The sequence below is a fragment of the Scardinius erythrophthalmus genome, assembly GCF_964197995.2.
Source record: "Scardinius erythrophthalmus genome assembly, chromosome: 2".
Taxonomy (NCBI): domain Eukaryota; kingdom Metazoa; phylum Chordata; class Actinopteri; order Cypriniformes; family Leuciscidae; genus Scardinius; species Scardinius erythrophthalmus.
In genome coordinates this window covers 13,807,916-13,952,094 of record NC_138222.1, presented here as the reverse complement: position 1 = coordinate 13,952,094, position 144,179 = coordinate 13,807,916, and the positions used below count along the sequence as shown (strand labels likewise).

At 38.2% G+C, this 144,179-nt stretch overlaps 7 protein-coding genes across 8 annotated transcripts in view; 3 read left to right on the top strand and 4 right to left on the bottom strand.

Annotated features, from left to right (window-relative positions):
* Positions 1–7,449: 7,449 nt before the first annotated feature.
* LOC308684991 (histone H2A-like) lies at positions 7,450–7,839 on the bottom strand (the record flags this gene model as incomplete). The annotated part of the gene is made up of 1 exon (XM_081356388.1): positions 7,450–7,839. The coding sequence occupies exon 1, from the start codon at positions 7,834–7,836 to the stop codon at positions 7,450–7,452; it is 387 nt and encodes a 128-aa protein (XP_081212514.1). The 5' UTR covers positions 7,837–7,839.
* A 1,182-nt stretch (positions 7,840–9,021) lies between these two features.
* On the bottom strand, positions 9,022–9,604 carry LOC308680957 (histone H2A-like). The gene has a single exon (XM_081349429.1). It carries the CDS (start codon positions 9,552–9,554, stop codon positions 9,168–9,170), a length of 387 nt encoding a protein of 128 aa, XP_081205555.1. The 5' UTR covers positions 9,555–9,604; the 3' UTR covers positions 9,022–9,167.
* A 3,416-nt stretch (positions 9,605–13,020) lies between these two features.
* Positions 13,021–35,643, top strand: caap1 (caspase activity and apoptosis inhibitor 1). Its single transcript, XM_081359746.1, has 7 exons — positions 13,021–13,303; positions 13,904–14,095; positions 14,599–14,683; positions 20,368–20,422; positions 20,506–20,570; positions 26,925–28,315; positions 35,552–35,643. Exons 1-6 carry the CDS (start codon positions 13,109–13,111, stop codon positions 27,320–27,322), a joined length of 990 nt encoding a protein of 329 aa, XP_081215872.1. The 5' UTR covers positions 13,021–13,108; the 3' UTR covers positions 27,323–28,315; positions 35,552–35,643.
* A 5,962-nt stretch (positions 35,644–41,605) lies between these two features.
* LOC308682255 (uncharacterized protein) lies at positions 41,606–46,709 on the bottom strand. The gene is made up of 3 exons (XM_081351848.1): positions 46,276–46,709; positions 44,038–44,081; positions 41,606–42,864 (listed from the first exon to the last, which is right to left on the bottom strand). The coding sequence occupies exons 1-3, from the start codon at positions 46,409–46,411 to the stop codon at positions 41,740–41,742; spliced, it is 1,305 nt and encodes a 434-aa protein (XP_081207974.1). The 5' UTR covers positions 46,412–46,709; the 3' UTR covers positions 41,606–41,739.
* A 1,573-nt stretch (positions 46,710–48,282) lies between these two features.
* LOC308682253 (uncharacterized protein) lies at positions 48,283–62,027 on the top strand. The gene is made up of 8 exons (XM_081351839.1): positions 48,283–48,582; positions 49,262–49,316; positions 51,416–52,074; positions 55,839–55,934; positions 56,179–56,412; positions 58,065–58,087; positions 58,207–58,352; positions 61,105–62,027. Exons 3-8 carry the CDS (start codon positions 51,451–51,453, stop codon positions 61,299–61,301), a joined length of 1,320 nt encoding a protein of 439 aa, XP_081207965.1. The 5' UTR covers positions 48,283–48,582; positions 49,262–49,316; positions 51,416–51,450; the 3' UTR covers positions 61,302–62,027.
* A 9,048-nt stretch (positions 62,028–71,075) lies between these two features.
* On the bottom strand, positions 71,076–129,052 carry pea15 (proliferation and apoptosis adaptor protein 15). The gene is made up of 4 exons (XM_081359538.1): positions 128,657–129,052; positions 87,974–88,148; positions 82,167–82,322; positions 71,076–73,284 (listed from the first exon to the last, which is right to left on the bottom strand). Exons 2-4 carry the CDS (start codon positions 88,143–88,145, stop codon positions 73,220–73,222), a joined length of 393 nt encoding a protein of 130 aa, XP_081215664.1. The 5' UTR covers positions 88,146–88,148; positions 128,657–129,052; the 3' UTR covers positions 71,076–73,219.
* A 13,856-nt stretch (positions 129,053–142,908) lies between these two features.
* Positions 142,909–144,179, top strand: part of casq1b (calsequestrin 1b) — a 61,900-nt gene continuing 60,629 nt past the window's right edge. For both annotated transcript variants that reach the window (XM_081358919.1, XM_081358918.1), the window contains exon 1: positions 142,909–143,285. In XM_081358919.1, the coding sequence (XP_081215045.1) occupies positions 143,049–143,285 (237 nt within the window). In that variant the 5' untranslated portion in view covers positions 142,909–143,048. The remainder of the gene's footprint in view (positions 143,286–144,179) is intronic.

The following is a 144,179-nucleotide window of genomic DNA, read 5'->3' as shown; positions in this document are numbered from 1 at the left end:
ACCCTAGTTTTACCGTGATAGGTGTGGTAAAAGGACAGTAACCACAAAACTTGCTCCATGCTTTTACATCAGTATTGGTAGTTTTAAAGTGATATTTGTTGTGAATGCATATTAAAATCCAAAATTTGTAAGGTAAATCAGTAATTTTTCCTTTAAATAATCCTATATATTATGCATAATGATATTTTCTTTTCTCTTTTTTCAGCTGAAAAGACCAAAAAGGCCTTTCGGACTCAGTCAGCCCATTATTGTTTGAGGAGAAGTAAACGGAGGAGACGGAAAGCTGCAAAGGCAAATATTCGCAATGGTATGTGTTGGTTTTAACCCTTAATCAAACATTTTATCAAGCATTTGTTGTTTCTTAAACCTTTTCTTATAAAACCCATTGCCCAATCAGTACGAACATGGTCTCAAAGTCTTAATAATTCACAAGATTTAACAAGTTGTCAAATTCGTACGATACTCTTAGGCTACATATTTGTATACTCGTACATAATCCTGCAGCTTTTACTCCTAGTGCTGTCATTGGCTACTGCCTCAATTCCTGTATATTTAGCGCGATATTTGTAAATCAGTTGCGGCCCTTCTTGGAAAGTAGTCGGATGTCCCACATCTGATTACAACAAAATAATCGAGTATCTGATATGTGACAAGTAAGATTAGCTTTTCCACTCTTGCAAAAAGAGAAAGGTTATGAGGTGTGGAGAGACATCATGTATCATTGGAACATGAACAGAGGGCCCAATTTGTAATAATTTTAAAGAATACAATGCAATAAGCTTTCTGACGAATACATTGATTTTATTGATATCTAATCAATAAAATTGAGGCAACAGATTACATGCAATATTATTAATTAAATTGAACAAATTAGAATTGAGTAATAATTAATCAAATTAATTCCTTAAAAGTTAACCATTTAAAATGAGTAAAATTTACAAAATATCTTTTTTTGCCAACATTGAAGACACCTGGTGTTAACAAGCAGAATCACTAAGAAAACCGTAATTAAAGTCACCATTGTGGAGATCAGTGTGTGTTTTAGTTGGGCTCTTGACCCTTAAATTATTAACTTTACCTTTTGTTTGGCTGCTGTACATGAGTTATAACAGCCAGATGAACATATAGAAAAGGTGAAGTGATGTGATGGTGTTTGTTGTGTTTTAACATAATCATTATTTCACAATCATTTGATCTGAATCACTGAACTCATATAGAGTCCAATTTATGAGTTAGGTTAACTTTATTAATTATAGCAGCATAATATTTTTAACCTTTTCAATGAAATCCAAATGATCAAATCAATAAAAAAAAAATAATAATAATAATATATATATATATATATATATATATATATATATATATATATATATATATATATATATATATATATATATATATATATATATATATACCCACCTTTTTTTTAGGCACACACACACATCAAGATTTAGCATGAATCTCAGCAATGGTGACAAACAGATCACCTCTGAACACAAGCTCATTATTTATTCATGCAGCAATGCATGATGGGAGCCATAAATGAGTTTTGATTGGTGGCACCCAGAATGCATTGCAACATGCTTTATAATTGTCACCATTGTTGAGATTCACAGGCTGATTATTGATGTATGTGTGTCTCTTTTTTGTATAAGAGAAACTTTTTAGAAATGATTTGGATTACATTGTAAAAGTTAAAAATGTTATGCCGTACAAGGGCAGTGCTGCTATAATTAATAGAGTTAATCTAACTAAATTGGACTCTATATGAGTTCAGTGATTCAGGTCAAATGATTGTGAAATAATGATTATGTTAAAACATAACCAACACCATCAGATCATCTTTTCTATTTGTTCATCTGGCTGTTATAACTCATGTACAGCAACCAAACAAAACTTAAAGTTAATAGTTTAAGGGTCAAGAGCCCAACTAAAACACACACTGATCTCCACAATGGTGACTTTAATAAAGTAAAGACTTTAGTTTTCTCCTTCAGTGATTCTGCTTGTTAACACCAGGGGCCTATACCATGAAGCCGGTTTAGGTGTCTAGCCAGCTATGTTTCAGTTTAGTTTCCGCCAACCCTGGGTTTTAGGTACTATGAAAGTAGCTCGGCTTTAATCGGTGTCCGTTGCCATGGTATCTTAGGCTGCACGGCTAACCTGCTCTGGGGCAGGTTATGTTCTGGATTCAAGATCTCAGACTGAAGTTTGACCAATCAGCTGAGAGCAAAGAAACATATAGGTGACGTAACTTATTCCCAGTGTCTGTTGCAATGACTTCACCTTCTCTTCCAAATCCTGTGACATCGCAGCACAAATTGTTTGACGAGCACTTCGTAGAGAAAGAGTTTTTAGCCAGACAAAATCCCTTTGCCTTTCCTTTCCTGATAGTTAGGCTACTTGTATGAAAGAAACAGATTTTCCGTGGAAGGGACTGTCTTATCTTTGCAAACTTCTTGAGCCGCACATAAAGAATTTAACACATCGAATTCATGCACTTACTGTACCGCAAATGGTATTGCGTTGCGTTTTTTTGCAAGTGGTACATACTTGCACGGTGGGTGACGCACAGAAGCTAGGGGAAAACACAGTTTGTCGAACCATTCGCAAGGTGGTCCTCGCTCTGCAGGAGTACATGAATAGTTTCAGTAATAGTGTTCCCCGGACATTTATCGACCATGTCCATAAAAGAGGGCTTTTATAAAATTGCCGGTAAGATATATTGATAGGGTGACATCACATGAACAAATTTTTTTTTTTTTTTTTTTTTTCAAAAAGCAAATTTCACAAATGTACTATACAATACAATACATGTTAAGAAATATTTTAAATCTTTATTATTATTCTGTTAATCTTATGATAGGATTCCCTAGAGTCATTGCAACATGTATGCAGTCTATTGCTCCAATCTCCACTGCTCTAGGGGAACATAAGGCAGATTATGTTAATAGGAAATCCTGTCACAGCCTTAATGTTCAGGTAGATATGATGTGAACATGTGAGATGATTATTTTCTGTGAGATGAATCTTTAAATTAATAGTAACTAGGGTTGCAAAGGGGCGGAAAATTTCCGGTAAATTTCCGGAAAGTTTCCGGTAAATTTCCATGGGAAGTTAAGCTGGGGAATTTTGGAAATATTCATTACCACGGCAACCGCTTGCGCGTCCACTCTGAAAGTAACTGTACACATAAGAGACGGATAGATACATTATTTAAGGTTATTTCTATTCGTTAGAATATTGATATATGAACTTGTTGTCAAGTAAGCCCCGTTGTGAGCATGTGTGTCTCTCTAAACTTTCAGTGTGCTGCACTGCTCTAGTTGACTTCTGCGCCGAGTTAACCACGCTGCACGCGAGTTAACCACGCCTTCTTATTTACATGTTGCGGTATACACGGAATAAAAAAATCTGTTACGGTTGACATTTTCTTCCGCGGTAACGATATATACCGTCATACCGCCCAGCCCTACTTATGTGGTAAATAAAGTTATGCTAGCTTATTTAGCATCTAACTTATCTTGCTTGCTATCTACTAGATGAATACATTTGTATGTGATATTTGCAATTTAAACATTTAATAAATATATTTCCCCATAATATCATCAAAACTTACTTCACTTTGTTTAGTCCACAGGCTCAAATGTGTGCCTTCAATAGTTTTGTGTTTTGGGCTTCTGTACATGTGATGGTGGCATGCACAGTGCCAGTAGGGGGTGTGGTCTCAATAGCCAAGTTATGTGCATGTGATTGAGGAATGGCATGGATATTCAAGTGTATTTGAATGGCATCTGTTTGTTTTAGTCAAGATTATGCTAAAATATACTTTCCTCAACTATATTTAAGTTCCCTATGAAGAGCCAACCTTCAAATTTGAAAATTCCCAGTTTATTCCTGTTTATTCCCATTAATTCCTGTTAATTCCCTTAAATTCCCATTAATTCCCATGGAAAGTTTCCATCTTTGAAAATTCCCAGAATTTTGCAACCCTAATAGTAACATTAACAGATATAACAATGATCTACTAAACATTTCATCTGCAGACGACTTGTGGTCATGAACGTATGATCACAAGTTTGGATGCCAAATGGCCTGGCTCCAGTGCTTGTCTCACAAATTTTCCGTAAGTCAGTTGTGTCAGCGCTTTGAGGAAAGCAAGTTAAATTTGGTACAGTACAAAACACTGTTAATTTGAACTGAGATAGAAAAACCTACACAATAACCCCCTATCATGACCCTCAGAAGCACTGCTTCAGTGTGGCCCTCAGTAAAACCAGAGTGAAGATAGAGATGACCTTTGGCCTCCTAAAGGCACATTTCAACTGTGTTCAGCCCTTAAGAGTCACCAGAGCGGGCATCACAGATAGTGGCTGCATGTGCCATTCTGCACAATATAGCCACCAGTAGAAAGGAGCGAGAAACACCACAAAACCAGCTTCTCCCCGATGAAACTGACCCGATCACACTTGACCACTCAGCTGGTGCAGATGTAGATGCAATCACCATACAATATTACACTTAATAGAAGCACATTGAAACTGCAGATAGGTCTCAAACTGTTTTATTGGTTTTGTGGGATGAGAGGGAGAAAGAGAGCAAGAGAAAGTTGCATTGTTCCGGCAGCCATAAGACTACATAATGGACCTGTTTGAAGTGCATTAATTATTTACTACTAATGATAGTAGTAGCTTGTTTTGTGACTCTTTTTTATTAACTGTTATTTTCTGTGTTTTTATGAGTGTATTGCAGTGAGAATACTTGTTGGTAGACAACACACACTATATGCTGCTGGACATCTGAATTTCCCCTGTGGGGATGAATAAAGGCATCGAACAATCTAACATTAATAAATATTCATACTAAAGTGTTACTTGGTTAAATAAGTTCACATACTGAGATCAGTTTTATCCAGCTGTTTGATCTCCATTTTTTTTTTTTTTTTTGGAGCCTCCTCAGCTCACAGTCCAGCTCCTTTAGTGTGCAGTCTAGTTCAAGTCTCCTTTAGTGTGCAGTCTAGTTCAAGTCTCCTTTAGTGTGCAGTCTAGTTCAAGACTCCTTTTGTACAGGGCCCTGACTGAGTCTGTTTCCACCTGAAACATAATTCCACCACAAACATGATCATTACAAGTTTTCTGGAGGCTCATCAAATCACAAAAAGTTCCTTGACTTCCTACAAACACAGGACTGACTGTAATTTATGTCAAGGGTTTTAAATCCTTACACATTTCTTCTGAAGCCCATTGAGGTAGAGGCCTCAGTTTCTGGGGCAGGTTGTGAAAAATCCTACAATAAAAGAGATGTGTAAGGGCCAGTCCCTTTATGCCACACATTCAAATGTTTGCCATAATAAAAAGCCCAGTGCATTCACATCAGCAACTGTCTGAGAACACACAGACAGAGTGTCTTCATCATTTCCTCCACCCTAATAAATAAAAATAGGCCAATGTAAAGCATAACTGTTGTAAAGCAGGTTATGTTTGGTGTTCTGTCTGCTGCATACTGACCTCTGTGTGGGAGACTGTGTGTATGTGTGCTGGCTTCAACAGGGACACTGTATTTCCCTCTGCAGAACATACAGTCAGCCATATTTAAAACTTAAAAAAAGTAGTAATGTATTGCACACGTACCCAGTGTTATTTGCTTAGAGGAGCCAGCACCAGGGTCAGATTGTACAGCACCTGTAATCCCATCCATAATCGGCCATCCCTTATTGCTACTCAGAGCCAACCGGTTATCTCACCCTAACCGCCACAGTGTATTCTGGTTTTCTGAATTTAACTCTTTATTTCTGTTTGCTGCAAACAAGTGTTTGTGATAAAATGTTCACAAAAGTAATAAAAGGTTGTGGTAAATACTGACCACTTTGAATTATATTTTTATATTTTGTCTTTATCTGCTGCCAAGAACATTTGGAGTTGGGGTTGCATCTAAAAATCAATGAATATTAGTCTTAGTACATACATGCACATTTTTTATATATTATAAAATAGGCTATAGGCTATATTACACATATAGGCTACACATACATATATAATTTTACATAAATATAGAACGTATTTGTTTAACTTACACATTAACAATCAGCAATCTTTCTCCAACAGTCTTATCTTGCTTTGGCAGCAGAGAACGTATTGTTTCGAGCTTGAAATACATATTTAAATTCATCGTAATTCTGAATGATTATCTCTTGCTCCTCCGCGGAAAAATACATCGCTCTCTACCCGCGATTGGTTGTTCAGTGTCGACGTCACTCTTTTATGTGCACGCTTGCGTGGAGTAATCATAGCTTAAGGATCAAAGCCTGAGTTGACAGAGAAAGTTGATGAGCTGCATCATGGTACCAATAAAGCCTGATTGCATCGGTTTGGTTTTGTCAACTCAAAACTAATACTGTAACCCCAAGTTTGTTCAGCTACCTTCATGGTACAGGCCCCGGGTGTCTTCAATGTTGACAATAAAAGATATTTTGTAAATTTTACTCATTTTAAATGGTTAACTTTTAAGGAATTAATTTGATTAATTATTACTCAATTCTAATTTGTTAAATTGAATTAATAATATTGCTTGTAATCTGTTGCCTCAATTTTATTGATTAGATATCAATAAAATCAATGTATTATTTTTACAGTGACTTCAATGGGGTACATGTTTGACGGTCCAAATTGCAGCAGCTTCACAGGCCTCTACACGATCCCAACCAAGGAATAAGGGTATTATCTAGAGAGAAACGATCCGTGCTGCTTTAGTAGCGAGTCGCGATCTGCTTCCTCGGAGCTTTACCACCGGTGGATTTACGAGCGGTCTGCTTGGTTCTTGCCATTGCTTAACTTCTTTCTCTGTCTTTCTTGCGCTGGAAACGCGGCTTGATTTTACATGCCTGCCTTTAAGGCATTGCGGGGGCATGAGCTCATAGTGTCGAGGGGGTGCAATTGTATTTTGGATATGTGACGTGCATATATGACTGTTATCCAATAATTGCGCGTTTCCTCTTTTCGAACATACGGAGAGTTTCCCGCTGAAAGTGCCGCTTTGTTCTCTTGAATTCTTCGCGCATCAAACAGTGTAGGCCTGGATTTTATACTTACTGTTGTATTTACTTATTCTGAAATATTCACCGTATTCCTTATGTTTGCGCAGATCTCAGATTCGAACAAAATCATTTTACCATTTTTATAAAAGCACTGCAACCAAAGAATTAAATCTATCGAACACAATTATTATTTACATAATTAGGCTACATAATTATGATATTCATAAATAGCACGGACCGTTCCTGTTGTATACGTAATTGTCAATATCGTACATGACTGTTCTGACGGTTATTTTTTTTTTTAAATCAACCCACTGAGTTTATGGTGTTATTAGATATTAACACACAGACAAACGTGCTCTTTATGAGATAAAATGGGTGGCTCTTAAAAGAGCCTTTTGATCTTAATGAAACGTTTATTTGGATTTGGCGGCCTTTTCGGTCTTCTTGGGCAGCAGCACGGCCTGGATGTTGGGCAGCACGCCGCCCTGAGCGATGGTCACTCTGCCCAGAAGTTTGTTCAACTCCTCGTCATTGCGCACTGCCAGCTGCAGGTGACGGGGAATGATGCGGGTCTTCTTGTTGTCCCGAGCGGCGTTTCCAGCCAACTCCAGGATCTCAGCGGTAAGATATTCGAGCACAGCCGCCAGATAAACAGGAGCACCGGCACCGACGCGCACTGCGTAGTTGCCTTTGCGGAGAAGCCTGTGAACACGGCCGACGGGAAACTGCAATCCTGCCCTAGATGAGCGAGTCTTGGCTTTCGCTCTAGTTTTACCACCGGTTTTGCCTCTGCCGCTCATTTTGGATGTAATTCCTACAATCTCCTGAATATGTTTAAAGAAAAAATGAATTGCAGTTCCTTTCTCCACAAACTGTCTTTAAACGAGAGTGCTAGTCGCCCATTGGTTTAGAGTCCGTAAAGATTCAAACCAATCACTGAACGTCTCTCCAAAGCCCAACCCCCTTTCTGGCGAGAATAATTAGCCTAGGCACAAATTTTATTTAGAAAGAAAGATGAATACAAAAATGGATATTATACGCTGTTCCTACCAAAACTACTACACTTTTCACACACTGTATATTCTGTGGACATTGACCTTATGATACTGTATTATGTTAACTTCCTATTATAATATTTGGAGCTTGTTCCACTGCATATTGTTGTATATGGGTGTTTGTATTGTCACACTTCCCCAGCATAGCGTTGTGTGTGTATATACATATTCTGTTTGTACTGTGATCACTTGTTTGACTCTAAACCCTCAAAAGCTGTTTGGCCATTTAATACATTTCTTATTAATAGGCCTACAAATTACTTGCGTTTTTCTGAAATTTGGTGACTTATTTCTTCGGATTGCATGAGTCTAAGTGATCGAAAGTCACATTATGGCTATTTACTTTAAAAATTAACAGAAATCATTACATCAGTTTAGCTCTTAGAGTTAGTGGGTGGCTCTTAAAAGAGCCGTTGAGGAACAAACTGTGGACATTATTTTTGGGAGCTGCCTTTTTAGGCTTGGTGGCATTAGTCTTTGCTGACTTAGGTTTAGCCGGCTTAGCCTTTTTAGGGCTCTTGGCTGCTTTCTTAGCGGCTGCTGGCTTCTTTGCCTTCTTGGGGCTCTTCATCACCTTCTTAGCAGCTGTGGCGGCGGGTTTCTTGGCCTTCTTTGCCGCTGCACTCTTCTTCTTGGCCAATGACTGCGCGTTTCCCCTTTTCGAACAAACGGAGGATTTCCCGCTCAAGGTGCTGCTTTGTTCTGTTTACTAGCCTACTTTGCTTGTGCAATCAAACATGACATCCCCGAGCTTTATACTCGCATTGTTGCATTTACTTATCCTGAAATATTCACCGTATTCCTTGGTTGCGCAGATCTCAGATTCGAACAAAATCATTTTACCATCTTTATAAAAGCACTGCAACCAGAGAACGGAATCTATCAAACACATTACAGAATTATGTTCATAAACAGCATGCTCACCTTGTCCCTTCTGTTGTATTCGTAATTGTAATCGTACAATTGTTCTGACTTTTTCTTTTTATCAACCAACTGAGTTATCACACAGACAAAAATGCTCTCTGCGAGATAAAATGGGTGGCTCTTAAAAGAGCCTTTTGATCTTAATGAAACGTTTATTTGGATTTGGCGGCCTTTTCGGTCTTCTTGGGCAGCAGCACGGCCTGGATGTTGGGCAGCACGCCGCCCTGAGCGATGGTCACTCTGCCCAGAAGTTTGTTCAACTCCTCGTCATTGCGCACTGCCAGCTGCAGGTGACGGGGAATGATGCGGGTCTTCTTGTTGTCCCGAGCGGCGTTTCCAGCCAACTCCAGGATCTCAGCGGTAAGATATTCGAGCACAGCCGCCAGATAAACAGGAGCACCGGCACCGACGCGCACTGCGTAGTTGCCTTTGCGGAGAAGCCTGTGAACACGGCCGACGGGAAACTGCAATCCTGCCCTGGATGAACGAGTCTTGGCTTTCGCTCTAGTTTTACCACCGGTTTTGCCTCTGCCGCTCATTTTTTGGATGTAGTTCCTACAATCTCTTAATTATGTTTAAAGAAAAAATGAATTGCAGGTCTTTTCTCCACAAACTGTCTTTAAACGAGAGTGCTAGTCGCCCATTGGTTTAGAGTCCGTAAAGATTCAAACCAATCACTGAACGTCTCTCCAAAGCCCAACCCCCTTTCTGGCGGGAACTTATTGTGAACATCTTTTTGACTAAAACAGAAAAGATGAAACCACTATTATTATTATTTTTTTTATTTAAAATACATAAATGAATAGTATACGCTGTTCCTACCAAAAGTGCTACACCTTTCACACACTCTGTATCCTGTGGACATACCTTCTGATACTGAATTATGTTAATTTCCTATTGTAATATTTGGAGCTTCATCACGTATATGGGTGTTTGTATTGTCACAATTCTCCAGTATAGTGTTGTGTGTTTATTATTTTTGTACTGTGTTGTACAACATCATATTTGGACTGCAATCACTGTCTGAACCCTCATAAGCTTTTAGACCATTTGTAATCAATATCTTATGAATAAAATGGTTTTCTAGAGTTTTTCCTAAATTTGGTGACTTATTTGTTCAGATTGCACGAGTCTAGTGATCGAAAAACATCACATTTCTTTTTAGGAGCTGCCTTTTTGGGATGGGCGGCTTTAGGTGTTGCTGCTGAGGTTTAGTTGCCTTACGGTGCGTTTCCACTGGCGCATTGCGAGCGGAGCGGAGCGAGCGTTTTCAATTCATTCCTATGGAAGTTGAGCTTCACGCTTGCGCAGTGCATTTTGGGATTGCCAGCGGACCGGAGAAAGCGTTGAGAGCGACCGAGAGCGTCAAAAAGGTTGGGCAGTTTTTGACTTTATGCAAATATCAAGCGAAAAACGCGGTCGGCAGCCAATTGCTGTGAGGTTCGTGATGTGACATCTGTTTTGAGAGTTTAAAAATATGCAAATTTTGCTGGAGTTTATGCTGGATTTAGTGCGTAAATCATTTTGTTTACAAATTAGACGCTTTGCAGTTGTTGTATATGTTCAAGATTTTATTTTGGATGTGTTCATTGTGATTATATTGGCTGGGTTTATAAAAGTTTATAAAATTGAAAGGATCTTTGCTTGATGCATTTGGAAACAAAGCTTGTCTATTTGTAAATGTAATCGCGTGCATTTCTGGTGATTATACTGTCCGTGTGTTGAAAAAAACTTCGATTAAACACACTCGCAATGACACAACCCAAAGCGGAGGCGTTATAGCGTTGCCAGCGGCACTGAGCGGACTTTTGCCGCTGTAGTGGAAACGCACCGTTAGCCTTTTTAGCAGTAGCGGTTTTTGGCACGGGCGAACCGGGCAATCGGCCGATCTAACACCGCCGGTGTTACATCGGTCACAGATTCTGGTGTAACACCTGCTTCTGAACTGGTTGCAGTTCCACTCTGGCTTCATATGAGGGCGCTCACAGGACGAGTGCAGAATGAATGGAGGTCTATGGCGCTATACACATCAAAATCCACTTTTCTCAGGATATAAGTTTTTGTCTAGTAATTTGAATGTTGTATTCGAAAGGAGATGCAAAGAAATTACACATTGCTGGGTGTTAGATTTTTTAGAGTCACTTATTTGCTTTAAAAAGTCTTTTAAAGTGTCAATGAAGTCATGCACATTGTACGACCAGAGATGCTGCTTAACGGCAATCCTTCAGTCACTTTGGTGCGTTCGCGCTCTGCACTTTCATTTCACTCGAGGCATCGACAACACAGCTGACACAGGTAAACACACGTACTAGAAGAGTTTTTGTTTTGTTTGTTTCTGCTCATGCGAGTACTCGCACAGGCCACGGCGAGCCTCGGCCTCGAGTGGTCTTCGCCTAAGCAGCCCGCTCACAACCGGCTGGATGGCTTTTTCCTGCCTGGGGAGCGCGCTTCGCCTGCGTCCAAACCAGCGCCCTTTCTTCCTGAGCTACATGAAGAAGATGGTTCCTCGACGCTCCCCTTTCTCCCGCTGGCCTCTTCGGATCCTCCGTGAAGGATTTTGCGGAGAGATTCGCCGAGGTACAGAGAGCGTCACAGGCTATGAAGCACTTCCTCCCGAAGCACTCCAGCTCTGCAGCAGGCCGTGCGAAACCGTCTGCACAGAGCTCACAGCCCCAGCCACCGCCCACAGGCCACGCCCGTTTCGGCGGGATGTGACGCAGCGGGCGCGAAGCACCGTTAGCACCCTCATTGGGTTTGGCGTCATGCCAGGCCTCGCTCGATAGGCTGCTGCAGTTGCCGCAGAGCAGCCAATAGGCGCGCGAGCTGCCTCGCCTATGTCTGTATGCTGCTGCAACGCGTTTTGCATTATTGAAAAATTTAGGATAATTTTTAGCTTCAATATCTCACGGAAAAGGATTTTCCCCTAGCGTAAGATATCTTACGCAGTACTCGTTCCCTCTACTAGAGAGAACCGAGGTTACGTTAGTAACCGAGTACGATTTTTTTTTCTTCTTTTTTTTTTCATTTACTAATTTAGGTTTCAGGATGTTTTTTAACCAAACTTTGTAAAAAGAAGATTCTCAACTATGTTGTGAAAGAAATAACAGAATGAATTGATGGTCGTAATCAAAATTATTCAACCCCACTGCAAATCAGGTTTATTGGCAACATTTACAGACTTTCAGCTGTTTGCAATGAACAAATCAAACAAAAGTAATTGAAATAGCTCAACACAACAAATGTTGAGAGTGGTTTTCCCCAAATTCAACTGAAAATGCCACTTTTAATGACTTCTGCATTCTCAAAATTAGTCAACCCCCTGAATAGAATCCTAGCAGCTCAGAAAGTGGCCGTATCTGTTGCTGCCTCACAAGCTAGACCCAGATCAATCTGTTGACAAATATCAACAGATAAAAAATCAAAACCTAACGGCTTCAGCTAGAAATCTTATAATGGGCTGTGGTTGGATCTTCCATCAGGACAACGGTCCAAAACAAACATCAAAATCAACACAAAAATGTGTTACGAAGCACAAAATGAAGCTTAATTCTGCCATGACCGTCCCAGTTCCCTGACCTGAAGAGCGGAGTGAACTGAACAGAAGAAGCACCAACGTGGAGCTGGTAATCTGAAGGATCTGGAGAGATTCTGTATGGAGGAATGGTCTCTGATCTCTTGTCAGGTGTTCTCCAAACTCATCAGGCATTATAGCAGAAAACTCAGATCTGTTATCTTGGCAAAAGGAGATTGCAAAAAGTATTTAATAAAAGGGTGCCAATAATTGTGGCCAACGTTTTTGGGAGAAAAACATTTATTTGTAACTTCCCCCTCACTTTCAGTTATTTTACTTCAATGAAATGTTAGATTTGTGCACATTTTTTGATTGAAAGATCAAAAGGATAAACAATGCAGATTTATTTTTTTACAGCCATCTTTGATCATATTTACCAGGGTGCCTTTAATTCTGACCACAACTATATCACACACACACACACACACACACACACACACACACACACACTCACACACTGTGTGTGCTCGCGTCTGCGTATGTGTGTACCCTGTTGAGTAAATTTGGCGTTTTCTGCCAGTAATGAAGCGTGCTTGTTTCGGTTTCTTTGATTGGACTATGGTTTTTGTTGACGTCATTGGTATGCGACGGCGCTCCATCAGCAATGGGAAGATGCAGGAGGGAAAGAAAAGAGAAAAAGAAAAGAAACGGGGATATTCTGATCGAGAGCACAATGAAGGAGAGCTGAAGAGAAGGAATATTGAATCCAACATGGTGGTGAGAAAGAGAGACTGGTTACGGTTTAATAGGCTACTTGGAGTTACGGGTAAAGTTTTCTTCATGTAACGTTAGCTAACACATAGGGCCAAATTTAATAAACGGCAAATTAGCGTGAGAGCAATTAAAAAACAAAAAAAGCGCCGATGGAAGTGGAAAGTTCTGTGCGTGATCAACTGACGCGCAAATTGAAGAACACAGACACAGCCGGATCATTTCCGTAATGACCAACGCATCTGCCAAAAAGCAGCGCAAATTACCTCCTGGTGTAAGACCTTTTTTTGGGCGTTAAATAATGGAGCAAATACCAGTAAATTGACTTGATCCACGCCTTTTCACCACTGCGTGTCTTTAGTTTCACTAATGAAAGCCTGTTGTGACATGACTAGAGGTCAATTGTATGTATTTTATTTAAAACCCACGTCATCCTTAGTTTCTAAGTAAAACATCTCACACAGATTCTTTCTTTCTTTCTTTTTTATTTAAATTCACATGACATGAAGGTCATGATATATTAATGACCACTGTTGCTTTCTTTAATTTGTTTCTTATAAAGTATTAATTTTGTACTGTTTAATAATTTTCTGTTACATATGAAAGGAGCCCAGAAAGGAGAAGAAGGAGCCCGAGGTTCCTCGTGAGCCTAGTGATCTGGAGGAGGGTGGACTGGACCTGAATAAGGCATTCAAACCCATCAGTGCCTACATGCAGGACCGCAAGGAGATGCTGGAACAGTGCTTTCATGTGCTGGGAGAAAATAAACTCAAAAAGATGCTGCCGGATGAACTTAAGGTATCTTTATTTTGCTGACATTCATAATGCATCATTACATCTCTGATCAGATGAGCCTGTATGTGTTTGTTTTGGTGGAGTTGGCAAGGAATATAGTGTCAGAACGTGTCGATACAAAGACCATAGACAATATTATGAGACTGATATCAGCCCAATTTGTCATAAAAGTGTAATATGTTTGATACAGGTGTCGTGTCATTTAATCCATCACAATTTTATATGGCCACATCAAATGTGAATTGGTTAATGGCGTAGTTTGGAACCAGATAATTTTTAAAAAGCAGGCCATTCACTTTATTCTGTACTATTCCTTTGACAGCTCAAATAGCTGAAATTGCTTGTCACACTGTCTGGAAGAATACAATTTTGATTAGTTACTTAACCAAAGACAACACTAATCAAGTTAACAAAACCATTGTCAGGTAGACAACATCAGTTTTTAGAGTTAGCCTATGTTTTTAAGATTGCATTTACAATTGTTAATCAACTGTTGTTTCCTGCAGGACTGTTCTTTTAATGAGATTAAGAAACTGTGCTGGGATCAGCTGCAGGAACTCTCTGAGATTCATCTGCTGGAGATTTTGGAGGGTAAATATCCGATTAATCTTCACGCTGTGTGAATTTTGACCTGTGTCTGAACACACAAACCAAACACTGATCATTCTCTTGTCATGTTTGTTGTGTTTTAACCGAGCGGCAACCTTCTGGTTCTCTCTCTTAAAACCAACACGGAAGTGACTTAAACTGCAATTAAGAGGCTGGATGCAAAAGGGAGTCAAATCTGTATCTCCCCCATGTTAAAATGCCCAAAAAATATGTTTACAGCCTGGTGCAAAAGGTGGTTTTGGTCTATATAACAAATTTTGCCCTTCATGACAACTTTGAATGGGGGTGATTTTTTTTTTTTTTTTTTATAACTCATCCGTTTAAATTATATTAAAGGTATAGCGGAGGATCTTTCCAAATTTTAGATAAGACCCGCCCTCTCCATTTTTTGAAAAGTTTGATTGATTCACCAGAATGATTGACAATTAGGAGGACCAATAGTATAGGTTACCCACCAGGAAGTAAAACATCCTCCACTATACCTTTAAAGGTGCATTAAGCAACTTTTCATGTTAAAAATACCCGTTTTTCTAACCCATACATGCTTAAACAATTGCCTGATGGGCTGAATGAGCCCTTCTATGATCTCTGCGATTGCCTCTATAATCCTGTACAGTAAAATAAATAAGAGGGATTCGGGACGGAATCGACTGGGCGTGACGTCATGCGCGTTCACGCTCACCTGGCTATGTCTGGCAGGTTTGTGTATTCGCCGCCATTATCCGCATCAGCGAAGACAACTCAAGCGACTTTTGCAAAAGTAGAAGATGGATTCAAAGAGACCGGCTTCTAGTTCATCCCAAACCCCAACGCAAACTCCACGTAACCGTGTGCACAACTCTGGTTGCAGTTTCGCGTGTCGCCAGAAGGGGGCATAGTTCTGCAAAAACTCAGAGACTTGCGCAATGCACCTTTAAGCCTTAAAGTTCTGCATAATTAAGCCACTTGAGTGACAGGTGGATTGCCGCTGCTGTCACTAATTGCCGTTTGTCTGCTGTCTGTTAGCTGTCACGCCACCTCAGCTAATTCCAGCTGCTGATCGCATTATACCTTCGCCCACGCCGTTGGATTCCGTTGTTGTCTAGTATCGAGGGAACAACCAGCGCTGTTTTTCAGCTGTTTTCCTCTGTGACATGCACTAATGGATGTCTGACAATTTCGTTGCTTTTTGGAGTTTTCAGATTTAAAAACTTCTATAGAGGCTACGCTCGTTCTGCGGTACCGTTGATCTCACGGAACAGATGTATGCTTATTTAACTTTTTAGTGTTAAATAAAAAGTATCATCAGATGAAATCCCTGCAGGTGTCAGTGCTTTCTCCGTCCATGCAATAAATGCACATCCCGGCTTTTCCCCCCTTTTTCTGTTACCCGGGAGTGACGCGCCCGGGTAACGCGCCCGCGCAATGATGCGCTGCCAAGATGGCGACTGCCGGCTCCGCCCACTTTTGGCTTCAAAAATGCTCTTCAGAAACCTACGGGTGTTGTCACGAACACTACGTCTATATTGTTTTACAGTCTTATGGTTTTAACACAGGTTGCCTCATTTATCATGTCATCATTTGCTTTGTGTAGCACAACTTTGAGAAAATTGAGTGTGGTCATTTGTAAATTAAAAAGTGTCTGGCTTCTGGTGTCATCTCATAAATGCTTGTCATGCTGCTTGATATTGCATACTGGTATTTCTTACCATATTATTTTAACTCTTTCCCTGCCAGCGTTAAAAAAATAAAATAAAAGAAATTACCAGTCAAAGCCAGCATTTTTGATCAGTTCAATACAACTTTCATGGCCCTCTGAATATTTAGTTGAGCATGCTTTATAAGCGGTAACACTTTACAATAAGGTTAATTTTTTAACATTAGTAAATGTATTAACTAACATGAACTAACAATGAGCAATACATTTGTAACAGTATTAGTTAATATAGAAATACTGCTGTTCATTGTTTGTTCATGTTAGTTCACAGTGCATTAACTAATGTTAACAGATACAACCTTTGATTTTAATAATGTATTAGTAAATGTTGAAATTAATATTAACTAACATTAATAAATGCTGTTAAAGTATTGTTCATACTTAGTTCATGTTAACTAAGGTAGTTAACTAATGAACCTTATTGTAAAGTGTTGCCGATATATATCGAAAGAACGGGGAGAAAAATATTCTAGTGATTGCGGTGTATCTTCATTCATTCTTTTTTTTTAATCAACACTTGAATATGGGTAAGTTTCATAAAAAAGCAACATTTTGAACAAAAAGCTGAGAAAATTGTGTTTTTGGCAAATGATAAGTCTGGGTCAGATTTAGAATGATGATCAAAGCATATATTGAGTCCATCAACACCACCAAAGCTTCAATTAACTTTAGATCAAAAATCATCTCCTCCGTTTTCTTCATTCACAATAAGGTGGTGGGCGTCACACCATTATACAAACTGTTAGAGTGGTAAGATGATATATTTTGATGAGTGAGTGGCTTTACTCACACAACCATTTGTGCACAATGTAAATAGAACTTGGGAGCTCACACACCCTTTGGGGCTCTTGAACTGATGACTTGAGGATCAGAAATGGCCTTATTAAATTGTATAATTTTATAATTAACCTTGACATGTTGTGTTATATTAGTTAAAAAAAACCTTGAGTACAGGTGGGGTTTCTTTGGGCTCTGCATAATCACATCTTTTTGCAAGAGGACTCTTTGCAAGTCTTGAGAACATTGAAAGAGTGGAATAGTGGTTTTTAAAAGGTACTTTGTACAACTGAACAGTATGATCTACCTCCAATTTAGTGCCCATGTCGTCTTTCAGAGAGCCTCGGATAGAGTTAACATTTGTCAGAAAAATCATGGTTTTGAAACTGGAGATAAAAATCAGTCAGTTCATTAGCCTTCTGTAAATCATCATTTGTACATGTAGCCTACATATGTGGTTTACTTGATTCCATATTAGTAACAACCCTCATTGAGTTCCACAGTTTTTTTGTATTCAAAGTGGTGAATTGATGCTCAATAATGTCTTTGTTGTCTCCTTTCTTACCTTAGCTGATGATTAAGTTATTTTTGTAGATTTTCAGCCCAGCGTATAAGCTTTATCTGAACGCTGCCTTTTTCCTGCTGATACAGTCCTTAAGATCTTTAGTTGTATATGACTTATTGTTCGGATAACATTATATGATAACATTCTTTTTGGTGAGTACATTATCCACACAGAAATGTAGGCTATATAACCCGTTATTTTTTTCTGCAGTCAGATCAATGTCCATATTATTCAAAATATGCTTTTTTGTTTATTTTTTAAAACTCCAGGTTTGCTTTGCTTGTTTATCAGGCTGCACAATTTGTCCAAAATGTTTGTGATTTATATATCACAAAAGTTTATATAAGTCTAGACAATGTCCTCACTAATATAGTGAAACAAACAAACCCCATTTAGGCAGGAACGAAGACCCTTAAGTTCTGTTTGTATTTGCTTGAAGGTTTAAAGAGGCTACATGCAACTTTTTCCCCAAAATAAACGCAACAATAGCCTTTTTATTTGACCATTTATGACTCAAACATCTCCTGATGAGCATACTGACACCTTGTCAGCTCACAGTGGGTGCACCTATAAGCCTGTATCCTATTTTTCCTATTTTCTGTCGGGTCGGATTTTTCGCGCGCTGTCTGCGGATGTGCGCGTTCATGTTAAACGTTTCAGATCACTCTGCCACCACCGCTAGTCAGCAAACAAACTTAGTTTCTCAAACAATATATGTGTTTGACTGTTCTTACCTCTGTAAACATAATGTTGACTTCTTTGCAGCGGATGACTTGTGAAGTGTGCACGTACGAGAGTGAGCAGAAAGGAAGAGCAGTTCCGTTTTTTGGCCACAGGTGTCAGTCGCGAGTTTAAATTTCAGAAAATCGCATGTAGCTTTAATCAAAATTTCTTTCAGTGTTGCATTTAAGTTGCGGAATTCAAATAAAAAACAAATATTTAATGGCAAACATGCTGAAGATTAAAGGAGAACTCCGGTCAATTTTAACATTGAGCTCATTTTTTTGTAAATTTGGAGTGCTGTCAATACAGAGAACAATGACAAAAATCGGAGTTGCCTACACCATGTTATCCTCTTTTTAAAATTTGCACCCTGTTGACTTCAATGGGGCAAGTTTTAAACCAGCTTTTAGCCTCTTAACATCCTTGATGTGTCATTACAAGTGCACAGCTAATGTGAGTGATTCCTTCAGAGTGATCACGGGTGAATCTGACTGCAGTAGATGTGAAAGATATGAATAAAAATGATGTTATTTCAGCCAGCGCACATACCTGTATTTTCTTCTTGTTTTCGGTCGAAGTCCATAGTAATCGATTGTCGAGTTCACGCGCGAGATCATAGGTAGTCTCGCGTAGCCAGACCTTCAGACTGACGGCTGAAGGTCTGGAATTCATAGCAGCTTTCTTTGGCCAAGGCCCGCCCATAAGGCCGTTTGACCGACATGTCAAACAAGTTCAGTTCGTTTCGTTCAGCGTCACGTTTCGGGGCGTGGATATGTCCCCACAACAACAGACCGGCGTGCAACAAGTCAGTCAGCATAGAAAATCAAAGAAGGAGAAGAAAACAAGCAGTAAGTCATTGATCTGTTCGTGCACGTATACTTTTGAGAATCCTACGTTTAGCTGATCTTGATAAATGCTCATTGTCACTCATGTAAACACAACAGTTTTTCTTCCGCAATCACACGTCTGCGCTTTGTTTCCCGGCTGACCGAAAATAAACGCGACACTCGCGCCCCCCGGAAATCCGATAAAATTCAACCAATCAGATGACGACTTCAACATTCCTGAAGTGTTTCCAGTTAAGTGTACCATATGCATCAGACGTTTAGCCAACGTTCCGTGGGCGTGACGTCTGAGGCTGAGACTAGATCATAGGTGACTAAACCTATGCGTGTGAACTCGACAATCGATTACTATGGACTTCGACCGAAAACAGGAAGAAAATACAGGTATGTGCGCTGGCTGAATAAACATCATTTTTATACATATCTTTCACATCTACTGCAGTCAGATTCACTCGTGTTCACTCTGAAGGAATCACTCACATTGGCTGTGCACTTGTAATGACACATCAAGGATGTTAAGAGGCTAAAAGCAGGTTTAGTACTTGCCCCATTGAAGTCAACGGTGCAAATTTTAAAAATAGGACAACACGGTGTAGGCAACACCGATTTTTGTCGTTGTTCTCTGTATTGACAGCACTCCAAATTTACAAAAAAATGAGCTCAATGTTAAAATTGACCGGAGTTCTCCTTTAATGGACAGACTGTCACTTCATTACAAGCTGTTTCCTCAAAACGGTAGTTTTTTTAAGTCTTTTCTCCATTGGCTCACTTAAGTATTGAAAATGTTGTAATCGAGTTGGTCCCACTAAACTTATTAAATATTTGTTCATATATGTTTTTAATAGTTTTGAAAACATTATTTGTATTGTATGCATATACTGTAACTAGTGAATGTACATCAGTATTTTTATGTTGTAGCGTACCATCACTTTTGATTCAATTGTCATTCTCAATGCTGCTTGTAATTTCTGTCTGAGACATATTACTGATATTTATGCACCATAAGTCTGATATCTTTTTCTTGTGATGAAGGCTTTATTATTATTTTTTGTTTGTAAAGGTAAAGAGTTATCAGTCACTGCAGCACCTGAAGGGAATAACTTAACAGACAGTCAGTAAGTCAGAACTCAGAATTATTTAGAACTCTTAAAAGTTCTTGTTATTGAACTTTTGATCATGTGTTTGTTAATATTTACAGGCAGGACAGTAATGTGGACTCCACTTCCTCTCTGAGAGAAAATCCTGAAACGGAAGAAAAACAAGGTAAATAATTTATTATAGATTGGGGGGCACTTTTTATTATTTTAGCATTGATATCGCAATGTGTGCATCTGCAAAGGCAGTGCTGGGTAGTTACTGATTACATGTAATTTGCATTACGTGGTCAGATTCCAAAAAATACGGTAAGTACTTGTAATTAGATTATATTACGTTTTAAGATAATTGTAATCAGACCCAGATATGTTTTTATTGATTACATGTTATTCTCACAATGGCAGTAAATTATTAATAATTCATTGATTTTACCTACTACTTTTTTATATTTTACATTTTCCTTTTTAAGAAAGCCTCCTACATATAAATGTTCACTTATATATGTTCAGGTTTCCAGCTTTGTTTAATTGCACACACAGACCAGCCACTAGTCATGTGCCTATCACTGAAAACTGAGACCAATACAGCATGATCACTGGATTTACAGAATCATTTCACTTTTAAGAAATGTTTTCTCAACATTGCATATCTAATTAATTCCTGATGAACATGTTAACTATTATTTTAAATATGACACATTTTGAATATATTATCAGTCATTTAACCATGTATTACTATTGTTGGAAGGCTTTTGTCTTTCAAACTTATTTTCATATTTCATATTTAATTTCATATTTACATGTAGTGCAGGGATTCCCCAACTTTTTTTTGTCAGCTGAACCTCTTTGACCTGAGATATTTACTTTAAGTACCCTTTGACATTTTTTGTTAATAAGTTAGGTCAATAATACAATTAAGTCAATAATAATAAATAATAAAATTAAGTTCACGGTTCTCTAATGTTGGTAAATGGTCACATGACATGCAGGTAAACAAATTCAATATTTAATCTTTTTAGTAAGTTTTATTTTTGATTTGTTTTATTTTAAAATTATTATTATTATTATTATTGTTAAAGTTTTTATGATTTATTTAATAGCTTTTCATTAAACTCACAAACCCTCACAGTTCCTTCACAAACCCCAGTCTGGGAACTCCTGTCGTAAAGTAATATTTATATACGCTTTATGTTGCTGATTACAAAGAATGGATTTAGGGGCGTCCCGATACACCGGAATTGGTGATAACCATGATATTCAAAGCATGAAATATCGATATCATGTTAATTAAGGGTGTGACAATATACTTGTATTGGCAATAACCATATCATGTAATATTTGAAATGAGTAGTACACATATAATAATAGGACACGTAAATAATCTAGCGCCAGTACCTAGTTGACATATTTTTTTCAATTAATTGACAATAGGTGGCGTTAAAGCATAAGACGCAGCACGTGCAGCTACTACTAGCATGCTCAATAATGTCTTCCAATAAGACCGAGGAGAGTCTCTACCCATACACCAAAAAAGTAAGCTTGCCAGTATGGGAGTTTTTTTAGATTTAGAGAAAATGACTCATCAGACCCCAGTCAGCAAGACATATGTAATTATAAGTACTTTTTAAAATAATTACACATTAAAAATGTAATTAAAACAATTGCATAAGAATTTTAAATATATGAACAAATATAGCTTCAAAACATTAAAGCTAGTAAATAATAAAGAGTAAAAGTATATTTATGATGCAATGCTAATCGACATAGCCTCTATCACTGTATAGAATACTATAAAATGTGATAAATTATTCCTCATTCTGTGATAAGAAGCCACATCAGTTTACAGAAGGAAGTTATTTCAATCATTTGACTGACACTATAACGCTATTTTGGAGTACAATATGGGAAAGTTATTCCCGTAAATTGTATTTTGACACTGTCACAGCAAAAAAAAAAAAAAACCTTAGCATTTTTCTCTCTAAATGAAATCACATAGCAGCATGGTCTTAAAGTGTTTCATAAATGTCAGAATTTTATCATTGATTTAATTAATTCCGAGGATATGACAATAGTTTTTTTTTTTTTTTTTTTTTTTTTTTTAAACGAGTCTACAATGTTTGATGTCCTAAGGCTTCATGAACTATGCATTTTTTAATTTGGTAATGCCATTTCTTGGATTTGTGTTCCAAATGGGGGATGCAAGTTAACTGGTTAAGGTATTAGTTTTGTTGTGTTTTTTTATGTATTTATTTTTATTCTCTTGAACTTGACAGTATTTTCTCTTCTCTGATTATTTATTTGGCTTTCTCTGGCTTCTTTGACAATGCCTGTCTCATACTCAACTCTGATAACAGTTTTTTTTCAAGGTTTCTATAGATATTGTGATGTATCTTTACCGTGAATTCTTTTGTCTGTGGTGTGAAAAACCTGATATCGTGACAGCCCTAAATGGAATATATTTTATTTCTCTTTCCATTTTTATATCAATATGGTATAACATTATCCTCTTCATATTAATGTGATAAACGAGTTAGGTAAAAAGTAGTCCGATTATATTAAATGTGTAATGTAATTGATCATGTTACTAACTACAATTTTTGTCATGTAATTTGGAATCAGTAATTGACTGTTACTGGGTAGATTACTTACAAATTGTAGTCAGTTACTGATTTCAAATTACATGACAAAAATTGTAGTTAGTAATGTAATCTAGATTACTCATTTTAGGTAATATATTCAGACTACTTTTTGATTACATTTTAGATTACTTTTGACCTAATTTGTTAATCACATTCATTTGAATAGGATCAACTTGTACCATATTTATATAAAAATACAAAGAGAAAGACAATATATTCAATTCTTTATCAACAAATGAAGTGTGTTAAATATTACATTACATCAGGGTCTCCCAGACTGAAGTTCATGATGGAACTGTGGGGGTTCGTGAGTTTAATGAAAGCTAATGAAAAGTTAATGAATTAAATCACCCTCTGGGCGCCACGGTCGAGTTTACTCGACAAGATGCGGCACTGAATAAAACGGCCGATTTTGTCAAATAGGGTGTCAAATTTCGTTCAAACTCCCCTCCGCTTCTTTGACAATGCCTGTCTCATACTCAACTCTGATAACAGTTTTTTTTCAAGGTTTCTATAGATATTGTGATGTATCTTTACCGTGAATTCTTTTGTCTGTGGTGTGAAAAACCTGATATCGTGACAGCCCTAAATGGAATATATTTTATTTCTCTTTCCATTTTTATATCAATATGGTATAACATTATCCTCTTCATATTAATGTGATAAACGAGTTAGGTAAAAAGTAGTCCGATTATATTAAATGTGTAATGTAATTGATCATGTTACTAACTACAATTTTTGTCATGTAATTTGGAATCAGTAATTGACTGTTACTGGGTAGATTACTTACAAATTGTAGTCAGTTACTGATTTCAAATTACATGACAAAAATTGTAGTTAGTAATGTAATCTAGATTACTCATTTTAGGTAATATATTCAGACTACTTTTTGATTACATTTTAGATTACTTTTGACCTAATTTGTTAATCACATTCATTTGAATAGGATCAACTTGTACCATATTTATATAAAAATACAAAGAGAAAGACAATATATTCAATTCTTTATCAACAAATGAAGTATGTTAAATATTACATTACATCAGGGTCTCCCAGACTGAAGTTCATGATGGAACTGTGGGGGTTCGTGAGTTTAATGAAAGCTAATGAAAAGTTAATGAATTAAATCACCCTCTGGGCGCCACGGTCGAGTTTACTCGACAAGATGCGGCACTGAATAAAACGGCCGATTTTGTCAAATAGGGTGTCAAATTTCGTTCAAACTCCTCTCCACTAGTTGGCAGACATGTCATACTTCATCCCCGACTCAAAAAAAGTCATGCTTCTATACAAAATCTTCGAGCTAGAGCGCATTGAATCAGTGCGAACAAAAGCGGAGCTTGTGTGCGAGTGAGCCATTTTATCAGAGCAATATTGTCAACATCAGCGAGTATTTGCATTAGAATATTATTATTATTATTATTATCTAATGGCATCAATAAAGCTTACCCGGAATGAAGTGTTGTGTCTTCTATTCGCGGACCCTGATTCTGAAGGGGAATAACGTTATCTGCCTTCAGAAAATGACGGTGATTCTGAAAGTGAAAGTATAGCCCTACATCAAGCACAAACGGTGAATCCTTTGCCCAATATAACGTTAGATGGTCCTTTTCCCAGTGTCAGTGGTGGGAACAATGTTTCCCGGGGTCGGAGTGTTCATCGCGAAGTTAGCAGGCGTGTTAGTGTTGTGGGGAACGAGGCGGCCGCGGGAGATTTTTACCGCGCTAGCCGTGACCGTGTGCCCCTCCGCAATCGCGGCGACAGTATTGTGGTGGAGACTTTGTCTAATGCCACTGGGTATGTTAGACGAGGTCGAAGTATTCATAGGGCAGTTAGGGGTCAACGTGGAGGCAGGGTGGGGAGTCGCAATGACAGTAGTCCGAGCTGTGCACATTCGGCGCGCGCGCGAGGCAGATCTGGCCGCGCCCGCGCGCGCTGCTGCTCGTAGCAGGAGAAGAGGCGATGTGACACGGGGCAGAGGGGCTATTATGCATAGTCTATCGCAAGACCACACCATGAAACACTACAAGAAATGTCACCTGGATGAATAGGGAGTCATTATCTCTACAGCAAAAGCCCTGCAACAATTGTTTTTGTCTGCCATTTATTACACTGTTGATTTACTATCTATTTCCCTGACCATTTAGTAGTGTACAATATGTGTTCTTTTTTTGTGTGTTCATGTCCTTGTGATGTGTGCGTCTTTGTCAGTAAAAAATAAAAATAAAAAAAAAATAAACATCAACAAAAAACATAAAAATTCTATAATCCAAGATGGCCGCCACCATATGACGTCATAATATGCAAATTAGATGGGAAAATGTAATCCCTACATAAACTTTGGGTCATCCTTAATATTTCTCTAATTTACAGAAAGTCTCTATCTTTTATCACTTTTAAGATATAGCCTTTTGAAATTAAGATGTCAAAATCGAACGTTTTAGGAAAAAACCTCTGGCGCCTAAAGGGTTCAATCATAATTAAAAAAAAAAAAAAAAAAAAAATCAAAATAAAATGCTTACTAAAAAATATCTCCAAATGCTGTGTGGATCTCAGCTTTCAGTGATAGGCACATAGTGACTGGTCTGTGTTTGCAATTCCACAAACCTGGAAGACCTGAATGTATATAAGCAGTAGAGTTTAATTGAAAGGAAAAATCTAAATATAACAAAGAAGTAGAATCAATGAATTATGAATAATTTACTGCCATTGTGAGAACAACGTAATCATGTAATCAATAGAAAAGTAACTGTAGTCTGATTTTGAGTATTTTAAAATGTAATGTAATCTAATTACAAGTACTTAATTTTTTTAATGTGATTATGTAATCCAGATTACTTGTAATCACTGACTACCCAGCACTGTCTACCCAACATTGCATAATGGGCACATCACAGCATGTGCAATGTCCAGTATAGGGATCGTAGTTGATATGTGATCCGTACAGACCAGGCACCATGATTCGAAACGCATGTGATTCTCGGATTAATTGCAAAGTTTAACCATCATAGTGAAAGTTTATCATTAGGGCCTGTCAGTTTAAACATTCAAGCGATTTTAAACTATTTGAGCGCACAAAGACACGAACGAGAACTGTTTCACACACATCATGCAAACACAGAATTCCATTCTCTTTATCATCTATTTGTGCTTGAACGGATAAATACATGCAAAATTAAATCAAAATATCTGTCTCTGAGTATCCTCATAAACTCAGTCGCTTATGGCTTACATAAGCAATTGAGAAAGAAAACAGATGTGTATGATTATATTGGATCAGTGCATTAGCTCTTAAAGTGACAGCAGTCCTTAATGTTAATCAAGCAAAATCACTTTTTTAGGTTTAACAAAGATTAATTATATTTCATTTACACAGAAGACTATAACAGAACTCAGGTACAGAAATATAGTAATCTAATTTAAAATAACACTGCAGACTTGATCTGGTGAAATTCATCTGGTGAAACTGTTTTCATATCGCTATATATATGAAGAGTTCAGATGCAAAAGCCTCTAAGTGCCATCTGAAATTTTCTTCTAGAATGATCATTTTTATTAAGCTCGTATATTTAAGTTCAATAATTTCACTTAAATGGCAATGTAAATGACCTATTAATTGTCATTTAAGTGAAATTACTTAACTTAAATATACAAGCTTTATAAAAATGATCATTCTAGAAGAAAATTTCTGATGGCACTTAGAGGCTTTTGCATCTGAACTCTTCATATATATATATATATACATAGCAGAAAAACAAAATATCGCAATGCCAGTTTTTTCCAGTATCGTGCAGCCCTATTATAGATTTTAGACTATTATTTCTGAACGTTTTAATGAGTGAAAATCAGGCTTTAATGAAAGTGTGCATTTGTGTGTATCTCAGGTGCGGGTTCTGGAGAAGACAGTGATGTTCTCAGCATCAATGCAGAAATTGACGACAGTGACATTGAGGGTCATAAAGTCATCAAAACTGAAGAATCAGTGCTCAGAGATGAACCTGTGCCTCCCGCCCCAGTCATGCAGTCAGCTGAGCCGAAAGTGGAGCTTCAGCAGGACATTGATAGAAGCGTCAGTGAAATTCTGGCTCTGACGTCCTCTGAACCCAGCAAAGATTTGAGGACAGAATCACTGGATAAATCAGCCACGGTAGAAAATGCTCCGGCAGCTCCATCAGAGCAGCCGTCTGCTCAACAGCTGGAATTACTGGAGCTGGAAATGAGGGCAAGAGCCATTAAAGCGCTCATGAAAGCCAGTGAGATCAAGAAGCACAATAACTGCTAATTTGTAGAAAGCCATAGACATTTATGGACATTTTTACTCAACTTCAGAATTGCTTTAAAATTATTCTCTTTTAGTCCCTAAAATTTCAGCACATGATGTCTTTCGACCCAGATATTGCTTGAGAAAATGTGTTGATTTTGATATAATAAACTGTTGTTTTGTTCTTTGAAGTGAAGAAAAACTACAAATGTTCCAAAATAATACAAATGTTCCAAAATAATAAGTATGACAATGAAGTACTGTAACACATACCTAGCATACTTGTTTTATAATAAATGTTTATAATGCTGCATTTGTTCATATAACAACTTACAAGCAATGCTACAAACAGTTCAACATAAAGAATAAGCAACATTTGAAATTCCAAAATACAAACACAAACAATAGAGAGTATGTGCTTGTTTTATATTCCTTTCACAGAAAATAATCATTGTTATAGTTGATAAACTATACAGTGGTGCTTGAAAGTTTGTTAACCCTTTAAATTTTCTATATTTCTGCATAAATATGACCCAAAACATCAGATTTCCAGTCCTAAAGTAAACCAAAAAAAAGTTTTTTATTGCTTGTGCAGCAATAACTGCAACTAATCATTTCTGGTTACTACTGATCAGTCCTGCCTGCAGAATGACTTGGAGGAATTTTATCCCATTCCTCAGTACAAAAGAGGTTGCAAATAAAAACAAAAAAGACGCCTCTGGCAAAACCAGCAATGCAAGTTTGAGAGGTGACGCCCCGGCAAATCTCGCGAGAATCACGACTTGCTTCACGGCATGACGTCCCATACATCAACAACATATGAAGCAGCCTCTATGGAAGACATTAACACGCATTTCAGACGTGAATCATGGCAGAGTCGACGAAGAAAGCGCGGTCGGAAGAGTGCAGAGACGGCTCTGCCTGAGTGGCATTTACAACAGTAACGTTAAATACAAGTACTCCACAGCGACTCTAGGGGTCGCTGTTTGAGAAAAACGGAAACTACTGCATAGTGTGTGTTCTGCCCTTACTAAAATTTAGGTAGGACTTCTAGCTTGACAGACAGCTAACAGGTTCTTCAATAAACACCCAGGAAGCAGTAGGACGTTTAGGATGTTTTATCAGAAACACTGTGAAACTGCAATACAGAAATACAAATGTACATATTAATAAATTTGAATAGGTTAAATTCTTATTAACACAGGATTAAATACTACTTTGAAAAGCACAAAACACAGTAACACACTAAATTTACCCATTAATCACACATGGTTATAGAGCGATTAGCATGAATGCTAACTTAACATGGAAAACGCCATAGACAGGCTAACGCGATTAGCATCTTTACCATTTTTAACACTTTTCACACAAATATGTAATTCAAACGGTCTTTACTTAAGGTTGTCATGAAAATACAACTTTAACAATCACTTACAGACATAAGTTCTTCAGAATTATGGAGACAAAAACGTGTAAAAGATGATGAAAAGTGCTCAGCTGTGCTTCAGGGTTGTTGCATGCATTGAGAACTACGGCAAGTCTAAAGAGACAAACAGCACGGAGTTGTAATTCTTCTACCTGCTTTCTTAAAGGAGCAGCACACTTTCTTAAAGGAGCAGCACACTTTCTTAAAGGAGCAGCACACTCCCCGCCTGGTATAATATAGTATACCACTATGTCTCCCTGAATAAAAGAACAACTTCTGAGATGGGTCTTGAATAAATTCTAGCAGAACCTCCTTGAACTACCCTAACCTCCACTTGGCGAACTCTACCATCTCGGCCAGGAAACGTATTGACTATCAGTCCCATAGGCCATTCATTCCGCCTGGCTCCCTTGTCTTTAAGAAGCACGACATCTCCAAATTTTAAGTTGGGTTGACTTGTCTGCCATTTCCGTCTTGGTTGTAGTGTGGCAAGGTATTCCTGACGCCATTGTTTCCAGAAGTGATCCGCAAGGTTTTGGACCTGCTTCCATTGACTCCGGTAAAGATCCTTTAAGTCAAAGTATCCCAAAGGAGCGGTCAGTGAATCTGTTTTCTGTGTCAAAAGCATGGCAGGCGTGAGGACAGCAGGACTGTGTGGATCTGATGACACTGGGACTATTGGCCTTGCGTTCATTATAGCAACAACTTCGGCCAATAGCGTGACTAAGACCTCATGTGAGAGTTTGGGGGAGTGCACCTTGAGTAGCATGGCATCCAGAATGCGGCGAGCAACACCTATCATTCTTTCCCATGCCCCACCCATGTGAGAAGAGTGGGGTACATTGAAGTCCCAAGTACAGCCTTGTTCCTTGAGATAAGACTGAAGCTCTGCCTCTTGTGGTTTTATTCCTAGTTCTCTACAGGCACCGACAAAGTTTGTTCCGCGATCGGAACGAAAGAGCTTTGCTGGCCCTCTGATAGCGGTGAATCTCCTTAGAGCATTTATGAAGCTCGATGTTGATAGAGACTCCACTACCTCTATGTGCACTGCTCTTGTGACTAGACAAGTAAACAACACTGCCCAGCGTTTTCCTTCAGAAAGACCTCCTCTGGTGCGACGAGCACAAACTGTCCACGGGCCAAACACGTCCATCCCGACATGAGTAAATGGAGGAACTTGGGTAACTCGATCGACAGGTAGGTTGGACATTTTTTGCGTTTCTGTCTCGCCTCTTAACTTCAAACAAGTAACACATTTGTGTAGGACACTTGAAACCAGTCTCTTTCCTCCCAATATCCATAAACCGGCAGACCGAATGGCGCCTTCGGTGATGTGTCTGCCTTGGTGTGCGACTCGTTCATGGTAATAACGCACCAACAGTGTTGCAATGTGATGGAGTTTAGGGATGATTATTGGATGTTTCTCTTCCCAAGAAATTGCGGCAGAGGACAGGCGACCACCTATTCTCAACAAACCGTCAGTGTCCATGATGGGATCAAGTTTTCTCAGATGGCTGTGTTTTGACACACTCTCTCCTTTGGACAAATTTTTAATTTCCTCTTTGAAGATTTCGTGTTGTACACAACGGATTATTACAGTCCTTGCCTGTGAGAGATTGTCCATCTTTGTTTCGTCCAAAGTCTTAAAGCAAGATCTGACTTTCTGAATTAGTCTAGCTACTCCAAGGGTCAGTTGCTTCCAGCTGGAAAAGCGCTCGAATCTGTGCGAGCCAAGGTGAGCTTTGGAAACATTAGTAGCCAGGGTTGTAATCAAGGGACGCACATCTGCGTCCAAGTCTGGTTCCACAAGCTCGAAGACTTCCTGCTGAGACAAAGCAGCGTTATCTTTCTTTTTGAGAAAGGGGGGTCCACAAAACCAGTTGGTTTCCTTCAAGAGAGTAGCTGGTATGTCTCGTGTGCCGTGATCTGCAGGATTGTGTCCCGTGTTGATAAAATGCCATTGTTCGGAGCGTGTTGACTTTCGGATGCGTGCTACTCTGTTGGCAACATATACGTAAAACCTTCTGTTAGTGTTGTATATATAACCAAGCACTACTCTACTATCTGTGTAGAACTTAACTGTGTGCACCTTCATGTCCAACTCTTCCACCAACGTGTCTGCAAGCTCTACCGCGAGTACGGCTGCACAAAGCTCCAGACGTGGTACAGTGTGGCACTGTTTTGGAGCCAATTTGGACTTCCCCATGCAGAATCCAACCTGAATGTTTCCCTGATTGTCAACTGTTCTGATGTAAGCAACTGCAGAGATAGCTGTAGTAGAGGCGTCAGAAAAGACACAAAGTTCCCTGGATTGTGTAGAGACCAAAGAAACGGGTAAGTATGACCGTGGAATCTGAAGCTGCTCGAGTGCAATGAGCGATTCTTTCCAGGTCTTCCACCTTGTCTTTTTTTCGGCAGGCAATGGGGCATCCCATTCACAATACTCTGATGAAAGTTCTCTGACAAGTGACTTCCCTTGTATTGTTATTGGAGCCACAAAACCAAGTGGGTCGAACAGACTGTTGACTGTTGAGAGAACACCCCTGCGCGTAAATGGTTTCTCTTCTCTGGAGACGAAGAAAGTGAAGCTGTCACTCTGAAGGTTCCAGTTGAGCCCTAAGCTTCTCTGCACAGGTAGAGGGTCTACCCCCAGTGCTAAACCCTTTAGCTCTTTAGCCCGTTCTTCAGGTGGGAATGCCTCCATCACAGCCTTGTGATTGGATGCTATTTTGTGTAGTCGAATGTTTGAAACTGCTAACATTTCTTTAGTCTGTTTTAGTACATGAATGGCGAGGTCACTGGTAGGAAATGAGGCCAAACCGTCATCCACATAAAAATCTCTCAAGACAAACTGTTTTGCCTCCAGGCCATATTCGTCTTCCTCTTGTAGAGCAGCTCTTCTTAAACCATATATGGCAACGGCTGGAGAGGGGCTATTTCCAAATACATGGACAGTCATGCGGTACTCTGCAACCTCTCTGGCAGGGTCGTTGTTCTGAAACCAGAGGAACCGCAGGAAATCACGATGCTCCTCGCAGACCCTGAAGCAGTAGAACATCTGCTCTATGTCTGCTACTACCGCAACCGGTTCTTTGCGGAAGCGAGTAAGTACCCCAAGGAGCGAGTTGTTTAAATCAGGGCCGCTCAAAAGGATGTCATTCAGGGAAATACCATCATGCTTAGCACTGGAGTCAAATACAGCTCGAATCTGACCTGGCTTGCGTGGATGGTAAACCCCAAAAATTGGCAAATACCAGCGTTCTTGGTCTCGGGGGAGCAGGGGAGCTGGTTCTGCATGTCCTGATTCAAAGATTCTCTGCATGAATGCAAGCATATGTTCTCTCATTTCCTGACTTCTTTCCATCCTACGGCGTAGTGTCTTGAAACGGTTTTCTGCTTGTACTCTATTGTTGGGAAGTTTGCGCCTTGGTTCTCTGAAGGGCAATGGAGCCACCCAACTGTTTGAGTCGTCCATAAACATCTTTTTGTCCATGATTTCCAGAAAGATCTTATCTTCCACAGACATAGCAGGCTTGTCATCCTGGGCCGTTTGCTGGAAGACTCCTTTACCAAGACAATCCGTTTCACTAAACAGGTTGTCAACATCTGCGAGATGTGCAACTCCAGGTTGAAGTACTTGAACATCCACCTTCTCTTTGATGTGAAGCTTACTTGGACAAGGATCAAAAAGAGATGGACGGCCGTTACTCAGTATGTTAGTCTTGTAGACACTGATGGAATCTGGTTTGTGAGCTGACCCCAAACACACTTCTCCTATGATAACCCAGCCCAGATCGAGTCGTTGGGCATAGGGTGCGTTATGAGGTCCGTTGCACTGCTCTCGGACTTTATGCACTCTTGGTACATCACGTCCGAGTAGGATAAGGATGGCTGCTGTGGGATCGAGTGGAGGGATCTTGCCCACAACGCTTTTGAGATGAGAATAGTGTTTGGCGATCTCTGGCGTGGGAATTTCCGACCTATCATCCGGCAACATATCACATTCAATCAGAGATGGGAGTGGGATCTGAGTCTTACCATCTAAAGACTCCATGACGAAGTTGTTAGCTCGTCGCCCTATGGTATCAATGACTCCTGAGCATGTCTTCAATGTGTATGAAGCTGAACCTTCCTTGATGTCAAAGAGCTCAAAAAACTCACTTCTTGCCAAAGATCTGTTACTCTGTTCGTCGACAACAGCGTAGGTTCTCACAGCTCTTTCTCTGTGGCCTACTGGGTAAACACTGACAAGACAGATTTTTGCACATGACCTTGACCTGGAAGCAGTCCCACATATGTCTGTGCATTTGGATGTGATAGCTAAAGAGGCTCCTTCTCTTTGCTCCCCGCCTTGATCTTTCACCATTACAGGGGCTCCAAAAGTCCACGGAGCTGGTCCCGGATGAAGTGCTGTTGGGTGACTATCACTATTGCACTCTCTGCATTGAATGTTTTTGTCGCAGTTCTTGGCTAGGTGACTGGATGAAGCACAACACCTGTAACAGATGTTCTTGTCCCTAAGGTAGGTTTTTCTCTCATCCAAAGGTTTGCTTCGGAAACCACGACACTTCCTCAGGGGATGTGGTTTGAGGTGTAGGGGACACTGCTTGTCTAGGTCGATCGGTGCTTTTTCTCCCGAGTCGTCTTGATGGTTGTCAGTGTCTACTGAGACGTCCGTCCTCCTGACAGAAACAGGTGTTTTTAAGTTTTGTTTAAAGGGTCTTTCAGTTTTGTTCATGCTTGGACCAGTAAGTAGTGCGAAACTCGGGTCGTTCAGAATCTTGGCTTGGTCACAGACAAACTTTGCAAATATAGAAAATGGTGGGTATGGAGCTCTGTAGGCTTCTTTGTAACGCGATGCTAGAGAGACCCACTTGTCATGCAGGGAGTATGGCAGTTTCTGAACAATTGGAGTGATGCCACGAGATGTATCCAAGTAACTGAGCCCAGTTAAGAAGCCATCTGCTCTGGCGGCCTCTAGCTCCAAAAGAATGTCTCCAAATTCTCTCAGCTTTTGATTGTCTCTGTTGCTTATTTTTGGAAAATCCTCTATTTTCCTGAAGAGAGCATTTTCTATGGCTTCCGGCGATCCAAAGCAGTCCTCCAGCCTTTGCCACACCATATTCACACCCGCTGCTGCATCATGGATATGAACCGCTCTTATCCTCCTTGCCTGCTCGGAAGATTTTGGTCCCAGCCATTTGCAAAGGAGATCCAACTCCTCTCTTGGTGCTAGGTGTAGGCTCTCTATAGAGCTGTAGAAGGATGCCTTCCAGGCCCTATAGTTCTCTGGTTGGTCGTCGTACTTTAGTAGCCCTGAGCTCACCATTTCGCGGCGTACCAAATACTTGGCTAAATCTGACATAGCTGCTGAACCAGACTCGGGCTCTCTGGAAGCAAAGGTTGAATAAGGCTGAGAAGGTTGGCCATGGTTGCCTGATAGTGTAGCCATGTGTGAGTGATCTCTGTGGCTAGAACTTCCTCGTAGTGCAGATGAATGATATGGATGCTCAAAGTCGTACAGAGCGGACTTATATGGACTTTGATGGTGGCAACTCGATGGAGCTTGTTCTTGAATGAATGTGTATGGAGTGGGTAATTCCTGAAACTCGTGGTCGCTGATTTCATTTGACTGCGTGGTACCCTTCTCCATGCTTCTTTTAACTGGCTCACCAACTTCCATTGCTAGCTGGCGTGTTGGTGTTGGCACCGATTCTTGGGGTTGCGAGTCATGGTGAGAGTGGTCAGATTTTGGATTCGTTGCAAAACACTGCTCAACGCATTCACTCTTTAAGCTTATGCGATCAGGATCCCCTACTTCGTTCTCAGCGGCTGCCTCTAAAACTTCAGCTTCAGCATTGGCAGCTGCAGCAGCACTCTCTAGTCGCAGAGTGTGGAGATTTGCTTCAAGCTCTGCTTTTTTCCTAGCAGCCACAGCTGCAGCTTTCTGTTGTTCTTCCTCGATATATGCTTGTGCTTTAAGCATGTCTGCTTCTTTTTGAGCGAATGATGCTTGAGTGCGAGCAGCCTCTGCCTTCGCACGTGCTCTGGCTGCTATAACACTTGCTGAAGAAGACCGGCTGCTACGTGAAGTGTTAGAGCATTGGGATCGTATCTCGAGATCTTCCATAGTGAAGGCAGCTTTATTGAAGATTGCTGTGCATTTCCACGTGGCAACACGTTCCAGATGTAACCCGTCGAATTATTGTCTTCTCACTGTTCTGCCCTTACTAAAATTTAGGTAGGACTTCTAGCTTGACAGACAGCTAACAGGTTCTTCAATAAACACCCAGGAAGCAGTAGGACGTTTAGGATGTTTTATCAGAAACACTGTGAAACTGCAATACAGAAATACAAATGTACATATTAATAAATTTGAATAGGTTAAATTCTTATTAACACAGGATTAAATACTACTTTGAAAAGCACAAAACACAGTAACACACTAAATTTACCCATTAATCACACATGGTTATAGAGCGATTAGCATGAATGCTAACTTAACATGGAAAACGCCATAGACAGGCTAACGCGATTAGCATCTTTACCATTTTTAACACTTTTCACACAAATATGTAATTCAAACGGTCTTTACTTAAGGTTGTCATGAAAATACAACTTTAACAATCACTTACAGACATAAGTTCTTCAGAATTATGGAGACAAAAACGTGTAAAAGATGATGAAAAGTGCTCAGCTGTGCTTCAGGGTTGTTGCATGCATTGAGAACTACGGCAAGTCTAAAGAGACAAACAGCACGGAGTTGTAATTCTTCTACCTGCTTTCTTAAAGGAGCAGCACACTTTCTTAAAGGAGCAGCACAGTGTGCCTTTAAGAGAGATCCCCAAAAATCCCATATTAGTGACACTTTGGGACAAGTTCACAAAAATTACCTCTGGAGCATTGTATGCAAAGTAAAAAAAAGAAAAAAAAGAACTTGCACAAACATAGACCCAGTTTTGGACATTGCACGGTCAGCCATTAATGCTTTTACAACTGAAGATCAAACAGCTGAAGTCAGAAGACGACACTAATTTCAATAATGGGCTATTTTGGTTCTCTATTTGCAAGGACATTTATGATTGGCATCCTTAATAAGTCAAAAAACAAATCTCAAACAAAATGTCCCCATCACTGGGGCATTAGGACAGATCTCAGGGTGAACACCCCCTGCTGGCCTCACTAACACCTCTTACAGCAGCAACCTAGTTTTCCCAGGTTTCCCATCCAGGTACTGACCAGGCTCAACCCTACTTAGCTTCAGTGGGCAACCAGTCTTGGGCTACTGGGTGTGGGATACAAAGATATTGTCTTTCTTTGAATGTTACCTGGTATTCTCAAGACCAAGGATCAATAAAAATGAACCAGATACCTTTATAATGATGTTGTAGAGTGCTACAACTTATAGTTTACACAGGGAAAGCAGACTGGGAAAGGCATTCTGAATAAGAAAAAAATAAGTCTTTTTGGGGACAACTTAATTTCCAAAAACCTGACATCAGTATGCATGAACAAAATTGAAGTGTAATGTAAAAAAAAAAAAAAAAAAAACTGATAATGAAAAAAAAAAAAAAAAAATAGAAGAGCAAAGAACAAAGTAGAAGCCCAGAGTTTTACCTCTTGATCATTTTGCTCTTTTGGCTTGATGAAGTGCTGCCAGGAATTGCAAACCCTCCAAACCTTGAAAACTGTCCAATATATGGGTTCATATATTCATACTAGAGGAAGTAGGCTATCTAAAATACCTTCGTGAACGCTACCTCTGTTCTTCTTTGGGAAGAGAAAAGGTTTGCAGAGACTGGTTCACTCAAAACTACGTTCTGAACTTGCCGACTTACCACCAGCATTATAAATAATATATTTTAACTTTTTTTTTATCTCTTCCCTATATGTCTTCTACATTCCTCTGAAAATGTTCTCAAATGTCTAAATTATTTATCATGATTTAACTCATACTTTACATAAAGCGGTGATTTCTCTTTCTCCCTCTCAAAATGAAGCCAATCTGGATTCCAAGGAAAGTTTTGTCCTGGATGTGACATTTGAGTTCAGAGAATCATTCAGCACCACAGTCACCTAGTCGAGCAGTTAAATCATACAATTCAAATATAACTATTACACTGAATAGAAAAATTGATACAGTATACCATAATACATTTTTAACACAATCAAACTTCATTACTGACAAATGTTTGGCAAATATGAAACCTGTTTTATTAGTCTGAAATATAAAGTAGTACTTAACTTACAGATTGATGTTGTAGGAAACAGGTCCTCTGACTTTGAAGCCAAGGTAGAAGGACACCTGTTTGTACACACCTTCTGGTTTGTGAAGGGTTATCTGAATCTGTTTCCCATCTCTAACAGCAATAATTTTACAAATATTTCTAGACCTCCCCATTGATAGGCTGAAGACATTTGACTTCTACATTTTCATCTCCTTCAGTTAGGGAAAATAAATACTGTGGGAAACTCACTTTATTATTCACATAGACATTTAAGATGTATTTGTTATCCACTGTAGTATCTATACATTTATTCCAATACAATAATATTACAATTATCACTTGCTGTGCACATCTTAAGTGGTCACTTTGCATGCAGAATGCATGCCTGTTGTAAAACAGTACACCAAGTCCAAACTGAGTTATTAAGAAAAAGTATATCTCATGGTAATTAGATCAGTGCATAATTTATCTTATATAGCTGTTCTTGTTCAACTGGACTCAAATGCTGATTTGATTCAGGACACTGGTTTTCACATTCATTTTATTAGCCTAATGATTATAAGTACTTGAAATATGTAACAATAAAATTATATTGAAAGCAACCTAGGCCTGGTCTTGCCCATGCATCCAGTCTTCCTCACTTAACCTTCAGTGTTGAATTTTCCAGTTTGGACTTTGATTGCTGGATTGTCCTCATGATACCAGTTATGATCTTTGAGTTGTGGGAAATACTGGTTAACCTTCAATGTGTTTTGACATATACACACAAAATTTATATTACATTTGTGATGTTCATGGGTCAGTTTGACCCAAATATGTTAATGTTTTATAGCAACTAACATTTTCCTGAAATGTTGTCACTCTTTCCCCATGAACATGCATGCAAAGTTTCAACATGCTGACGTGTAGTGACATGCACATACATACATTTGTAAATGATCTTGATGTTCAGCAACTACAGACACAAAATAAAATGTCTTTGTTGTATGTCAGAGCTCTTCATGCCAGTGTCTTGCTGCGTTTAACAACATTTTATTTTCAAAGTTTGAAAAAACAAAACTGTTTAACCTGTTAACTTTCAGTCCCACTTTTTGAGCATAGACATGCAAATGAAAACTATTTTTCCAACCTAAATTGTTAATAATCTTGAATTCTTCGGAATTCAAGCACAGGCAGAGCACAGACCTAAGTTTGGTATATCTTTTTAAAGGCGAAATGTCAGATTATTGTAACCCTGTAAAAAACAGTTATAAAAGTAAAAGTTATAAAAAGTAATAGAAATTTAAGAAAATGTAAAATATAAAAATGTATATATATATTTTTACAAAATATGTATTTTACAAAGCATGTTTAACTCTAAATCAAAGCCAAACATCTGAACAAGTTCTGTGCCAAATTTTAGGTTGACATTGTGTTGGATTTTTCTTCTTTCGGCACCTGACTCAAAATTACCTGGGGCGTCTCCAATCGACACCCAAGCATCTACAGTCGACACTTAATATCTATATCTGGGGCATCTCCAATCGACACCCAATAATCTTTATATTCTAGCTCTGCGTCTACAGTTGACAACTGGCTTCGAGTTGGACGATGTCTCATCCCTTTTCCTATAACACTATCAAAATGTCTAGTAAGCTTAACTAACTTGCTGCACAGCATTAACTAGAAAGATTTCAGACAATGCCTTCCAATATGCTTTAATCACGCCGGGGGGATCTCAAACAAATTTCAGAGAGAATCCAACCAGCACAAAGAATACAACAGTTTTTATAGAATAGGAGCATAGCAAAAGTGACATGATAAGTGACATAATTTCCCTACAATTTGATCGGTTCGCAAACCCTTCTGTTACTAGGTAGAAGCAAATCATTAAAAAAAGTGGAAAAGGTTAGAAGTTCAGTTGATTACTCAATATGTCATGAGAATTTCCTAGACTGTTATATTTTTGATATTGTCTAGCCAGCATCTAGCCAGAATTTTCCATTGGTTTCGACACAATCTTCAGAGTAGCCTACATTTTGTTCAAGTGTTATAATGTTAGGCCTAAAGGAGAAGTAAGGTTAGATGTTAGAATTATGATTAGTTTGATACACAGTTTGCTATTTTATTCATTAAAAAAAATCCATCACAACATCTAAAAATAAATGCTTTTAAGTACGATTTTTTGGGCAGTCCCAAACTTTCCCACTAGATGAAATCCAGGCTCCACTGGTGACCATATAAGGACTCTTTGATTTCCATATATGATTTGAGTGATCTGAACCATATATTTCCACAATTTTCAAAATATTTATAGACATACTATTCAGAAGTAATTTGGGCATAATTATTGATGGAGAGGAGACGGAGTGATGCAGCCAATCAGTATAAATATATGGGGATGATAAGGAGGCCATGATGATGCACAGAGGGCAAATTGGTCCAGGATGCCCTTTGAAAAAGAGTAGGGGTGTAACATAAATATTAAATTCAATCTCTAAAACATGCATTAAAACATATGTAAAGAACAGAGCGTGTTTGACACCGTATCACAAACAGAGAATATATCGAAATGTATCTATTGCTGTCATTTCTTTTGAAAAACAGGCACCAAATATGAAAACTAGTCTGAAAGCTTTGTCAAGATAGCATTGTTTTAAATGTGTAATCGCAAACATCCCACAGATGTGGGTGAGGGGCAGTCTTAAAAATAATGGTTAAAAACATTTAAATTCAGATATGTATTCTTTGTCATGTGTGAAAAGTACTGTAGTAGTAAGTAGTGTGAGTTTTGTATTGAATCCAATTAGGGTAAATTTGACCCACTCCCAGAAATCGAACAGTGCACAAAGGGTTAAAATACATCAAAAGTATGTTTGATCTTAACACATCTACAATTATAAATTGTTGAATCCACTCATTATGTTAACTTAAGAGAATAAATTTGTTTTTAAATTGATGATTTTGAATTGAAGTAGATTTAAATTACAAGTCTAACATTTGTGTTGATTAAACTAAAATCATTTTTATATAAAGAATAAGCAATGTTCATAAAATTTGCATGATAAATAAGGTACAAAGTATGTGCTATGCTAGCTGTTAATTTAAACTGAATTGGTAAGATTAATTGGTTCCAGGGCCACCACTCCATTTTAATTATGTTGAAACTAAACTATTGGAACAACTTAATTTTTATGAGCATTGCAACAAATTAATTTCCTTCTAACTTAATGTAGTTTGTTGGTTGAACAATTTAATCAGAAGTTGTTATAACTCAAAAATATGAATGCAAACCATTGCGTTATATTTATTATTATTTTTCTTGAGCCAAAACATTTGTTTTTAGAGTGTATTCTGTGGACTGGCCAGGAAAATCCTCAATACATTAACAAAAAAAAAAGAGAACCCTTACAGACCATAGACTGTAAAAAAAGATGGACGACGCCCCTTCGCTCTCTTCCATTGATGAGAACTGAAGCCGCCAGAGTCCCGATATGGCGCTGACATATTGGAACTTGAGTCTGCGCAGTAGCGATCTCGGGACCAGACCTGCGCAGTCGTGAGCAGGAAGTAATGCCGCGAAATCAACGCTCCGCCCTCACTCTCGCCGGGAGCTGTGCTGCGTTCCAGTCCACTTTTAGACACGCACTTGCGAACTTCCCTAAGCACTTCCCCTCGGGGGAATCCCTGCCGCCATTTTGAAGTGCGTTCCACTTCGTGAAGTGGACGAGGGAAGTTTATATGGACAGACCCTCGTTCCCTCGATTTTGACAGAGGGAGCGAGTCTGCTTCAAATGTACACTTCAGGCACCTATATGTCCCACAATGCAACACGATTGTGACGTCACCGCATATCTCGTCTAATCACCACCACACAGACAACTCTATGATATATTAATTATAATTTTTTTTAAATTTAAAACAACCCAAACACACCTATAAACATTTGGATGCTGCATTAAACAAATTCTTAAAGGGAAAAAAATGTAAATAATAAATCAACTCCACAGCTGATTCCAAGTGATCAAGTGCTTAGGACGTTCCAGTTCAGCCCATTGCAGTTTCCGCCAGTAGTGGGCACTCGCAATGACGTACATCCGAGTGAACGAGACGAAGGGAAGTTAGCAAGTGAAGGGCATGACAATTTTGGACTGGAACGCAGCCCTGGTCGGGAGAGTGCATTCTGCACACTTTTTTGAAAATTGATTGCATTACGACAAGAGGCTTGTTAAAATAAAGTAAATACAATCTCCTCAGTCCTCCGAAGATCCCGAAAAAAATGTCCGTTGGTGCTTCAGTGACTACTTCGCTCGGAGAATCTGTCAATCACAGCTGTCAATCATGCATCACGTAACTAACTAGAAACCAACTTATTTTTGAAACAGACACTTGAACTTACATCAGCGTGATAAAAGCTACAGCAAATGAAAGAAACCACCTTTGGAAAAAAGATATTTGAAGTGTAATTAAATTGTTTAGTTGGTCTCACGTCCCGTTGAATAACACGGGGAGGTGGGGCTTATGACCTATACTAGGACCAGTCACCGGGGGGCGATCGAGACGTTTTGGCTTCACTTTTCAGGGCTTGTGCGGCACGCTTGTTACAGACCAACATTCTTTACTGAATGTAAGTTTTTGTTACTTGTCATTTAAAAGAAACAATTAATCAATAAAGAACACATACAACCCATTTATTCCACTTAGTTATAATTGAGACAAAATGGTGCAACAATATTCACACACAAATGACAATACAAAGATGTCCTTACATCTTTTTTAAAACAATTGATTCCTCTCTCGATAAGTCAGGTGTGGTCAACATAAGCCAGGTGCCGGTCAAGGCTCTTTAGAGTCTTGCAGCATTTCCCACAAAGGCTACACTTGAACGGACTCTCTCCGGCATGAGAACGCCAATGGATGCGTAGCTTTCTCCAGTGTTTGAACCTCTTGCCACACTGAGTGCAGCTGTACGGCCTCCTTAAATGTAGTTTTTTGTGCTGACGGAGGGTTTTGCGTAGGATGAAGGTCTTGGAGCAGAGCGAGCAGCTGTAGGGTTTCTCGCCGGTGTGGAAGCGTTTGTGTCTTCTTAGGGTTCTCTTGTAGATAAAGAATTTGTTACAGATACTGCAAACATGCAGTTGTCTAGACTGGCTGATGGATTTTTGCAGCATTTCAGCCTTCTGGATTTGTACAAAGCAAGGTCTTAAACACCCCCTGAGTTGAGGTGTCAAAGAGCGATTGGACAGTTGATAGTTGTCCAGCCTCTGTAAAGGTTCAAGCATTTCCTGTGACTCCATTTTTACAAGATGGCTCTGAGGTGTCTGGCTTCGTACAGTGCCAAAATAAACCCCAAAAGAAGACTGATTCCAGTGAAGACATGAATCCTCTCGTTGAAAAGAGGCGCTCTGGTCTAACTCTACTGGTTCATGAAGCTCACCATCTTCAGGCTTCAGCTGAGCTTGAGTATTTTCACATGAGGTCTGGCACAGTTGCGTCTCTTCTCGACATCCAGTTTCTAGTTCTTCTTCTTCAGTCGTCACAGCAACATCTTCATTTTCTCGTTTAATGACTTGTTCTGGCTCTGGTTCAGTCTTGCCCAATGTTTCTGGCTGATGATCAACAGTTGGCGGCCCTTCTTCAGGCTTTCCGACAGGTATGGTGGGAATCTCCAGAAATGTCTGCATTTCATTGTCATTTATGGATTCTGTAGTTTGTATCATCGTATCTTCTACAATGGCTATCTGTATGTCATCCTCTTTTAACTGTGCTGTTAATATAGGAGATGACACCTGAACTGGATATGGATTGAGAATTTTCAGGGTGTTTGACTGGTTTGGTTCTACTTCTGGTTGTTCAGATTCCCCATACGTTAACTGCAATGGAGTGACTGTGTCTTCAGATTCCACTCTGACTTCACTGTCCTGCTGAGACTGCAGAACAAAAGACAATTAAAAAGAATTAAAAATGGAAGAAAATCATATACTATGATGATGCAATTATTGTGCAATCAAACATAATGGGTAAAGGAGTTAAATCAGATGCACAGAGTAAAGTTTATGGCCATTTACATGGATTTCACTTGACCTATATGACTGTTGACGGTACAATATTATTCCAATTAGATATTGGGTAAAAAGCCAATGCAGACTGTGCAAAGTCAAGTATTATTTAAGCCAGACTGCATGAAAAAAAAAATTTAAGTAATAAAAGTAATAAAAGTAATTAATAAGTAAGTAATTAATTAAGTAAGTAATAAAAACTCAGTGAGTGTTTTAGCGCAATTTTCTCACGTCATGGGATCACAACACTAAGAGATAGTAAATCTTTTCCTGGATTTTTTTTGTGCGTTCCCGAGATTAGACCTTCCTTAACATAATGCCGAAAACCTGAAGTCTCTAGGTGGTCTGGTTGAGGAGTAGATAGAAGTGCAAGATTGGTGCGCACAGACAGAACAGAAATAATGAGTTAACAATCACAATTTTGTCCGGTGGAAAATTGCGCTAAAAAAAGGTTCAAAGGCTTTTTGACATATAAAGTCGTGCTCAGAATTAATCATACCCCTGGTAAATATGATCAAAAATGGCTTTAAAAAATAAATCTGCATCGTTTATCCTTTTGATCTTTCATTCAAAAAATTTGCAAAAATCTAACCTTTCATTGAAGTAAAATAATTGAAAGTGGGGGGGAAATCACATTATGAAATAAATGTTTTTCTCCAAAACACGTTGGCCACAATTATTCATACCCCTAGAATTTTTTATGAATAAAATATTTCTTAAGTATATTCCCATTAATATTTACCTTTTTTTAGCACACCAGGGTGACTAGGAACATGAAATTGTCCAGCTATGACTTTCACAGGAGTTTAAATATGAGGAAACACAAAGGCCAAATTCCCTTAATCATTCATCACAATGAGTAAAACCAAAGAATATAGTTCTGATGTAGTCCTGTTCTGACGCTGATAGTTGTTCATGATTTTCTTGTTTGTTCTGAGCAGATCAACTGCCCACTTTTCCTCAGGAAAATCCTCCAGGTCCCTTTTTTTGGACCCTTTCCTGGGGATGTTAAAATAGACTGTAAAGTAGATTACACAAATTTACCTTATTGTCATTGCTCTCAAGCCGATTACTGGCACATTGTTCACCTGCAAAACAAGAATTTCAGAAATATTTTGAATTACATAAAATTACATAATTGTATAAATTTTATAAAATTTCATTTATATAAAAAAATACATAAAATTCATGTTTATTTTCATTTTATTTTATTGAAGCCCTTGAATTCACTCAGATTTTAGTAATGATCAATCATTTTTAAAGCGATAGTTCACCCCAAAATGAAAGTTCAACCACTCACTGTGGTAAGGTATTTGTTTTTAAAACGGAAAGGAAATTTAAAAAAAGTTTGTGAGATAACAGTAAGGTGATCGTCAAACAAAAGCATAAAAAAAACACTGTAATGCAAACAAATGCTTCTCTTTTATCTTTCACCTTTTCTGAATGATGTTATTTGCATGATTTGTATTACAGACCCTTTCCAAAAAATTTGCATATCATGGAAAAGTTTATTTATTTCCATAATTCCATTCAAACCGTTAAACTTCCATAGATTATAGATTCAGGGCCCACAACTTAAACGATTTCAAGTATTTAGTTGTTTATTTGTACATAATTTGGGCTTCCAGCTCATAAAACCCACGAAAACAGGATTTCAAAAATTTGTAATATTACATGAAATCACACAGTAATTACACAGTGATACCATGGTCATTGAAGCAGGTTTTGGTTCTTTTGGCAGTGTGGGCAGGTGCAAATCCTGCTGGAAAATGAAGGAAGCGTGAAGTGCTCTGAAAATGTCCTGGTAGGGCACCTGCCCACACTGCCAAAAGAACCAAAACCTGCTTCAATGACCATGGTATCACTGTGTAATTACTGTGTGATTTCATGTAATATTCAAAAAATTTTAAATCCTGTTTTCGTGGGTTTTATGAGTTGGAAGCTCAAATTATGTACAAATAAACATCTAAATACATGAAATCGTTTAAGTTGTGGGCCCTGAATCTATAATCTATGGAAGTTAACGTTTTGAATGGAATTATGGAAATAAATAAACTTTTCCATGATATTCTAATTTTTTGGAAAGGGTCTGTACATTAGAACTGTACATTTCTGACATATGGACATTACTTTGACCGTCACCTCTGATAACAGATTACTCTAAATTGTAATATAGACACATGGATTTTCTGTAAAACTGCTTTGAAACTATATGCATCGAGTACCTCTTGTTGTGAAAAAATACAAATAAATGTGAATAGATTGAATTGAATGAGTCTACAGAGTTTTAAAATATGGGTGACATTAGCAGTTTTTGTGAATTTCTGTAATTTCTTCTTTTTTACATCCAATCCCCTTGTAGCATCATTTAATGTGTGAATGTTTCTTAAGCAGAAAAACACAATATACCTCTTTTTTTATTATTTGTCAAAATGTTGGGAAGCATTTTGAAATATCAGTAAATGATGAAACATGCAATCACTACAGTAATATTTACATCGATTTCACCTGCCTTTAATACACAATTTGTCAACTTTTTCATGTTTTCCTCTGTTTTTGATGAGTGCGGAGAATATTGACACCTTATTTGACTTTATGCGTACCCAAATTATGCGAATGCTTATTATCGCTTATATAAAGAAACAACTGGTCATGGTTTAGAGTTTTATGAACTATTTTGGCATGATCTGAGCTTGTTTTTCTATATGTAAAATGTCTTTGTATGTTATTTTACTGTTTTGATTGGTGTTGTTTTTACAGCAGCAGTTGTTTTATTGTGCTATAAATAAACAACTATGATTTACAGAAAGCATCACCGAACAAAAAAAAACAAACAAAAAACTTCTGAATTCAGTACATTGCCCATACAGTGAAAGTTAATGGGGTGCAGCATTGTTTTTGACCCAACTAACGTTTACTGTATTTACAAAAACACCCCAAAACATTCCTATGTTACGCAAAGTGAGTAAATACTAATGAGTAAATAATGACATAATTTTATTTTGAGGTGAACTATCACTTTTAGGCACTGAGGTGAACTATCACTTTTAGGCACTGCCTATTTTTTTACATATTTATTGTTCCCTGTTGGGAATTTTAAAAGTTTATTATTTCCTTTTTTTTTATTTTTATTTTTTTACTGATAACATTTCAGTTTAACCATTCCCACCAAAATACACTAAGTACTACATTCATTAATAACCACAATTAAATATATTCACAACTGTCAAAAACTAATAAACCACTTTTGAAAAGTTATGTTTGTCAGGATATGACACTTACAGTGGTTTATGCACATGCTGTCTGCGAAACTCTCTCTATACGCTTCTGTAATTTCAACCAGCAGGACATCAAGAAACGAGCCGAACAAAGATTTCACCCGCTCTTGAATAACACTCAGCGCTCTGACATCCTTCATGTCTACCAACAGGTTTAAAGCACTATAAAACCTTGATCAAAAGTGCATACACTTAGGCACAAAACGAAAAAAGCCGCGAGTTTGGACCAAGCGTTTGAAACTGCGTTCTTCGCCACGATTATGGCGTATGAATCGCATCTTCCTGTAGAGAATGGGCGATTTGGAAACGGTTCATGAACATAGACAGTATATAAACTGGACACAGCGACCCCATTGGATTCGGATTCAACGGAGACAAGTGAAGTCAATTAGAGGCACTAACTTCCTGGTGGTCGAGCGTACTGCGCAGACTCAAACTGAGCTTGACGACGTAGATGTGACGTGAGCAACCCGTCTGTCTTCTAGTAGCTGTGCCAAGAGAAATCTGAATCATTCCCTTCCGAAACTTGCAGAGACGGAGAGTGTGAGTAGGAGCTGTCCATGAGCTTGGAGCTGAAGTAACTTTTGCTAGGTATTCTGATTAATTACTTTGTCATTTTGCCTCCACGTCCCCCCGATTGCCCGCGAGCTTCTCCTCCTGTCCATACGGTAATCTCTCTACTGTGCGACAGAGAGTCGTGTGGTTATGACGCAATCGTTAGCCTGCTTTTACAAAAACTGCTTCTACGGGGCCATAACGTAAGCTACAAGGTAATGGAGCCTTTTATACATTGTCGTGTTTCTTTAGAAATAAACAATGAATAAATAGAGTCTTTAAACGCCTCAGATGTAAAGTTATTCGCTGTCAAAGTGACGCCAAAATGAATGGGAGTCAATGGGATGCTAACAGCAGGTGGTGGTCTGCTAGCCAATAGCGGCGCCCGGGGAAACTTCAAAATAATATGAATCCCTGTGACCCCCTGTTCATGAAGCACTTCTTCTTCTTTAACGGCGGTTGGCATACATATTATCTGTGCATTATCGCCACCATCTGTTCCGAAGTTGCAATCAACCAGTAAGTATCTAATTCTACGATCAGTTGGGGATAGAGGGGGCAAAAAAAAAAAAAAAAAAAAAAAAACCTTATTACCAAGCATAACCTAAAATAAAGCCCAGTTTCCCTTAAAAAACTAGTTTAATCTTTACGAGTTTCAAATCTTCTTCTTCTTCTTAGGTTTTAATTGGCGGTTGGCAAATCAGCTTGGTGCTTTACAGCCACCTACTGATATGGTTGAAATAAAAAAAAGAAGGAAAAATTATTTGTCTTTTCCCCTCCCTTCTAAAGCTAAGGAGGTGAACTTCAAAATTGTAAACGAGATTTATCCTACTAATGCATTTTTAAGATTGAAATTTAATTTTGATGTGAATAATTGTGTTTTTTTGTGAAACAAATATTGAAAATTTAGAGCATGTCTTTTGTTGTGATATGGTGCAACTTTGGTGCAGAATTGGTTAAGATCTAGGTGGGTTGAACCCTTCACTGTGAAGTTAATTAGGTTTGTTGTATGTCTGGAAAACAAAGAGTGTGATTTTGTTATTAATTTCTTGTTATGTTTTGGAAAGTTTTTCGTTCATAAATTCAGATGGTTTAAATCTAAACCCAACTTTAATCAGTGGATGAATGAGGTTAAACTCTTGTGCTAATCTTTAAAATTTGTTAAAAAATAAGAAAGCCCTTAAATTGATTTGTCTATTGGATACGTTTAAAAAGCCCCTTTGATTTATTTTCATTTGATTTATTTTTGTATTTCTTTTTATTTAATTATTTGTTTGTTCTATTGTGAGTTTCCTGTTCTTTGTACTAGCTATGCTCAACCTAAGGCAGTCAATCACTAATGTACCTGTTTGTTTGTGTTGTTGAAGCATAAAAAAATAAAAATAAATAAAAAATCGTTTCTCCCATCACTAACTTCCTGATACGTTCGATCACGTGGTACAAAACAAATCTCCTTATTGGTTAACGTAATTAGTCAGCGCTGCATTGCCAGAACGCAACAGGCATTGTAGTTTATATTTATATAAACACATACACAGCTATATTTTTTTTCAATTCTGTGTTTAAATAGCCTGTATTTTGTTTTTAACAATGTCGCAACTGATAGTTGTTTAAAATCCCGTTTGCGGAAATGCAAGAGACTGGGCGGACAGGGGAATAAATGCGGCAGCTCTTCCTAACAAAAACAGAAAAAAAAAAAAACACGAATTATCAACTGGTCCAGAACACCGGTGGCTTTACACAACAAATAATTTAGGTACGTATAGTTTACGCGGTTATAGAAGATTCACAAATGTCTGTAACTTACAAGTGTATCAGTAGGTTTTACATTTAAGTAGGTTAAGTAACGTTAACTCACGCAACAAGTGGATCAAAGTCAGTACAGATTCTTTCAGTTAACGTTAACGTTAACTTACACCTAAAAAAAATCCAAGGGTCAATAAGATAATTAAACCAATTAAGAGTAATAAACAGAGCTTTGCTTTCAGTCAGTGCTAGTTACCTTTAGTCTCGGGTCCGTTTTTTGTTTTTGTTTATGTAAACAATTTACAAATCGTGTTTGTTTAGGTTTGTTATACCAACGCATGTTCAGTAAGGGACTAGAACACGGGGGAACCAACAGAATAGTGTGTATTGTGACTTAATGAATGAGTACATCATGTAAAGCGCTGTGATGTGATCTTCATTGTGCACGTCAGGTTTTCCAGTTTTGTGTGAGAGCTTTATGTCAGTTGGGTCAGGACAATAATTTACACATGGACAGGACAGTAACACCGAGAAACAGTGTTAAAATGTATAATTCTACAATGCAGAGCCAGAATACCGACGAGCAGGCCAATACACCTCGTCCAAACAGCTTGTCCTATTGCTATGATATTTTGTCCAGTCATCAGACCTGGTCAAACTTACTTTCACTTTTGTTTTTTTTTCTCCAGCGGAAGATAAGGGATATTCTGCTGGAGATCATCGCTGCGACTATATTATCCTAGGGTAAGTTGTGGTTAATGCTTGTATTTTTTAAGTTAGGCAAAGTCTGTCACAATATGACAGGAGAAATTGAACAAACATTTCAATTTTCATTACTAAAATCAAAAACAGATTTTGTGAGTGTGTGTGTGTGTGTGTGTGTGTGCACCATCACCATCACTCCCGCCCCGTGCGCACCATCACCTCCTCCTAACTCAAGAGTTTTTATTTTTTATTTTATTTTTTATAGAAAATATGATTGAATTGGCTTATGTCACATATTGTTTTTATTATCTCTGATCCATATTGTTTTGTTTATTACACATTCACCACTATTAATAGTGTAAAGAATACTGTATGAATGAGAGAAAATGCTATATTATAATTTATTATAACACACAAACACACACACACACACACACACACACACACACACACACACACACACACACACACATATAAGATGCTGATGTGATGGTTCTTGAGTCCATCAGTACTCATCAAAACTAATAGATATTATGTAGATAATAGATAAATCCCAATTATTATCATAATTTCAATTAGTCACAGCCTCATCTACTTTTGTGTAGATGAGACTGTTGAAGTCGCCTGATGAAAAATCCTGTAGTTGTTTAATAGTGCAGATGGCAATTGTATCATCTACATGAATTATTAGTGCTTGGACACCGATGATGGCCACATGCAGCTATATTTTTATTTGCTGTTGTTGTCAGTATTTGTTTTTTGTCTCTCTCTATTTTTTTTTTTTTTTTTTGCTGTAATGTGTTTTTGTAAGGTTTAGTCTTGTCTAATGTAAAACAATTTTGATTGTTTTGCCTGCTGAATGTTAATAAGGTCAGTTGCAAGTTATTGTCACAATATTTATATACATATCACAACAGTATAATATCTGAGGTTTATTTATGTATTTTTTTAAATACACAATCAATACAAATCACAACTTTATATTGACATGTTTAAGGGGTCCTATTATGCTTTTTCACTTTTTCAACTTTAGTTAGTCTGTAATGTTGCTGTTTGAGCATAAAAGAGTGGTGTACAGAGCTTAAAGTCCACTCCAAAGGGAGATATTTTAATGAACAGAATCCACTTTTCAAGAACTACAACAAACGACTCGTTTGGACTACAGCGCAATTTTTCCGGATCTTAAGAAGTCATAATGTTCCTCATTTAAATAATCCACGCCCATAGAATACGCAAAACAAAGGTGTTGATTACTGTTTGGATTACTTTAGTTTTCCAACAAATATCACAATTAAATGGTGTATAACATTGTATCTTAAGTAACTAAGAAAATTACAAAAACAAAACATACCACTCTAAAACATCATGTGAATGCCGTGCTTGCATAGTCCGTGAATGAAATCCGTTCTGCATGATCCTCTTGTTTGTTAACATTTTATTATTATTATTATTACTATTATTAAATCTAAATCAGGCTTGCATTGGTTTGAAATTGCCACTATTTACATCTGAGTGAGTGGAGCTCACTGTTATAAAGGGACGGGACATTTCCCGAACATGCGCTAAGCGGTGTCAAAGCACACTGGGCCAGCTAACCAAACACAGCACATTTTGTATTTCGAAAATAAGGGGCTTCAGCACGTTCACCCAGACTGGGGAGACAGGAGCTGTTATAATGTAAAAATACGTGAAAAATAATGCATTTTTTGAACAATCAAGCATGAAAACATATTTGAGTACATCCTAAAAACAAAATCAATACTTCATAAAATGGCATAACTTTTTTTTGCCATAAAATGGCAAAACATATTTGAGTACATCCTAAAAACAAAATCAATACTTCATAAAATGGCATAATAGGACCCCTTTAAATGTGGATTTGTAAATGATCTATTTTCATAACTGCTATTTCTTTGGTTATTGCTATGCTAACATAGCCTCTTGCATTGGCAAGAAGACATTCATATTCATATGAAGAGTTTAACAACATAACACAATGTGGATTTAGAATAACATGATGTAATTTTTGGGTGAACTACTCCTTTATAAACCTTTGTATCAACAATCCAAATTTGGCAAAGATAGGTTGCAAAGTGTAATGTTAAAAGTTAACTTTAGACTTATGCTATATTTTACAGTTCAACTCCCCAGAGTCCTTCTCACAGATATAGTTATGGCGACATCTGCTGGAGAAAGCAGCATTTTAGAGGAAGAGTTGACGTGTCCAGTGTGTCTGGACCTTTACCGCGATCCCCACTTGCTGCCCTGTGGTCATAACTTCTGTCTGCCGTGCCTGCGGAGGCTCAAGAGCCGCTCAGATCGCGGCCGTTTGAGATGTCCGGAGTGCCGACAGAGTCACCGCAGCTCTGCCAACTGGCAGAAGAACTTCAAACTGGCCAACATTGCTGATAGTTTCCGCCGTCGTGGCCAATCAGTTCGATCCACTCAGAGCCGGGGTGAACCATCTCACACACCTGCTGAGGTACACTGTGATTACTGTCCAGTGGATGGCAGTGGAGATGGGAAAGGTCTCATGGCAGTTAAAACCTGCCTGAAGTGTGAAGTGTCCATGTGCCCAAAGCATGTTCAGCCTCATTTGGAGCTCCCGGCTTTCCGAGAACACCCGCTGGTGGAGCCGCTCTATGACATGAGGAAGAGAAAGTGTTTGGAACATGATGAGATGTTCCGGTACTACTGCATGGATGAGCGCTTGTTCCTCTGCAATGCCTGCACCATAGAGGGAACGCACAATGGCCACTGCATCAAAACGCTGAAGAACACCATGAAAGATTTCAAGGTAGGTCTGACGTGTCAAGGCCCATTCACTCTTGATGATATTTGGTTTGAGTATTCCAAAGATGGGCAAGTTTGGTTTAAACCTGGTATTAAGATGCTTTTTTGTTGATCCGATCATAAGTGGACAATGTAAGATACAGGTTTAAAAAAAAAAAAAAAAAAAACGCTTTCTGTCAGATTTCTTTCGTAGTGTAGTCGAATGCTTTTGAACAGACACACAAGACCGCCTACTTTTTGACCTGTTTTGAGAGAGTGCACCAAACCAATATGTTCCATCTCCCCTATGTTGGGCCAAAACACATGGTTTATGATCAAATTCGCTGTTACCATTAGTATCTTTTCCATTATTGGTATCCTTTCCATTCACCTCATTTCACCCTTGCTCTTGAAGCAGTGTAATGGCTTCATTCATTCAGTCGTATCATGGTCACAGGAGACACATTTAAAATGCATGTTAAAGGGGTGGTTGATTGTGATTTCACTTTTTTCATTTTAAATAGTGTGTAATGTTGCTGTTGGTGCATGAACATTATCTGCAAAGTTGCTGCGCTGAAAGTTCAATGTAGGCAGAGATATCGACTTTTAAAAATCAGGAAGTTTAATGCCTACAAAAACGACTCGAATGGGACTACAACGAGGTACTTCCCGGGTTTTATACGTAACTAACCCATGCAAAAAAGGGGGCATGGCCATATTTCTGCGGCGTTGTCGAAGAGGAAGAGTTATAGTGGAGAGCTGTAGCCATGCCGTCGAAAGTGTGTTATTTTCACCCAGCTGTCAGGTCTTCTGTGTTCGGGCTTCATACGGACGCTGTAGTTCGTCAACAATGGCTAAAATTTATGTTTGATTATGTTCCTGAAAATTTCAATCGTAATAGCTCTCTGTGCTGCGCATTTTACGGAAGACAGCTTCCAGAATCTCCACGAATTCAATGCCGGATTCAACAAGAAACTGTTACTAAAACATGAAGCAGTTCCAACTTTAAAACCAGAGGCAACAGTTGTTGGGCCACAACCTGTAAGTAAGACTTAATAATTTGAAATGTATTTGCATGTATAATTTCAGACATAATGTTTTAGTTTTATCAAGGACGTAAACAAATGCCAGCGCTGGCTTTAGTAGCCACTTACACGTACAAACGCGTACAAACATTTTGAACCTGAATTTGTAATTATGCACTAATTTTGTCAATGTATTTTCCATGTATATTTTATGACGATCGATTTGATCAAGAACGTAAACCAATGCCAACGCTGTTTGTTTATAGCCAGTTAGTTCGATGCTATTTTGTGTGCATAAGACAAACGTGTAGGCTATAAAGTTTAAAAAATATATATGTAGCCTAATCGCAACAGCAAACTTCAACCTGCTGAAGTTAAAACAATAACTTTAAAAAACGTTATTACTCAGTCATGTATTCAGTTATATTAAATGTTTAATCAGGAGAAAACCATATCTCAAAAGCTAACAAGCAGCAGTAGCATTTTCAAGTAACAGCATATCAAAATACATATATAATAATAGTAGATTAGAATAGAATAATAATAATAAAAAATGTACCATTCAGAAAAGTTTTGTAAGAGCCGTGTTTGCGGAGGTTGCTTGACTCTCTTCATTGCCGCTTTCTGGGTCTGATATTTACATTTGACCGGAGCACATGCAACTTTCGCCTGTAAAGGTAATGGGCGTGAAGTTTCCGGACAACATGCACTACGCAGTTTAGCCAATTATAACACACTGGCCCAACTAACCAATCTGAGCCCATTGCCTGTTTCCGAGGGAGTGTTTTCATAGAATCAGGAAGTCAACCGGTCGTTCAAATGACAGAGGAGAAAGCAGCTTACAATAAAGGTGAAATTTATGAAAAATAAGACTTAAAAAAAAAAAAAAACCCGAAGACATGTTATATTGCACCCCATAAACACAATCATGCAAAGAAAAAAAGCAGTAAACCACCCCTTTAAGACCAGGTGTAACCAACAATGTGGCTTGGCTGACCATGCTATCGGAATTACTGTAAAAACTAGTTTTCTAGTCAGAAATTGGACGTGAACGCCCTCTCAAGTCGTATTTACTTCCTGGAAATTCAGCCATAAACTTTAAACATGGTATAAAGAAAGAACAATTGCTGGTGTGACTGGTATTCTTTATAAGTTGTGTTTTTTTCTCCCCACAACAGCTACATCGCTTTGTCTTGTCATTATTTTACACAGCGAAAATAGTGCTGCATTCACGCCATGTCGTAATTACCGTAGGCTCAAGATGACAACACGTGATGTTCTATATGCAGCTGTTCACGTCTTCGGACTGGGAATTATACTTTTATATGGCGACACTCAACGTCTAAAATGAATGTGCAGTGGTCAGGTGGTACAGTGGTCACATGGTACAAGTTAGAGCTCTCAGAAAATTCCCACCTTACAAGCTGTAATTACGAGCTCTACGAGAACATTAATGCCCTATTATAAGTTGAAATCTGGATACAAGTTAAAAACTTGGAACATACCTTACCATGTATTTGGCAGAAATTCCAGAATTGAATGTGAATGTTTATATGGTTGTCAATGAATGGAACACTGTATTTTATTCAAAATTAAGTATCTTCAATGTTTTAGCTTAAATAAGATTTCCCAGAGAAACAGGCACGAATAACCTAATGTTCTCTATGATTCCTATTCTTTCCGACAACACAGCATTTGAACGCGACAAGCTTGTAGCCATGACTTTAGAAGTGGGAAGTAGGACCTTTCCGATAGCATGTGAAAGCAGCATTAATACCAGGTGTAAACAGGGCCAAACACACCTGCCTTTAATTTTCAAGTGAAAACTGTTTAATTTTCCCTGAAGACTGTTAAGCCACGATCATACTAGACTAGCACACAAAATTTCTACAGACACTGCAACGTAATATGAGGTCAACCTCTGCTATGTCTCTCTAAAAACATAATTCAGCATAATTCAATACAGTGGGCTCCACAAATATTTGCACCCTTGGAAAATATGAGCAAAACTGACTTTGACTTTGCAATTTCTCGCCTTTGTCTTTTATTCAAAATGTTCACAAAAATTAAACCTTTGAAGTCAAATAGTTGAAAGGTAAAAATTCTGAAATATATGTATTCCACAATAATTGACACCCCTTTGTTTAATACTTTGTGCAACCTCCTGTTGCCAAGATAACCGCTCTGGCTCCTCTCTTATAATGTGAAATAAGGTTGATGAACATATGGCAAGAGATCTGAGACCATTTCTCCATACAGAATCGCTCCAGATCCTTTAAATACAGAGGTCTATGCTTGTAGACTCTTCTCTTCATCCTGAAGAATAATTTGGGTAAATTAACTAATTAAGGTCACGTCGTGGCATATCAATCTTCAAGTGTTCGCATGATGCAAATTTACAGGGCAGAGTTCACCAAACTTGAAATTTGCATGAGCTTGCGTGCCAAACAACAGCCATGTGTGTTGGAACAGGGTTGGAAGTCTGCAAGAAGGTAGTCTTCGAGGAGCAGGGTTGGCTACCATTGTAGTGTTTGAAATGCAGTACAAAAAATGAGTGAAGGAAGGTTGTACAATATTTGGCAGCACGTGATTTCAGATGCTACGATACAAAATATCCAGTGTTGACAGACCTTCAGGAACAAGGTTGAAAACGATCCGGTATCCGCTTGTTTCAATAATGAATGTTCACTTGCTGAGCAGAATCATTCACATGTTAGTAAATTCTCTCTTGTTCTCTTTTTTCGCTCACTGTTGTCTTCTCTAGGTTTATCTTGACATTCAGCTGCACAAGACGAACAGGAAGATCCTAAAGGCAGAGAAAAATCGACTTGAACAAAAAGAGATTGAACGGATTAACAAGGTGAAGTTAGTCATGTCATTAGTCAATTGCAATTCATAGTTTAATCACGAGGCCTTTGCGTCACATCCCATATAATTTTGTTTTTAGTCTTAAATAATTTATCATTGAATATTTATTCTCTTGTTTGTAGCTTTTGCTAAACACTGCTGTTTTTGCTAAGTTACATTTTTGCAAGGGCAAGCACCCCTTTCATTTTCATACAGAAAATATAAAAATCTTGTTTGAAATATTTGTTCTGTTCTAGGTCTTCCGGGATGACACAGAACAGCACCTAGATGCTTTCCGACAGACTTCTATCGCACATCTGGATGCTTTTCTATCATCGCTGCGTGAATGTGTCAGCACCTATGATGGTGAGCATTGTTCTGGAATCCAGCAGAACTTGAGTCGAATAGCACAAGATCAGACTCGTCTACAAGAGGTTCACTCAGGCTTTGAGAGGCTTCTACAGGAGAATGACTCTTTCCAATTTATTAAGGTACATTTTACATATAAACACATACACTGAATTCAAATTCTTGAAAATCATCTGTAACTGTTTCTGACAGAATTTTAGGCTTTTATTGTCTTGCTAAGGGCACTACAACAACAACAATGTACTAAAAATGGTAAAGTTTTTCCTTTGTGTTTTACTCATATAAACGGCAATGCTGTCAAAAGGGTCCCCATTCACACGGATCTGCGAAAACAATTAAAAACACTGCGTTATGCATGCCAGGCCAGTAGTTAGCAATGTCACACTTCACTAGTTTCACAAATTCATGTTTTTGTAGACAATAATGCTAGCATTTTCAAAAACATGCACTTTGAAACACATTTTCAAAAGTTTGCATTTTCATGCCTCCAAAACATTTTTATTGTGTAAATAAATGGCCAAAACACATACAATTTTTCTCCATTTTTAGTTGAAAATGGTGTTGTGTAAGCGGCCCCTTAAAGAAAGATGAATCCAGTAGTTTTACAAGTTGATGAGGATAAAGTCTGGTCCACTTTGAAGCTTTTTTTGGCCAAGAACTGCCCACTTAGACAAGAAAAGACCACCTGAATGACATGGAAAGGAACCAACTACAGTTCATTTTGTTTTCACATAACGTTTAGGGGCGGGTTTATCTGAAATGGTTGATACAACAAGTATAGTTGGATGTGATGTGGAAATAAAAAATATGCAAATGGTTCTACAGAAAGTACTGAAATAATTTTGCTCTGATCACAAAGACTACACAAAGTGGCTAATTTCTTCAAATCCTAAAAGATTTGATGCCACAAACTATGGCAGACCTAGTAATTGTTTTTTCCTCATAAGCACACCTTGTAGCAACCTACACACTGGCTCTAATTTTATTGATCAATTTCCAGGGGTCTATAAAGATCCTGCTGGGGGTCTGGGGATAGATATAGCGTTCTCTTTAAAAGCATAATCTGTATGCTCTCTATATGTTTCGAAATGTGTTTCCAAATATGGTACATTATTTGTATCATCTACACCAGTGTATCATCTTCTGTTTGGTAAACCTTCACCCACAATATTTAACAGAACAACTGACCCGTTATCTGGCAGCAGCGCTAATTTAATTCCGTACCCGACCCATTTGACATAAAGACCGCTACCTGATCCGCAAATCACTTCTACAGTCTTGTGAAAACTCCTGGTATAGCCTAACCTGACTACACTTCACCATACATCTCTTATTTGCAATGCGCCTATACTTTGTTGGTTATGAGACATTTTGCAAGGGTGCAGTCAATGAACAATCGCTGAACCATTGGATTAAACGCCTCTGATTGGCCATTGCATTAATGTGCTCAAAAGTCTGTGATTGGCTACAAAGCTTAACTTAAAGCATAAATACAAATATGCGTTTGAAAGCAGTATCAAAAATATCATATGACTGGCAATGCCTATTAATTCCCAAAGTGCAACTGCACTGCAAATGAAGAGGTAAACATTTTCCACCCATTTCTTTTAAAAATTTGCAGGACTGTGTAAGCGATCTGCACTGTAGAATGTTAAAAATAAAATAAAAATACTCTTTTCAAGTTCTTTATTAAACCGAGTGTTCCTTGTTTGGCAGTTTGAACAAAACTTTTATTTGATCTTCACTTTGTGGTTTCTCTTTGGATTTCTTTCAGGATTACAATTCATCTATGAAAAGGTAAGACAGACTTTTGATTTGAGGTGCTTTCAAACATTTGCAGTGAGGGGGATTCTTTTTGTCCACATGGTAATGTATTTAATTTTATTTTTAACTGTGTGTGTGTGTGTGTGTGTCAGGTACCAGAGACAGTTAAAAACACCTCTGTTTTTCCCTGATGAGCCCACAGTCGACACTGAGCCACTGTATGAAACTATGGAAGGAAAGATGGGGGAGTTCATTGCTGAATTGCGGCAGCATGGCAGCACACTCATCAGCACACTTTGTGAGTCTCAAGTGGTTTGTGTTAAATACAGGAGTAAACAGGGCCCAGGACTTATATCCAATCACTTATAGATGGCATGAAATGAAAATTCTAAATGCGTGTTATAGACCTTTTTGCGAACTACTCTTACATGCATTGGTTTCATTTTCCTAAATAAAACATTAAGAAAATTAGTTTTGACCTCATCATATTAAATCAAAATGCTTAAACTGGACCCTCCGGTGAAAATGACAGACTTCTCCAATCATGGTCAAGTCAGGTCAAGTCACATTTATTTATATAGCGCGTTTTACAATACAGATTGTTTCAAAGCAGCTTTACAGTAATAATAGGAAATTAATGCAACAGATATTGTTTTGGCTGTACAGCAGCTCTAGAAGAAAGTCATTATCCAGTTTAAATAGGTTCAGCTTTGATTCATTTCAGTTGTAAAAAGCATTAGTTATTAATTCAGGGGACGGTGTAACTGAGTATGAGTTCTGGCTGTTCATTTACACAACAGCGTTTTGGTGGCCTGAAAATGCAAACTTTGAAAAACGGGTTTCAAAGTGGAAGTTTTTGAAAACTATACTGTTATCATCTCTGTGTAACCTTAAAAAACATGAATCTGTGAAAACGGAGACGACATGCACATGCGTATTACGTGTTTAGTCTACAAGCATGCACGTTTAAATGCGTATGTGCACAGGCGTCCGTGTGAAAAAGATCTGTTCCTACTTCTTTTGCATAACGACTTTAAACTCCACAATAGGAGATGAAATATTTTGTGATTGGATCACTGAAACCATGTGGAAGGTTTTGACTAACTTCATATCGCTATCAATCCTAAATGTGTCCCGGACCGCAGTAATGTGCCGTTTCACTCACTGAACACGTGAATGTTATGGAGAGTATTATGAGGAGGTGCACCAAACAAAAGGGATACAAACTTCTCTACGTTACCTGAACGTTCGAAATTGCAGTTGACATCTGTATTCTTTTTATTTAGCGCATTTAACATTCTCTTGTGACTGAGTCACGTAACATGACTTCGTCCGCTCGTTCATATTTGTGTGGTCTCGGGTGACGATGCAAATCTGATAGCAGGTGGACAGCAGGGTTATATAGGTATCTAAATTTAAATAAAATAATAAGAAACTTCGGTAACACTTTATAATAACGTTCAGTAGTAAGTCATTAATAAGTGTTTAGTTAATGATGAACTAATCATTTACAAAACATTCATAAATGATTAGTAAGTGATATACTACCATTTTATGTATGTTTTGTAAATTTCGTTACAAGTCATTTACAAGTGATTAGTAAATGATTAATCATTTATGAAACATGACTATGCATTCATAAATGATTAATAAGTGATATGGTAATTATTTTGTTTTGTAGATTCAGTTATAAGTCATTTACAATTGATTAGTTAATGATTAACTAATCATTTACAAATCATGACTGTGCGTTTCATAAATGTTTAATAAATGTTACTTTTTTTGTATGTTTTGCTCACATCAGGTCATCACAGTGATTAAAGTGATTAACATCACAGTGATTAAAGACTCCATGTGTTTCAGAGAAGACAGCTGTCTATACCCTCACCAGTCAGCACTTACACTGCAGTACACACTACAGTGTTCAACACCTGTTATAGATGTGTAAACACATGAATAAATCATTTACAACACTTTCTGCATCCCCTAATCAAAAATGTACACTATTCATCACTTGTAAATGTGTTACACTTCATTCGTAGATTACCACTTCAAGAATCAAAAAGGCATAAGATCTACGAATATTATCTACGAATGTATATGTAACACATTTACAAGTGATGAATAGTTTACACTTTAGATTAGGGGATGCAGAAAGTGTTGTAAATGATTTATAACACTTTCGGCATCCCCTAATCTAAAGTGTAAACTATTCATCACTTGTAAATGTGTGACACTTACCTGTTATAAATGATCTATTCAAGGCATTTACAACACTTTCAGCACTCTCTAATTGCTATATACATAAAAAAAGAATATATATATATATATTAAACATTTATGAAATGCATATTCATGTTTTGTAAACGATTAGTTAATCGTTTACTAATCAATTGTAAATTACTTATAACTGAATCTACAAAACATACATACAAATCATTAACATATTGCTTATTAATCATTTATGAACGCATAGTCATGTTTCGTAAATAATTAGTTAATCATTTACTAATGACTTGTAAATGACTTGTAACAGAATTTACAAAACATACATAAAATGTTAGTATATCACTTGCTAATCATTTATGAATGTTCTGTAAGTGATTAACTCATCACTAACTAACCACTTATAGATGACTTACAACTGAACATTATTATAAAGTGTTACCGAAACGGTATTTTATTTCTGCCAGTTGCCGAGGCAACATTTCTCATTTTATTTAGTTTAACTTGTACTAAAACTGAAAAAAAAAATATGTATATACTGTATATATTGGCATATTTAAAAATAAAACTACTAAAAATGATATGCAATTACAATAAAATTACTAAAATTAAAATGAAAACAGAAAATCAAAAATGAAATATGAAAAATCATAATAGTATCTATACTAGTATCTATATCTATAATAGTTAAACTTAAATAACACTGTTGGCCTAATGAGGTACAGAAAGTAAACTTGACTAAAGAATATTCTGTCTGTCTGTCTTTTTTTTTTGTCTTGGCTCTTTATAATTATTGTTCTCGTATTTTTGTTTCTTTTTTGTAGGTGAATTTGAAGGGGGAGATGGTGAGGAGGAGGTGGATGATGATGATGATGATGATGAAGAAAGTTTTGATGATGAAAATGAAAGTGATGCAGAAGGTGAGGAGATGAGGAGTGAGGAGGAGGAAGAGCAGATCATCACGGAGTCTGAAGATGAAGAATATACCCCAGAGGAGGAAGAAGATGATGAAGAAGACTAGAAGAAGGGCTGGATGAAGATAATCTGCTCTTAAATTCCTAGAATTTGTGTAGCAAATGAGCCACCGTTTCACTTGAAATCGATGATGCAGTGAACTGGCATTTGAAGAGTGTGTGGACACATGTATTGAGAGTCAGTATTCGTTCCTGTAATAAGATGTTTTGCTGAAATTTTTCTGTTATTTAAATTGCATATAAGATTTTTCATGAGATATTTCGATAAAAAAAAAAAATTATAATTGACAGGAAGTGACATGGTGTTTATATATTTATGAGAATGGGTTGTGTGTTGAGCCTGACATAGTCTGTAGATGAAATCTATTTTCTGTGATGTTGATATTATCTTGGATATCTTCCAGTCAGGTATGTTTCAAAGCTCAGGGTAACGCATGTTAACATGGATGTTAATTTGGGATGGCTTAATTTTGCACTTATTTTCCAGTGATTTTGTAAGAGTTGGTGTTGGAAAAAAAAAGTTAAATAAAATATAGTTTCATAATTTAAAAATCAACTGTTTTGTGGCTGAAACGCTGAACATAAACATGTGTTTAGTTATTTTAGTTTAGTTTTGTATTTACTAAAACGAACTAACATGAGCAATCCATTTGTTACAGTATTCATTCATCTTTATTAATATAAGTTAATACAAATCCAGCTGTTCGTTGATTGGTTATGTTAGTTCACAATGTATTAACTAATTATTATTAATAAATGCTGTAGAAGTTGTTAATTCTTAGTTCATGTTAACTAAACTAATGTAACCTTTGTCTACTGCTCCCTTCTAAGCCCTTGAGTCAGCCTCTCTGAAGTTTCTGACACTTAAGGTGGCTTTTCTTATTGCTTTCACCTCTCTCTAAAGGCTAGGAGATCTGCAGGCTTTGTCAGTCACCTCTTCCTGTCTGGATTTTGCCCCTGGACTGGTCAAGGTGATTTTGCACCCAAGGCAGTATTACGTCCGTATGTGCCTTTTTCATCGTTTCATCCTGTTGTTTTCCAGGCCTTCTCTCCTTCGCCTTTTGAAACTCAGGAGCAAGAGAGGCTGAATAATTATGTCCATGCCTCACTCCGGCTCACGCAAGTGTTATTTCTAGAATTGATTATGCACTGCGTTGCGTCTCCTAACTTCGTCCTAGGCCAATGCTTGGTGTGTACTACACGTGACTCAGACAACGGCATGCTCTGAAGGTGTTCCCATTGTGTCAACAACATGACGCAGCGTCTCGTTCACATTTGCAGGGAACCGAGTTATTTACATAACCCTGAGACGTTTTCATGTTGTTCTGTGTGAACACACGGCTTATGAGTTCTCATTAGCTGTGTGTTCATATCTTGTTTTGTTTGAGCACATGGCTTGTGAATGCTGGCCATGTGCTTGTGTTTCTGTTTTGTTTACTGCAGGGGTCTCCAACATTTTGTTAGTGAGGGAAGACATAAAAAGTCTAGAGGGCTATATATACCATATATGGGTGATTCTGCATCTACGGGCACTTTTGACTATCCCAATTTAAAAAAAAAAATCAACCTCTATGAATTTCAATTTTAACCATCACAGTCTATAAAAACATGTAAACAATAGAATGTAGTCATTAAGATTTTAATCTGGAACAAGTTTATTTTTTTATGTTTTTCGGGTCATCTTAAAAAGTGTCCTTACCGCAACGTTACAATAACGTTCATTTTGTACATTTTTCTTTAGTAATTTCTATACGTATTTAAATAGCTTTTTCAAATTTGATGCAGTTTTGTAAATACTGATGTAAAAAAATAATAATATACAAAATAGGGAATTTCATGTTTTTTTCTATGCCATGTACAGTAACCTTAGATGTCAATTGTTTCCATACACATAAAAGATAACATAATTAACTTTTTATGACAGATGTTGCAATTTCAATGTGTTAATCATCTCAACTTAAGTGTAAAAATATTTTTTTGCAAATGAAAATGTGAAAAAAAAAAAAAATGAAAATAGAGCAGTGCTGCGGTAATGACATTTTGTGTCGGTAAGGACAAAATTACATTTTTTAATGTAAAAAAGGGCATGTTTATATATACAGTGCTATGCATAAGTTTAGACTCCCATGCTAAAGTTGACTAAAAAGAGGAATAAAAAATCATCTTTTGGAAATTGAACTTAATGCCTTAATTTAAAAAATTAGGAAAAATCCAACCTTTAAGGACACCAATTTTCTTTGTGAATGAATAATGTATCGTAAATAAATAAATGTTCTTCCTTAAAATACAGGGTGCATAAGTTTGAACACCCCTATGTTAAATTCCCATAGAGGCAGGCAGATTTTTATTTTTAAGCATTTTTTTTTATTTATTTTTTAGGATACTATGCATCCTGATAAAGTTCCCTTGGCCTCTGGAAATAAAAATCTGCCTGCCTCTATGGGAATTTAACATAGGGGTGTCCAAACTTATGCACCCTGTATTTTAAGGAAGAATATTTATTTATTTTTGATACATTATTCATTCAGAAACAAAATTGGTGTCCTTAAAGGTTGGATTTTTCCTAATTTTTTAAATTAAGGCATTAAGTTCAGTTTCCAAAAGATGATTTTTTATTCCTCTTTTTAGTCAACTTTAGTATGGGTGTCTAAACTTATGCATAGCACTGTGTATATATATATACTTAAGTACTAATAATATACTGAATAATTTTAATTTAATATACAGTAAACCTTGAATTTCTCTACCGCAACACAAGGTCTTTACAAATTTGCTGCGGTAAAGACGTTGCGGAAATTACATTTTTGCTAATATTTGAGCTAATTGGCAGCTAGCAAGGCCTACCACATTAGTTTTGACTCTTAGCATCTTAATATACATGAATTCAACAGTAATATACATTTATTTTTAAAATGTAGTTTAAAAATACACAATTAATGGCTGAATGGTAACGACGCACAATAAATACTAGAGCAGAAAAGATGATGTGTACCTTATTTTTTGGTATCTTGTGAGTGAGGTAGTGTGGTGGCCCAGTCTGTCAACAATGTGCTCAAGTGATAATTTCTGTTTCCATAGAAACTAGACTTGTTCGATAAAAGTTCATAATAAAAGCTTTTTTTCATTGTTGCGGTAAGGACTCAAAAGTGTGGGACAGGCACATTTAGTTAAAAAAAATCATAAAAATGATCAGTAAATAATACAAAGACTTTTAAGATGCTGTAAATGAATCTGTATATTAAACAATTCCATTTGAAATAATGTCATATTGTAAAAGAATGAGCTAATTTTAAGTAACTCAACATTGAAACCACAGGTGTGGGACATGCAAAAATGGTGTTTGGACCTATGCTTCATAATTTTACATTAAATCATATTATTTATTCATTATTTTTTATGTCAAGGTGTGTATTGACATTACGTTTATATTTGTGAAACATCAAATGACAAATTTTAGCATAAATCTAAAATTTCACTCCCGGGACTTAAAAGTGCCCGTAGTTGCAGAAACACCCATATATATATATATATATATATATATACACTCACCTAAAGGATTATTAGGAACACCATACTAATACTGTGTTTGACCCCCTTTCGCCTTCAGAACTGCCTTAATTCTACGTGGCATTGATTCAACAAGGTGCTGAAAGCATTCTTTAGAAATGTTGGCCCATATTGATAGGATAGCATCTTGCAGTTGATGGAGATTTGTGGGATGCACATCCAGGGCACGAAGCTCCCGTTCCACCACATCCCAAAGATGCTCTATTGGGTTGAGATCTGGTGACTGTGGGGGCCATTTTAGTACAGTGAACTCATTGTCATGTTTAAGAAACCAATTTGAAATGATTCGAGCTTTGTGACATGGTGCATTATCCTGCTGGAAGTAGCCATCAGAGGATGGGTACATGGTGGTCATAAAGGGATGGACATGGTCAGAAACAATGCTCAGGTAGGCCGTGGCATTTAAACGATGCCCAATTGGCACTAAGGGGCCTAAAGTGTGCCAAGAAAACATCCCCCACACCATTACACCACCACCACCAGCCTGCACAGTGGTAACAAGGCATGATGGATCCATGTTCTCATTCTGTTTACGCCAAATTCTGACTCTACCATCTGAATGTCTCAACAGAAATCGAGACTCATCAGACCAGGCAACATTTTTCCAGTCTTCAACTGTCCAATTTTGGTGAGCTCATGCAAATTGTAGCCTCTTTTTCCTATTTGTAGAGGAGATGAGTGGTACCCGGTGGGGTCTTCTGCTGTTGTAGCCCATCCGCCTCAAGGTTGTGCGTGTTGTGGCTTCACAAATGCTTTGCTGCATACCTCGGTTCTAACGAGTGGTTATTTCAGTCAAAGTTGGTCTTCTGTCAGCTTGAATCAGTCGGCCCATTCTCCTCTGACCTCTAGCATCAACAAGGCATTTTCGCCCACAGGACTGCCGCATACTGGATGTTTTTCTTTTTTCACACCATTCTTTGTAAACCCTTGAAATGGTTGTGCGTGAAAATCCCAGTAACTGAGCAGATTGTGAAATACTCAGACCGGCCCGTCTGGCACCAACAACCATGCCACGCTCAAAATTGCTTAAATCATCTTTTTTTCCCATTCTGACATTCAGTTTGGAGTTCAGGAGATTGTCTTGACCAGGACCACACCCCTAAATGCATTGAAGCAACTGCCATGTAATTGGTTGATTAGATAATTGCATTAATGAGAAATTGAACAGGTGTTCCTAATCATCCTTTAGGTGAGTGTATATATATATACCATTTTGATAAACTCTTAACGAGTGCTGAGAAGTCTATCTAAATGGATCTATCTGAATGAAGCTTCAGATGCAGCCTGGGTCTTGTAAAATATTATTGCTGCCTACTTAATGTTGCTTTCAACTCACAAACTTTTTCTTTTCTCAGTGATGTACCTGGAGCATAACAGCCATTGAAGGTCTTGTGGGTTGTGGTAAAATGTGTCTCCATATTGTGTCTCTTGGCTAACGCTATGCTATAGCTCCACAGATAAGGCATACAGCTTTATCTATGACGTTTGTGAAGAGGAATTCTGTATCCCACTCGTTAAAGTAATATCTTTTTTATTTTTAGCATGACCTGGTTCATCAACATCCATAATTAATATTTTTTATATAGTTCACTTCACCTTATTTATGCCGTCAGTCCACCCCCCTTAACTCACAGAATAGCACAAACATAACATACATCAAAGTACAGTGATACATACACAACTTCTAAATATTTAAAATTATTAAATGATTATTTTATTTCATGTTATATGAAATGTTTCCACAGTTTTTTCTCACTTTATGTAGTTGTCATGAAAAAAAAAAAAAAATTCAAAGATTACTATTCAGGCTACCCACTTGGCGGGCGACTCAGACTCCATGCAGGCACCATTTTGGAGACCACTGGTTTAGTGTGAGCACATGGCACAAAAAGTCATGTGCTCACATGTCTATTTTGTAACCCCATCCTTCTTGTCATCTTATTATTGGATCATTTGCCCCACCTGTCCTCCCTCTTATTCTCCTTGTGTTTGCAGTCCTGTGCCAGATCGTCTTCAAATACTCCCTCTCATGTTATGCGCTGTCTGATCCTGTCTTGTTGTTGGTCCGGTCAAGTCCAGCTGCTGGTCGTGTTTTCCCCCTCTGGGTGGTTTATTTTTTATTAAATAAAGCCCATCAATTCTGCATTATTGAGTCCTCGCCTCATCCCTGAACCTCAACTCTGATAGTGATTTATAAATGTGATGTAAATCTGAATTTTCAGCATCATTACAGTCTTCATTATCACATGATCCTTCAGAAATTATGCTACGCTGATTTGCTGCTCATGAAACAGCTCATGCTGTTATTTGAACAGCAAATCATAATATTGATTTCTGAAGGATCATGTGACACCGAAGACTAATGCTGCTAAAAATTCAGCTTTCCATAACAAGAAAAAAAAAATACATTTTACAATGCTTTTACTTATTTTTTCATCAAATGAATGCAGCCTTTGTTTCAAAAACATTAAAAATAAATCTTTTGACTGATATGTGACCTGCCCATGTGCTGATGGGCATTACTGAATTTTCTTTTCTTTCTTTTTTTAGCTAATAAGCTCTGACTGATCACTTTAGATCCTCATTTTTAAAGCAACCCTGGAAAGCAAAAATAATTATTACCATGTATTTATGCATTTGTGATGTTGTGCATTTTACATCAGAACATTGTGCTGTGGCAAACACTTTTCATTGTGAACTTTATCTGAGTGTGGTAAAGAACGGTCTTGCACAAATTTGTAGGTTAGCAAATATATTTTAATATATAATATAATATTTATATATTCATTTAAGCACAATGACAAAACAGCATCATTTTGGTTTAGCTAAATTTACTCCAATAGAGAAGCCACATCTGTAGGTATATCTAACATTTTTTCATACTGTCCATCACTTTGTTGTTTTCACTGCAACGTAAGAAAAAAGAGAAAGCAAAAAGAATACTGAAGAAATGCTAACAGCACACTGCCCATGAAGGTTTAATGTTTAATGTCAGAAGAGAAAAATGAGATTCAAACATCAGCGATTTGCAAAGCGTTCCAAGCCAATGTGTCTTGTGAAGCGATAACTGGCTATGCTGGATTAGAAAAAGAAAAAAGAGAACAACTGCAACACATCAATAAATAAATATGCAATGACCCTAAAATGCCCAAACAAAGTCGTCTTTCAGCAACAGTCTAAAACAGACCAAAGTTCAGTATCTATTTTCATTTACAAGCAGCTATTCTACCCGACTTCAGCACAGCATGGCAATCCCACTTCAGTTTACCTGCCACTACACCTCCAAAAGAACCAATCCGAGCGCCTAAACACAACTGCACAGCAAAACCTTCTAGGGTGCAAGCTCTTTTTTAAATTGTATGTAGCTTCTTATCATGAGATTAATAAATAGTTCTGCATAATAAAGTCTGTTTAAGCTTCTGAACAAACAAGAATTCAGTTGGCACTTTGTCATGGCATGAGAGCATGCTTTAATCCTCAGTGTAAACGTTACAAGAATAGCTCTTATGCGCACGATTTTGCATGTGCTCTATATTTGAATGTGTTTTCCTGCTACAAATGTGCATCATCAATATATGACATGTCTCTCTATTTGCCTTTTTTTACACATCTCCGTTTCTGCAGTAACATTAACTTGTTTATCATGAGCTATTCAGCTCAAACACTCTCTACAAGGTCTTTACATGTACACCCGAACATTTTAGAAATGTGAAGTGAAGAATATGTTTTGGGCCATATTTCACCCTAAAATAATACAAATAAATATGAGCTATTATTATTATTATTAATAATGCTAATGCTATTATTTTTAATTCAGAAAACAAATCAATTATGGTTACCTGACAAAATTTTACAATGTAAATGAAGTCTTAATGGTCCTAAAATACATTTCATGTTCTTCATATAAAATAATATATTGTTTTAATTTTGGGTTAAAACTCGGTGAGATTCACCGTACAGAAGTTATATCACCATATTTCTCTTTTCTCAGCTCTGTGATGATCAATGTTCCTGTATTCATTAAAGAACTGTACTACAATCCACTCCATCAAACTACACCATATTTCAACACCGCCAAAATCACTCTCACAATCTTGACAATCTCAGTAACAGCATCACATAAATAATGATAAGTGTTGCAATCTCCACGCAAACCGATTCCACATTTCTCAAGACCGCATTCTAACATTCTGACGGGGAATTTGATACGTACGTAAATTAATGAACCTTAAAGGTGTTCTTGCATTTACAGCCAGTGGCCTCTCATACAAACATTTCACAACATGACACAAGCATGGGTACTACACACAGTCAAAATTGTCATATTATGCTGATAAGCATAACTAAGAAAGATAACAAGCATTTGGAACAACACTACAATAAAAAAAATAAAATAAAAAAGACAAAAACACATTTAAATGATGCTGTAAAGTTAAAACAGAAGATTATAGAAAAGGATCTTGAGCCCAGTGCCCTATGTTAAAACCAACATAACAGACCTAATCTGAGCCATCACACGCACATTTACAATTATGAATAGACGTTCCAATTTTGTCCAATTAGTAAACATACATCAGTACAACCAAAACAAGATACAATTGCATTAAATAAATTAATAATAAAACACTTTTATAAATCCACAATATTTTTGTATGTACAACTTAAGAACAAAACATCAGTCAGAACAAAAGAAAAAAAAGAAAGAAAATTATATTTTGCTAAAGATAACAAAACCTATTTTTATTTTTATTTTTTTTGCATTGTGGCATTATTTTGACAAATAAGCACATCCTCCCCCATTGTCATTATTGTAATGGAAAAAATACATTAAAATAAAAACCTCTATTACAGTAGTGAGAAATAATTATATCAATACATATTGTGTGCTTATGCAAATTATATTTTCATTACATTTATTTTGAGGAGTACTTTTCTTGACAATTCACCCAAAAGGTTTTCAATTTTTTTTTTCTTTTTTGTTGTTAATTTTTTTTGTTTGGCTAGATTCAGTGATTTCTTTTATGCCAATATGAATCTTCAGCATTACAAAGCTTTTGCAGCATTATCAAGGCTGATATGTTTTAATACCGTGACATCCAATCTGACAATCAAATGACATGAATTATGTGTATATGGCTTCAGTGGTCTCTTAGTTCTTACAGTATTGTATCATTTGGCCGAACACATAATACTCTAGGGAACTGCATGTAGTGGTCATTAACAACATCAAAAATGTGTATAGAGTTGACGCGTGTGCACAGTACCGAATATATTCTCTGCATAGAGGAAAGGAAGTGGCATTAAACTACAGAAAGACGCTGCTTATTCCATTGAGCTCTGCATTATTTCCTGCTGGCAGAGGAAATTCATCTGAATACACCTCTATTGTTCAAAAAGGAAACATGGAAAAGGAAGAGCGATAGCAATATGGCTTTTCCAATGTTCTCCAGTTGAGGCGCTGTTTTGAAAATACACTTGGTAAAATTATTTCAAGCGCAAAGCACAGTGCTTAACAGATGCCCTTGATATAGACGAAGCCATCATTGAACAAAGGCTAACCTACAGGTGCTCATGCACACAATATGTGAAACCACTGTAAATGACGTGAGGACATCTGAAGCCCTTGGTTGCTGGTCTGGGGACGTTATTAAAGTCTTTGATTGGTTGGTAAAACTAGCATAAGCATATAGAGAGCTGATCTAGAATCAGATATCACAGAGAACTCAGTCCACGGATGACAGGACAGAGGATGAAAAAAAAAAAAAAACAACCACAGCATTACTGAACAAAACAAACAGAAAAACAAATCATTTCAAAGACTGATCATGGTGTGTCCGATGAGACTGATTTGAGCGTTTGGCCGTGTGTCCAGAGAGACACTAGACGGGGAACATCATCACGTCACATACCGCAAAATTCACAAGATGACATTTGTACACAATTGAGAAACATCAATACAACAACAACAACATAAAAAATCTAATAAATAGAATCATGTACAATCTGTTTTTGACAGTTTTTTTTGTGACTCGTCACATATATCTGGATCTTTCACTTTGGAAAATGACAAAAATTAACATTCTGTCATTTACTCGCCCTCAAATCTGTGTGACTTTTATTATTTATTGGAACGAAAAGGAGAACTGTTGCATACAATGCAAGGGGATTTGCGTGCATTCAAATGTGTTACAGTACATTAAGAGGCATCATGCCAGGTTTGAAGTCATTGATACTAAATGCTATTGGTTCTTGCACGAATACAATGAAAGTGAATGGGGGCAGGTCAAGGACCCAATTGGACAAAGAAGTATATACACTTTTTTGTCCATTTGGGGCCTTGACCTGTCCCCATTCACTTTCATTGTATGAACATTCTACTAAATATCTCGTTCTGAGTATATTTGGAAGAAATATACAGGCTTGGAATGTAATAAATTATTGTCCTTTTTGGGTGGCAACAGCAGAAATAAAGTTTACATTTCACTGATCTAAAACTTGACAGGACATTCTTTACAGTCCTCAGAAATCCACAGTAACTATTTCAAATTAAAAGGGCCATGAATGTCCATGGCCAGTTGCACTCTATCTTTTCAAAATGTTCCAGACTTTAACAAATATGTAGTTCTAGATTCGATTTTGCTAAGGTCTTAGAACTTGTTTTCTTAGATTCAATGAAATCACACAACAGAATAATAAATAGAGAGTTGCAGAAACAGCCTGTAACTGAACGATACGTCCTGCCCTCATGCGTGGGTGGAAATGCAGACGCATAAAAACACACATGGCATGTCCTCAATAACCGTTTTGGCTTTATAATATGAAAACAACAGTCTGCAGGGGCTAAGCAACAACACAGTGATCAAGCAAATTTAGAGTCGTGTTTGAACAGTCTTTCAGCAGATGGTGTCAATAAAAGGCGCAATCTGACCAACACAAAGAATATCACAATCATAATCATGATATTAATATTTGTAAATGCAGCATGATCTTAATATTCTGTGTTAGAACGATTGGCAAAGATGTGTGTTTTTCAAATCATTGTCATACTTATTAAAATATAGCCTACTTTTGTGAAACAAGAATAGTTAGAGTACAAATAGAAGAAAACACCTAAAAAATGATGTGCTGTTTGGATGCACAATGTGATCCATACAGACTTTTGGCCACATAGAGTGTTGCAATTTATGGATATTTATTTCCCATTTCATTAACATAATTATTTATTTATTTTTACCACATCCTTGACGTAAATATCTGTTTTAGTCGCAGCTGTTTCTTACCCTCTATCAGTATACAAATTATAAACAGAAAATATATGTGATATCATCCTAATGTTTCACATAAGGGTATACTGAGGCATCTGGATAAACAATTCACAGTAGAAGTAGTCAAATTTAAAGTTTTAACAAAAATATATGCCTTCTATTTCCTGATGCAAATACTGCAGAAATTGAGTTAAAATGTTACTAAACACACATGTTCTACCATGTTCTGTTTTGATGGACTCTGTTTTTAGGCCCGTTATACATCTAATATAGGATATACATGTCTAGTTTTGTCTCCCATATGTACTAGAACACTATTTTAATGATATATAAGACTGCTGTTGTTTGATAATAAACAATTGTTAAAATAGAACTGATAATTGAATGAACTACAATTCATAGAAGTATGATGCAGAAATATAAAAAGCAGTATTAATTCTCTACTAGGTAATTGCATACCCTGCAACAATGCATTTCATTTCTAAAGAAGGCAAATATTGGCTTTCTAAGTGGCAATCACACAAATTCAGAGATGAATTCTCTGTAACACTTTTAAATGTTGATATGAGCTTTTTTTAAAGGGAATGTACCAACCTCAAGTCTACCCACATTACTAACTTGGGAATAAATGTGTCTAAAGGAACAGTGGTCCAGTGGTTAAACCTGTTTCACAACTAGATTCACACCTTAGGCCAGTTGCACATTAAGACATCAACTGCAAACTCCCTATTACATTGGTCTGACCAACTTCTGACAATCCCACTAAATGCTATCAAGAGTCCAAATAAACTCTCTCACACACATACAATATTCAACACAAGTGTCAGTGAACACAGAATGATTGTTTTTCATTCCGACACACAACTTGACCCATTCACTTTACAATTGTAACCAGACTACAAGTCTTTTGGTCGCTGTCTTTTTGTCCATTTCTTTGTCTTCCGTTCTAGTTCTTCATGTGTTCCATGCCTCCGTGGCATGGGCGTGGCTGTAAAGCATCTTGGCAATCTGATTTGCTGCTTGGCTTCTGTTCATTGGGAGGTGAGGTGGGCGGGGTGGTGGGAGTGGTTTGGTGACTATGATGGGCAAGATGAAGTGCCGGGGATGAGGAGCAGAGGTCAAGAACTTTGACCTCATGCTTTTTTAGGGGGAGGGGCCAGTTTGATAATTTCATCTTCTGATGGTTGGCGAATGATATCTACAACACAGAAGAGAGACACAAAGAGAACTCTGTTACAGACAACATTACACAGAGTGCTGGGTAGTCACTGATTACATGTAATCTGGATTACATAATCAGATTCCAAAAATTAAGAACTTGTAATTAGATTATATTAGGCCTATATTTTAACTTTATCTTTTTTTTTATTGTTTACATGATTGCATGTTATTCTCACAATGGTAGTAACATTTAACAAATTATTCATAAATCATTGATTCTACTTTTGCCATGTTTCAAATTTCTATAAAATTCTACTGCTTATATATGTTCATGTTTGTTTAATTGCACACACAGATCAGTCACTAGTCATATGTCTATAGCCGCGTTTCCACCGCAGGAACTTTCCTCAGGAACTAGGGACTTTGGGGTGGTACTCGGTGTGTTTCGACCGCAGGGACCAGGGTCTAAATGAAGTTCCGGGTAGAAAGACCCTGCTCGTGAGGTAGTACTTTTTCAAAGTTCAGGAACTTTCGGGGGTGGACTTTGGGCACTGAACATGCTGATTGGTTAAGTTCGCACAGCATTTTGATTGGTTGACTCCACGCAGCATTTTATTTAAACCACCATTTTTTAAAAGTCTGTTGTATTGTGTACAGTAAGAGTTGTTTGCATTTCGAATCAACAATGGAGTTTAAAAAATACGACCGATGGACTGATGACGCGGTTTATAGGCTTTATTAAGCTTATATGCGGAGGACGGAATCCAGCGGAAACTGGAAAGTCACGCGCAGTCCTACGTTACCAGACTTCTTTGCCAAATCTTCACAGTACTTTAGACCGCGATGGAAACGCAGACAGCAACAGGTCTGGGGGACAAATTCTTCCGGGTAATTTCAGTGGAAATGCGGCTTATCACTGAAAACTGAGATCCACACCACATTTGATCACTGCATTTACGGAAATCATTTCAATTCTAAGAAGTGTTTTCTAAACATTGCATTTCTAATCGTCTCCTGACAAACACATTAATTATCATTTGAATAATTACTAAATGATTAATTTGACCATTCACTGTCTCTGGAAGGCTTTTGTCTTTCAAACACATTAAAATGAAAATTCACGTCATTTTTTAGTAAATGTTTTATTTTTGATAGTTTTTATTTTAAAATTATTTATAGATCAAAAAAAAAATGGCATATGTATGTTTTTTGTTGAGTATCATATTTGATACACCAGGCTTTTATGCCTCATATGGTATGATATAGTAAGAAAATGAAGAAAAAAAAAGAGCTCAATTTTATGCAGAGGCCCAAAAATCATCTTTGTTTGCACATGCAACCCAATTTCCTGAGAAGGGGAATGAGATGCTGCATCTGGTATTGATGCTATGGGGAGTGTCATCAGCCTGACCAGTGTCTGAGGTACGTGTAAACAAAAGCCAATAATCATTGAGAAACGGCAGTCCATGACATCGCAGAGCGCCCGTGAGTATAAAAGGGTGCACATCAACTCTTTTGTCTGAGGGAGATGTGTAGGCAGGCCTGAGGTTTGTCAACGAGACACAGCGTCTCTTTCCCCTTCTCAGGGAACCAGGTTGCATATGCAACCAAAGACATTCCCTTTCGAAATGGAACTTCGATGCTGCTCCTGGTATTGATGCTATGGGGAATCAATACCCACTACATCATACTATGGGAATGACTACCTTACTAGGCTGTGAAAATGCACAAACATAGTAGGCATAGCATAAAATACCCAGTCGAAGTCAGGACCGTATCAACCCCATGGTCACATCCCATGTAACTCATAAAAGTGGCGCTATTCCCTAAGCCAATATACTAGGAATGATCTATGCTCTACGGCAAGACAAGTCCCGGGCTGTTCCACCTTCATCCCTCCTTTGCGAGACAGGGCTCAGCATGTCAGGTATATCTCACCAGTATTTGACAACATAGGGAGCAGCCAATCACAAGGTAGCTTCTACTCCATTTTAAACCCTACCTAAAGACCCAAAAGTAACTGGGGCAGGCCAGCCCATACCCTGCCTTGAGTCAATAGCCGCGTTTCCACTGTCGGGCCAGTGCGAGCCAGGGCTTTAAAAACCCAACAGTAGTTAGGGAGGGAGGTAGGCAAAGTAGAGGGAATCTATACTGTCCAACACAACTCCGTTCAGCCTGCATCAAACCTCATGAACCTCCAGAGAGGGATATATCTCATGAAAGCTTGTAAACTTCTCTACGACTGCCTCATTGGCAGACCGAAGAGATCAGAGTGTAAGGTCAAAGCATTGAAGATCAATATTTTTCCTTTTTCCTTATTACAGATGCCCCTCTTGGAAACTATAACAACCATAGAATGACCAATGCACTGGCTGTGTGCTTTGTAGCATGGATGGATAGATCTGTGGCTTGTGCATATATATATATATTTTTGGACTGCCTCAGGAGATAGTACCACTCAATGGGCGGGGCTTGGAGTTGCTGCAACACCTGCGTCCTAACCTTAGGCAGGACACAATCCTCTGGCAGCACTGCTGTGTGGAAATTGGGCGGATTTCTTAAGATTTTTGTGAATCCGGCCCAGACTTTCATTCCACGTGAAAAAAGCCAAGCCAGACGGAAGCTCCCTTACCACGGCTCATCCTCAAGAGCTGAATGCGTTTGCTCCATTGGCAAGGCAGGAACCTTCAAAGAGGACGCAGAACCAAGGGAAGGGATAGCTAACAAGCTGCTCTTCAACTGGGGCATCCTCACATATCGTTGCTCACACAGTCTCAACACATGAGGATAATTTGAATACATGGGAGAGACTATATGATCTAAATATAAATTCCTCCATTATCTTGACACCTCAGTGTGGAGACATAGAAGGAATAAAAGCCCACAAACTTATAGGTGGGACAATGGAGGAGGCGGATTATTAATAACACCCGCCTCAACTCTCTCTGCATCTAATTCCTCAGAATTAGACACATCACATTAATCAGTCAGATCGTAGGCAGCCACAGAGGGGCTTCCTGAAATGACATGAAAACAACATAGCAGGAGAAGCCCAAAAGAGTAAAACTTCAGTCAGGCTCCTCCCTGTGCTCCACCTACACAGCAAACACATCACAATGAATGCGTTCAGCTCCCTTGAGAGCAGAGCACACTACTTGCAAGCGCTAGATTCTTAATATAGAAGAATCAAGCAATAACAGATCCTCTTACTGCAAATGCAACATAATGATTGCATCCAGCTCGCTATGGAGTCAAACACTCCAATCGACTTTTATCTTGCACATACAAACAAGCAGCTGAACAAGCGGCTCCTGAAGACAAAAAAGCTGATGATGTGTAAAGGCCCTTTCAAACTGAGCGTGACGCGATCAAGCTAAGCGAATCGCCAACGAACGGAGCTCTCACACTGAACACGAAATGATTGATTTGTTTGCAAGATAGGTGGTGCTGACCGAGAATAAAATTTTTGTTAGCATCTCTAAGGTTTTCCCATTTGGCTTTAACCTCGTCCGCTGCACAACATACAACAGTTAATTCAATTTCAAATTCGGTTTAATTGTCTGTGAGGCTAGTGCATATGCTGTTTTTCAGTTCATTTATTAGACGCGCTCCAATTCACGGAGACCATGAAAGCACGTCCTGTTCATTTTCTTTTCTTTTACAAAGGCACAATGTTGTCTTGTTGTTGGGAGTTTACACAAATAAAAGTAGTAGCGACTTTAGTAGGCAATTATTCTTTTCTGTATGACGAGAGATGATGGAGTATTTTAAGTTGTTTCCACAGTTGATAGGAAAATGCGAGTGATGGCACCGGCACCTCCACCATGTCATGCAGTGCGCGCTCCACACTCTGCACAAACACTTGGATATGCGCCTAATAAGAGCGAACATTTATCTAGATTAACGTTAGAGTGAGCGGCCATGCCAGACGGATAAGTCCTCTTCATGTTTAACAAATCAAATTATGTTGTATTTTCTTACGCCAGTTTGAAAAGGGCGGCTGAAATACAACACTTAGCCTATACAGATAAACGGCCAATGCTGGTGTTTTTCTTTAAATAAATTTGTTTAGGCTTTAAAATAAATATTGTTTGTGGGCTAATTAATGCCATAATAATTTATGTTTATTTTATAGGCTACTTATATTTTTAATGTTTGCTTCGCATTGAATACCATTCAAAGGATTTGTTGTGCACCGCAATGCCATCCTCCCATAGAAAGCCACTTTAAGAGTTTTCTTTATAATAAAGGGTTTCTATGAAAGGAAAACGCTTAACGTGTAATTAAATGCATTGAGTTCATATTCTGGGCTCATCTGCTTTTCTGTAAGATAGTATGCTTATTAATAAGGTGTGTACAGAATTTGATCTTTTAACATGAATGTCCATTGGGGGCTGCTATTGCTTCAGCTTTTTGAACGTAGAAGTATGATAAAGACATGATAGGCTATATACATTTTATGTGGATAAAGGCATATTTTGTACATTACCACACATGTCTTTATAAGGCCTAGAACATTTGTCGTTTTAACGACATAATATCTCGTTATTACGATAAAAGATGTCATTAAAACGACATAACATCTCGTTATTACGAGAAAAATATTTAGTTTTAACGATATAATTGAGTGGAAAAATAATATGTGGCTCTGACGACACCCAAGACGACGAAATAGTTAGTGAGGTAACAGCTGGAGCAGATCATGACCATGCAGTCACTCCTCTCTTCCAGCTATGTTTATGCATTTCTGAAAACAAATTATGAAGCAACTTTCCCGTTATATTTTATTAAATCTATTATTGAAGCCTTTATTACATTTATGTCCTTTCACTTTCAAGTCATAATATAATTTTAGTTAATTCTGACACAAATTACTTTTCCAGGAAGATATCACCATACTTTATTTCTCCAAATAATGCTGGCACAACTGAGCAATAAAATTAAGATAAACAAAGTCTTAAAATGACCTAAAATGACTATTATAAAAAAATATTTGTTTTGTTTTGAGTGCGTAGCGGAGTGATTGAATGAAGCTCGACAAGTCGAAAAACATCCGCTGATGTAATTGCTGGTAGATTCTTCAGGGAAGTTGTGAAGAGTAACATTAGCGCCTTACTCCATTTCACTGGAAGTCGCTTTAAAAAAGGCCTATTGGTACCGGTTTGACTTCTTTGCTCGCTGTTTTGCTATTATTCTCGTGCACTGACTAGTTCACTAAGCTGAACAGTCAATCAGAGTTCTCTCTCTCACCGACGGCCCGAAGCCGATTCAACATGTCGAATCGGCGGAAAAAAAGCAGACGAGGACCAATTTCAGCCGATGCTGTGGAACACACTGAGAAAACTTAGTCGGCTGACACACAAAAACTGCCCGACGGCCAACCGTCGGCTTGGTGTGCCGGGCTTTACAAGCCGTGCACACACAGACTCTCCCGGTGCTCGCTATGTTGTTTTCTAGGTCATGCAAGCATTTGAACAACGTCGTTGTATCGATCGGTTCATCATATAAAGTCATTGTGTCTCTTCAAAAGACTTGGATTTGGATTAGATCGCACTCGATTGATTATTGTTACGATGCCTTGGATCTTTTAAGCTTTAGAGGCATGGACATTAAATGGAGGGACAGAAATCTGAGGTATAAAAATATCTTAATTTGTGTTTGGGAGTTTAATGAAAATCGTATAGGTTTGAAGCGACACGAGGGTGAGTACATGGTGACAGAATTGACATTTTTGGGTGAATTATACCTTACAAATTCAGTAATCTATCTCTATTTACATCAATGATACATATCGTCACATTTTTATATTGCAATATGTCAATATAACGATGTATCATTACACCCCTATTTGGTACTACACAGAAACCATCATCGACTGTGATCAAAAGTGGTTTTTGATTAAATAATGGGCAGACATGCATTATTTAGTGTTTTATAAACTGAACGCCACACCTGCTTACCAGTTCTCATGCAAAAATGTCTTATTCTTTATTGTTATAAAAATACCCCAAGCCACATGAAAAACACATATCATCGTAATCATATATTGGCTTCATGTTTCCACTGTAGAAACGTTTCTTTCAGATATGTATGTGCGGTACCCCGTGTGGAATGAGGAAATTAACACAATGTCATCATTCGGAGGGTCATAGGGATCTATTGTTTAGATTCAAGAGTGTCATTGCGTCATACATTCTTGCCATTTAATTGTGCTCAGTGTGAAAGGGCCTTAACTCAGGCATCCTTTTATTCTCACGGGTGCTCTGTGTGGGACGCCGTGGACTGCCGTCTGCCAATGATTATTGGCTTTTGTTTACATGTACCTCAGACACTGGTTACGCTGATGGTGTTACCCATAGTGTCAATACCAGACAAAGCATCGAAGTTCCACTTCGAAAGGGAAATGCAATTTGGTGCAGATGCTGATATTTGTATGGTCAAAAAATAAGAAAATTCTGATAGCTTGTAATGTAAAACAATGGAGAGGCGGTATTAACATTAAGTGACATGGTATCTGACGCACAGAAGCCAATGGCACATGTCACTATGCGTATTGGCACATCCGGTGGCACATCCGGTCTTCATTGGCATGTGCCATTGGATAGTGGCATGTGTCACTGACATTATTGGCATGTGCCAGTGGTGGATAGTGGCATGTGTCACTGCACTGACATCGCAACACACTGACACTGACATGTCACCTGACTGACACCGAGTCGCGGAACATGTCACCGTGTTGCGACACCTCCAGTAGTGACTAAAAGATTAATTAAACACCTATAGCCTACTGACGTAATTGTGGCACAAAATCCTAAATAATTAGTCTAATTTTGTGATTTTTAAAATATCAATTAAACGAATTAAAGTGCATTAAGATTTTTTCAAACGTGTTATTTGTGTCACGTCTTTATTTGATTGGTATGTGCCACTGAATGTTTTGTAATACCAGAGCTACTTTATGATGTTTATCTCGCAAAGTCACAAACTGCCCATTCTAGGAAAGACACGAAAAAAAATCTATCATGGGTTACTACGAATACAGTCGCGTCCGTTACTGTAAACCTTTGTTTTTGCGTGATGCTGCACAGACGCACGCCAGTAGGTGTCAGTATAAGTGAGTGTAACACTGGCCAGCGCATCTGTGGCTTTAGGCTAATATTTCAAAAATAATTGTATCGAATTATGTATGTAGGCTACACATTAACTTAGCGATATTATAAATCATATTTTTTGACAGCATAAAGCAAATTGTTATGCAAGTGGCATATGACGCAATCCATTGGCACATCTCACGTTTTAGTGACACATGCCAATATCCACTGGTGGTAGCCTACATGCCAGTTGGCCTGTGTCACTAAAACTGACTTAATGAAAAAAATCTTAATGCACTTTAATTCGTTTAATTGATATTTTAAAAATCACAAAATTAGACTAATTATTTAGGATTTTGTGCCACAATTACGTCAGTAGGCTATAGGTGTTTAATTAATCTTTTAGTCACTACTGGAGGTGTCGCAACACGGTGACATGTTCCGCGACTCGGTGTCAGTCAGGTGACATGTCAGTGTCAGTGTGTTGCGATGTCAGTGCAGTGACACATGCCACTATCCACCACTGGCACATGCCAATAATGTCAGTGACACATGCCACTATCCAATGGCACATGCCAATGAAGACCGGATGTGCCACCGGATGTGCCAATACGCATAGTGACATGTGCCATTGGCTTCTGTGCGTCAGATACCATGTCACTTAATGTTAAAACTGCTACTGAAACAATGAGATCTTTATAACAGTATAGCTGACTACTTTCATAAAATGGATAAAAATATCAGTTGTCACTCTACATCTCTGTCTTAGTGGGATGATATTAAAATGCTTGGTTTTATGATCAATGCTCTAGTATAGTTTTAAAACATAATGCAATACAATGATGATTAAGATATGACCAAATAAATGATACTCAAAAGTATGGATATTCTAGTAAACCTAAGTTACTTTAGTCAGTGTTCATCTTGAAATATTGCTAATATAAAAGTTACTCTTGTGTTTGTTATAAAAATCTGTAAAGACTTCACAGTAAAAAGACGTCACAACCTGAAGATGTACAGTTATAATTATACTAAGCCTTTTACTAGCTAAAAAAATAAAACTATAAACTATCCATCAGACCACAGAAGGCATGTAGTAGATTGTGTGCAAACAGGTTTTTCAGCAAAGTTGATCATGTTGATAATGTAGAAGCATTGGAAATTTGTGTATTAAAGATAATACAGTAGGCTTTATATGGTTAATGTAATCTCAGGTTCCTTTTGAGTAAATTACTGCCTACGTAGACAGCAAGACTGACAGTAAGACTCACTCCTTCAGAAGTAAATAGGATGAAACAGTGGAGCAATGTCAGAAATGATTGTAATGATTTGGTGGTGGTGAGACAGCATTCAGCAGACAGAGTGAAAATCCAAACGTAGTTTTTTTAACAAATGCAATCCAAGGTCATAGTCCATACCAGGCAGAGGGTCAAGCACATGTAAACAGTCCAAACACAAATACAATCCACTGAGGCAGATGGGAACAAGAAATCCAAATCCAATGAAAATATAAAGAAACCAGGAACTGCTCAAAATCCTGAACTGAACTGAACTGAACTGAACTTAGGCAAAAGGCATTTAAATAGACAGGGTGATGATCAAATGAAACAAAGCACAGCTGAAACAGATAAACTAATAATGAGCAGAGGATTCTGGGAAATGAAGTCCAGGAATAACAGAGTCTATGGAAATGGTAAGGGACTAGGCTGCCATCAGTTGACACATGATGGCACCTGCAGCTGACAGATGTAACAGCTATGATCTGTTGATTGTGTTTATTTTTATGAAGTAAAAGACACAGAGACTTTTAAAGGGAACTGATCTTTACCCTTATATTTCTTTGCAGAGGGGATGCGTGTGAGTTTGGTGTCAATCTCGTCGTCTTCAGAGATCTTTAGCACGGTTGTGCGGTACTCAATGACCCGGGTCAAGAGGTCAGGTCGCCGTGAGATCTCAAAGATGTGCTCTATGTAGGATAGGTCATCTATGCAAGACAGACAAATCACAGAGATGTCATATAAAACAGAACAAAAGCATAAAAACATATCTGTACTATAAATTAAACTGTTATTTAATGGAATGGAAATGCTTGTCATAAATCACTCAGACTCATGCTGTTTCTAATGCATTCAACTTCCTTTGTTGTTTTTTTGAACATAGAATGCTTGAGCATATTTAAACATGGTGCCTCAAAATGTGTCACACCCTTGTGAAAAAGAAGTGCACTAAATTATATTGAATGTGCACTGGCAGTGTACTTCAAATCTTAAAATTATTTTTTATTTTTATTAAAGCTGTACTTGTAGATAATATAAAATTAATTAAATAAAGGCCAATAAAGTAAACTTAAAGAAAGTAAACTTTCATGACTATGTTTCTTAACACACTTATATGGAATGATTCTCTAGACAATATTCAAAAGAAATTGTAAATTATATTTGCAATTGCATTTTCAATTTGTATACACAAATGCGTGATTTGCAATTGCGTTCTGGATTTTCTTTTCCGTGTATGTAACGTCTACCAAATTTCAAATAAAAACGCCCATTTGCAAAAATTTAAAAAAAAGTCCATTTGCAATTTAATTTGCAATGTCTTACCAGTTATGACCCTGTCATTTTGGAATAGAAATAGAAAATCACCTATTTACTATTTCACTTCCTCCGCGTCCTGCCCCGACCCTCGCAAAATTCAAATGGAATCGCAATCCCCATTTGCACTTGCATTTCCGATGTCCACAGTCAAATGTCAATAGCCGATTTTCCACTGTCGGGCTAGTGCGAGCCCAGGCTAACTTGCTAGGAGAGGACAAAAGGAGATGAGTCTGTCTGCGGATTGCAAGAGAGGGGCGTAACTTGAAGGGGGCGTAACTTGAAGTTGTCCAAATCACACTGAACCACACAAGATGTCAGAACGAGATGTTGTTGGCAAGATAGAGACCTGAATAGAGAGGACATTTTGCACAAGATCTTCATCCTTGTGGTGCCACAAGATGGTGATCCTGCAATTCGTACCCTTGCACTCACATGCACATGTTTCTGGAGGATAGTGAGAGAGGAATCCTTTCTGAAGGCAGCACACTTCTGCTGGCTTGACAGTAAGTTTTGTCTCTTTCCTTCTGCCCTCCTCACATATTTTTAGAGGTAAAGCACCTCTGAGCTATAGGTGAAAGTCACTCACTCACAGGATCATGGTACACTCAACTTTTTACATTGCAGCAAGGGCAGAGCAAAGCGTTTGGAACTTGGAGCTTGTCAATCTGTGTCCTGCAGATGCCAGCAACACAACATATTAGATGGCCCCTGGAGTGGTCACTTGCCATTATTAAAATGTAAATGCATGTTGTACATAGATGTTGCCTAATTTATTCTTTTCTAAACCACCATATGAGTTTCCTATGTGATTTCCTCCCTATCTGATCTCCCGTTGCATTCAATGCAATTATATGTACAAAGACTGTAAAAGGATACTGGGGATGTGGACAAAGAGGAGAACTTCAAGGGTTCTACTCTGAAAATGATTTTGCAGGATACTGCAGCATGGACTGTTTTATGCGGCTGGAGGCACCATCTGATTTTCTATATAAAATATTAGTCCCAGAACTATGGAAGCTTGTTTCCGCCACTGAAAAATAAATAAATAATAATAATTGCGAATTTTTATCTCACAATTCTGACTTTTTTTCTCACAATTGTGATATATCAAGTCAGAATTGTGACTTTTTTTTCTCAGAATGGCGAGATATGAAGTCAGAATTGTGAGAAATAAAGTCGCAATTCTGAGAAATAAAGACGCAATTGCGAGATATAAAGTCGCAATTCTGAGAAATATAGTCGCAATTGGGAGATATAAAGTCGCAATTCTGAGAAATAAAGGCGCAATTGCGAGATATAAAGTCGCAATTCTGAGAAATAAAGTCGCAATTGGGAGATATAAAGTCAGAATTGCATGATATAAAGAAAAAAAGTCAGAATTCTGACTTCATTAACACGCAATTCTGACTTTATATCTCGCAATTCTGACTTTATAACACGCAATTGCGACTTTATTTCACGCAATTCTGACTTTATATCTCGCAATTCTGACTTTATAACACGCAATTGCGACTTTATTTCACGCAATTCTGACTTTATATCTCGCAATTCTGAGAAATAAAGTCAGAATTGCGAGATGTAAAATCGCAATTGTGAGATAAAAAGTCGCAATTATCTTTTCAAATGTTTTATTCTGTGGCAGAAACAAGCTTCCATACAGAACACATAGATTGGGTTTGCATAAACCCTCAATGTGTTGCCCTTCAAATAAAATATTTTGTGATGAGTGTGCTTGTTAATTTGTCTCAGTGTCATAAGATGTGTTTGAAAGCGGTGCATTTAGCTGTTCATTTGTGCTGTCAAAAATTTATTGTCAGCACATCAGGCATACAATACAACATGAAAAGATGTAAAAAAAAAAAAAAAAATGTTTTAGACAAAGCCCAATTCCAAAAGGATATATTAGTGCTTGCTCCACAGTCTAGTTGAGGTGGGACAAATAATTGCAATATGGTTTCTTGCAATACATTATCAATACCTTGGCACAAATGCAGATTGCAGCTTACTTTACTGTATACAGACAAAACAAGCATTTTGAAGATGTCATCTCAGAGGTTTCTGTTCTTGAACAGCTAAGAGTCAGTTTAATTAACTCTAATATGTTCAGTTTATGTTAAACTCGTGCAAGAGTGATTCAAAAGCATACGGAACTGTTCTCTAATCGTTATCGCGGTAATTTGATGTCATACACCGAAGCTATCGCGGTACTTTTGAGCGATTCAAAAGCATAAGGGAACTGTTCTCTAATCCCTCTTGTGGTAATTTGGAAGTGGGCATAACTTGAAGGAGCGTGACTTGAAGTGGGCGTAACTTGAAGGGGCGTAACTTGAAGTCTTGCAGGGTACAGACAGATTCTATTGGAAAAAAGCCTCGGACCTCAAGCACTGAGCCTGAGTGAAAACAGCTGACTGAAAACTAGCTAGATCACAAAATGAGCATGACAGAAGCAAATGTTTGGCCTTTTCTTAAATAGGCCTACTTAAAGGAACACTATGCAGTTTCCATTTTTCTCAAACAGCGACCCCTAGAGTCGCTGTGGAGTACTTGTATTTAACGTTACTGTCGTAAATACCACTCACGCAGAGCCGTGTCTGCACTCTTCTGACCGCGCTTTCTTCGTTTTCCTTGTCGACTCTGCCTAGTGTCTTCCATAGAGGCTGCTTCATATGTTGTTGATGTATGTGACGTCGTGTCGTAAAGCAAGTCGTGATTCTCACGAGATTTGGCGGGCCAACACCTCTCAAACTTGCATTGCTGGTTTTGCCAGCAGCGTACATTTTATTTGTGTCAGGAGTGCACATCAATCATGCTGAATCAAACTGGTATTTAGTATTTCACATAAAAAGAGAACACATACCTATTCAGTTGCACCTGCTTCCATTTATTTGTAATCACAGGAATGCATAGAACTCCATTAAGGCTTTTAAATCAAAAGGCTTACACATTTAGAAAAATATAGATAAATTATTTTTGAGCATTTCTATTATTTGTTCATGAAAAATTAAATAATTCATGAAATTATGTGATGATTGTGATCTGAGGAGGGTTGGGCAATCTCTCCCGTCCTTATCCTTTCAGCCAGAGCAACAGAGGGAGCTCATGAGAAGAAAACAGGATTTATTAGTTATATGAGTTAACCGGAGTGAGTGACAGATATGCAGATGCATTAGTCCGGTATCAACAAAGAGAAAGATAAAACATTAAACCGAATAAATACACGATTATGATCATATACGAGTTGTCTACGTTCTTTAAGCAGTATCTGGAATTTTCCATAAACGTATGTAATTATTATCACAATGATTAGCATAAGCATTCTTTAACGTTGCATGTAAGTCCGTGTCTGAATGTAGGCTACTTAAAATGTTTTAAATGTCGAAGTTAGCTGGTAGCCTGATATTATAACATTGGAAATGAGCAGCGGTGTTGACCATCTCCTGTCTCAGGTAAACTCCACCTCTCTTCATGGCCAATCCTCAAGCCACAGTTGGCCTGCTTTGGACCAAGCAAGGTATTCAGCGGGCCAAAAAAAAAACCTGGCCGAGAAAGCCCAGATGAGGCCGATCAAGCCCCGGAAGTGACAGTGACTTGCTCTGGCATGCACTAGCACGATTCGCTTTTGGCCCAACAGTGGAAATGTGGCTATTCAGTCTTGAGGGTGGGGTTTATTGATATAGTCGGAAAGTATGCCACGCCCTGAAGTGGTGGAAAACAAAGCACTGTTTTCATCGTTATTCATTCCTATAAGGAAAACGAGGAAAAATGTACAATGTGTCTATTTTTGTAACAACAACAAAAAACAATTGTCGTAAAACTGCTGTGTAGTTTTTTGCACTTTAAACAAAGCCAAAAACCTACCAAACCAAACAGAAATGAAACCAAAAGAAGACTGCTCTGGTTGCAAGCTACTTGCCAAGAAGAAATGAAGATACATCTGTGGAATCCCACAACTAAGCAGCATGTATGTCAAAAATGTTTCAAATGTCAAAATAAAGATACAAATATAGTTTGTATAAAAATAAAATGCTGAAATGAAGCAGAATTCAGAGCATCCTCCTACGAACATGAACTGTGGTTTTCTTTTTGCTTCTTTTTTTCTGGTTGCCAGGTAAACATAAAATCAAATTGAATTTAAGTAATTTGGCATGTTTTTATTGCAAAAATAGCCAAATTCCCCGTTTTCCACCACTTGTGGGCATGGCATACTTTTCGACTATATCAATAAACCTCACCTTTAAGACTGACTGACATTTGACTCTGGGCATCGGAAATGCAAGTGCAGAGGGGATTGCGATTCCATTTGAATTTTGTGAGGATCGGGGCAGGACGCGGAGGAAGTGAAATAGCAAATGGCTGATTTTCTATTGCTATTCCAAAATAGCAGGGTCAAAACTTGTAAGACATTGGAAATGCAATTGCAAATGGACTTTGCATTTCCATTTGAAATTTGGCAAACATGTTACATACACGGGAAAAGAAAATCCAAACACATTTGCAAATCACGCATTTGTGTTTCCATGTCACAACATATGTGTGCACAAATTGAAAATGCAAGTGCAAATACAATTTGCAATTCCCTTTGAATATTGTCCGGAATATCATTCCATACATTTAAGTACACTTTTAAAAAGTGCATTAAAAAGCTATATTGCAAAGACAATAGAATTATGAAATTACATGTAAAGAAGCAGATCCAAAAAAGCACTCTAAAGCACTCACTCACTCACTCACCTATAATACATTTTAAATTAATTGCAATTAACATGCAATTAAGTATCTGAAAACATTACTCACACTTAAATATTTTCTTTTAAAGTATATTAAATACTTTTATTAAAAGTATGTAAGTGTACTTCTTTTTCACAAGGGCGGTTATGTCAAACATCGATTGTTCTTCCTTTCAATCACGGCACTTGAGAGGCATGGCAGAGAGGGAGAATATCAGTGACTAATGATTTTAAATGAAAATTAAGGTTTGATTACTTCATTCACTCTGTTGATGGAAACTGAAGAGGCCAGTGTCTTTTGCTCTCTGTCTCACCTTGTGCCAGTTTGTCATTCTTCTCCAGGTAGCTGAACCACTCTTTGGAGGAGATGATGGAGTTACTCTGTTCTTCAGGGATGTCCTCCTTACAGGCTGACTTTAGCTGCTCCACGTCTTCATTAGTGATGTTCTCAGACAGATCACTCAACAACGAGCTGTATTCAGACATTCTCTGGGAAAGACAGACAGAATGAACAGATAAGCACAAAAACGTATATGTAAGCTCTGCTTCATGTAAAAGCATTGTGCGATATCAATATAACCTAAGAATGTCTTTCTGTAATACGAACAGTATTACCAGAAATAGTATAAATCCCTCTCTAGGACTAGTACTAGATGCATGTATCAATGTCCTAAGGTTTTGACTTTTTTGTACTTTTTGTCATTGCTTCATTCATTTTTTGTTTGTTTGTGTGTTTTGTATTTTTGTCAGCCATTTCATTTTTTTCATTTGTTCATTTGCTTGTAATCCTTTTTTGTTTATTTGAATACTTCCTGAAAAAATAAGAGGTTTTGGATTTTTTAGACCTGGGATAGTCTTGTGCACTTATTTCCTGAGGCGCTCTCAATGATGTAATGACAGGCTCAGAATGACGTAATCGGCAACGACCATTTCTGGGATATTTTGGCTACATTTTTCTACGAGGAAGGAAGTGGAGACATCTTGTCCATCTTTTTACAGTCTATGGGACAGACCCTGAGGGTTATAGGTCAAAATTTCCCTTGTCACAGCTCTCTGTCTCCCTCTAGTGGAACTCATGACCATCACAATTAACAAAAGCAAGATCTTCCCACTTCCTCAAATTCCTGCCTCACAAACAGTGCTGTTATCATCAGCACCTTCATGTTGTCAAAATACCAAGACGTGGTACGATATACTGCAAGCTCCATGTGGCCACATTTACTGTGATGGCAAACAAATCAATCTGAAAGCGTTTGCTGTTGGCAGCCCACATGAGGACAGAGGTCTGAGGAAACTGTGCAGGATCCAAAGCCAAGATGGACGCCTCTGTTATTTTACAATGTATTGTTTGTGCTGTGTGACAGCCGGTTTAACAGTGCAGACATTCTACATTCATCACCCTCAATGTCACTGGTATAATACAGTGTGTGAGTGTGTGTGAGTGATGGAAGAAATAGAAGGCATCCCTCCAACACACGCTTTATAAAAATTTCATTTATGTACAAACACTGTTGCCATGCTGCTGTTTATTTGCTACCATCTGTGACAGTATCTGTAAACCGCACTGATCTGCTGGTGACCTAAATACAGCGCTGTAGTTACGTTATCCACCAGCAGAGGGAGATAAGAAAAAGATAAGGAGAGAGAGAGAGAGAGAGAGAGAGAGAGAGAGAGAGAGAGAGAGAGAGAATAATAATGTATTAAGTCCATGCAAATGTAGTTTGACATCTCATGTCACATCCAAAATCAGAGCAATGCAAAGAATAGTGTTAGAGATTCAGGTAAGTGCACGGGTTTAAATTTAGCTCTTATCATGACACTCAACATGCCTCTTGCTTTTGTTAACACTGTACACAAATAAAAATGGTTGTGCAGCACATAATTAATAGAAAGACAAGAACAATCAAAATTCAGTATGCAAATAGATCTGAAAGAAGACTGATCATAAGATAGAATGCAAACATTATTGTTACCCTTACAAAAAAATAAGTTTATTCGTGTGTGCTATAGGTAGCCTGTGCTTCTTAACTAAAAATAAGTATACTTTCAGTCTACTTTTTATACTTCTCAAAAAATATACGTCCATGTACTTCTCAGAAATATACTTAAAATTACAATTAAATACTATTAATACTGACAGAAAAGTGTAGGTATATTTGGCCTATACTTGCACTCAATCTTTTGATCAAGATGTACTTAAAAGTATAATTAAGTATTCCAAGTATGGATTGGCTTGTAGTTGTGTTTAGTCTAGGGATGTGCCGTTCAAGATTTTTGCAGTCGATACGATAACCAATTTCTTGTCATCATGATCGCCCAGTACTGATCCCAATAATTCAAGCTTTATATGAGTAATATATAAGGTCTCTGTTGAATGTCACTGTTCGAGGGCGCATATGATGCAAGCACCCTTCTAAAACCTAAAATGACAAATGGGACACCCTACGGTCTCATGGACTTAACGGACACATGCACGCAACAGCTATTGAAAGTCCACTAGACCGAAAGTGCATATGAAGTGTGCCATTTGGGACAGGGCCTTAGTGACAACCGATCGAGTCATAGAATGTGTTTATAGGCCGATACCGCTCTGCAAAAGATCGATCAGATCATCCCTAGTTTACTCTTTTGATTGAGTATCCTATTCACATAGTATATGTATTAGTATAATAAATATTCACATTATTTACATAGTTTTACATACTGTCTTAAACTTATGTTTTGGCATCCAATACAACAGATTCGTTTGAAAATATTGATTTATAAAGAAAACAGAGTGTTCCTAATTCTGAGTATGGGAATTTTTGTGTAGTTCACTGGTAGTGTACATAGGAATTTACTTCAAATCTGAAAACTAAAACTCTCCCCACCATTGATGGAATTTTCCTTCATTTATAATACAACGCTTCCCTGGCCATTGACGGAATGTTCTCAATGTTAAACGGTTGGGGGGCGCTATTACGCATCTTCTGAAAGAGCACAGAATCTCCAGACGAAGGATACACAGAAACAAGCATTAAAAGCATCGCTTACGCACATGTAAGCTAATGTGATCATCAAACATTAAACAGCATGAAATATAAATGAAAACTGCGTTACTGAATGAAATGTCAACCCAGGAAGAGCTATAGCCAGGACTGTGCAAGCTTTGGGGGCAGTGGCGTGCCCAGACCTCTGCTGAGGCAGGGGAGGAATTGGATTCCGGACGAGGGGATCGGCCTCAGTTGAAATCGCGTTCCGGGGGGCACTGCAATTCGACCGAAAGGCCACTTCATTTTTAGTAAGGTGACATCATCACTGCCTGTTACGTTTTGAAAGGTGAACACTAAATAATGAACATTTCAAATTGTATTCCTAAATTCCATTTTATAATATTTAAGGCTCAATAAAGGTAAGCCAGGGGTGCCCAATCCTGTTCCTTGAGATATACCTTCCTGCAGAGATCAGATCCAACCTTGATCCAACACACTTGTCTGTAATTATCAAGTCTTAATTAGCTGGTTCAGTTGTGTTTGATCATAATTGGAGCTGAACTTCAGGAAAGTAGATCTCCAGGAACAGGATTGGGCACCCCTGAGGTAACGAATCGCCAATGAACAGAGCTTTCACACTGAACGTGAAATGATTGCCGCTAAGTCACCCCTGCATGATAGGTGGCACTGACCGATAATACATTTTTCCTCATGTATGTAGCCTATCTCATAGGTTTTCCCATTTGGCTTTAACCTCGTCCGCTGCAAAACATACAGTACGAGTACGTGTAATAATTTCCAACTGCAATCTAAAGTGGATTTTGATTAAATAATGGACAGATAGTAAACTGAACAGTACACTTGCTTAGCATTTCTCATGTAATCATTTCTCATTCTTTATTGTTATAAAAAATACCCTGAGCCGCATGAAAAACAAATACAGAACATATATCATCGTAATCATATATTTATTTGGCTTCATATTTCATATGTAGAATCGTTTCTCTCAGTTGTTTATGTGTGGAACTCAGAACAAGGAAGTGAACACAATGTCGTCATTCGGAAGGGCAGGAGTTATGATCACATAATATGGTTGACAGCTCTAGAGTGAATGAGCTCTCTGACTCATAACAGACATGCACAGAAGAAAACAGCACTCTGTACACTGTTTCAAGCTCTTCAGATCACATAATGCAGTCTAAAATTAATAGAAATAATCTGTAAAGAACACGTAAGAAAGTTTTTGAAACAGTGCCACCACTCTCACACTTCTGTGCAACAGCTGTGGCTAGGGTAAGCTCAAATCTATAGAGTAGGACAGGTATGACATCACTTTATAGGCCAAAACGCAGAATTGAGTTAGCATTTTAGCACTTCCGGTTCCATCGTCCTGAAGTCAATGTTGTTGTTTTTTTAATGGGGTTTTGGCTAAATGGCTGAAATAAGGTCTGTGGCGAACACAAGCTCAAGACACTTTCACGTTTTATTCCATGGCATAAAATACATCAGTATTACCCCACTCGTGATTTTTTTTCGATGCTGTTAGGTGTCTTGAAAAAGGTGGTTGCTAACAAGTGGCTAAATGGGACTACAGAGGCTGTCAGGGAGATTAAACATCATCACGCTGAAAAGGTAAACTCAGTCCGCTTTTACAGCATCGTTATGGTTATAATTGTGCTCTTGCAAACTGTTCTAACTCAAATGTTCTGGGAAATTGGTGTAGTGTAAAATGGTGTGGTGTAGTTTGTTTATAGTCTACTTTTAGCTTTTTACTTCTGACTGCATTTAGGCTTCAAAATTCATAAAGGTTGTGTTCATCTGTGATAATTATCTTGATAGGAAAAACATGCAAGTATCATAAACTTTGGTGATCACTGAGCTTTTTTTTAGCGATAATCCAAAAGCCTATGGGGAAACAATCCTATTAGGTTTTTGTTGAGGGAACCAGTTCGATGCTAATTGCCGGTTGGCCTACAAAGTGACGTCATACCTGCACCACTCTATTTTGATGGTTTGTTTAATCAAGGGGCGACAGGAAAAAATGAAATCGACAAGCTAGTCAAAAAAAAAAAAAAAATCTCTGCGATTGATCGCGCCCGGTTTTGATTCAAGAGTGTCATCGCGCTGAGAGGAAATTCAATACAGCCAATTATTCTGCTAAATGCCATGTTTACCACACTTTTAATTTTCCAGGTTTTTGTTTACAAAACACTTGTGTATAAAACTAAACTGGTTCAGCATCTTGATTAGTAACAACCCATTGGACACATAGTATCCCTCCCTACTATCATTACATATACAAAAATGAGCAATCCATTTCTTGAGGCAAATCAGAAGAAGTGATCTCCTATCCTTCTATCACAAAGCATAAAACTGCGAAGAGATGAACCTTGAATGAATGAAGCCCGTCAGCAAACTCATCCAGTCCATAGGGAAACTCACTTAGTCAGAACCCCACAAAAAAAAAAAAACCCTAAAGATGTACAAACCCAGACAATCAAACAAATTATAGCACACAAAAAAATATGTACTTCACCCTAAATAGATGACAAACTGGCAACCTCAATAACCAATCCAAAAGAAAAGAAAACTAGAAAAATACAGATTGAGCGGGCACAGGTGCAGGTGTATCTCTCAACAGAAAGCACAAAATATGAATTCAACATTGAGCCTACATACCAGAACTAACCAGAAAAAAACAAAACAAAAAAAAAACGGTTTACCAATAAAGAGAGACTTCCATGAAAATTATGCTGTGGCAAGATCTGTGTCTGTATACATCAATTTGGTCAGATATGATTTGATTTTCAAAATAAATAGGGTGACTATTAAAAAAACACAATGACAGGATTTGCATTATATGTTTATAATCCTGTGCTATTATTTAACACCGCATGGAATTAACTATTTTTATTAGTAATAATTTTTATTAGTAAAACTAATCGCTTTCCAAATAGAAGTGATGTTGAATTATTATTTTTAGAAAAGTCTCCACCTTTTATTGAAGATAAATCTGAAGGTTTAGTTGCATTTATCATTTCATTTACATACTGAAATAATCAATAATATAAAAGAAGTTGAAATCTAAATTATGCCACAAGTTACATGTGCTGGCTTCACTGTATGTTGTACGTTTATTTCTTTGTTTGATATGTGTACGCTGTCTGCTTTCTGCTGAAATTAGAAGTTTGGCTGTATTGTGGGAAATGTTTAAAGGTTTATGCTTAATGATAGAGGAAAATAATGCAGTTAAAGCACTCTGTCCTCCACACTGAGACAGGGTAAGTGCTTTCAATAGCATCAAAACACAGCAGTGTTAATAGAAGCTTGTTTCCAGGTAAGCACTCTGAGAGCTCTAATAACTACATCGATCACTTTCTATCCTCTTTTTTAATGAAAGAGAGAAAGAAAGATGACAGATTGGTATTACACAATTTCAGCTATTAGAAAAGCAGGTATAATTTCAGACAATGCAAACAAATAATTTTTCTTTAATCATTCAGATTGAACTAGTTCCCTTTCGAGAACGGTCACTTCGTATTGTGTAGCTATACTCAGTGGGGGGAACTCCTTAGATTATTGAAGACTTTTTGTAAAACGCATTGCAGCTGCACAGCAAGCACAGTGAGTGTCTGGTTCACTCATTGGCTGTGCTGCGGCAACTGCATATCCAATGGCGAGACGCCTCTGATGTGTGCGCCAATGAGCTATCGGCGCACCAACACACGTCAGAGACCGCCAAAATGGGCGTGGCTACGTCTATAATAGCGCTTGAAATCACCATTTTAGCAGATTTTATATTCTAAAATGGTGATTTCAAGCGCTATTATAGACGTAGCCACGCCCATTTTGGCGGTCTCTGACGTGTGTTGTGTCCAACACAATATTGGGTCGGGGGGCACACGAAGTGCGTCACATGCCTGGGAACCGCCCATGCTGAAGCCGCACTCTCCGCCGGTGGCTGCTCTGTCTGCGAGAGCATGCCTGTCTCTGTGCTTCGGACACGGCTATCTCTCTCCAAAGGCGCCACCGCCGCTTCTCCTGCTCCTTTTTCCCCCCTACTTCTGCCGAGGAAAAAGAAGCGCCACAGCCAACGGCAGCCCGAGACTATGGAAATAAGCGAGCCCAATCCGGCCACATCCCCGCGTACCTCGCTTTCTCCTGCTCAAACACCGTCACCGGTCCTGTTCTCTCAGCGCCCCAGCAGAAGTCGGCTGGATGGCTGGTTTTTGCCGGGGTGCCAGAAGGCCCCTCGTCATAGACCTGTGCCGTTCTTCCCTGAGGTACACGAAGAACTAACCAAGACGTGGCGCGCTCCCTACTCTGCACGCACAAGCACTTCTGTTTCCGCAACGCTCTCCTCTGTTGATGGCGCGGCGGAAAAGGGCTACGAGTCGCTGCCGCCCCTCGAAGAAGCCGTGGCCACTCACCTCTGCCCACACACCGCTGTTAGTTGGAGAAATAGAGTGGTTCACCCGACCAAGCCGTGCTGGAATACCTCAGCTCTCGCTGGACGCGCTTTCTCCGCCTCCGGCCAAGCTGCATCGGCCCTGCACACAATGGCTCAGCCCCGCCCTGCGGCTGATACCCGCCGCCACTCACGGCCAGCTAAACGCTACCCACTGCCCCGGCGCCAGGGCCCCCGACCCAGCATTGTGTTGGACCCTAGGCCTCCGAAGACCTCCTAGCAAAGGGGGTAAAAAGAGAGGGCTCGAGTCTCACGCTAGCCGGACCACCCTCAAAGAAACCCTGTCACCCTGACTTTGCCCGAGGCAAAAGCCTTTACAGTCAGCCCAACATTAAGTATGTGCACGAATCACAATATAAGGGTATTAGGTCCCCCTGTGTTAGGCGGCCCGTCCCCGAATATGTGCCAAACCCTAGCCACAAAGGCCCTGGCCTGGCAAGCCATTCTCGGTGTGTTGAGTTGGGTTATAAACACAATAAAGCGAGGCTACTAGCTCCAATTCGCTTGCAGAACCCCAAAGTTTCAGGCGGTCGTCGAGACTTCGGTGAGAAGCAGCATGTGTCACGTGCTTCGCTCTGAAATACAAAATCTGTTAGCAAAAGGGGCGATAGAATTAGTCCACCCCCCGTGCTAAAACACTCAAGGTTTTACAGTCCCTATTTTCTAGTACCGAAAAAAGATGCCGGCATCAGACCCATATTAGACTTAAGGCATCTGGCCATTCAGAATGTTAACTATCAGACAAATCCTTGCGCAAGTTCGCCTGGGGATTGGTTCTTTACTGTGGATCTGAAAGACGCTTACTTTCACATTCAGATAGCCCCTCATCACAGGCCATTCTTGAGATTCACCTTCGAGGGGCAGGCTTATCAGTACACAGTTCTGCCGTTCGGTCTGTCTCTAGCACCCCGTACATTTACGAAGTGCATGGGCGCGGCGCTTTCTCCCCTGATGCATCAGAGAGTGAGCGTGTTAAATTATCTCGACGAAATCATCCCTGGCCCAGTCGTCCCCTTTATGCGTCCCCCCCCCCCATTTCAATGATCCCCCAGGTCATCAAACGGGTCAGGGAGAGCGGATGCCCAGTCCTCCTAGTGGCCCCCCTCTGGAAATCCAGGCTGTGGTTCCCAGAGCTGGTTCAGATTATGGACAGAGTCCCCTGGCCTGTCCCACTGAGGAAAGATCTCCTCACACAGGCGAACAGGACGATCTGGCACCCTCACCCCGACTTATGGGCTCTACATGTGTGGCCCCTCAACGGGTACCCAGGGACCTCCCTAAGAAGGTCTGGAACACAATCACTGAGGCTAGAGCCCCGTCTACCAGGCGCCTCTATGCCCTGAAGTGGTCAGTGTTCTTTGGCTGGTGCTCGGATAGACACTTTGAACCCCAGTCATGCGAGGTATCAGTGATACTCTTTCCTACAACAGTTGTTCGATGCGGGCTGTTCCCCGTCCACGCTCAAAGTGTATGTGGCAGCCATAGCAGCTTATCATGCTTCGGTGGCTGGCCAATAACTAGGAAGAAACGACTTGGTTGTACGGTCTCTAAAAGGAGCCAGGAGGATGAACCCCTCCAGACCTCCTTCCATCCCGTCTTGGGACCTCTCCACGGTCCTTGGGGCCCTGAAGGGTCCGCCGTTTGAGCCGCTTCAGTCGGTTGATCTCAAATCACTTTTGCTAAAGACTGCTCTCCTGCTGGCACTGGCATCTATCAAGCGAGTGGGAGATCTGCAGGCGTTCTCTGTGAGCCCCTCCTGTTTGGAGTTTCGAATAGGTGACTCCAAAGTCACTCTTCAAACCCAGACATGGTTATGTACCTAAGGTGCTCTCAACACCGTTTAGAACACAGGTGATTACATTATTAGCTCTTCCCCCCTTCTGAAGAGGATGGGGAGGCTAATCTGCTCTGCCCTGTTAGAGCGTTAAAGTTCTATCTGGAGCATTCTGCGCCTTTTAAGCAATCAGAACAGCTCTTTGTCTGCTTCAGTGGCCGATCTAAGGGGTCTCCAGTCACGAAGCAAAGACTGTCCAGATGGATAGTGGATGCCATCTCTCTGGCATACGCCTCAGTGGGTCAGACTTGCCCCATTGGTACTAGAGCCCATTCAACTAGAGACATGGCCTCGTTATGGGCTTGGTCCTCTAGGTTTCCTATTCAGGGCATTTGTGCGGTGCCCGGTTGGTCTTCACCCTCCACATTTGTGAGGTTTTATAACATGGAGGTTCCTTCCCTGCAGACGAAGGTCCTTTCTGTATGATCTGGACCCGACGATGTCCGGTCTTATCTACGTGTCATGTTACTGTTCATAAGCACATTGTCCCTTATTATGAAACCCGCCTCTGGCTTGGTGCTGATATTCCTATATACATAATCAGACCCGACGGTGTCCGGTTTTATTGGTATAATATATATTTGGGTATGAGCTTATTGACATCTCTCTATATATGTTCAGACCCGACGGTGTCCGGTCTTATCGATATATACATATGGGTTCTGGCTTGTTTCTGTGAGCTAAGGGGTCCTGAGCTCCAGTGTGCAACCAGTTACTTATAGTGCGGCATTTTACATTGCATCCCCACTGCCTATAGCTATGCAATACGAAGTGACTATTCTCGAAAGGGAACATACTCGGTTTCTAACGTAACCTTGGTTCCCTGAGAGTAGGGAACGAGTATTGCGTAGCCGGCCACACTATAGTGACATGGCAAGTTTGTCGCTTCAATCGATTTAAACCTACTAAAATGGCAATTTCGGGCACTATTATAGACGTAGCCACGCCCATTTAGGTGCCTCGCCATTGGATATGCAGTTGCCGCAGCATAGCCAATGAGTGAGCCAGACACTCACTGTGCTCGCTGAGCAGCTGCAATGCGTTTTACAAAAAGGCTTCAATAATCTGAGGAAAGTAGTTCCTCCCCCTAAACATGAATTTAGATATCTTTGCTTAATGTTGTTTGTCTTTTCAAAATATGAAAAGACAATGCAGAAAAGCAGAGCGCATGTGGCGGAAGACTAAACTTGTAGTCCATTATAACATCTACAAAGACAGCCTTTATGCTTTCAATATGGAACTAGGCAAAGCTAGACAGACTTTCTTCTCAAATATTATAAACAGCAATTTAAACAACACACGCACTCTTTTTGCTACTGTAGAGAGACTGACAAACCCTCCAAGCCAGATTCTCAGTGAACAAGTGTAGTGAGTTTGCTTCGTTCTTCTCTGAGAAAATCAGTAATATCAGAAAAATGATCAGCACATCCTTGAGTTGCACTGAGGTCAGACAGATCAAACCACCTGAGAAAGGAGTTACTATGTCTGATTTCAAAGAAATTGATGGCAAAATTTTGGAAGAAACTGTACAGCACCTTAAAACATCAACATGCGCTCTTGACACACTTCCCACATCATTTTTCAAAAGTGTGTTAAACAGTTTAGAAGCAGATCTCCTAGAAGTGGTAAATGTCTCACTTCGCTCTGGGAGTTTTCCATACTCCCTGAAAACTGCAGTTGTCAAGCCCCTCCTGAAAAAGAGCAATCTGGATAAGACCATATTAAGCAACTATAGACCGATCTCAAATCTTCCTTTCATAGGCAAGATCATTGAAAAAGTTGTCTTCAATCAGCTGAACAAATTCTTGAGCTTGAATGGATACTTTGACAATTTTCAGTCTGGTTTCCGACCGCACCACAGCACAGAGACAGCGCTCATAAAGATAATAAACGATATTCGCTTAAATACTGATTCAGGCAAATTATCGGTGCTGGTGTTACTCGACCTCAGTGCTGCATTTGACACTGTTGATCATAACATACTTCTTGACAGGCTGGAAAACTGGGTGGGGCTTTCTGGGATAGTCCTAAAATGGTTCAGGTCATACTTAGATGGGAGAGGTTATTATGTGAGTATAGGTGAACATAAGTCTGAGTGGACATCCATGACATGCGGAGTACCTCAAGGCTCAATTCTTGCACCACTCCTGTTCAACCTGTATATGCTCCCAATGAGCCAAATAATGAAAAAGAACCAAATTGCTTACCACAGCTATGCAGACGACACACAGCTCTACTTAGCCCTATCGCCTAACGATTACAGCCCCATTGACTCCCTGTGCCAATGCATTGATGAAGTCAACAGTTGGATGTGTCAAAACTTTCTTCAGTTAAACAAAGACAAAACTGAAGTCATTGCGTTTGGAAACAAAGATAAAGTTCTCAAGGTGAACGCATACCTTCACTCTAGGGGTCAAACAACTAAACATCAAGTTAGGAATCTTGGTGTGACACTAGAGTCAGACCTTAGTTTCAGTAGTCATGTCAAAGCAATAACTAAATCAGCATACTATCATCTGAAAAATATTGCTAGAATTAGATGCTTTGTTTCCAGACAAGACTTAGAGAAACTTGTGCATGCTTTCATCACCAGCAGGGTGGATTACTGTAATGGACTCCTCACTGGCCTTCCCAAAAAGACCATAAGACAGTTGCAGCTCATACAGAACGCAGCCGCCAGGATTCTGAGCAGAACCAGAAAATATGAACACATCACACCAGTCCTCAGGTCTTTACACTGGCTCCCAGTTAAATTTAGGATTGATTTTAAAGTATTATTACTGGTATATAAATCATTCAATGGTCTAGGACCTCAATACATTGCAGATATGCTCACTGAATACAAACCCAACAGATCACTCAGATCACTAGGATCATATCAGCTAGAAATACCAAGGGTTCACTCTAAGCATGGCGAGTCTGCTTTTAGCTATTATGCCAGCCGCAGCTGGAACCAGCTTCCAGAGGAGATCAGACGTGCTCCTACAGTAGTCACATTCAAATCTAGACTCAAAACACATCTGTTTAGCTATGCATTTACTGAATGAGCACTGTGCCAATATTCGTCCGACTGTTTGTACTGTATTTTATTTTATTTTTCTAAACTGTTTTAATTATTCTTATTTCTTTTATTATTTTAATTTCTTCTATGTAAAGCACTTTGAATTGCCATTGTGTATGAAATGTGCTATATAAATAAACTTGCCTTGCCAAAACTTGCCTTGCCTTGCCTAATGTAATGTAAAAAATAAACAGAAAAAGAAAACTAAATCAATAATGAGAGTCAGATAACAAGCACATATACATTAAAAAAATATATATATATATGTATGACCTGTAATTGCCCATTTTTAAGTGTTGCCAACAAAGATAATTAAATTCGATTACAAATTAAATAACTTTGTTTATTCTCCAAGTGGGAAATTCAAAGCAGCAGCAGCAGCACATAATATGTGTATATACAGTATGTATATATAAAGTAATGAAAAACTAAATTCAAAAACAGCAATTGCACCAAGCACATCTCAAACACTAGTTCAGTGTACAACAAACTATGATAGATGTTGATGGTAGATGTTTAAACATACACACACCACAAAGAAATGCCTCCTTTCCAAATAAAATGTTAAATGTAAAATAAAATAATGACACTAAGATTATGTAAACAGCTTCTAATATTTTATCACATCACTCCAACACAGATCCATCACTCACAAACAGATGGACACTCATTAATATGACCTTGTTACATATCTTGTTGCTATAGAATGGTTGCGTAGTAACTATTAGCTTTTATAAAAGCATTTGTTTGTGTGTGTGTGTGAGTCTGTCTTTTCCCTTAAAAAAAACAGGATTATCTGTTAGTGTCATAATTTAAAAAATGTTCATGGAAGTCTCCAATGTTTTTTTTTTTTTTTTCATAATATATTGATTTAGTAAAAAATATACAGTATGTAGGCAAATATTGCAGTTTATTATTAGTGTTATATTGGTGCATATGAATGATTAAATATGTTCCAAACAATGTAAAAAGGTCCCATTGTTCCTTAAAAATTAAGGAATCAAGCCATATGGAGATGTATTGTAGTAAACTATATCGTCCACGTCCATTCCTAGTGATGGTCAGGGCCAGTGCAATGTGTGTGCAAATGTATCGACGTGTTTATAAGCGAACGTGATGTTTTCCCAGAAACGGCCCCATCAAGCTGAAGAGAACGAGTTAAACAGACAACAAGATGGTAAGGAGAAAAAGAAGAATGACAGAAAGTAAAAGACTCTGCCTCTAAACAATTTTAACATAAGATCTATTTTGTGTTCTTGTCCATCCAGACATCTGCTGAGCTCCTGACGCCGTTGGCAGCCATTTGTCATTTATGCAAAAACAAAGTGCTTATTAATACACACGTTTCTACACAAAATACACACACCTGAGTCATGATCATGAGACACATACGTACAGAGGAATATCTACAATAAATAGGGACAAAATCACTGGAATGAAATGTCAGCTCCAAAAAATCATCCTCACGTTTGTACATTTTAAGTAGACTTGCCACAATTAGCATAATATCCTTTTTTGAAACCGGTTATACTTATACCGGTTAAACTGTATTAGTATTGTTGCATGCAGGTGGTGCTATACAATTCTACACAATAACACGGGCAGTCAAATTCTAAAGGGTGAATTTTATGTTTATTATTTATTTTAACTAAAAATGAAAAGGACATGAAATTATTAATTTACATTCTTGAATTATTATTTCATTGCATTCAACTGGGTGTCAGTCAGATTTAATAAAGCTTCTGCGATGTGTTATCAAGTCTTCACACAATGATGAAACAAAGATCTGTTTATATTTCACTGTTTTTGTAACTGCAAAAATTAATAGTTGAAAAAATGTGAGATGTTATGCAAACATTTGATATTTTGAATTATCTGATCTATAATCTATCCTGATTTATGCATAAACTGTGCGTAAAATTTTATGGGGTCAACAAAACTCACAAACACAGTCTGCTTAAAAATACAAACATGCAAAACTGTCCATTATGCTGCTTGATACTTCAAACTGGTATTTCTTATATATATATTTTTTTATATATGTGACTCTGGATCAAAAAACCAGACACATTTCGCACAGGTATATTTGTGGCAATAGCCAGTAACACATTGTATGGGTCAAAATTATCGATTTTTCTTTTTATGCCAAAAATCATTAGGATATTAAGTAAAGATCATGTTTCATTAAGATATTTTGTAAATTTCCTACTGTAAATATTTAAAACATTTTTTTTTTTTTTTTTTGAGTGAATGCAGCATAATCGCAAACATAAATGGACAACTTCAAAGGCGATTTTCTCAATGTTTCGATTTTTTTGCACCCTCAGATTCCAGATTTTCAAATCTCGGCCAAATATTGTCCTATCCTATGGAAAGCTTATTTATTCAACTTTCAGATCATGTGTAAATCTCAATTTAAAAAAATTGACCCATGTGACTGGTTTTGTGGTCCATGGTCACATATTGTTATAATTGTAGTGCAAATGGTTTTGCAACTTGCATGTGCGCTAACTGGGTCTGTACTTTACATGAAATGCATTTAACGATAAACAGCAGGGATAGTGATTGTTGGTAGAAGAAAGAGGGGAAAAGGAGTAATTTACGTCTTGCTTCCGTATCCAGCTGCTGTTTTTTCCGCTGCCCTCTGAGCCTAGCGAGGAAGTGAAACCACAGTAACAGCAGGAAGTGAAGGCCGGCTGGCCACTCACAGCTGCGTCTCCATGGCAACCATACTTTTTCCAGTTGCAGTGAACAGACAAAGTGGCGAGGGACGGGAGGATGAGTGGCGCGCTGTGTTTATGGACAGAGGATATCCTCCTCCTCTTTTGTCTCTGGGATAGAGTGTTCGTTTTCCGTATTTGACCTTTGACCTCTTTGAGTAATGCAAGCCCCATGTGCATGCATGCGTTCAGCATGCAGTGAATAAATTCTGCTTCGTCCTACAGTCTGGCATCACGCCGATGCAGAGCACAGGAATGCGATGAATGGCAGATGTGTGATGCATAGAGATGTCAGAGGGCGAGGACGAGACATGGATGTGTGCGGGTCATGACTCAGGATTTCTGATTGCATGAATATTTTAGATTAATAAATCAGAGTAGGGCTGTACACTTAATCAAATGGAGAAATGGACTAGTGTCTGTAAATATTAAATACTGCTATTGAAGTCTGCATGTTGTCTCAGTTTGGTCTACTACACAAACTCAAGCATGTGTGACAGTCATGGTGTTTTCAGAGTCTCACTATATGAGGACATGAACACATGAACTTCATCTCCAGAGCTGATCTGAGTCATTAATTCACCATTTCATTAAGAAAACTATCATCAGACACACACAGAAACTCAAAGCTCTTCACTACAGCCCACCAAAAAAACTTAAATACATTAAATAAATTAGTACTATCAAAGTAGTAGTAGTACTAGTACTGGTAGTAATAATAATAATAATAATAATAATAAAACAATAAAATTATTACATCTTTTTTGAGGAATATAATTTTTTTCTTCCATGTTTTAGTTTAATCAGTAAACTTCTGTTGTGCAGCATTTTTTTTAACAAAAGGAATTGTTCCATTTCAATTGATTGCATTTTAATGTTTTATGCCTTCATTTAATTACCAGCATTTTTGATAATACATTTGTAAATCATAAATCCAGAAATAAAATTAAACATTTCAAGGGGCCTTCTCATTGTAAAAATTTGAATAAATTTAAAGAGCATCTTGCAGGTTAGAAGACCCAACAAGTCAATGTATAGAAAAATAATGTAGGAACTAGATTTTCTTTAAAAAAAAAATATAAATACACTACAGTGGCTTCTGGAGTCGTTTTTGTGAGAAAATTTTACTTCCGCATCTGAAAATGGGCGTGACGGGCGTGACGTAGCACGAGGGAGAGCGGTCGATTCAAACAACAGGGAAAAATGGATCGCAATGACATTTCGGACGCTGAGGAAATTGTTGATGGACCACAGCCATACAATTATGAGCCTGCTAGGCTGCCCAGAGAGCAGGGTCAGGCCAGGATTAATGTTAGACAGAACATATTGGAACTTACAATAACAGAAACTAAGCTTTGATCAGGCGTTTGTCATGCTCATTAATATCCGCCCAGACTAACGTTACGTGATATAACTTAGCGGTTTCTCATCGAGAGACAGAGAGATATTTATTCCTGATACATTTTTTGTTCAATAGGTGCTTGTGTGGGAAATGCGAGGCAATGTTTACAGCTGAGGAAAGTCAGTGTTGCTGCAGGGAGGTGGATGCATAACGTTACTGGGCCTTAGTGGAAAATGCCAAACTTCCATGGTTGCAGTTAGTGTTACTACAGTAAAGCCACAGTGAATGTTGCTGATCTGTGGACACTGGATAGTTCATTCATTGCACAATGTTTATTCCTGGTTTCCACGTCAGCGCTGTTTGATCCGTTAATAACGGAGAAAGGTGAATATTTCTCACTAGATCTCGCAGCAATGTTATTACTTAAGTGGCGAATTCAAATGCTTTATTTACTGGATCTCGCAGTTACAGTGTTGCTTGATCAGGCTCGCGCTGCACTGGTCCAAACTGATAAACGGTCCACCACACAAACACAATAACGAGTAGCTCAGTTTCGTTCCGCTTACATTGCGTTTGCCAGTAGATGTTGTGCTCGCGCCTACATCCGGCGGGAGAACCTGAAGATGCGTGCACTGAAGGAACCGCACCAGCTCTGAGTCTCACCCGGTTCTTACTTCGGTATCCCATGTTGAACTCCATCATATCGCCGGGACGATAATCCTCCGATCTGAAGTGAACGCTACACACGACCGCGTTTTCCGAAGCCGACGCGGAAGAGAAATCCCGTCTCTTCACCTGCACAACCCGCACCCAGGCACGAAAGATAGCACCGTCCTTTTTCTTCTTAGGAAACCGGTGGACTCGATGTCCTGACAGGCTGGAGTTTTTGCAAGCTCCACAAACACAAAAATTTACCATGACGATGATAAATTGAAATACAAAAACTACTGAAAACACACTGACTCACGACCGCTCTTACTGAATACCAACTTACTCTGCACTGAGCTGCGGCAGAGCACAGCACACATCTCCCTCGTGTGACGTAAAATGACGCGATGTTGAAAAAAAGCGGTTTGTACAAGCAGTCAAAGAAATGCTCACTTTATCTACTAAATTGGTGTCCTTATGTCGTTTTAAAACATTTTAAATCCTGCATTATCTTTTCATATGGTATTTTCATACACGGTTATATATTCATTTAGATTTTTTTTTTTACCTGCAAGATGCTCTTTAAGGTTTATGAATTCAATTAATTAGACGTGTTTTATTACTAAAATCTAATTAAACTATTAAAATGGAAACCAGAAAAAAATTGAATGGTGGAAAAAAAATTGGGAATATGAAAATGTATTTGGAGGAAAAAAAATGTCATAGACCCCAAACTAATTGAAATTTTCTAAATTATATTTGCTTTTCCCCTCAGTACCTTAAAGGGATGGTTCGGAGTAAAATCAACCTAGGGTCCTTTGCACCATGACCAGAATGGTACCAAACTTCTGCAGTAGTAAACATAGATTCTGTACTCATAAAACGAGGCATTGGAAAATTTGTAAGTACATCAGGAATTTATTTAAATAACACTTGCCCGATGGCTTATGCTACCGCTAACCAGGATGTCGAGGTCACTTCCGTGATTTGGGAAAAGTGCACCCGGAAGCTATAAAGGACTCCCAGACCAAACATCGTCAGCTTCTGTGTCTTCAGTAAGTGTTCTGTGGGAATCGTTTGTCTTTTTTGGTGTTGCTTGTCCCATTATTATTTTACTAAAACAAAACGAAAAAGCAGCAATTTAAGATCTGTATGTCTCCCTGCCTACGCTACATTTACAACATTACTGAATTAAAACACTGAACTGTCTTCTGCTGAACAAATAACTGTTTGTATCAGTTAATTGTTGCATCATAGTGTTTCCTGTTATCACTATAAAGCTGCTTTGAAACAAAGCTACCAGCCCTCTGGTTACAATGGCAGCAAAGGCACACCAGCTTTTGCCCAAACTTCACCACTATCAAAGTACTGATAGTGAAGAGCATGCAAAGAACACATTATTGCGCGGAATCGTAACACATTTAAAAGAATCCAGCAGAAATCCAGAAGTATCACTATTTGACCTGGATTTCGCTGATGACATCGCCCTATTTGAAAACACCCTGGACAGAGCACAGGAACAACTCACAACAACAGCAAAGTGGGCCTTCAAGTCAATATAGGTAAAACAGAAGCACTGAGTAACCAAGAATATGCCGGTCTGGATATGGCAATACACAATCATCAGCACATAGAGCTAGATGGACAGACCATCGAATGGACCAAGAACTTAAAATATCTTGGCTCCCACATCGCCTCTAGCGAATCCGATGTCAAAATACGAAAAGGCCAAGCATGGGGGGCCTTCTGGAAGATGAAGAACGTGTTTCAGTCACAAAGTCTTCCAATTACACAAGATCAACATTCGAATCTGCGTGTGTCTCAATCCTGCTCTATGGTTGCGAGAGCTGGATCCTTAGCAGCAAACTCAGAGACCAACTCAACAGTTTTGCCACCAACTGCTACAGAATCATGCTTGGCATAAAGCGTCTGGACAAGAAAAGCAATAAAGAGATTTATGAAAGAGTCGGCCGCAACCCACTCGTTCTTCAAGTACAACAGAGACAGCTAAGATTTGTAGGACACTGCCTAAGAAGACATGAGAGCGACTTGATCAACAAGTATGTCTTGTACACACCACAACAGCGGCATGGCAAAAGAAGTCGAGGCAGAGCGCGAAGGCTATACCATCAATATATCGGCGAACTCATCAATAAGAACGTACCAGCAACAGTGAGCGAACTACGAGAAGTTGCCAGCAATCGCAAGGAATGGACAAAATTAGTGACCGACTGTCAACCTACCCTGTTCGCAGCCGATTGATGATGATGAAAGTATTGACCCATCAAGACTTTAATCTGAGACTGCATCCGGACGCTTGTTCAATAACTAAGGCATTGCAAGTATAACGTAAATTGAACTAACTAAACAGAGTTTAGTATAAGCTTTTATAACCCCTTGTTATCAAGTTGCTGATGGCTCTGTTCAGGTGTTTAACTGACTCATACGCTTCATTCTCCTGTTTCTGTTTCATTCATTTACTTTCACTTTCCATTTTACCCCTGTATGTGTGATTTGTGTGTATGTGTTTGTTTAGACTACTTATGTTTGTGGTTTCGTAAAATAAAACGTTTGTGCACATTCACAGTGTTAATTCTGTGGTCACTGCTTGCAAAACAAAGCCCATTTAACACAGCTACATGTTATGAGTAGCACTGTACTCAGTAAGAAAGAGTTGGCCACGAAAAATATCCCTTTCTGACAGTATAGATGATTAATACTGCGTGTTCACTGGACAAACAGGTTAATTGATTGAATATGAATTATGCTACAGTACATTAAGATCATTTTATTAACTAATCCAAACATTTGAAATGAATTATAATTAGTTATAAGATTATTTATTATTCATATTTCCCTTAAGCTAATTTGCTGCTACAAGTTTTAATGTGCACACTTCTCTTCTGTGCCCTCGGGAGGCCAGTATGCCAACCCCACAACCTCTGGTGTTTCGTGGGGCAGCGGTTTACAGTGAGCTTTTGGCCCAGTCTTCATCCCCGGAAATATTGCAGAACTGGGAGGCTCACACCATCCAAGAAGGGTGTTGGAGAAGTATGTTCGGTTGTACCCTGCAGGCAAGCAGGTCTTTCGAGACTGACCTCTGGTGTAGGCTGGTATCTTTTTTAGACTATTTGGCAGCATGACAATTTCTGCCAAATGTGACTCTGTGGGTTTTGCAAATTATAGAAGCAGAGTGTTGCTACTCAAGGCCCTCCTCAGAGAGACAGAGGGTCAAGGTGGCACTCGTAGCATGGCAACTTCTGCCAAATATGGCCCTGTGGGTCCTGCAAATTTGGAGTACTGTCTAAAGTGGTCAGTGCAGAGCAGGCCCAGGTGTTAGAGCAGGACGTACAGGCTATTTTGGCAAAAGAGGCCACAGAACATGTCCCTCTTCCTGAGAGAGACTCTGGTTTGTATAACCGGTACTCTGTGGACTTTTCAAGAGGTTCAAGATGCTAACGCTGAAACTTATTTGCCTGGTTTCACAGACAAGACTTAAGCCTAGTCCCAGACTAAATGTATATTTGAGCTGTCTTCACTGAATGCAACTTGCAGTTCTACAAGCAAGACTAAGGAGATAAAATGATGTAACAAAAGCATATATTTATTAACATCCCAGCAAGCAAATATTTATAAAGTTATTTGGCGTAGCACGCAATCCGAGGGTAGCGGAATCTGCATTTCCTGCCTGAAGACGAAGGCAGGGGCGCAGCCGACCCCCTGGGAGGTATGGGAAGGGACCATCCTGGTGGTGGTGGGGAGGATGGAGGGGAAGGGACCATCCTGGTGGTGATGGGGAGGATGGAGGTAATTGTTTGCGTCAGCATCTGCAAACTCAGGCATATGTGAGTACCGATGTTTTATACTGCAAGTATTAGAACATTATTGGTTAGATGTGAAGGTAATAAGTGACGTAACGATTGAGTCTTCCTGGCAGAACTTATGCTAAAGCTTTCATTGACATATTGTAAAATGTCATCTCAAGATGCACAACAGTAATGTTATGTTTTTTTCTAAGGCACGTTTATAAAAGATACTTAAATGTCCTAATTTACGGTCTACTCCTGGCTTAGTCTAAGCCCTGTCTGTAAAACCGGACCATTGTGTTCCAAATCAAGTCAGAGGAGGGGTTTGTTACAATAGAAAATGCTTGCTTTCTCAATTCATCCTTCCTCAATACAGGAAGTTTCTTAGGTTCGCTGTCGGGGGCAAAGCTTACCAATTATTGTCTTCTGTTCAGGCTACCCTTGTCACCTCACACCTTCACAAAATGTATAAATCCAGCTCTGGCTACATTGTGATTCCAGGGCATTTGTGTGCGTTCTGAATTACATTTATGACTGAATTATTCTTGCTTAGTCCAAGCACATGAGGTGCTTGGGGTTATGATTAAACTAAGAAGAATGTGCTTTCTCCATTAAAAAGATCAACTTTTCTAGGAATGATATAGGACACGACTACGATGCAGGCATGTCTGTCTCCTACTCGTATCAAGTCGATTCTCTCAGCCATAGGCAAGATCAGGTTAGGCTAAGCCATCATTGTAAAAAAAATTCAGAGACTGTTGGGACTCATGGCAGTCGCGTCCAATGTTCTGTGATTCTTTTGGGTCTAAACATGAGAACATTGCAGAAGTGACTCGCTATCATTACTTTCTGGCAAATTTGTCTCTGTGGGTCCTGCGAATTTTGAGTACTGTCCAAAGTGGTCAGTGCAGAGCAGGCTCAGGTGTTGGAGCAGGAAGTACAGTCTCTTTTGGCGAAAGAGGCAATATAACATGTCTATCTTGCCAAGAAGAGTAGTGACTCAAGACTGAGGGGTTTTCCTGGAGAGGCAACCCCTTTCGCATCATCAGAGTAACGCGCAAATGCCTTCGTACCCTAGTGATGTGGAAGAAGCCTTGGTTCTTGGCCCTGGTTCCTGTGCTGAGGGCCTCCTTTCGCAAGATGCTAATGACAGATGCCTTAGTCATTAGAGCCCATTCTACTAGGAGTATGACTTCCTCTAAGACATTGTTGTCAGGGGTTTCCCTTCAAGTTGTTTGTGATGCGGCAAAATGGTCCTCTCCACACACCTTCATCAGGTTCTATAGCCGGGATATGGAAGGCTACCCCAGGCTCTCAAGTGCTTGTGACTTAAGTTTTGTGATCGTCATAATTCACAACTTTTGGGCAGGCATTTGATCAGTATGGCATAGTGGGAATGAATGTTCCCATAGCATCAACATTCTGGCACAGTGTTGTTCCCTCAAAAGGGAATGTCTTTGTTACAACTGTAACCAAAAATAAATACTACTGATCCCAAACATTTGAAATTGTAGTGTGCCATCTGCAGTAATGTTAACTTGCTTTTGATTTCAAACTTTTCAAAATGAATCCAGAAGAAGAAAATAATCTAAAATAATACTGAAATACTAATCCTGCTTTCCCTTTATAATTAAAATTATGCATGCTATCATTGACTTTCACCTTGTCAGGAGTAATGATCTTTTAAAGACAGTAAACCTTTGTAGAATAATTCATCATCCACTGATGATGACACTGAAAAAAAAAATGTCTACTTCAACAATTATAATTAATTTATCACAAGAAAATACCATATCTAATAACCATTATTGTTGCATTGTTATCTGAAACCCTAAATCTGAGATTACTGGGGTCTTTTCCCTCAAGAGAAACAACAGATTTATTAAAGAGATCTCAATGGTGGGAGCGTCATTGTGGGGGTGGGGGTGGGGGTAGGGGTAAAACTCCTGCTTGTTGCTAGGTTACAGTCTCCAGGCTGAAAGGCAAGCGGGAATGGTTGTTATGGGGACATCAGCCATGTGGAGGGTGAATGAATTTTGGACACACACACTCACGGATCTCTGTCCTTGAAGAACATGTCATCGCTGGCTAAAGGTAGCGTCGCCATGACGATACGTGAAAAGCGGCTGCAAAAAAAAAAGAGACACTGGGAATGTGTGAGATGAATGAGAGAGTAAGACACCATATTTTAAATTGAGTTTTTATTTTTATATTTTCTGTTTTAATTGTCAAAAAGTTTTAGTTATTTTGTTGTGTTTTGTCATTTTTATTAGTTTTTTTATATATATATCTTTATATAGATTTTTATATAGACTTTATATAGCACAACAAAGTACATAACTAGTGTAAACAGCTTCTAGATATTGCATCGTGATGCGACACGTCAACGTAAAGTTTTATGTGAGGGCTGTGTTTAGGGGTAGGGTTAGAGGATAGAATATACAGTTGGTACAGTATAAAGATCATTAAATCATTATGTCTATGGAAAGTAGCCATAAAACACAGAAACCCAAAATGTATGTGTGTGTGTGTGTGTGTGTGTGTGTGTGTGTGTGTGTGTGTGTGTGTGTGTGTGTGTGTGTGTGTGTGTGCGCATGTGGATTGGGGCCCTGTGGAGGGGTGTTAAGAGTTTAGTCACGGAGAGGAGACAAACACATGTGAAGAAACTGCCCAGCAGACACACATAGGATCCTCACACTCTGTGCATAGACAGCCTCTGTTTAACACAGAGACACACACACAGACACAAACAATAAATAATACCAGACAAAAACAAACTGTGTGTGTGTGTGTGTGTGTGTGTGTGTGTGTGTGTGTGTGTGTGATGGTACTGATAGGCTGTTCTAAAAGGACAGACAGTGAGTTCAAGTGTGTGTGTCAGACAAAAGGAAAACAAATGACTTGCAGTTGCAGGTTTTATACCGTGAATTATGTGACGCATTCATGTGATCTCTGTAACTACGAGTTTACAACATACAACATTGAGACTTCTCTCAAAAGTGATTATTCTTATAAAAACAAAAATGTCAGATTTAAACAGTTAAATGTATTTATTTTGAACCAATACTGCACTTGTCTGATTTTTTTCGAGAGAACAGTCATAACAAATTTTATCTCTTATTCTCCTAGTTAAATGCTGGAGAGAGCTCATGCTTCACTTTTTTTATTAAATTTGTATGATGTAATTCAAATGAAGCCTAACCCCTGCAACAGACTTAGTGAATTTCATAATCAATGTCTGGAGGGACGAAATATTCATACAGGAGGGAGTAAACACAACCTCAACCACCGCTTCACTCATTTTTTAATCAAGCAAATTCTCCTTTATTCCCAGATTGACCCTTTAGAACCTGAAGCTAAAAAAGGTCTGCAAGTATGCAAGCATACACACACACGGACACATATACACATGCACACACCACATGCGAAAGAGTCTCCCTCAGCCTCCTCCCAAATCTCATGAAATATCATCCCAATCGCATCTTGTGCTGTGTGATCCTTCTTCGCCATGTTTTTGTTCATTTCTTTTATTATTTTATGCAAAGCAAGACTCTCTAACCTGCCATGCTCCGTACCTCTCTGTTCAAATCTTTCCTTTCCACTTTCCCCAAAAAACTGCCATCATTTGCTGACGGAAAGCAAGACATTACCATAAATCACATGCTGTCTACTGTGAGGAGCAATTCAAATTGTTTTAATAGTGCAAACGGTTGAAGTTAAGGTAACATGAATACAGCTTGGTTTGATATGTCTGCGACAACACAGTTGGTTTAATAGGGTTAATGATCATTAAATCATTAGGGTTAATGATCATGATCATTTGCTCACTGTAAAGCGGTCACAATGAGAGCAACCAGCTTTGATATGGCGGCACATACTTCCTGATTGCTTTGCTAGACATATTTTTTACTCCTAGCTACAAACAAACAGAAAGTTTACACACTCAGCTTTACACACAAATGGCTTCCTTAAAGGTGCTCTAAGCGATGTCACACGTTGTTTAAGCTGAAACATTTTTGGTCACATATAGCAAACATCTCACTATCCGCTAGCTGCCTGTCCCCTGAACACACTGTAAAAAAACGCGGCCTCTGTAGACAGCCCAGGCTCCACAAACGGCAACAAAAACAAACTGGGCCAACCTGCACCACGAAACATAACAAACAGTGTTCCAGCCAATAACCGACACGAATGATTTGGGGGTGGGGGTTGGGGGATTAGTGCGTGTGCACATGAAGGGGGGTGTGGGGAGTGGAGGCGAGAGAAGCATGAAGAGGGAAGTTAGCTAGAGGAGAGATGTCCTAGACAACGACAACTACTAACGTTATAATTATATTCTCTTGAATTTTGATATGGCCGACACAATGTTCCGATGAACAAATAGCAAAAAAGAGGAAAAAGGAGAAGAACCTCGGAACGCGCAAAGTCCCGAATTTACATCGGAAAAGCCTGTTTCAGGAAGCACGGAAGGGAGGGGGAGGGGATGGGATGAGGAGGAGGGAGGGTAGAGCTAGCCTCCATTTTGTTTGACAATACTTCGAACGTCAGCAAGAAGTGACGTCACCCAACATCGCTTAGAGCACCTTTAAGACAAAGCTCATGATGTCACCTGACAACAGTAGACAATTAAGATTGGAATATATTTTACATATAATTTGGCATTATTACAAAAAGCATTTAAGTGTGTTAAGAATGAAGTATTCATTAATAATTAAGTCTTTAAATATTACTATCTTTATGTACACTTAAGTTGCCTTTTATTTCATGGATAAAAATAAAAATAAAATAAAAAAATATACTTTTAATATTTGAAGTACACATTTAATAGAATTAAGCACTCTTCTCCGTTTTTTTTTTTTTTTTTTTTTTTTACAGGCAAACAGTTACATTGCCAGAAAAACCTAGCTTAGATCACAGGCACGGCTCATTCAAAGCTCTGCTTCTGATGAGTCATCGAACAGATGTCTTCTTCATTTTCCACATTTTATTTTAAGAAAAGTAAATTGTGGCAGCTGGGTTTCATAAGGAAAGCAGAAATAAATAAACTTACCGTATATCCTTAGCTGCGGTTGTTTAATGAATGTCATTACTTATGTCTTGTGTTATTTTGTGAAGTATAAATGGCTCGAATTCATCGAGCCATTTCTGTCCATGTGACAGAGAGAGATACGGCATATCTGAGGAGAAAGCTTTTACTTCATTAACACTGAAAATATCACCGCCTCAGGGAGAACAAGACAGACGTTCACTCGATGAGTATGAGAGAGAGAAAGAGAGCTCAAAAGACAAAGAAATGAGAAACTAGTGCCAGTGAATGTGTGTGTGCAGCAATTACACACCCTGGGTTATAAAGAGACTAAATAAGAGCACATTTGCATCTCCGTTCAGACAGTGAGATCATCTCATCTCAGGTATCCAGTAAGCACGCAAATAACATGTTACTTCAACAGAAGTAGGAATGGTTTGAGATGGTCAACTAATTATGCAACAACCAACTAGTCGATTAGTGGGGACTAGTTATTCTAATATTTTGTGTTTGTTTGTTTGTTCTACAAAAAACATACCTGACCACACAGAATAGCTGCTCTAACAAAAAAGTGTGCTTAATTGTATTGAATGTGAACTTGCTCAAGTTCAAATCTTAAAAGTATATTTTAAAAACTACATTTGCAGATTATATAATATTAATGAAATAAAATACCATTTAAGTGCACTTCAAAGGGATAGTTCACCCAAAAATGAAATACTCGGGACCCATCAACTGTTTGGTTACTGACTTAATGTATTATTTTGTGTTAAGCAGAAGAAAGAAATCAATACAGGTTTGGAACAACTTGAGGGTGAATAATGATTTTCATTTTTGGGTGAACTATCCCTTTAAAGAGAGTATACTTTCATGACTATGTTTATTACTTTTAAAAGTGCACTTTGTAATAGTCAAATTAAAAGCTTTACTTCAACATACATTTTAAATCATAATGTTTTAATTATCTTTGTTTTACAGAAGTACACTTTTGAAGTATTCCATCAAGATGATTCTTAATCCTCTGTTTTCTTCTTAACATCTATTTTTCAACTACAATACTTTCTTTCTACAGAGGGTGAACATCCCCAATAGTATTCTATATCAAAAACAATCGGACCGCATTGATATCACTAGTTTTATCCAATTTCCTGAACATCTGCTACCAGCTTTAGCCTGTTAGCATCTCTAGCGTGTTCCTGGCTACCATGTGTCTTGTTTACACTTTTCTCACTCAGAAAATTACTGTTTATCTGTTCTAATGGCAAATATATCAGATGTTTTGGATATATCGGACCAGCAGCAGAAGGCGCGAGCCAGGCCCCGGGCGAGGACCTCTCCCCTCTTCAAGATTTTTGAAAATAATTTATTTGTAAAGACACAGTTAACACAGCACTGTAATAATTTTTTTTTACAAAAATTCAGGTGACCAAAAATGTGCTACATTTAGTGACTTCCGAATTAACTGCCCTCAACAATACCAGACAAGGAGAACAGGTGAGGGAACAACTTAAGCTGCGTTTACACTTGGCATTTACATGCAATCACCGTGATCCGATCAAGCAGATCAGGACACGGTGCGTTTACACCATAGAGAGCCTAAGTCCCGCCCCTCCGCTTCCGGCTCATGGGACCTTACTTTGGAAAAAATATGTATGGAAGTCAATGGCGAGAGATAACTTATCTTTTTATTCCGTCTGAACTGTGCCCTGAACTACACATATGATGTTTGTCAATTTAAAAGGTAATTATGAAAGTCAAGAAAGTCGCAGTTTGTCATAAAACAGAAGAGTAACGTTTAGTTTTATGTGAAAATCGCTCAATGAACTACATCTCTCGTCTCGCACTATGTACGTCACAAGATCCGTTGCTCGTATGTGTGTATTCTGGCTCAAAACACTCAGGCATGACGGCGTAACGTTACGATTATAATGTAAGACTATAGATAAAAAGACAGACGTTAGCTTCAGTAAAGTTAGCTTCATTCATTGAGAGAAAATGTATGACGTCGCAAGTGCGCCTTCTGGGTTTGTAGTCTTTCTAATTACGTATTTTCACAGTCTTATACCTCAGCAGTTTTACATCAAGCTGCGACTTTCTTGACTTTAAAATGTATCTTTTAAATTGAGAAACATCATATGTGTAAATCAGGGCACAATTCAAACAAGATCAAAATATTTGTTGTCTCTCGCCATTGACTACCATAAAATACTTTTCCGAAATAAGGTCCCATGGTGGTCGACCGGAAGGGGAGGGACTTAGGCTCTCTATAGACTGTAAAAAAATATGGACGTAGTGTCCGTGACGTCACCCGTAGGTTTCTGAAGAGCATTTTTGAAGCCTAAAGTGGGCGGAGCCGGCCGTCGCCATCTTGGCCTTGCGTCACTCCCGGATAACAGAAAATGGGCAAAGAGGCGGGGCGTGAGTGGAGCTGAGGAGCCTGGCTATCTGAAATCACGCCCACCTAGCTCGACGTGATCGAGTTAGCCCAGGCTGGGGAGGTAATGCGTTATGCTACTGACAGTACCAAGTCTGCGACTGAACAGGGCCTCGCGCTAAAGTGACAGTTGATGATGTAAAGCCAATTAAAAGTTCCTATTTTTGCCCTTCGAAATATTATAATAGTTAAAAGACATGGCTACAAGTGAGACTGTGTATCGTGATTCTGTACTATTCTGCTAGTTGAAAATGTATAATGCAGTAACTTAATATTACTCTGAGAGAGTGTGTGTGACAGTGATTTATGTGCATAAAGTTACATGTCAGTCACTCTTTTTTATAGTCTATGGTCCGTCAGCGCGGCATCGCTCGTCAAGTTCGTAGAGCTTATTCAGTCCATTTTAAATTCTGATTTTGGCCGCCTCTCAAATGGGTTAAACCATAGATATATTGCCTATGAAGTTCAAGTAAATGCGCTAGAAAATCCACGCTCATTCAAGGATGTGCATTTATTGCATGGACGGAGAAAGCGCCGACACCTGCAGGATTTCACCTGACGGTACATAAGCATATTATAATCCATCTGTTCCGTGAGAGCAGAACGAACGAGCCTTTATTGACGTTTTTAAATCTGAAAACTCCAAAAAGCAACGAAATTGTCAGACATCCATTAGTGCATGTTCACAGAGGAAAACAACTGAAATACAGCGCTGGTTGTTCTCTCGAACGACACTCGACGACAACGACGGAATCCTAAGTCGTGGGCGAAGTAATGGGTGTATTAAATTGTATGAAATAATCCCGAAAAAAAGCACAAAACACTGCAGAGATGGCAAGTTCAGCAGCTAAAATTTGCTGAGGTGAAGTGACGGCTACAGCAGACAAATGGTTAGCATTGACATCAGCGGCAATCCACCTGTCACTCAAACGTGGACACACCCTTAATTATGCAGAACTTTAAGGATTAATCAACTAAACGGATGAGTTATAAAAAAATTCACCCCCCTCACAGTTGTCATGAAGGGCAAAATTAGCTGTATAGACCAAAGCCAGAATACAGACACCAGGCTGTCGCACTCGACTGTATGGCAAAAAAACACAACAAAAACAACACAGCTCTCACTTCCGGAGAGAGGAGGGGGAAATAATGACAGTGGGCGGGGTTTGTGTGACGTCCACCTGTGAATGCAGACACAATGGTTGGATTGCGTTTACATTACACTGAGATCCGATTACAATGCATCCTCGACTACCTCCAAACCTGGACACGCTGATCGGATAACATTCCGATCAGAAGCGTGTCTTTTCAATGTGTATGTGGACAACATCCAAATATAGGTCGCATGTTAATGCCAAGTGTAAACACAGAGTTAGAGAACGCAAACGAGGATAACTGATCACACACAGCTGACACATATGAACTAATGATAACGGTAACCAAGGAGACAAACGAGTGGCGGGAATCTGAACAAAGAAGACAACAAACAAAGACATGTAAAGTACTTGATTATAAATGTAACTGTAGTGTACAATTATTCAGTATTACATTTAAAGTTATATTTTACATGTACAAAATAGAAATGACATAAGTATATTTTAGTTTACCATAAATGTTTGTCAGTATTTATTATTATTGTTATTATTATTGTTATTATGTTACATACATTCACTTTGTTTTATTGAAGGCAGAATGCAGTAACTACTGTGCTATAGTGTGCAAGCATTTCATTCCAGATAGTCATAATCTTTTAAACTTTCAGACAAAGACAAAGACAAAGAAAGACAAATTTCCTCATTGTCTATTTTCACTCATCTCTGGTGTTTCTCCAGTCTGGGCCATCATCTTCTGTTCATTTCTCAATCTCCTTCTCTCTCTGTCCCTCCTCCACACTGTCAGCAGATATTTTGGAGGCTGTTGCAGAGTTTCGCTGTATTCTCACACAAACTCCCACACACTCCCGCACACACACAGAAGTCAATTTTGTTATTGATTTTTTTCCTCATTAGGATGCTGCTGCATTTTATCTGATGGTACATATTGTGTCTTCAGCCAATTACACCTACCCGCGGCATACAAAGTTAAACTTACACACAAAGTCACAGCTTCGCAGAAACCGCAAATAGTGATGAAATAGGCACTGGGAGCTAAAATTCAACTTTGCCAAACTCTGGCTGCACACAACAATATTTGCTCATGAGTTGGTTATATGACTAAGACATTCATTTAGTTTTAATAACAAAATTAATCACATTTAGAATTAAGACCAGAATTTCCATACGATTTGTATTCCTAAAATCAAAGCTAAAATTCTATATCATTTAATATCACACAGAGATATAAAGCAAATATAAGCCAAATCTGGAGTTTTTTTTTTTTTTTTTTTTACTTATGCAATAAATTTTGGAGCTAGATAGTACAATGTATAAACACATTTTGATGTTGGCCTGAGAACAGTGTAAATGTTTAAAGTTTAAAAAGATAGATAAGCAGACAGAAACGTAAGTTGTGATGGTCTTTTCTTCCCTAATGTGACGTTTATCGGAAGTGAAATGGTTTCTGGAACAAGAACAAATGTAGGGCGGGGCTTGATTTTGTCAATGGGGATTTGATTGGATGGTTGTGGTTTGCTATCGGACAGGTTGTCCCACCCTCACACCAGTAAACACGCCATCAGAGAAAACGAGATATTGTTGCAAGTGGAAGGGGAAGTTATTTTGATTAAATATTATGAGGAATATGAATTAAACAAATATGTATATAATAAGTACGTACACAGATGATAAATCATGTATAATAAATACTGCAATATTATTCCATAAAAAAATAAGAATTGTCCATTTTGATTTCATGGTGACTTTAAATGAAAGAACAGTATGTTGGCTTTCTCATGACATGCATGACGCATCTCCAACTGTTTTTGTGTTTCAGAGTAATTCTGCCAATATGAAGTGTAAAATCTGAATGATTTCAGGCCAGATCCTGTAGAGGACACTACTGTGTGTCCTGATGGCTCTCTCTCTCTGACTCAGTGCCACACAGGGGATTGTGGTTAATGTAGTTTGAGTGGGAGTCGTGTGCCGTTCGGTCAGATGGTTTGTAGGCTGTCAGTTTCACACAGCTCAGGGTTCGTGCTGAGATATCAGAGAGTGAGATGTCATACTGCTTTATAGGTTAGACAGTTTAGAGTGTATGTCAGAGCAGTGAAAGTTATTACATATAACCATGAATTATTTTAATCTACAAACACTTACAGCAAAGGATGACACACCTACACAAACAATATGAATGTGTCATTCATAATCTTCTAGTTCATTTTTGCATGAGTTTTATTTTGTTTCACTGTCCATCAAAGGCTTTCATTTGTATTAGGAGTGTAAATTTACTGACAACTATTACTATATTATTATTCACCATTCTTCACTTTGGCTCACAATTAAGACTATTCTTTTATGATTATTTTTTATTTAAATACTTAAAAATAAGGTTTAATTTGTTAACATTACTAATATTAGTTAACATTAACTTCTTTTTTATTTATGAAGCACATTTAAAAAAAAAAAAAAAAATAATTAAAAACAAGGGTTGACCAAATTGCTGTACAAAACATCAGAGCATAGAAGACAAATAAATTTGAAAAATATTTTCATAGTTAACAATGAAAAACACGGCATCTATTAATCTTGGTCAAAAGTATACAACATTTACTACATTTTAAAAAACAAAAAACAAATGTTGTTTCTGTTAACATTAGTAAACTAACATGAACAATGAACAATTCGATTTTTACTAACTAACGTTAACAAAGATTAATAAATGCTTTAAAAAATGTATTGCTCATTGTTATTTCATGTAGATCGGTATCTTTAGTAACACTCATCCCCAGTCAGGATTAACATGGTTCTGTCCTTTCAAAAGAGATGCTGTGCCTTCAGAGTCAGACTAAAGATCAATTAATCCACACATGATCAAACATGACATCATTGAGTGTATAGGAAAGCCGTTGCTATGACAACTCCCATCCGCTTTATCTAAACCGTGTTATGAAAATGAAATCTGCTGTGAGTTACACTAGCTAGTATCAGGTAATTTGATCAAAGCCTAAAGGGAGAATTCACACACATAAAAATGAAACAATCATGTGGAACAAAAAATATGATATTATTTGTTTTGGTCTATACAATAGAATGTTCTTCGGGACCTCACTGAATTTCACAGTATTGGTAAAAAATACATTTTGCAAAAAATACTATTTTGTTCCACAGGAGAAAGAAACTCATAGATCTACAAGTGTGGAACGACATGTAGGTGAGTAAATGATGACTGAATCTTTATTTCAGGCTGAAATATCAATTTTATAATTATTCTTCGATTAAGAGTAGCTTGTTAAAAAAACTATTACTTTATCAATTTGTTCAATTGCATATTTTGTATTAAAATGTCTGTGTTATTTTAGTATCAATGAGAATCTACTACAGTTTTATTTTAATATTTCAAATCTTCAAAATTTTATATTTTCAAATTTTTAGTTTTTAGTATTTTACTACATTAAGCATTAACTAAATGAAATGTTGCTTTGGCAACTAGTTGATTTTATTTCAAGTAACATTTTTTTTTCTATTTGTTTGTTTGATAGTTTTATTATTATTATTATTATTGTGTTAGGCTTAGTTTTAGTTAATAGCCCTGTAAATCTTTTGACAATCTAATCGATCAGGGAAGAGAAAATTACCTGAATTTCAAAAGCTTTTGTGAAAAAAACCTCCCAGAACACTGTATTCAGTGATCAGTGCACCATACTTTGTAAACTAACAAATGAAAGTTCAGTTTAAAGTATTCTGTAAACGATTTTATCAGAAATATTGGAAATTAACAAATGGAAAGATTAGCTCACAGTGTGCTGTAAACAGGTTACATTACATTGCCATTACTTAATAACTCCCACTTCAACACCCACCATCACTCAAACACAAACACACATACTGTGCTTCGGTCCTTGGCAGATGCTTTCAGTAGCACCACAATTTGAGTGCAGAAGTCTGAACTGAATCAGGTCTTATCAAATCCAATTATTCCCAGCGAGACATTTCATTTGGCTGAAGAGGGAGAGAATTATGAGGGTGCTGTGTGCATGTGTTTGTGAGTGTGTACCTGCGAGCATCTCTCACAGTATGTGAATGTGAGAGAAATTGCAGAGGGCAGATTGGTTGGCCACTCAGCAACCGTTAGTCCACAGATTTTTTTTATTTTTTATTTTTTTATCCTTTGATGTGTTTGCAGTCTGAACAACTTCCTAAAGATGTTCTACAACGCACATTTACAATACTATAGCTATGTTTCCATCAGAAGTTAGAATTGAACTTGTGCATAAAAAAATGGAATGTTGCATAAAACATTTGTGAATAAAGCACCGTTTCCATATTCATAAGAAAAAAAAAATCACTTCCTGGGGGAACTGGCATAAATATCTGTAATAAAAGTGGATGTTGCTGCAATATGGGAAGAAACTTGCTCTTTTTTCCTCCATCATAAATGAGTTGCGGCTCAGAGCACGCAGACGAAACTCAATAAAAGCTTTCAGGTTATCTTACCTGAAAATGCCTGGTGTTTGGGGACGCAATCATGTGAGACGGTTCTGGGAGGGAGTTAAGCCAATTCATTTTGATGACAGACTTTGGTTCGGGCATTTCAGAATGACCAAGCCAACAATTGAGATGCTGTGTGATGCGATCGGTCTCCAGTTATGCAATCACATCCACTGTTGAGGTAAAGTCACGCGTGTTTGCGCATCGAGGGATTTATTTGGTAAAGGTGTTACCATCATAGTTTATGCGCATGTCTTCTTTAGATAAAAATTATTTGCCTCAAATGAGCTCCAAAATTTTGTATGCACATTTTTCGATCTTGGTCTTTCCAAGCAGTGATTCTTAATGCAATGTTAAAAAATAATAATAATACAAAAAAAATTTGACGATAAACCGTGATAAAAAAAAAAACTAAAAAAACTTTTTGTGTGTATCCCTTTAAATGCAAATGAGACGGTGCTCCCATCCTTTTTCTAGAAGAGGGCAGAGTTTCAAGAATTCTATGGCAACAAAACAGGACAATCTCACACATTGAAAATGTCAGAAACTGTCAGCAGTGTTCAGTTTGAACCAGAGTCGGACAATGATGCCTTCGGAGACAGAAAATATATGCTGCATTGCGATTTAACAGGTATAGTTTAGTTTAATTATGGTTATAATTATGTCATCTTCCTTTTATCCACTATTAGTATAAGCCTGTTGTAGTGGACCCTGTCCGAATGATGGCCAAAACTTTACTGATGAGCTTTTTAAAATTTATTGTACATCACACAAAAGATGAAGCGTCTGTTTTTACTCCAGAAAATCACCGTAGGAGCTGAATAAAACAGCACAAGAAGTGTATGGCAAGCCATTTTAACATTTAATCCTTAAAACCTACTAGTATCTATTTTCATGCTACTACTTATTTTTTAGATACTAGTATCTATTCCATTAAGTACTATTGCTTATTCTTTAGGTGCTAGTGCCTATTCTTTAGATACTATACCTTTTTAAAAGGTACTAGTAGTTATTCATTAGATACTAGTTCTTATTTTTTTAGAGACTGGTACTCATTCATTAGATACTAGTACCTATTAAATAGACAGAACCTAAATAGACATGCAGAACCGATATTTATTTACTGTTACACTTCTGTTTAGTCTAATGTTTTCATATGGAGAAAATAATTGACAGGGGAGTCATATCACCTTTGCAGAAATGTAATTCATTTTAAACAGTTTTAGAAGGTTTATGTGCCGTTTAATAGGTTTAAAGAGTGAGGAATAATTCACTGGGTAATATTAATTCACTGAATAATATTAGCTGGAATATAACACTGTCAGGAAAGTAACAAACAAAACAGCATATTTGCATTTTCCAACTAGTATCTTATTAATTATTAATAATGTTTTTGTCGGTCTAGATCATGAAATGCTTTCTGACAAAGTGCTGTTTATCTATGCATTTACACAGAACTATAACTTAGGCTACTCAGCCGCGATCGCGCGTGGAGATAATAAATAATTAATTTCCAGAGAGCGGTATTTACCGGGATTTGTATTAGCGAAATAATGGTTATGTAGTAAATAATAATATCATTTAGGGTGTTTAAACGAGATAATCTTGTCAAAAGTTTCATGCAGTAGTCGTGCTTGAGCATTCCTGATCATCAACCCAGTGAGTGCTCAGCAATATGAACAAACTTTTTTTTTCGAGACTATATAAACAGCACTTTGTCAGTTGGCATTTCATGATCTAGATTGAATCTAGATCATGAAATGGCAACTGACAAAGTGCTGTTTATCTATGCATTTACACAGAACTATAACTTACTCAACCGTGATCGCGCGTGGAGATAATAAATAATTAATTTCCACAAAGCGGTATATTTAGATGTGTATTAGCGAAATAATTGCTATATAGTAAATGATAATATAATCTAGGGTGTTTAAACAAGATAATCTTGTCAAAAGTTTCATTCAGTGGCCGTGCTTGAGCATTCCTGATCATCAACCCAGTGAGCGCTCAGCAATATGAACGAACTTTTTTTCCGAGACTAATGGTGATCAAATACAACAGATAGAGAATTAAATTCAGCGCTTTTATTTTAAACATGCACTCATTCATGTCTGTTTGTTTTATTTAATTCATGTAAAGTTACGTCTTTATTGGGGCAGGACATAACGGATTACGCTACGTGACTCCATGAGTAGCCTACGTCTCAATTTTTTAGAACCAAGCTGCATAAATAAACTATATCAGGCATTTATGTCTCAAATCTCATTTCTGCATGTCTGTTATGTTAAATAAAGTTGAATAATTAAAGCAAAGCAAGCAGAACATATACTTTACCTGTGCACAGAGTTGTTGTTGACTGATCTCCTCAGACAAACGGCCAGAAGATGGCGCCATTTATCAGCGAATCCGATATTACAAAACCGATACCCGATTATGGGAAAATGCTTAAATATCGGGAAAAATATCGGTAAACCGATACATCGGTCGATCACTAGTTCTTATTTATCAGATACTAGTTCTTATTCCAATAGTGATTTAATTATACCTAACTTGTTAAGAAAAAATAGAACTACAGTGCTTATTTTTTAGTTACTAGTAACATTTTAGATCAAAGATATCCTTACCTTAATAGAGGCTTGCCATAAGAAATGCGCATTAAAGTATATCCATAAACTCTCTCTCCCTTGCATTACCATCAACACACACAGCGAATTACACAAAAACACTAACTAAACACAACTAACAGTAAACAAAAATATTTAGGCTATGCCTTTTTAGGGGGTGCTTAATAAACGGGTTAACTTTATATCCGTAAAAAAAACTCTGATGAACTGTAATAAAATGCGCGTTCGCTCTCCCTTTCATTACTGCCGTGACCATCGCTCCAGAGACTGTAAGCTGGATCACGAACAGTTGGTACTGATCCATCCTCGAGTAGCAACTTCAACCATGGTGTCCTCAGTGACTCAGATGCCGGGAGTCTATGGAGACTCTTATGTTCGTTGGTACATCCAGCAACAGAACGTAATGTTTTTTGGCACAGACATCGTATATCCCCAACAGCGAGTAAAAAGAAATGACGACTGCAGTCACTGTGGCTCACTCAGGGCGGGATCTATGCTAATAGGGCAGATCGTCACCAGTCAGGGGTGGGGCTTCCCTACACTTACGTAAGAGTAGGGGGAAATCTGAAACCACGCGTTTGGAGAGTTTAATTATTTATGGGGATTATAAAAAAAAAAAGTATTGGGTGGATTTGTATAATTATAGGCTGGTTGTATACACACTGTAGACACACATCGGTGTTCAAACACCTTGTAAAATTAATTTTGCATAATAGGTCCCCTTTAAAGACTGACTCTAAACATTTGCCAGTGTTAAGCAAAGGTAGCAACAGTCTCACAGAGGTGCAGCATATAACGCAGATTTCGTTTTGTGTGGAAACAGGGCGGAAGGCAGTGAAGTTTTACAACCTGCTGAGGGAAATTATAGGAATGAATCTGAACTAATTAACTGTATGCATTGTGTACAACCGTTACCAGGGCAACACTTACAGTCAGAGAGTGGATTTACCTGTCTGCTATTTTGTTCAGACCAATGCGAAAATCTGAAGGAATTTGTTATGCACTGTTACTGTTGATGAAGAATAAACTAATGTTCATTCTAACAATCGAAACAATTCGGATAATAAGGTATCTAGAAATATTCATGGATCAAATAAAATATTTATAATCTTTTATCATTTGATATGAATGGCTGAAATGTGAGGTTTATTTTATAAAACTCTTTTTTTTTTCATAACTTTATTTGAACATGTAGTATGTTCATGTTCACCCAACCAAAATAATTGATTCATTTAAAGTCCGGCTGTCGTAGTTAATATTGTTAATGTTGTTAAAAATTGCTTTGTGCTTCTAATTTTATTTGTTGTTTATTTTATATAAAACAAAATTACATAACACTAGATGTTGATCATGTTTGGAGGTTCTTATGTTACAACACTGCTGAGAAAATCCCAGAAAGTGTAATGCAATTTTTTATTATTATTATTATTATTATTATTTTTATTATTATTCATGCTTGACATAATGTCAACTAGCCTGACTACGTCAGACTTCGTACTTCCGCTCAATTTCATTTTGCTTCTGTACTCAGTCTGAGACAGCGTCATAGCTTTCCATTTTCCTCCGGCCTGAAAACAGCCGGCCAATCAATGAACAGAGGGCGGCTGAGAGCCGTGACGTAGACGCTGATTGTACCGTGGATGCGTAGATTTACTTCACATAATCTGCAAAAGTCGTTCACAGCCATGTTCACTCCGGTATTTCGCTCGATGGTTTTGATTTCGCATCATACATGTGTTTACAGTGGAAGTTAGATGCGGCTGAGCATGCGCATAACACCCGCCATAACCAAAGGTTATGTGATTGGCTTACAGGTAACCAATGATTTTAAGCTTCAGACTAGCGCCCCCAGGCGGTAAAGAAAACGTTTTTCTATTACGGAACTCCAGACTCTCTCTACGAAGCAAAGCGAAGTAGCAGAGTCTGGTATTACCAGGCTAGATGTCAACTGCATCTGGGCCAAATGTTGTGTTTATATCTCAAAGCAATCAAAAGTTATGGCATTTGGAACCATGGTAGCCTTTTTATCAAAAGTCCAAAAACCAATCCAAACAAGTGATCTGGTCAATCGGCAGATCATGATGACTAGAAATCGGTGGTCAGTATCGACTGCAAAAATGCTGGTTGGAGCATCCATTCCACTCAGTTTAAAAAACAAACAAACATTGCTATAGATCAGATGTGCTGTGAACCTTTGACTATTTAAATCACTCGACAGAGGATAGATTCAGCTCGACCTTGTGAGTGAGACTGGACCGGATGTAAAATTGCACGGTCATTCTATTACTCAGGAGATTGAACAGCAGGACGAAGATTTGCCAGAGAGAACAACCACAAACACACACACACACACACACACTTTTACAGTAAACCTGAAACCCCAAATGGATCTTATGTAACAGTACTCATGAGAGACTTGCATGGCACTAGAACATTCCTCATCAAATGCTTTTGTTTGCAATCCAGTGTCATTCAGTATTATGACAAAATAACATTTCCAGAATTCCAACAAAAACTGACAGGAACAAAAGCAAGTGACAGCCTTTCTAAAAACTTTAATGCGAAAGCCTACATAGAAAGTTGAATTTTGGTGAATTGAATTAACTTGGTCCTGACTCAGACTGGTATATTTCAAATTCTGAAATAAATTTTCTTTATCAAAAATGCTGGAAAAAATGGAAAACTTATAGGAGGGAAATTACATTCCTGTAGCTCAAACAATAGAGTATAGCATGAGCAATGCCAAAATCATCATGAGTTTCTTTCCCATCATGAACTGATCAAATAAACAACTTCACAGCTTTGGACAAAAACATCTGCCAAATGTATGGAAATGAAGACCGGACAAGAGCAATGCCAGTTTTTCCTGTCAAATATCCAAGAAAAGGCAGTAAACTTTTTCTCAAATGACCAGAGACAGCAGTGAAGATAATAAAACAGGTTGCTGCTGGACAATAAAAACAAACAAACAAACAAACAAAACATCTGCATACGTTAACAAAATTTAGATCAATGCTTCAACTAGTGCCTAGATTTTACCAAGTAAGTGTAAAAGAAGAAAAAGTGTTTCTTAACATAAGTAGCAAAAGTTATGGAAGACATTTTGCTTCTCCCTTGATAAATATCTTGCTATTCCAACTATGAAAGATTATTATTATTTTTTAGTATTATTATTTTGCATTCAGATTTGTTTTTTCCCCAAGAACAGACATGCGACTCATTTTTGGGTCACAACATATGAAATCTTATGGGTAGCAATTTCAATTTGAAATGTGATATGCAAAATGACAATGCAATATGTAAAATGGAAATGTATTTCTGTATTTAAGAATTTAAATTCTTTTAAATTCTGTATTCATTTTCCATACCAAATGTGCAACTGAAGACTGCCAGGACCGGAAGAAAACACTATAGCTGGGGTTTGGCTTGTTGTTGGTCTAAAGTTTCTGTTAAACAAGGTTTCCAGCATCTTTGGCCAGCAAACAATCCTAGCCTGAAAAGCTCTGCACACACACACTGACACACACACACACACACACACACACACACACACACACACACACACATACATACACACAAAAGGACAATGAGGGAAGTGTATTTCTGCTGAGCTGCCTCCTTCCGATACCACAGGCAAAACACAAATCAATATATGAGATAGGAGAGCAGAAACCATTCTCCAGGTGCAGGAAACGCACACACCTGTGCGACTGCCAGATAATGCATCTGGTCATGCACTTGCACACTTCGATCTGGTTTAATTTTGTTCAAGCAAGAAGAAAAAAAACGGGGCTGTGAAAGGAACAGGGAAGCACTAGACTCCAAGAGGAAGAGAGTTTTTGTCATGACTGAGGTTGCATTATGAGTTAGTCCAGACTGCTCCCACAGCAGTTTTACTGAGCTCCTTAAGCTAATAAAAACCAAAAGTGTTCAATGACTGCCAGATTTTGCTAGTGAAAATAGGTACGGTGGTTAATGCAGACAATCTACAGGAATTTCAATTAATTCCCGAAATTGTAATCACTTATACATTATGCAACCCCATGGCTGAATTAAAAAAAAAAAAAGAAAAGAAAAGAAATATGATTTCTCAACATGACACTCTGAACAACCAAGCGACGTTTACTTAAAAATCAGGAATTGAGCCATTATTCTAAAACAATAGGAAGGCTTTCGGATTCTGTTTCATCGACACGATTGTAATTAAATGATTAAAAGACGCACATATTTCGCCGAGGAATCAGCCGGACCGGATCGAGCCCATGAAAGCGGTCTGGTTGCATGGCGGCGTATTTAATGTGACCAAATTAATTAACACACAGCACAAAATAACAGCATACTGTGGTAGGCTACCATGGTACGCGTAGTCTACCATTTGAATGATGGCCAAGGGATGTGCTTCAATATAGGTACTTAAAAGAATGCCATATATGCTACCATAGAATGTTTTGGCAAATACGTTAGATGAGTGACTTACTCCGGGCGCTCGGGGATCCAGCGATGATGATGAACTCGGTGTGGTGATGGATGAGATCCGCTGTGCGCTTTGGCCACCCAAATACAAAGTCCAGTTTACCACAAACACAGTTCAGTCAAAACTTCAGCGAAAAGAATCAAAACTAGAGTGCGAATATGATAAAGTTAATGTGGTTATAAACGAAGACGCCACGGAAACTTTAAGCGTCGTTTCACTCGATCGTGCTCGCGCGTTTCTTACAGTCTCGCCGGTTGAGAATGGAAACGCCTTTTTCTCCCTATAACCCCCTCCTCCTTCCCTCTCTCTCTCTCTCTCTTTACCAGTCACACTGTCTGAATCTGCAGCCTCAAACACACACATACACACATTTTTCGGGCCTGATGTCACTTTGCTATCCGGTCAGATAATCCCTCCTCCTTTTTATTCCACACAATCCCACATCGTCATGCTCGCTCTTTCTCTCGCTGCGATAAATCCGCTGACAAGAGCCACCTTGCCGATCCTTAAAATAAAAACAATTACAGCATAATAAGACAACAATATTGTTAAACTAATTTAAAGAGAATCCCAGTGATTTACATTTGGGAGGAGAATGGAATGTTCTGCGCCCTGCAGTACTGCATCTGCCCACAAGAGGAAGTACATCCATCCATCCATCTATCTATCTATCTATCTATCTATATATCTATCTATCTATCTATCCGTAGCCTATATGTCTGTTTTATTATCGTTTCAGAGCCTCTGCTTGTTTGTTTATTGATTTTTTTCACCACGTAAACAGCTCTTTATCTTGCGATGCTATGACATGATTAAGCTGTAGCCTATAAGTCTACCACAAAATACACATCCAAATATCGACTTTACATTCATAAAAATTGAATACACTGCAAATCTAAAGAGAATAGAGTAAAGCATTGAAGTGTAATAAAGAACATGATTGCATTTCTTTATTATTGTTTTTTTTAATCCTATTTCAGTTGTTATAAGCTATTTTCTATTTTGTTATAATGCTTTGGCAATATACAGAATGTACTTTTGTCAAGCCAATAAAAATATATGAATTGAACTGAGAAAGAGACCTCAGACAATTAATCACAGTGCATCAGTCCTAATATTTGCATATTTCAGCAGGAGGCAGTTTTATGGAAATTTCTTTCGCAGCCAACATATTAAAATGCAAATACCTGCTGTTGAGAATGAAGTTCATTGGTATCATTGTAGTGTTAACACAAAGTTAGCTTTTAATTTGCTTTTTGAAAGGGATTTGTAAGTGCAGAAGAATAGGATTTAGTCGCTGTGCTGACGGTGGCATTCCGCCATGCTGCCATGACCCAGTTTGCTTTGACTTACATCACACACGTGCGGCTGTGTGGAGAGAAAAGCAAACCAGATTCTGCTCTGCATGCCATCTGATGCACAGAGGATATTTCTGTATGAGGTCTGATCCTTATATGCACAATAGTTGCTTTGTCATATGTTGACCACGTAATAATATTCATTATTTATCATAGCCTCAGGCATATTATGCATGAGTGTATGCTCAGTTTGTCCTGAACATGCAAAAATTCAAGTGCATAGATAGAAAAACACGTTCATGCAAATGAGAGCAAGACCCTGACATCCATAAACCTAACATATCAAAGCAGCGTATTTGTACCCTGGGAAACGCTCTCATGGGGAAGTACTTTCTCGCTGTCACAAGACCGACTCGTTCACGAAACCGAGAAGAAAGAGACTCATAGAAGAACTTCTAAAAACATCCTGAGGAAACAAAGAGACAAAGAGAAAGCAGAGAGAGAGGGAGGGAGGGAAACTGGAGAAGAAAAACAAGGTTTTGGATCTTGTCAATTTGTAAGGCACTTTCCGCAATTGGGTCCCATTAAGAGCATTAAAGGGATAGTTCAACCAAAAACTATTTTTCCCCCCCTTAACTACTCACTAAGGGGGGAGGGGGGGTGGGGGTACTATGAAAGTCAATGCGTGCCATCAACTGTCTGGTTACTGACATTCTTTAAAATATCTTCTTTTGTGTTCAACAGAAGAAAGAAACTCATACAGGTTTGGAACAAAATGAGGGTGAATAAATGATAACATTTTTGGGTGAACTGTCCCTTTAAAGACTCAGATCCCATGTTTTTATTAGATGTGCTTATTATGTAACATAAATCTAACCCATCATGAAAAGTAGGTCATTTAATTTCACATGGAAATCTACATTTCCCCTTATAATGAAAATTTTAGGCTGTTACGTCTTCGCTGAGGTCTTGATCTTCTGGACAATTAAAATGACATGTTAACATAAAAACATTTTCAAAACTCAAAGTAATATCACAACAGATCATCAAAAGTGTTGCCTGTCATTGTCATCCTCAGATTCTAGATACTCATATTCTTCCCGACCTCAAATGTTTCGGGCGGGGCTAAGTTCGCCTGGCATCCATGCTATCAAAAGTGTGCTTTAGTAAAAAAACACACAATCACAAACTAACCTTTTCACAACAAAATATGTTTCATCTATATAAATGTTTCATTCTCAGTAACATGTCTTTCATAAAGTTAATCAATGAATAATTTTGTACCCCTATAGATTTCTAATGATATTGATTCTATAGACATAGTTTTCCGATATGGATAACCAAAATAAAATGAATTCTTTTTACATTAAAAGCGATTTATCTTAGATTATTACCACTCTATTCAAAGTGTGTGCGCGTGTGTGTGTGTGTGAGAGAGAGAGAGAGAGAGAGAGAGAGAGAGAGAGAGAGAGAGAGAGAGAGAGAGAGAGAGAGAGAGAGAGAGAGAGAGAGAGAGAGAGAGAGAGAGAGGCATCAGAAGAAGGGAGACAAATGGCATCAAACATTACAGTATGCCACATGTGATATTGTAAATGGTAGAGACTTCCATATTACTGGATATCACTCTTATAACTACAGTATAGATTCAGTCATATGGTACAGTGAGAACATTTGCTGTATTGGCAGCAAACTCTGTTCTACCTAAAACCTCATTGCTGTGTCATACTTCATCACACCTTTTGATAACACACTGGATATATACTATTACAAACTATATGGATTTAATTACATAAATTAGATAATGTAAGTGTATTTTCTAATGTGGTATCTGTATTACTGTAATTATTTTAGCAACAAGGATGATTTGAAAATTTGAATCTTGCAGTGTTTGCTATTAAATGAATTGATTGTTAAAAGTACTAAATTGAAAGAAGATCATACTGCTGTGTTTCGTAGATTAAACCAAATGTTCTCATTACAGATTACAATAATATTGTGTTTGAAACAATGATTATGTGGACTGAAAATGTGTATAACTGAATGAAATGAGATCTTGAAAGAATGACTAGCTGTGTAACAAGTGTGATCAGTTTGGATTTTTGTAATAAAAGTTTTTAAAATGTACACCTTACTTGTGAAAATAGAACCAGTAGTGTACTGAAGTGTGTTAAGAAACAGTCCCGAAAGAATACACTTTTTAAGAGACCCTGTTTTGTGCCCTATTTATGGAAAGCACTATTCACAGACAGAGAGCACATGCCTGTGTGTCATCTGATGGTTCTGGAAAGCTCTGTTCCGCTGGACTCATACTGTGATGTCGCTGAAAGGAACTGGTTGTTGTTTGTGTGTGTGTGTGTGTGTGTGTGTGTGTGTGTGTGTGTGTGTGTGTGTGTGTGTGTGTGTGTGTGTGTGTGTGTGTGTGTGTGTGTGTGTGTGTGTGTGTGTGTGTGTGAGTCAACAAAGAAACAAAGAAAATGCGGAGTCATTTTACCTCTCTCGCTCTCTGTTTCTCTCTCACTCTCTTGCTTCCCTGTAAAAGATTTTCAATAAAACTACCACAACTCAAACTAATGTCGCAGTATGGTAATCACAGCTGTCCTACAAATAAATATTTTACTTTAGGCCAACATGCAGAAGTATGCTTCTCTAAAAAAAAAAAAGGCCTGCAAACTGTATCACTATTCTTCATTAACAGTGCACCAAAATAGTTATACTGTCAACATTCACAATGACAACATTAATTATTATGGTCAATACCAATTAGCTTCTGACATGATTCTTTAACTGACACGCCCCAAACACAGAAAGTTGGAAATCCAGAGTTTCCCACTTGAAATTAAATTCATGGCTTCTCATCTCGTAAACATCATAATTCCAACATGACTTGAAGGCAATGTTATTCCCAGTAAGCTTCTCAATGTCATTTGCCAGACTGTGGTTAATTAACTCTTAGGCTGTCCGTTTGTGTCAAACCATAATTACCCACCCAATTAGGCCCAGAGCCGAGCCACAGTTTAACTCTGCCTCATCATCAGACACAAAGAGAAATCAACAGGAAAAAAGACTGCTAATGTGAGGGCAGATGTCATCCATTCACTTGTAAAATGGGGGAGGTTTAGGTCTAACATTGGTTTTAAATCTCTCATTTTTGAGCATTCAAACTATTATTCCGATATCATTCATAATTTTTTTTTTTTTTAAATAGCTGTTGGTTAAAAAAAAGTGAAGGCAGACAAGAGTCAACTATATGATGATGATAGATATGAACCAAAAAGTTTTATAAAGTTTTATACACAATGCCAACTTTATGGGTACACCTGTTCAAATATTCCTTAATGCAAATATCTAATCAGCTATTTACATGACAGCAACTCCATGCATTGAGGCATGTAGACATGGTTAAGACGATCTGCTTAAGTTTACATTGAGTATCAGAATGAGGAAAAACTGTGATTTAAATGACTTTGAACGTGACATGGTTGTTGCAGCCAGACGGGCTGGTCTGAGTGATTTTCGTACAGAACCATCTCTAGGGTTTACCAAGAATGATCCAAAAAGGAGAAAATATCCAGTGTGCGGCAGTTCTGTGGGCAAAAATGCTTTGTTGATTCCAGAGGTAAGTTGAGAATGGCCAGACTGTCCGAGCTGATAGAAAAGCAACAGTAACTTAAACACTTACAACCGAGGTGTGCAGAAGAACATCTCTGAACACACATCAAACCTTGAAGAAGAAGGCCTACAGCAGCAGAAGACCACACTGGGTGTCAATCCTTTCAACTACAGGAAATTGAGACTACTATTCGTACGGGCTCAGTGGCTCACCAAAATTGGAAAATAGAAGATTGGAAAAACATCTTATGGTCTGATGAGTCTCAGTTTCCTCTGTGACATTCAGATGGTAGGGTCAACATTTGGCGTAAACAACATGAAAACATGACTCCATTCTGCCTTATGAACGGTTCAGGCTGGTGGTGATGTAATGGTGTGGGGGATATTTTCTAGGCACACTTTGGACTCCTTAGTACTAATAGAATATTGTTTAAATGCCACAGCATACCTGAGTATTGCTGCTTACCAAGTCCATCCCTTTATGACCACAGTGTACCCATCTTCTGATGGTTACTTCCAGCAGGATAACTCACAATATCAGGATAATGTCACAAAGTTCAAATAATCTGAAACTGGTTTACTGAGCCTGACAATGAGTTCACAATACTCAAAAAGCCTCCACAGTCACCAGATCTCAATCCAGTAGAACACCTTTTGGGATGTGGTGAAATTGGAGATTCACATCTTAGATGTGCAGCTGACAAATCTGCAGCAATATGGACCAAAACCTTTGAGGAATGATTCTAGCACCTTGTTGAATATATGCCACAAATAAATTAAGGCAGATCTGAAGGCAAAAGGGGATCCAACTCGGTACTAGCAAGGTTTACCTAATGAAGTGGCCAGTGAGTGTATGTTGTTTTGGTAACACTTTACATAAAGTTAACATTAGTTAACTACATTAGATAACATAAACTACGAATTAGCAATACTTCTAAAGCTTTAATTAATCTTAGTTCATGTTTATTTCAACATTTACTAACACAATATTAATATACAACATTTTTATATCTTAATATTATTAAATGGACCTGAGCTAACCTGAACTAACAAGGAACAGTTATATTTTTTATTACATCAATACAGATTAATAAATGCTGTTACAAATGAGTTGCTCATTGTTAGTTAATATTGGTTAACTAATGTTAACTAATGGGACCTTATTGCAAAGCATTACCATTATTTTTAATTCATTTGCACTTAACAGTTTGGTAAACAAATTAAGAAAAGATAGATCTATTGCAGTATTTCTTTCTAATAAACAAAACAATGAAGATAATGCATAAAGGATCCCATCTTCAGTGGTCTTCTCGGTGAGAAGAACACCAGTCAACAAACAGGTTCCACTTCACAGCGTAAGCATGCCTAGAGGGTGCTCTCGCAGAAGTGATGGTGTCTAAAACAGCTTGTGGTAGATCACCGTCCAGGGTCCAGACATGGAGTTTCCAGAGGTCTGGACGCGGGTGCCATACGGTGCCCCGTCTCTGAGAGAGGAGGTCCTCCCTGAGAGGAATGGACCAGGGAGGGGCAGTCGAGAGGAGCATCAGTTCGGGGAACCAGGTCCGGTTGGGCCAAAAGGGGCAACTAGCAAGACCTGGTCCTCTTCCTCCCAGACTTTGCACAGTGTCTCCCTCCCAGAGGGAGGTAACGCGATCGACATCCTGTCCTCAGGAGGAGCCCCGAACAAAACGACTGGTCGGTCCACTACAGAGGGACCAGCACGTTCGGTCGGAAGCTCCACCGTCTGCGGCATGACAGAGGAGTGAGGGGCCCACGGGGACTGGTTACCGGGTGGGGAAGCCCTCACTGTAATCCTCAGATCACCCATACCACATGGCGCAGTAGCTCTATTCTGGGGCTGGCCAGAAGGGGCGCTAGAGCGGGGCATAGGAATGGGGGAATACACCCTCACAGATGTATGCGAGTCTCGATCTCAACGCCAAGATAGTCATGTTCCCGCAATAAGAACATGAACAATCCACAAAAGCTGCTTCAGTGTGCTGAATGCCCAAGCAAGTGATGCAGCGATTGTGACCGTCAGCCGGGGACAGGGAACGACCACATCCAGAATGGAATGAAATCTTGAAAAAGATGCAGACACACCTTTGTTGCTCTTCCAGGAAATATCTCTCTCTCGTGCCGGTGCACACAGGGGAATGGCCGCGGCAACACTGACAGGAGATGGTGCAGCCTGTTACAGTGAAACACTCACTTCTTCGCCCTCTAACCAACCGTCAAACAAACACACAAATAAATGCTGTTAAAACAGCAGTTGAGAGCTTAGAAGCTCGCGACCACCGCTGCACTCCAACACTCTTCAGAGACATCGACACCAATCGGCTCCGAAGCCAAAGACAAATGGTTTGTGCATCCGCTTCCGTTTTTATACCCACACTGCGGGGCGGAGCACGAGATGCAGATCTCGCACGCCAATGTGCATTGGCTCGTTTTATCAATACTCAAAGATGACAGGCTCCCTAAGCGTGATCCCAATCAGTACGGTACATCCATCTCACGTCGAACATGAACGAACTGAAATGGAACCCAGGAACAATATGACAACTAAATATGAAAATAATCCTGACACTGTAAGCAACAAAAATAATTTTAAATTGTTTGCTGTTTTATGAATTTATTTCTGTTTCATATGTTTGGTATGTGGCAGTGTGATGGAGAGACCTGGAATTTGTCTTCCTGTTTTTACTGTGCTCTTACTGTTCCTGTGCATAATATTTACATGGGGTTTGCTGTTTTATTTCTTGTTTGTTTTAACGGAGAGGGCATTGCCTTAAGGCCCTTTCACACCGGATGCGTAACGAAAAAGCGAATAGTTCGTGTGCGAATAGTTCGCGTCAAAACCCATCACATGAGCCGCGTAAACACGGTCTCTATCTCTATCTTTGACGATTAGCTTTCTATCCCAAATGTAGTTTAGCCTGCTAGCCTACACAGCACAGGACTATACAACAACTAAAACTATCACACAACATACTCACAGTCGTGATAACCGAGTTGGTTGGCAATGCTACGTCACACAATCATTGTCCTTGTAGTATATAATTGGCTGAAGTCTTTTCTGTCGCCGCAAAAGGAAAAAAAAAATCGACATTGAAACGAAAAAAAAAAAGTCGTTTTTTCGCCGCAGCACATTCGCGTTCGGTGTGAAAGCACTCATTACACAAACAGCTGATCAAAAAATAAAACCATCGCGCGAATTATTCGTGCGTAAAAATCGCGTCCAGTGTGAAAGGGCCTTTATTCAAAGCGTGAACTTCAGGGGAGTGCTCATTTTAGCTATTTATGGAAATGTTTGTGCAAATGTATGTGTTGGTTTTATCCATCCTATTTATTGTATATATTTATTTGTTTTAACTTTTGTCTTAATCATCTTGTGTATCTATTTATTAAAGGGATAGTTCACTTTGAAATTAATTTTTGATATGTTTTAGCTTACCTCAAGGGTATCCAAGATGTAGGTGTCTTTGTTTCCGCAGTAGTTTCAATTTTGATATTTTTAGGTCAAACCGTTCTTGTCTGTCAGTCATATAATGCAGGTCGATGGTCACTGTATCAAAACACAAGCACAGAGTCCGAATTAAAACAATTCCCCATCGTCCAAATTAAACAATTCCCCATCGTAAGTACACATTGATGGCCTAAGACACGAAACGAGCGGTTTGTGTGAGAAAACGAACAGTATTTATATCGTTGTTATCTCTTGAAAACAGCACACGTCCAAATGATCTGACGGCGCGGGCGGGTATAGATGTATACATAGATGTCGCCTTGGCTACTGCAGTTCATTGGAACGAAACCGTAGCCAAGCGACATCTAGTGCATATATCTATACCCGCCCACGAGCGGGTATAGATGTATACACTAGATGTCGCCTTTGCTACTGCAGTTCATTGGAACGAAACCGTAGCCAAGGCGACATCTATGTATACATCTATACCCGCCCGCGCCGTCAGATCATTTGGACGTGTGCTGTGTTACAAGAGGTAAAAACGATATAAATACTGTTCATTTTCTCACACAAACCGCTCGTTTCGTGTCTTAGGCCATCAATGTGTACTTACGATGGGGAATTGTTTAATTTGGACGATGGGGAATTGTTTTAATTTGGACTCTGTGCTTGTGTTTTGATACAGTGACCATCGACCTGCATTATATGACTGACAGACAAGAACGGTTTGACCTAAAAATATCCAAATTGAAACTACTGCGGAAAAAAAGACACCTACATCTTGGATGCCCTTGAGGTAAGCTAAAACATACCAAAATTTATTTTCAAAGTGAACTATCCCTTTAATCATATGGTGAGGAAAGACTTAATTTGAATAAAATGGTAGGCCTATGTTCCAATTATCAAGCAGGAAACTATGTGTGTATATAAAGCAGCCATCACAAGAGGTTTGGAGGGACGGATCATGGTTTTTGAGATAGTGAACAAGCTTTTTGAAGCGCTGCATAGCACACTGTAACTCTGGCCTCAGTAGTTGATGAGCAGAGTTTACTGTTTTAGTACATAGCAGATCTAGTTTTTAGACTGTTTTTATTGATAACCTGTTTAATTTCTCTTAACCATATTTATTTTTCACATTTTGCACATCCCCGTGAATAAACATTGTTTTGGATGCCAACATCGCACCGTTTTTTACATCTTGGTGAGTTTCTCCTGGTGACCGCTCAGGTCTCTATCACAGGCAGGAGTTAGTAAACATCAATAAAGCACATGAGATAATGTGAAAACTGAACACCATTATCAGTTAAAATACTCAATGGATGTCCATGAAGACTGATGAAAGACAAAACCACAGAATCAGTAGTGACAGTGAGAGAAAAGGAGACCTCAGTCCATTTGCTGTAATAATCAGTTAATGTTATAGCAAACCAGCAGTCTGATGCAGCAGTGTCAAATGGCCCGACAATATCCACAGCCACTTTCTTTATCAACATCATCAACAGGAACTGGAGCGACAGCATTATCTCCAGGAGAAGTAGGTAAGGGCAAGCATGACTCAGCAACAGTGCACTGAAAGACTAGCAGAGGAGAAGCAGTCACAGGGAGGGCATTAGGATGTTGGACTTGATTGCAGCAACAATTTGCTTCCTACATTTTTCTAAATAGGGGTTAAACGTCCTGACAGTCCTGAAAATCCTGAAAGAGATTCAAACCAATAACCAACAGTCTGTCAGGTTTGTAGTTGCCAAGCAACAAAATTTACCATAAAAGGATTTTTGAGAGTATAAAAGCATTGCAGGTCTTTTGTAGCTTAATGTACATTTGACTGACATTACTGTACTTGATTGCAAAACGTGAATAGTCAGATTTGCAAGTGAATAGCTGTCATGTTTTGTTATGTTTACATGTGCAATAATCTCTTCCTCTGTCACTCTGCCTACAGGTTTTCATGATATAATAATGATATAATAATAACCGGATTATTATTTCACATTAACAAAATCAAACCACACCAAAAAATAAATCAATAAAAAAATAAAAAAATTGAAAATGAAGCAATTACTGTGATCTTGTACAATTCAAATAAAAAATGGCCTATGTCAACTTGGTATTAAAATGTGTTTCCAGTGATCCACTGCAAGTGGCTTTGGATAAAAATGTTTGTCAGATGCATAAATATAAATTGATGTACAAATGTAAATGCTTATTAATGACCATGCCACAAGAGGGCGCTGTCATAAAGTTTGGATATATGATGTCCTATATTTCTTTCTCTTGCTTTACAGTTAAACTATAGAGTCATTATGAGATCCCCACTGGACTGATTTTTAATTGCTATATTGGCCATGTTCACACAGCAGCAGAATACGGTTGTCAGGCCTGTATTTGAGTCCTTAATATGGTTTCGTTCACACACAGTTCAGTTACTTACTGGAGTGACATCCGCATTCTATAACATTCAAACTCACACCCTTACATTTTCAGAACTCACCACCACATTCTCGGAAAACCTGCGCTGTATGAACGGAACCAGACCGGACAAGAGGATATGAGGTGTGTGTCATCTGAAGGTTTTAGATACAGTCACGGTTCTCCACTGCTCCCAGCATCAGAACTTCTTCGCAGCATCAGAGATCACGCTATGGCAACGTCTCTGCGTCATAGCGCCCTAAGCAAATGTGTAATCACTCATTGGTGGAACATCATTGTGTACCGTGTTACGTCGTAAACAGGAAGCTATAAAGGATCCCCGGACCAAACATATTTGGTCCCGTTGGAACTATATCGAATGATTATGGAGAGTAAACAGCAGTTCAGATTGTGTGCGTCTCTCTGCCCGCACTAAGATACTCATGATCTTTGCGTTTTTGTTTGGGAGAGAAGCATGCACAGTCAGCTCTCGAGGGGGATGGCTGTGTTCATTGTGAATGTTTGCCGCTGTGGACACTCCACTCCCACCTGGCAGTTTTCGAGGAGACCGGTCAGGCTTGCGTGCAGAACAGTGGCTCAGATCATGGGGTTCGCAAATTGATCTAGTGGAGGAGCTTGAGACAGGCTTTGTCCTAGTTCCAGCACCTTCACTAGGGAATTGGAAACATGCTCTGCGGTTTCCTCCATCCCAAGTGAGTGCCAGGTGCTGATGCTATCCAGATTTGAGGAGGTAGATGTGCTCTAGTATCGAGGCTGGGGAGATTGAGGGCTCACCACCTCCCTCCCTGCTTATGAGGAGTTGGTGTTGGTTGTCACTCATGCTGTGACCAATCTAAATATTGACAGGCCAACATATAAAAAGAAAAGCTCGTAGTAATAAGAAACTTGATAAGCATTTTCTATCAAGTAAAGTGTAATCTTCACGTTGGGGCCTTTCAGCCTTTCTCTGCCTGTGTTCAGTCCCCAAGTCTACTCATCGATTATGAAGGCGAGGTGGTGGGGCTTGACGCTATTAAAGAACTGCGTAGGGCCACCAAAGAGACAGCCAGAGCTATAGGTCGGTTAATTGCAGCATTGGTGGCCACAGAGAGACTTCTTTGGCTAAATTTGTCATTGATTAAGGAGAAGGAAAAAAAAACGTTCTTATGTCATTGACGTCGTTGAGAGGCTTCAGGAAGCTAAGAAGCATGCGGTGGCAAAAAATTGACAGTATTTGAGGGGCTACTGTAAGTTGCTGTTTGAACAGAACATTTCGAAACTCAGACCTATTGTTCAGACCTAAATTTGGTTGTCAATCCCAAAAACTGAAAATATGAACGTAGCCATTCTATCAGTCAAATTAAATAATGTAAAAAGCTTTTAATACAAAACAATAATACACAGCACACAATATCATCTACAAAACAAAATCAAAGATCAAGATATGATTTTGATACTGTGGTCTACTTGAAAGCAAAAGCACTGCAATCCAAATAATTGGCAGCTGATAATTTTTTTATTTTATTTTTTTATATATTTTTTTTTTGTAAAAGAAAAAATAAAGAAAAAATAAATCTTTACAGTCCTTCACACTTCACTTTCCCAAACATTAAATAAATGAAATAAAAACACATGAAATATAAGAACTGAGGTCAAGTGTCAAACTTAAGTAATATCCCAACTGAATGACTTTACTTTGTAAATGAATATTTGAGGGACTGTTTCAATGCTTCATATCCATCTGCTGCTTTTTATGAATCTCATTCTAGGCAGATTAACGTAAAATTTGCTAAATAAATCAAAATGAAAAAGAAATCAAAATAATATGTATCTTTACAATATGCACAAATGTATATGATTTATGTTCATGAAATTCTCATTACTTTTATATTAATGGACTTGGCAGACACTTACAATGCATTAAAGTAAATGTTATGGTTATGCTAAATTTATAATACATTGTTCTAAAGTCATAAATAGCCAATTTGTTTGTATTTTCAGACAATTCCTCCCATATTCCTTTATAGATTCATGTCACCATGAAGAACACAAGCTTTGAGAGTGTTTGCCTTGGCCAACAAAATCAGAGTGAAACTAGACACTTCATGTCAGTTGTGCCAGCTTGACCATGTAATGGCTCAACGCCATCTTGTTCTCAGTGTCCAAACATCATCTTATTTTTAGAAAGGGTCAAAGCCCTGCAAAACTTAATATGGCAATGGAATCCTGTTGCCCACTTTAATACCTGTCGTCTTTCAACGAAAGCACCCTAAGTTTAACAGCAGGTAAAAACTGTCAAATTTGACGAACATTTCAATCCGATCAGTAAGTCTGATATCATGTGTCACCTCTTACGGGTTCAAATGCTCTATCAGATGCCAAAAGAAAACAACAAACAGTGCTAATATACACTCACACTAAAATGTAATACTACTGAAAAAATCATGATCCTAAACTTTGTCTCATACTAAAATCCCAGATGGCCAGACAATGATTTATCTTTTATAAATCATTAAAATATTTGTGTCGGAGATGCCATGAAAACGGAGACTGTAGTGTATACCATATATTTTTTAAAATCCTTAGCTTAAAGGGGTACTTCACCACTGGCAAAATGGGCTTTCAATAAAACTTGGCTGCTTATACAGAAGAAAGGAGGAGTTACAGAGTTATATTGCCTATATATTATAAAGCCTGTTTTTTCCCTTTTGCCGAATAGATAGGAAAACTTCGACGCCAATAATGCACTGGGCATGTTGCCGTCCATAGCCAGTCCCACCAGTCTGCTATGGATATGCTTACCAGAGTCAAAAACCTCCTCACAGGGTTGCCAAGTTAATTGTTTTCCAGTGGAATTGGGCTAATTTTAAACTGTTGCTGAGGGTTGATTTTCTCCCCTGCAGGTTAAAAGGTTTGACATATTGCATAAATCATATTTGACTGAAATACTTGCATTGCAATATTTTATATTCTACCAAAGATAAACTGTGCTAGATGTTAAGTTTTGTTAAGGAGGGCCACCGAGAGCCTTAATTTGAGTTGTTTATGATCATTACAATATAGTGGTTTTCAATTTGCATAACAGTGACTGTAAAATATATATTTTAAGTATGGGAGTGTCATATTTTGAGTTTTTATATTTGGGATATGCTTTCGAAGGAAATACTTCTTTGAAAACTTTCAGGCATAATGGTATTTTATTGTTTAGGGATGTATGTGTTGAAAAAGTACAAATTAAGCAGGAGTGAGTGCTCATATATCGCTGTTGAGAAAGTTTTCTCAAGTGAAATGAGTAGAGGCTTGGAACCGGAAACAGCAGTCCTTACGTCATGACGTAACAAGCGGATTGCTTGGCTGGTCTGGATGTAATTCGAGTTTCACACTAGTTGCTCCAACCCATATCTTACCCGTGTTCTGAGTGACGTCCCCACCCTCCCCATAGTCAGCTTGTGCATGTGCCTTTTTAAAAGGGAGTGTAGGGACTGAGACCTGCTCTTCTCTGGGTGGTGAACACATGGATTGGACCTTGTTCCTAATAGTTTGACTTTAGTTAGGAACAAAGTAAAAACAAGCAACTAATTTTTAACCTTTTCAAGTGAGACATAACAGTGACATGAAGTGGGGTTGGGTGCTTTTAGGGGTTCTACTATCTTTTGCTTATCTGTGTTGGAGCGAAAAGGGCCTGGAGTTCCCTGAATATGATGGGAAGGACCGTGTCCATCAACTGACCAGCAAGAATTACAAGTCTGTGATGAAGAAATATGATGTCATGGTGATTTACTTCCACAAACCTGTTGGCGAGGACCGCATGTCCAGAAAGCAGTTTGAAGTGGAAGAACTTGCTTTGGAGGTGCGTGGAGAATTATGAGAAAGGAATAAATTTGGGAAAGATTCAAGGAATGAAGTGACCCTCAGTGAACCATTGGGTGATCGGGTTGAATCACTGAGAGGCGAGTAGGGTTCTGGGGCCTCATTTATAAAGATGTGCAAACAATGATCCTAAATATGAATGTATGACAGTTTTTGAAATGTTAAATGACAATAAATAACAAACAAATAAACAAACAAATAAATAAATAAACAAACAAATAAATAAAAAAGTAAGTGTTTGTGCTGCCTGAAAATTTTGTTGTATTAAAATTAAGTTGTATTACAGCTATTTTAGTTATCTTAAGTTAAATCCAGTAAAGTTATTTTAACTCTAAATTTTAAGTTGTGATAACGTCTATGGAATGTTTCTGAATTAATCTCTTTTTATATAACAAATTTCATCTTAAATTCAGAAGTACGGCACTATATATTGTATATATATACTGTATATATATATATATATATATATTGCTCATTTGTGCATATGATTATATGAATGCATATTGTGATCACCTATTTATCTTTACATTTATCTATATTTTGATAAAAATTGTTGAATTAATTGAATTAACGGTATAAAAGCACCAAAAGATTAGTATGAACATTCTATCAGTGTCAAATAAGATTTGTACATTTTAACAAGTAATGTAAAAAGTAAAAAAAAAAAAAAAAAAAGTTTAGTTCACATGTACACTCACATGTACACTCTTATGTACACATAAGAACGTTTTCATGTCAGTTTCTGCCTTTATAAATCCAATTATATTCCTCCTTTTTGATGTAGGATAATATCCATGGCATTTAATTGTATGTGTTTTATGAATGAGGCTCTGGACTCTGTCCTGTCCTGGAATGATGAAAGCTCTGCATTTAT

What these genes read in the sequence shown, in the direction of transcription:
- LOC308680957 (XM_081349429.1), bottom strand. Translation starts at nt 9,554, where the DNA reads ATGAGCGGCAGAGGCAAAACCGGTGGTAAAACTAGAGCGAAAGCCAAG.
- caap1 (XM_081359746.1), top strand. Translation starts at nt 13,109, where the DNA reads ATGAAGCGTGCTTGTTTCGGTTTCTTTGATTGGACTATGGTTTTTGTT. An exon ending in TGCTGCCGGATGAACTTAAG is followed by an intron (nt 14,096 to 14,598) that starts GTATCTTTATTT and finishes TGTTTCCTGCAG; the next exon opens with GACTGTTCTTTTAATGAGAT. An exon ending in TCTGCTGGAGATTTTGGAGG is followed by an intron (nt 14,684 to 20,367) that starts GTAAATATCCGA and finishes TTGTTTGTAAAG; the next exon opens with GTAAAGAGTTATCAGTCACT.
- LOC308682255 (XM_081351848.1), bottom strand. Translation starts at nt 46,411, where the DNA reads ATGAAGGATGTCAGAGCGCTGAGTGTTATTCAAGAGCGGGTGAAATCT. An exon ending in CAGCATGTGCATAAACCACT is followed by an intron (nt 44,082 to 46,275) that starts GTAAGTGTCATA and finishes CTTGTTTTGCAG; the next exon opens with GTGAACAATGTGCCAGTAAT. An exon ending in TTGAGAGCAATGACAATAAG is followed by an intron (nt 42,865 to 44,037) that starts GTAAATTTGTGT and finishes TTTGTTCTGCAG; the next exon opens with TCTCAGCAGGACAGTGAAGT.
- LOC308682253 (XM_081351839.1), top strand. Translation starts at nt 51,451, where the DNA reads ATGGCGACATCTGCTGGAGAAAGCAGCATTTTAGAGGAAGAGTTGACG. An exon ending in AGATTGAACGGATTAACAAG is followed by an intron (nt 55,935 to 56,178) that starts GTGAAGTTAGTC and finishes GTTCTGTTCTAG; the next exon opens with GTCTTCCGGGATGACACAGA. An exon ending in CACACTCATCAGCACACTTT is followed by an intron (nt 58,353 to 61,104) that starts GTGAGTCTCAAG and finishes TCTTTTTTGTAG; the next exon opens with GTGAATTTGAAGGGGGAGAT.
- pea15 (XM_081359538.1), bottom strand. Translation starts at nt 88,145, where the DNA reads ATGTCTGAATACAGCTCGTTGTTGAGTGATCTGTCTGAGAACATCACT. An exon ending in GAATGACAAACTGGCACAAG is followed by an intron (nt 82,323 to 87,973) that starts GTGAGACAGAGA and finishes TGTCTTGCATAG; the next exon opens with ATGACCTATCCTACATAGAG. An exon ending in CTCTGCAAAGAAATATAAGG is followed by an intron (nt 73,285 to 82,166) that starts GTAAAGATCAGT and finishes TCTGTGTTGTAG; the next exon opens with ATATCATTCGCCAACCATCA.